Source organism: Abramis brama (assembly GCF_963993115.1).
Source record: "Abramis brama genome assembly, chromosome: 5".
Classification (NCBI taxonomy): Eukaryota; Metazoa; Chordata; class Actinopteri; order Cypriniformes; family Leuciscidae; genus Abramis; species Abramis brama.
This window is the reverse complement of record NC_139967.1, coordinates 32,941,132-33,077,747: the sequence shown is the minus strand read 5'-3', so window position 1 is coordinate 33,077,747 and position 136,616 is coordinate 32,941,132. Positions and strand designations below refer to the sequence as shown.

The following is a 136,616-nucleotide window of genomic DNA, read 5'->3' as shown; positions in this document are numbered from 1 at the left end:
TGTAATGATAAAACTCGAGGTCATTGGCCTTCTCACACCAAACTGCCATACTGCTGATAAAGATGGTCAGTTGATGTCAGAGTTGTTATTGTCAAATTTGTATAGACCCCTTTTTCAATATTTTTCTCAGAAATCGGGCCCACTCACTTACTGTCCTTCCTCTATAGCCTCAAATGCCTGCATCCCCCACAGGGAAAGCTTTTAAACAAAGCTTTATTTTACAAATGCGACAAAATGCCCTTGTAGGGCACTTTTAAGCTTGCTTAGTATTATCATGTTAACAAAATTCTTCAGTTTTCTTCTGTAGTTAACCGGTCAATAAATGCACTTCTCAGAAAGATGAATTCATTGTAGGGCCTACTGACAGATAAAGCCACATCACACTGCCTATAAGGGACTGTGATATAGTAAAATCATAAAGCTTTATGACTTCACCTTAATTGTGCCTACACTTGAACTGTTGTGAACTTGCTGATAAAGGACAAAGTTAATTGCAGTTCAATCGAATGAAATGACAGTTATGCAAAACCTGATTTGCTTACTTGAATGTACTTTTAGCAGGTTACTGTGACTTTTATCAAAGCTCTCTTGGGGGGTTAAATACTCAGGCCTAAAAGCATCTGTGCAAATAAGAGAAGTGAAAACAAACCATTAAGCACCAGGAGGTAAAGGAGAAACAGTGCTGTACTTGACTAAGCTTTATCAAAAGCATAGTTTTTCATTAATCTTTTATGAATGGACCATGTCAAAACAACTGTAATCAATGTACATTCATTCAGTTTCTTATTATCCATAATGACAATTCAAATTCATAAAATGTATTTTACAGAGTGAATCATGATTCAAAGGAATCATGCACTGTGAAAAAGTTGCTGCAAGTTGCATTTTTAAGTACAATCAACTTGGATATTTAAGTCATTTTTAACTTAAATCACACTAAACTGACTTTCATAACTTATTTTCACGAGTTAAAACAATGTAAAAACATATGTTGTCTAACTTATTGATCACGTAATATTTTACAGTGTGGAAATAGCCAGACTTGGTCACAATAATTAACTATTTTAAACTAAACTAAAGAAACAATAGTTTAACCCTTTGCTGCTCTATGGTCATTTTTGACCAAAAAAATATTATGTTTCTGTCTGAATACTCCTGTGCATGTTGTGTGTGTGTCAATGATGACGCAAACTGCATTCAGTTGCATCCTGTTGAATTCAGGGAAAGGAAACCCTTTTGAGAGGGTTATGCAAACATTTCCTAATTAACCATCTTAAACATGTCTTATTTATTTGTTTAGTGTTGTTTCGCTCTACATGTTCAAAAATGAACGCGCATAAAGAATAACAAATACATCACAAAAGCACAACATGCCTCACGAGCTGAATGGAAGTTTCCTTTTACATTCGAAAGAATGAAAAGTCTTTTGTTAGTCAGTATTCCTTGCATGTTGACTAGACAAAACCTTTATCTAAAACCTCTTTTATAAAAGATATCCTGCTGAGCAGTAGCAAGCAAAGCCTTTTCATATCTTAACTGTTTAACTGGAACGGATAAGTCACTAAATATGTGCAAATTTGCATTATGATGTTGTAAAAATTGAACAGTGACACAGTGCAACCACATTTCTTTACTTCATAAATCTGATTTGAAGAGAGGATAGTGAATTATACATCTGTCCACCTTTTTCCCTCTGCCATATATTGCACTATTTCTTTGATATTTGTTGCAATGTAGTAACTACACATCATTTTAAAACTGCTCTTTTGCTAAACCCACCTGCGGGAGAAGCTCAAAGCGTTTTCCCCACCGACCTGAAATGAGCAAATATGTGAATAATACAACTATTCAGAAAATACAAAGGTCTTTTATGTGAAGGTTTTAATATGTTATGGATTATGGCAAAACATCATTTTCTGCATATCCCCTTTGATGAAGATACAGAACTTGTGATTGTTGGTCTCTGGCACAACAGTGAAGCAGCGTTTCAGACGTCACGTTCTCTGGTTGCCCCTCCCTTCACAAATATGCATTTATTCAGTGCTGCAATTCTGCTTATGGAGAAAGGCAGGACAAGTTTGAACAACAGGGAGAGAACAGCAGTTTAATATGTGTAATTCTTCATAAACCGGATTTTAAAGCAGGATGCGTGTAGTCAACCATAGTTACACTATGTAACACAATACATCATCAATCCTTCCAAAAAATATTAAATATTAAGTCCAATCCTTTTTTTTTGTCTTAGTCTGATTCACCATAGTAAATGTATTACTGGGATGACAACTTTTGAGTTCAGCTTCGAGTGAGAATTGTGTGTGTATGTTGTGTGTGTGTGTGTGTGTCTGTGTGGGGGAGGGGGCGGGGGTGTATTGACACAAATCTCATGATTCAAATTTTTCTCAAGGAAACAAAATCTTTCTGAACTAGTGTTATAAACTATAGTTATTATTAAAGGTTCACTGTAATAAAAAAAACCTTGCTGTCTTAAATTTTTAATTAGGCCTATAGCCTACAATCAACTTGGCTGTGCAAGTCATTTCAACTTAAATTACATTAACTGACTTAAAAAATTAGTTGAATCTCAATGTAAAAACATATGTCATGACTTATTGTGTAACCCATTTTTACAGTGTTATTAATAACTGATTTGTACACAATTGTATATAAGGCAGTTTTTATTATAGCCTAGTAATAAAATTATAATAACTTTGGTATTAGAGTAAAAATATAATGAATAGGCCTATGTAATATAGTGCTTTTTTTCTTCTTCAAAATGCTCTTCTTTAGAACAATTTTTTCCCACTAATTATACAGTTTATAGAATGGCTTTTCTGAGGTAAATGTACATAACATTATGTGACATATTGTTTACAAGCTGTTTTATCCGCGGTTCTTTCAACATACCATCTGATTTATGTTTATTTTGTACTGTAAGTAAGAGGAAGAGATGATCGGTTCATGTGGAAATTGCAAAATACGTCACTCACCCGTGCGTGTCTCGTCATATCCAAAAATAGAGAAAAAGTTGCTCCAACTACTTTGACGTGTGTATGGTGTGGGAGAGGCATAGGTTCGATAGCGAGAAAGGTTGACATGGAGCAGCTACATCTAGTGATGGGAGAAATTGCTTTGCTAAACGATTCACTGTTTCGAAGCTTTTTGAAACGCCACACTGCTGGTCAGAACAGTGGAAATGCAACAAAAACTCAAGCCTAACATGAATAAAAACACCTTTTACTAACCTACTGCACAATGTTTTATTGAAAGTAAAACCATCAAATGCATTTAACTAATCATCTAAAAAGATTAAATATTAAGTATATGCGTAATATATTGCTAAACAGGCCAATAAGAGACTATTAACTACTATTATTCCTATTAATTATACTAATATCCAATTAAAACATGTACAAACTGATCAGAGATCAGGTAAAACCCAGACACTTGTTCAATGGTTCGCCACCGGGGGGCGACCTCAGTAAATTCGCATGATTCATGGAGATCATCGCCCACCAGCGGTAAACCTTTGAAATTTAGAAACGTTTCGAAACAGTAATGACGTAGCAAAGCCTCGTTTACTGAAATCCCATGACTTTGACAGTTTGATACACGCTCAGAACTACTGATTTGAAACAAAAGATTTGTAAAGGTTTCGAAGCTTCACGAAGCAGTGTTTTGAAATAGCCCATCACTAGCTAAATCTTGTGTTGTTTTTTTAAACGCCAAACAGAGGAGAGTCCGCTGGCAAAAAGAGAACGTGACAGAGCTGTAATAAAACAAGAATCAACATTGGCTTGGCGTTTTCAGAGCGAGAACTAGGGATTTGAAATGTAAAAGCAATGATGAGATGCTGTTTTTATCACTCAACAGATTAGTAAGGTATTTTATTGAACAGATAAATTGCAATGTGTAGATCTCTAACAGAGTTCATTAAAGCGTTATCTATTTTGAAGGGTCATATTCAATCAAGCAGAGCCGAAACACAACCAAAATAATGTTCATCTGCAAAATGCTAATCCTAAACACACACATGAACAAAACCAGACAACACAATCTCATGGCATTTCTTAATTACTTTACATTTCTTTGACGAATTGGTGGCTAGTTGAAATGTATTTGTATGATCTTCTTACACCCCAGTGAGGTCAAAAGTTAAGGGGTAGAGGATGACCTTCATGTTTCACAACGTACAAATTCAGTCAAAACAGCCACTTTGTAAAATAGTCATGCTTTCCATGCAGTGAAATCAGGTTGAAACATTCTTTAAAATATCTTCTTCAGACTAAAGAAAGCCATTCAGATTTGGAATGAAATGAAGGTGAGTAAATGATGACACAATTTAGTTTTAGTTTTTTTTTCAACTATCCCTTTAACCTGCACAGTAATCCCTGCGTAATGTGACTGATTTATTTTACAGTCTGGCTTGTTTGTGTTAAAAAAGGATGTACTTTGTATAATCCCATATGAAGGGTGGAAAATTGCATAAAACAAAAATGTGGAAAAGCTGTGGTTCAACCAGTTCCTTAACTCAAATCATTTGGTTTGTAAATAATAAGGAACCTAGCATCATGCAAACGTGTAATTCAATCTACCATAAAACACTATTATCCTTACCTGTGCCGTTCATATATTATCCTTCTCATTGTGTTATCAGTGTTTAAAAGTTCAATTGGTTTTCTACAAACAAATACACCACATAAAACACTATTTGAAGTCTCATCAGTCACTTGATGCATGAGTTTGCATTGGGAGTCAGTGTGGAAATGCAGCTCATGGTACAATGTGTTTGTTTCAACTCCCAAAAGCCTCTTGGCACCGATGGGCAGTTGCAGATCACGGTTAAGGAATGACTGTGGGAGTAATAGTGAGAAGAGCCAGACCTTTTCAGGAGATGTGATTGATGTTGCCTCACGCCATTAAGTACAATGGGAAGAAAAGAATGGTGAATTTATATTTGTGAGATTCTACAGCTCACAGAGGACACAAACGCCCCTTTTAAGAACACCGTTTAATTGCGGGTCATTTAAGCTTGTCACGCAAAAAATGAGAAATATGAGGGAAAACAAGAAAAACTAATTTCAGAGAGAAACAATTTCACTAAGTGATGATGTAAGATTAATTATTCCTTAATATATCAATAAAATGGGCTTTAAAATATATGCCTATGGGTTTTCTCCCCTAGTGTTGTGTTGTTCTTTGTTTAAGGTATAGTCAATCTCTCATGGCTGAGAGAGAAGTTACACAACTACAACAAACCATTGTTTAAACATAAGGAGTGACAGGATTTGGAAGAAGGAGTGAATATGTACTTTCCAAAGATCAGCACTGAAAAAAGTGCAAGTAGAAACAATTTTTCAGTCAAAATTGCTAGTAAATTATTTCCACAAAGAAAGTAGAACAAATAGCATTTTCTTTAAAATGCAATCCAATAATTGTTTGATTTAAAACTTTTTTTGCATTGAGTGTTTTTACATTTTTAAAAAGAAAAAAGAAAAGAATGCCACTGTAAAAAATTAAATGATCAATAAGTCATTATATGTTTTTACATTTGAATTTGAATTTATTTGAATTTGATCAGGGACAATGCACAAAAAAAACATTAGTCTAAAAAAGAAGAGATGCCATGTGCCAGGTTATAGCAAAAAATGCTAATTTCCACCCGCAGTCCCTGGACAGGTTGATGTTATACTTACAAAAGTACATAAAGCATATACAGAATAATACATGGAAGCTACTTCACTCACATCATAAAAACACTCTCCACTTCAGGAATCTATCACTCATTCACTCACAGTTTACATTGTTCATATCACAGTCATTCAGTGCGTACAGATACATTACTTCAACTCATCAAAATAAGTTTTAACTTTATTTTTTTTACAAGTTATATGAGATTCAACTCTTTTTTTCCAGTGTAATATAATTTAAGTTGAAATGACTTGCACAGACAAGTTGATTTTACATAAAAATTTAATGCAGATTTTTTTTTTTTTTTTTTTTTTACAGTGTACTGATTTTATGAAGAAAGTTTTTGAATCCTCCCAAGAGGAGAGGTGCATGTTTTGGGAAGCTGAATGTTCTTCCAGCAATTCCGTTACCTTGAATGTCTGGAAAATTTACAAGTACATTTTTTACTTTAAACAAAAAAGGTTTTGTTTGTTCCAAACTTTAATGTTTCCTTTCTTTGTCATTGTCGACTGCCAAGCTCCCCTGATGATTTGTGTTATCCTGTTACTCTGTCCTTCAAGTCTGTTTTGCTAGTATAATTAGATTGAGTGTTTTTAATTTCAGCCAAAGTGTAGTCAAATCTAAACTAATAATAATAAGAAATGTTTCTTGAGCACCAAATCAGCATATTAGATGATTTCTGAAGGATCATGTGACACTGAAGACTGGAGTAATGATGCTGAAAATAAAGCTTTACCCTAAATTATACAATATATAAAAACTGTTATTTTAAATTGTAATAATATTACAGTTTTTACTGTATTTTTGGTCAAATAAAGTGGGCCACCTCGGTGAGCATAAGGCTTTTTGCAAGTGAAATTCTTTACATATTCTATTGCCGTTTGGCATTTATTCTATATTTGCTGTCCATTTCACGGACAGACCATCAAAGGGAGCATTCCTTTTGTCTCAAAACTTACATAAGGCATTTGTCCTTTGTGGGAAACTGGACCTCCCCAGATTCTGGCACATCACATGCTCTGATAAATACTTCTCATAGGGTTTGGCTCTGAGGAAATTCCATTGCCCCTATGGGGCGGCCCACTTCCACCTGTCTCAGCAGCGGCACTGAACCCTGGGGAAAACACTCTGTAAACAATTACCAGCTCTCTTCTGTGTTTTCTGTTTGGATCATTTCTCCTGAGTCTGCTAATGAAGGAAACTTCCCACTCAGGAGAAAATTCTCACATACAGTCAAATTCCTTGCTCTTGCTGCTCCAGCATCTCTCTTTTAAAGGCATTTTACACAATTTGACTCATTTGACTTTGCAACGAAAAACTTTGCTGCATTTATTTGTTCAGTAAAAAACAGTAATAGTTTGGAAATATTACTGCAATTCAAAATATTTTCAAATGCAATTTATTCCTGTGACGGCAAAGCTAATTTTCAGCATCGTTACTCCAGTCTTCAGTGTCACACGATCCTTCAGAAATCATCTAATATGCTGATTTGATTTGTTTTGGCAGCAATGCCATAGAAGAACCATTTTTTGGTTCCTAAAAAGAACTTTTTGGGGAAAAGTAAAAAAATCAGTATCTTTTTCTTAGTGCGAATAATATGTATACCTTTTCCCATGTGCACTATAAAGAAACTTTTGTGCAATGGAAAGGATTCTTCACGGATTGTGGAGTACATCATTATTTTGCTGTTTATTTAACATGAGATCATTTAAGGAATTAGTTGACAGGTTGAAGGCGTGCATGATAAAACAGAAGCATAAACAGAAGCATAAACCATGAAGTCAAAGGGATCTAATGTTCAACTCCTTGCTGGTTGTGTAGGAGTCACCGGGCTACACCCTCAAAACACACACAGATTCCTGGGAGCAGTCACGCCACCATGTTAATTCTGAACAGTCTGTGAACAGTCTGTGAAGTTTGTTCTACTGTAAATGTGTGCAGAACAAATTCACTTTGTTTACTTTTACAAATGTTTGAAAGAGCTCTCTGCAGGAAGCAGTACATGCATGGACAACCTTATTCATTTTGGTTGGGAAGGGAAAGGGAGTTTTATTGAACCTATTACTTCCTTATCAGTTACTGGAAGCTTGTTTTTCATATTGCTCATATTGTCATTTAAAGGTTAAAGGAAAGTTCAGTCAAAAATGAAAATTCCAAACCTGACTTACTTTGTTCTGGTGAATACAAGAGAAGATCCAAAAACAACAAAATCAAAAAGACACAAAATATATTCTTTTGTATTCCACAAAAGTCAATGTAATTTCTGAAATATTTCTACATTTAGCGGGATATGAGAAGCTCTACACTCTTAAAAATGATTCGAAATGGTCTTTTTTTGCAGCAGTGAACAGTTTTGGGTTCCCCAAAGAAACCTCTCTGTGACAGTTCTTACAAGACACTTTTCCACTATAAGGAACCTTTTATGCAATGGAAAGGTTCCTTGGATGTTCCTCATTAAACTATAGATGCCAATAAAGAGTGTGAAGTTTCACATGTGAGAAGATCCTGTGATACAGGCACAAAGAACACAGTAGGAATAACGACTAATGACAATTCTGCTTAAGGGCTCTGGGTTTGAGCCAGCTTTGAATCAGGTTATTCATTCGTAGTCATTTTTCTCCACTCCCTGATCTCAAACTCATTCCCATATTTCAAAGTATCAGCTGTCCCACTGCCAGCATTTAATCAGGATTTCTAATAGCAGTGCTGTACTTCTCCCTTGGATCCAATGTAAAAACAAAAAAACAAAACAAAGCTGATTAGATGAGAAAGTTTTAATCAGGATATTCTCTAAGGGCGTTCTCCACGGAAAGTTCAAATCACCTAATCAGAGGACATTATTTTGTTTGGAATAGCCCAACAGTATTTTTTCCCCAGCTTTTCCATAAACAACATTGAACTGAACGTCCTGAAGAACAGAACATCTTCTGCGCCTCCTGTCATTAACCGTCTCTTCAGATTCATTTGAACTCAGACCATTATCATGTGGCCAGTTTGAACAGTTACTGGGAATTATTATTAACTAGAACTTTGTCCGGCTTGACTGAAATGATGGATCGTTGGTTTAATGACATCTGGAAGGTTGGAACAACAAAACAGAAAGTTCTGTTCCACATCCTGTCAAGAGTAAATCATTCATGCAGGATACAAGTCAAGCAAATGTCAAAAGCAAAACAATTCACTGTCTTCTCTTCCTGTTCTTTGCACGGGGCTTTGTTTTCAGGGATATGTTATAAAAGACTGATACTATTAATGATAACTAATAAATAAGTACATTGCTATAAACTCCCCAATGCTCACATAGGATGAGCATTCAAAACTACATAAAAAACACAGTAAAAGCAAGAAATTCAGTGATAATTAATAGATTGAAAATATAGCGACGGACGGGGGTGTTTTTTAGGAACAGACTCAGCAATTAAAATGTGTATTCTTTTAATAAACGTTTGGTCAAATAGGGCTCCTATCAGCAATACATATTGCATCTGCTCTATTATTACAAAGCTCCCTCTTGTGGTTTAAACACGCCTCTCTTCATCAGTAGAGAAGAACTACAAGTACCAGAGCGCCAGTCTACTGTGCTTTCCATAGCAACCAAACCAACGCACCTCACTCGAGTGTCCACATTTTACATGGTGATAATTTAATAACGTTGTGTTTGTAAACTATGACACATTTGGTAGAAAACTAATCGTTTTAAATATAATATAGAAGCACCGAGACGAGCGAAATGTCTTTCAAAACTGGACAAGTGGAAAACATTAAGTTTCCCTGGTAAGTTGCACATATAAATAAATAAAAATACTAAAAATTAACTTTTTAAATGAAATACTAACTTCTAACATGACAAACTGGCAATGCATTAAGATATATTCCAGCAAGTGTTCTTCTTTTTTTCCCTTTCTAGACAATTCAAAACTTTTTTTTCCTGAATATTCTACGGGTGTCACAGTAGCAGCTAACGTTAGATAGTGACAATCTGTATTGCGTATAGTTCACCCAAAAAGAAAATTACTGTGAGAAGTTTACAGAGTTTTAGTGTCAGTACTAGCCTACATTCAACTACTATTTATAATGTTGAATATAATGTATAATAATGCAATGGGGGAATATTTGTGGGTCCTGATAATGCCAAATGTTTTATGTTACCAGTAAAAAGTGGGCTACATTTTAAATATATAGTCAGTGACAGAGTGTAAGCATATTTGTTTAAAATAATTCTGTATTTTCAGCTTCAGAATCATGAATATTTTTATTCTGGTGTCACCATTGTCCTGTGCATTGGGTTACCAGCACCAAGTCCAAGCCTATTCATTTACACCCCCCAATGTAATACCAAATTTACCATTTTAATCAACTGTAAAAAAAATTGCTAACCTTTTACTATATGGAGTATCGCAATAATATCGTATCGTGAGTTCAGTATTGAATCGTGAGATGAGGGTATCGTTACACAAGAATATTCACTTTATAACTTAAAGTAAAGCTCTATGTAAGCTCATTGAGGAACAGCTCTTTATTTCCAACCTGCTAGGGTCAGTCCTTTCTTGCCATTTTTCCATCAAGTTGTAATTAGTACCTTAGCTTGATGAGAAAGTATTCCGTACCCTTTTATAAATACATCCTCAAATTTCAGCATAATATTTTTTTACAGAGCTCATCTGGTACTGCATAACGGGAATGACCACAACTCTTGTCTTTGTCTTCAGGTTTAAGGAACGGCTAAAGACTAAATATCTCAGGGATCTTAGGCAAAAGCAACAGTTATCAGGGGCGTTAGATAGTCGCAAATGGCGTTTTTTGTCCCCGGGCCTGGATGATTTTAGAGATGGTTACCCAACAGTCAATAAAGAGCTCTTCACCCAGTGTAAGAGTGGACCCTCCCCTGCGGTCTTTGGGATGCCGAACCACCACGCTTGTTCAACGAAGTTCCAGCAGAAGAGACTGAGTAAAACTCAAGCGTGTTACTCAAAGCAGAATCCCCAGAGTCAAGCTCAGTGTGAGTTCATTGATGCTGTCGAGCACAAACTCAAACAACACCCACTGGCCCTGTATCCACATCTGGAGAGCGGTCTGACACCAGAGGTAATACCACTTTTAAAATGTTGTCGACATGACTGGACAACATGTAAATAGGCTACACTTCAAATCATGTTAAAGTTGCTGTTAGCTATTTTTTAATGCAACAAACATTTACCCTCATACACACAAACCACTGTATCAATGAGGTTTCTAGTAAGCTTCTTCTGTTTTGTTAGCAAAAAATTTGTTACGGTCTCCCATTCACCAGGATAGTTAATAACCCAACGATGATGACGACTTAGGCTACAATTTAGAGAAATATGGAAATGCGAAAAGGGTCCACTGGAAGCTGTGGGAGTGTTAGGGAAACCTGTTTGAAAACAGTTTTGTGATTCCATTTGGTGCTGCTTGTGGCGCTGAAATATCTAACAGCAGCTTTAAATATGAAAGATGATGAAGTAAAAAAATAATACATTGAGGAATATTAATTGCAATGTATAATATACAATGCCTCCAAACACCAACTTTTTCAACAGTTATTTGATCAGGTGTTGTCAGTCCTGGATCCTGATATGTGCGTGAAGGAAGAATTGTCCATAACATCTCCAACAAAGAAAATGGAACATCTGGAAGAAAACAGAGCACAATGTGAATTCTCCACTCCGGAGACAATAAAATCATCCATCAACATCAAGTGATTTTAATTTCCTCTTTTGTGCACGTTTCTGGTTTTGGTTCTGATCCCATTCCATTAGAATGGAACCAGTCACAATGTTATGTTAAAAACAGTATTCCCATTTTAATTTTAATTCTTTCCCGGTGGGAGACATTACAGAAGTATGTTACATATATCATAATACCACACCCTTCTTAAATTTCCCAAGGCCTCAAAGGGAGAAATGTACAGACGCCAGACCAAGAAATCCCTATAAATGGCAGAGACTCAAAGGAACTCTGGGTGTCAAAGACGATCAGATGGCGAGTGTTAAACTCTTGCACTCCGTATCACAAGATGACAAGCAGATGATTACCAAGCTCTTCTGTGAATGGATTACTTCACTGGTAAGTAATATTTCATGTACACATTACGCAATAGATATTAAGCCTAAATGTTATTCCTTCTTTGAATGTTTTCTCAGGGTGGAGAGACCAGTGATCTGACAGTCTCAACCATCTTGGACCTGTTTAAGAGCGACTATGAGAAGAAACCCTCCTTGACCTTACCTATTAACAAGACCTATCCTAATGAAACTATAGCGAAACTCCAGAGCTCTGTAGAGGAACATCATAAAGGCCAGAGTGTTAAGGAGTTGACTCAGGTTGGAGACATTGTTTTTGTTCTTAAGACACAATTTTTCTGATTGGATTAACAAGTCTCGTCTATGTCTGTACAACAGGCCTATAAACCCAACAGACCCCAGGCTGCCAATGATCCTCAAGCCCTGGCAGAGATCACAGGGAGTCTGGACTTTGAGGAACAGCTGAGTGAGCAGGTGACTTTTATAGCATCTACTAGGTATAAAAAGAGCAAATAATGTGACAGCTGATGATGAGGCCAACCAGCCTGATCTCTATTTAGTTGCTGGAGCTCCATTCATATTTTCCTGTCATCTAGGATAAGGAGCTGAAGCAGATTCACGGCATTCAGGCATTCAGAGAGTTCATTATCAAAAAGGGAGTGAGAATGCCAAGGGTAATACAACTGAAGTTTAAATTCAAATAATATTTCATATACTTTGACAAATTAATTATTTAATAATCAAGTATTTTATTCATGTCCTTGTGTAGTTTCTCAGTGCTATATTCTCTGAGGATGAACAGAAGAACAGGATCAGAGGCTCCACATCATCATCTACAGGGAGAGCTGTGCATTAAACTCTTTAAATATTCCCTTATGTTGTTTTATTGAACATAACTTCACACATTCATGCATTAGCTGCTAAATGCAGTTCTCCCAACTACAATTTTTTTTTAGATTAAAGGAACATTTTACCCCCAAGCCAGATTTCTGTATACTGTAAATTCATGATCAAAAAAAAAAAAACTAGGGCGTATTTGGCATGGCTCTCTCTTCCTCTAGTTTTCTTTATTCATTCATAAAACCTTCACTGAAAAACAAATACTGTGTTCTCAGCTTCCCGGTGGGACTCCCGGTGGGGCTTTCTAAGAAATTTCTGCTCTTATGCATTCTGCCATGCTAAACAGCTGCTAAGGTAGAATTGGTGAGTCATTTTTTGAAGGCTGGTCTAGCAAAGGGTCATTTGTTATTAGGTGTGTTCGACCTCATGCACAGACCAAAGCAGTGAATGACGGTTAGAAACGGCAAAGACCGAGAAAGCAGTCATCTGGCTCAGTTGGCTTAGTTTCTCAAGAGTGGCTGTGTGAGCTCTGATGACAACACAGCTATTTCACAATAGGCTAGATTCACTGATAACAACAATGACGTGCGCTTTGTGTTTATTCCGACACCTTCAGTTCCACTAATGCTAACAAATCTTGTTTTTATAACAGTAAAAATGTAATCTTAATGTTATTTTGTGTCATGTTAATTAAAGTGATTTAAATATTACAGACCTCACTTTGTTTTTTTTAAATAATATAGGCTTATCTTGAATTTTTTTATTTAGTTATTTTTTTTTTTTTACATACAGGTGCTGTATTAAAGGGTTAGTTCACCCAAAAATGGCGTGTCTCATGTCGTTCCAAACGATAAGACTTTCGTTCATCTTCGAACACAAATTAAGATCTTTTTGATGAAATCTGAGACTTTTCTGACCCTCCATTGACAGCTACGCAACTGACACTTTAAAAAGTTCATAAAGTGATCGTAAAACTAATCCATATGAATTGAGTGGTTTAGTCCAAGTTTTCTGAAAAGACACAATCACTTTATATGATGAACAGATTGAATTTAGGCTTTTATTCACATATAAACATTCATCAACTCACACATCAGTTGTGGTAAATGGAAGCTCAAGCATGTTCGCTTGACGTGCGAGAACCAATGAGGTTCATTCTCGTTACACAGAACGTTTGAGCTTCTGCAAGAACCAATCATGTTCATTCTCGCAGTCAAGCAGGTTCGGTTGAGCTACTGTTTATGTCCGCTAATCAATGTTTATATGTGAATAGAAGCCTAAATTCAATCTGTCTATCATATAAAGCGATCGAGTCGCTTCAGAAAACTTGGACTAAACCACTCAATTCATGTGGATTAGTTTTACGATCACTTTATGAACTTTTTGAAGCGTCAGTGTCAATTGCGTTGCTGTCAATGGAGGGACAGAAAGCTCTCAGATTTCATCAAAAAGATCTTCATTTGTGTTCCAAAGATGAATGAAAGTCTTATGGGTTTGGAATGATATTAGGGTGAGTAATTAATGACAGAATTCTAATTTTTGGGAGAACTATCCCTTTAAGCAGCACATAACCTACCAAATGAAAAGTGTTTCCGTTTGCTAGATTTAAAATTCAAACATCTGTTTATCTAACAAATATTACATCTAATCCACTTTATTTGTGATAAAGATAAAAAGTGTCATTCTGACCATCACCCTTCAGTTGAAGATCCTTCAGTAAGTTCTACGGTCTGTTCAGATCTTTTTCCGCGATCCCTGTCCTTTGAGCTCATCTTGATTGTTGGCAGCTGATAAAAGACCAATAAACTTCCAGTTTAATAACCAAATAATCACTTACTGTGATTTACAACATACAGTAAAATAATTAAATCATTGGCACTGTTAAATAAATCCTGCGTCAGGTAACACTCATCTGTTTAGTTTTCATAAAACGGCTCTAATTGTGTTTGACGTGTAGCTTACATATCTGATTAGCGTTGGAAGGGGGCCAATAGTTTCTGTCAGCGGGAAGATCAGAAGTGAGGAGAAGGTGCACAGGAGACCTGCATCCTGCCGCACGAGCAGAGCGGGAATAGCACATCTGGCCCGCTCTAGAGCGTACTGCATTATCTGTCAAACAAGAGACATTTGATTATATCTATGTATTTTTCTAAATGAGCAAAGATGATTAATCAGTTTTTCCATCATTGATCAAAGTAGTGGCACAAAGACTCACTGTCAGCTGATAAAGGGCTGTTGCAGTCCTGCTTATAAGGTTCAACACTTCTGAGCTCACTGCAAAGCACACATGCAACACAAGCAGCACATGCATTAAATGTGTCTCAGAGAGAGTGGAGAACAAGCATAAATCACTGCAGAGAAGCACTTAAATGTTACAAAACATCTTAGTGCCATCTTAAAAGGCACTTTACTGGGCATCAAGCATCTGTGCATGTGTGTTTAGAAGGCATGAAACTTCTTGTAGTTAACGTGTGTGTGTACTTTCCTCATACCCGTAACTGGTTATTCTCCCAAATGGCCCTGTGGTACATCCAGCATCTTTAGTTTTTGTTGGTCTGCAATGAAAATGATAAATAAGACTTGAGTGATTCACAAAACTCTACTTGTATGCAATTTCCTCAACTCCATTCCCTGATGCCGTGGTCTTCCCTTAGGTGTTTTCCCTCTATAATGGCCTTTTATGAATGAAACTCACTGTCTAGATGTGTGGTCTTCTTCGGGTATCCTCCTGAAGCTCATAATAGTGTGTGGTCCTTGCTCTTCAACAATCCCGCCACGCAGAGCTCTTACAGCTCTCTTCAGCTCAACAATGGGGTCACACACTCTCACCTGGAAAGAATCCAAAGGCAAATCTGTTCCAGCACATCCTGTCAGTTCAGATATTTGAGTGTGCGTGTAGTTAGCAAGGCTTTTTCATACCTCCATTAGGCCATTAATGCTCTGCTGAGCGAGGGGAAGATGGGTACGACTGCTGACTGGAGATCTGGGGACGTTACGCCAGTTCTGGCTTTGCAATTCCTGACCAAAAACATACACATGGAAATAGCATAACAGCAAAAGAATAGTAACGTTTGACCAGAAGATGAAATCAAATAATTACTACTACAGTAAATTTGTCTATGTTTTACCTTTAAATCTAAAGCATGATGCAGTTTCAGCCTCATAAGCTCCTGTTCCTGCTTCTGAATAAAGTCTTGACATTCAGCCAAACTGTTAGACATCTGTAGAATATACATTATGTTTCAATTGTTTACAACGTCAGTCATCTGCTCTATTATCTGACAGTCATACTGTTGTATTTGGAATAAGCCTGTTTAACAAGAAGACTGTCAGACACCTTGAATAAAGCTGCTTCCAGTCTCTCTGCTTTGCCTTTGAGTTCTCGCTCTTGTGAGCACAGAGTCTCCACTTCTGACTCCACTCTTCTCCTGCTCTCCCTCTCTGACACTAGCTCTTGAGTCTGTCTCTTAACCAGCAATGCCTGACGATGCTTCTCCTATGACACACAAACACTCATTAATATGTACATATGCACAAAAGGAAAACATACATGAACACAAAAAAGTTGCTCTTTGGACTATGCAAAAATACTTTGTAAAAGAGATTATCTAGGTTAATATTTGTTCTTGCATTCAAGAAAAGTGCTGCAATAGTCATCTACTAAACCCCAAAAGGATTTTTGCAAGGTTTATGGCTGGAAAACATATCAATCTTACATTGTAGTTATACTTATTTCACAATATTGTGCAATCTGTGATTCTAAGTAGCGTAACTAGAAACTAACTCCCAATGAGGAGTGAAACAATTTCCTAAATGCAACAAAGAACATTCTAATATTTCCAACTTAGTTTCAGCCGTATAATCCTGCAATTCAACATACAACTGAAGTCATAATTTTACAAACAACTTGCAGAATCTGAAAGTGTTAATAGTAAAAAAGAGGAAATAAAACAAGTTACATCCCGTTCAAAAAGCTTACATCCCCAGCTCTTAATTCATCATGATTCCTTGAGCACCCATTGAGTGTTTGCAGCTTTTGTAATATTCGTGTATGAGTTCCTCAATTGTCCTCAGTGTGAAAAGATGGATTTCAAAATCATAGTCACAGCTGGAAATGGTTCAAAGATGCAGAAGATGTTGGAAAACCAGGACCTTGAGGATGTGCGCGTTTACAGTTTAACTCAGGATAAATAAGGGACTCATGAACAACTATCACAAGACAAAAAAACAGCTGAGAATCATCCAGGTATCTGGGTTATTTGTGTCAATTCAGTGTCTTAGGGACTATATGTAAACATCTGTTATGTGATACAGCTTATGTAGGTCAGTACTACATACAAAAATGAAAATAAATTGTATGATCCTCTTAGCATTATTTTTACTTAAGTATTAACATTTTGCTGGCTCTGCAAAGTGTATGTAAACTTATGACTACACCTGTAGAACAAATAAATTAAAAAAAAAAGCGATTTGCCTGGAAACTGTCTCTGAGATTCCATTTAATTTCAAACAAGCATACCAGAGCAAGTTACACCGACATTCAGCCCATATTTCCCACTGTCTTTCTGATAATCCTCTCCTATAAATATTTCATGCATATTAGTGGTGGGAAAGGGGTATCACTGACAGTGCTTTGTGAAAACAGAAAAGTGCTCAACAGTCAATAAAAATGATTTCCCCTGGTTTCAAGCTTAAGGAGAATGTTTCAGTTTCATTTTTGGAACAAGATAAATAATAAAGTACCATTTTTAGAATGCAGACACCATGTGGTTGAAAGCCCCAATTCATTTACAGTGTTTTGACACATCTGAGGCCACACCTTCCCTCCAAGGGAAATGTATAATTATTTGGAAAATACATAAATATACACTTTTTTTTTGGTCTGAAAATGATCATATCATGAATTATGATAACATTATTACCTATATACTTACTTGGATCATAGGTCTTAAACCCTGCTCCTGGAGGCCCACTGTCCCGTAAAGTTTCTCACCAACCCTAATAAAACACACACCTGAATCAGCTAAAGCTCTTGAAAATCACAAGCTGAAGCAGGGCAGTGGGACTTCAGGAGCAGGGCTGAAAACCTCTGACTTACATATACTTGGTTACCAACAGTTTGGGCCTGGACACCTTCTATTTTAACATTACATATACACACTAATTAGTAACAGGGAGTTACTGTGAGAAGTTCTTGTTAGTGATGCATTTCACCATCTTGAGCTTCTCGACGGTCTCTTCCAGCAGCTGAATTCGGCTTTGCAGAAAATCAATCTGCTCTCTTTTAGCAGTGATCCGTTTCTGCATCCCGAGAGCAACCCTGAGACCTGAAATACATATAAAACACATTCCAATCAGTTCAACCACAGTAAATACCAAGAATGAAACTCTGAAAAATAATTCACCGTCCTGTCTGAAAGAGGAATATTATGCACGATGCATTATTGAGGTATCGCCCTATTTGAGAATTGTTTCTCAGGTTATGTCAGATGTATCACGTTCACAAGAGAATAACTTGGACTATATTGTTAATGTATTGTCTGCATTTCAAAAGACACTTTGTCCAGTGAACCAATGAACAGAAACTTACGTCATATGAGACCATTTTCCCATTCTGTCTCTCTCACAATTGAATGGGACAAAATGAAACAATGGAGGGTTACAGAGGTCAGACCTAAGAAATCATAGCTACATTATGTAACAGCCCCCACAACCACTGCACACAGCGAGAACAAAAATGTTCTTTAACAATGTCTCAATACACGGACACCAAACAGCTGAAAACATTGTAAAAATGTTAAAATGCATACTTTGTGTGGATTAAGTGATGGAAAAGTACATAGTGGAATAACAGTAGGAGTGCACGGAGTAGATCTATAATCTCAGTATGCCGTCTTCCTGCCATTATCCAAAATGCAAAACAACGAAACCATGGCCACACACTGGCTCTCTGAAAAGAATGTAAATGAATCCAGTAATGCAGGGTTTGGTCTTCCGCCTTTTATTTTATATACACTTGACCTCGGCCTGGTTTTTCCTGAGGTAACACTGTGAAAACATCCTCACTTTAAATATCAGCAGTGCTATGAATTGGTACGGATGCCTATATTTGTATTTGAGTGTATTAGGATTTCTTTGATCTCTGAAAAACTCAGGGGCCAGTCCTGTGAGGTTACTGAGGGCGAATTGTGGATCATTGTTCATTTTAAATGTCTTTTTTTGTCTTCTTCCTACCTGTAGCCTTAAAAATTATTTATTAAAACAAACAAACAAAAAGTATTTTGTGTGTGTATGTACCATGACCATCAGCTCCCTCCAAGGTTCTCAACCAACTGTTGGCCTGGGTCAGTTCTGCCCGCACGGTCTTCAGCTGAGTCCTGAGGTTAAGGCTCTGTTGCTCCAGCTCACTGGTCTTCCTGCCAAATAGCTCTATAAAAGCTTCCTGACCCTCTGATTAATAGGAAACAATGTAAAAAATATCAAGGTGACACAACTGTGCTATCATAATGAAAACAAAAATCCCATTAAAAGAAAGAAATGCTTCAAATGAAATGGCCATAATCTTTTATTAACATTTCTAAGAAAATATTAATTACCATTCATAAGCTTGCGTGGCCAGTAAGATTCTTTTTAATGTTTATGAAAAGTCTCTTAAGCTCACCCGGCTACATTTATTTCACTATTAAATACAATAAAACAGTAATATTGTGAAATATTATTACAATTTAAAATGAATATTTTTTTATTTAATATTTTAAAATGTAATTTATCCCTTTGATGCCAAAGCTGAATTTTAAGCATCATTACTCAAGTCTTCAGTGCTTCAGAAATCATTTTAATATGCTGATTTGATGCTCAAGAAACATTTATTATTGTTGTTATAAATGTTTAAAACAGTTGTGCTGCCTAATATTTTGTGGAAAAATTGTTTTTCCAGGATATTTTTTTCTTTGATGAAAAGAAAGTTCCAAAGAACAGAATTATCCTTGCTGAATTAAATTAATTTTTTTCTTTTTGAAATCATACTTAACCAAACTTTTAAACAGTATTATATATATATAACAAAACTGTTTTACTGCACATTAATATCTGGAAAAACTGTTGACTGGCAAATTATGTATTTCAAACAGACAAAAACATAAACCAAGAAATGACATCATACAGGGGTCAATATCTCTTAAAATATCAGATAATTTGAGCTTTTTAAATAAGGCAAGGTTCAGGTTTTAAAACATACTCCCCAAAAACCTTTATGAATATTTTATGATATTTGTAAAAAAAAAAAAAAAATGAATCAGTGCCTGTACCTTTCAGCTGGGTAAGCTGCATACGCTGCACTTCCAGCTCGTCGGTCATCTGCTGTTTCTCGAAAGTAAGCTGATCAACACTGCAGGTCTTTTCTGAGAGCGCAGCCTGCTGACAGGCCTTCTCTCCCGCCATTGTGCTGAGTCTGAGCTCTGCCTGTCTCAATGCAGCCTGTTAAAACCAACCGCTATATGAATGTCAAGCAAGGGCTAATTATGAGTAGTAGTATAATAGCTAAGGCATCCTAATAGCTAAGGCATCCTAAATTGTGTATTAGTTGAATTCTACTACTAAAAAGATTCTACCCCAAATGTCCCCACCTTCAGTTGTTGGTTCTCTCCTCTGAGCTGCTCGATCTGGTTAGTTAAATATCGTTGCATGTCCACAGTGCAGCTGTGCTCCGAGATAAACTGCATGGCACTTTCCAGTCCTGCACTCATCATCCGGTCATCTGCCTCTGTCCTCATGACCTTCAGCAGACCCTGAACCTCTTCCAGCGGGACATGGACCTGCTGCGGATACCACTGCTTCAACAACACCGGCAGATGCCTTCTCTCCAACTGAATCACATAACACAACACAGAGACATAAGCACTGGAAAAGCCTCAAAACTGCCTGCATTCTCTGAAGAACATATGGTTCTCGACCGGTGGGTCGCAGCAGGCCTGTTTTGAAAGGCTTTCAGACATCAGGAAAAAGACTATTTAAGTTTTAAAAGGGAGGAGAAACACTTCCCACATCTTTTGTCGAAGGCTGTGTGTCCTATCAGACTCTATGGTATTTCTATGCAAATTCATGTTTATGTTAATTTCGCGGTAAAATTAACAAATTTGTTTTATTTTAAGGAGCTTTTTGTCAACTTTGGTACTGTGTTTGGTTGGCACAGTGCTGTAAACAATATGAGTATAGATGATGTCGCCTTGTGTCAGCAGTCATTGGTCAAGGTTGTAGCTTAAAAATTTAGACAAAGAAGATGTAGAGTAAATGGAACTGAGCCCTCTTTGCATCATTTTGAACTCAATGCATGTGGTACATCCTGTAACATAAGATGCAACTGCAGTTATTCCTGTTGGAGTCTGAGGCTGGTACAGGCTGTGCCGAACTGCAGTCGATCTGCCTCTCTCTTGGCTTGCTAAAGCAGCTTTCTAATCAATTCTGTCTCACTGTGCAGACCTGGCAGCTCGACCAGACTCATGCTGTTCTGTCTCTGCCAACAGCTCAAAAGTGTCATAAACACTGTTTGAAAATGCAATTCTTTAAAATGAGTTAGTTTAAATGATCTTAAATGTCCAGCAAGTTCTTTTTCTGTTGAAAACAGAAACTGAGAGAGAGAAAAAATAATAATGCCATTGTATTCTAAAATATGATTTTTTTGAATGTTTTTGAAAGAAGCCTCTTATGCTCACTAAGGCTGCATTTATTTTATGATAACTACAGTAATATTCAGAAATTTATAACAACTGTTTTGGATTTTTTGTTAAATATATTTTAAATTGTCATTTATTCCTGTGATGACAAAGCTGCATTTTCAGCATCATTACTCCAGTCTTCAGTGTCACATGATCCTTCAGAAATCTGGATTTTTTGTCCCCATAAATAGAAAGTTCAAAGAACAGAATTGATTTGAAATGGAAACCTTTTGTAATATTATAATTGTCTTTACTGTCACTTTTTATCAATTAAATGCATACTTGCTGATAAGTTTAATTCAAAAAAAAAAAAAATCCTTACTTACCCCACAGTGATGTACATTTCAACAGGCGCTTTCACTGGCTGCTTCAGAAATCACATACTTCCCTATATAAAGTTTGAAAAACAGTATGTGATAAAAGTATTACAGTATGTCCGAATACATAGTACTCATAAGAGAGTAGGCAAAAAGTACCCGAATTACCTACTTCTTCTAAAGTGTGCTTACGACGTACACTTTACTATCCCATGAGGCCATGAGGATTTGTGAACGGCAATGACATGATGCAACTGGTCGGTCACGTGATAAGGGTGATAAGGTGATACATCCAGATTATATTCATACTATATAGAACATACCTTTTTAGTGGTCGGAAGTAGTTACTTATTCAAAATAAGTACCAACTCAAGAGAGTATGCGATTTTGGAAGCAGCTAATGTTTCCCAACAAGTTTCCTGAACACTGCCCAGCTGCCATTGGTCAGGCAAACAGATAGCCCTGCCCCAAATCTCACGCCATTGGTTAAACCAGTGTTGTGGCATTTGGGCTAGCTCAAATAAACAGATTAATGATTTGATAGTGCCACAAATACACAGCATTTACAAACTTCAGGTCAGTATGTATCTGACAGTTGTTATTAAAAAACCTTAAAAAACTGCAAACAAAAAAACAAACATCTTGAGCTGCCTACACTACTGTTTATTACTAAAAGTTGGCCGAGTTGTGTGTATGTAATTGGGCTGAGAGGTCTCTCACGGCCTTCCCGGCCTGGGACAGGGATTGAGCCAACTGCTTCTCCACTGAACTGACCTGCAGCCAACTCGATTACGTCCCAACAAACCCTTCTCTCATTGTAGACTACAGCCAAATCCAGCATATGAAGGCTATCAAGCATAGTCAGGATGCATCTGTCAGACAGTGCTAATGTGAAGACATCCCACATCCCAGTGTTCTGCAGTTTTGGTGTAAACACCAAAAGGGCTTGGAACACCCGTCTCATTACCTTAGTTTCATACATCTGTTGTTTCTCTGACTCCAGCTCACTTTTCTTGCTCTGGTGTAAACAGGCTTGACTTGTAGCTTATTCTAACTTTTCTAGCACAGAACAACACCATTTTAATTAAAAAGTGACAGGAGGAAAAGCAGCTGGAAGGATGTGTGTATGAGGAGATTGAGAACTTGCTGTAATAACTCCACCAGAAGCTGCACACTGTAAACACCAAAGTTTCTCAGTCAATATCGCCACCCTCTGGTCAGGACTGGTAATGCGTTGCTCTCGTCTGTAACAGAATAACATGCATTGATGGATCACATACAGCATTACCTTAGATCAGGGTTCACTAATCTCGGTCCTGGAGGGCCGCTGTCCTGCAGAGTTTAGCTCCAACACACCTGTTTGAAAGTTTCTAGTATGTCTAGTGAGACCTTGATTAGCTGGTTCAGGTGTGTTTAATTGGGGTTGGAGCTAAACTCTGCAGGACAGCGGCCCTCCAGGACCGAGATTGGTGAACCCTGCCTTAGATGAACCTTACACTCAATTGAACATAGAGAGTCAAACGCACAGGGCCTTAAAGAATTAAAAATAATATGTTTAAACAATAACAATGTGAATGAATACGGAGTAAAAAATAAATACACATTCGACAAAGCCAATTCACACTTTTGGTTACGATTTTAGGTAACGTTAACATTCTAACTCAGTTACACACCTGAAGTAATGCTGCCATCGGAATGATCGTAAATATACCAGTTTCCTATGGGATTAATATCCTGCCATGATTCAAAACTGAAAATAAAGTTCTGAAAGGTTGAAACTAAGTGTTCGAAAACTCAAAATCTTACAAAAAAAAGTTTTGCAAGATCGAAAAATAAGATTTGCAAGCTTGCAAAATGTAAAAAAATAAAAATATCTCTGCAAACATTATGTTGTTTTTGAGATTTCCTTCTTCAGAACTGCAACATTTTTTTTTACGATGTTGCGCAAACAATTTTTCAGAGTTTCAAATTTGTCAGTGTTCTCCCACTGTATTAGTTTGTTTTCCAGGTTTGAAACCTTGTAAATGGTGACCTGAAAACTGGTGTGCGAATGTGTGAAAAAAAGTTTTGAAACTCTGAAAACAGAGTTTTGCAGGCTTGCAAAGTGGTAAAAATAATAAAATCTCTGCAAACATAATTTTGTTTTTGAGTTTTCCTTCTTCAGAAGTGCAACACTCTTTTTTACGGTGTTGTGCAATCATTTTTTCAGAGTTTCGAATGTGTCACTGTTCTCCCAGTGTATAGTTTGTTTTCCAGGTTTGAAACCTTGTAAATGGTGATCTGAAAACTGGTGTGCGAATAGGTGAAAAAAAGTTTTGAAACTCTGAAAACTGAGGATCGAAAGGGCGAAACTTATTACATTACATTACTTTTGCACTCCTATTGCAGACTATTTTTTCAGAGCTGAGTTTACAACACCCACTTTGCGGAGATACGCCCACACAGTTGCGAGCTTGCGACTCACGTGATTTGTGGCAGCGTTGTCACGCAGCTCTGCTCTGAAACTCTGAAACTCAGACTGAGCGAAAATGAAGCTTCGCAACTTCGCAACTTAAAAAAAAGCCTGGAGGGAGGGCCTGCTCTTGGCCAATGCTTTGCTGTCTGCTGACGTACAGTCCAATCACAAGTCGTATTTACTGGAAAGGTGGGATTGACCAACTGCTCCCCCAATGACGAAATTCTCTCGAAATTCTCATGCTCATTCCTCACACAGCGAGCGACTCACTTTCCTCAGCTGGCGAATCACTCTCCTCACACAGCGAGCGACTCACTCTCCTCACACAGCGAGCGACTCACTTTCCTCAGCTGGCGAATCACTCTCCTCACACAGCGAGCGACTCACTCTCCTCACACAGCGAGCGACTCACTTTCCTCAGCTGGCGAATCACTCTCCTCACACAGCGAGCGAATCACTCTCCTCACACAGCGAGCGACTCACTCTCCTCACACAGCGAGCGACTCACTTTCCTCAGCTGGCGACTCACTCTCCTCACACAGCGAGCGACTCACTCTCCTCACACAGCGAGCGACTCACTTTCCTCAGCTGGCGAATCACTCTCCTCACACAGCGAGCGAATCACTCTCCTCACACAGCGAGCGACTCACTTTCCTCAGCTGGCGACTCACTCTCCTCACACAGCGAGCGACTCACTTTCCTCAGCTGGCGAATCACTCTCCTCACACAGCGAGCGACTCACTCTCCTCACACAGCGAGCGACTCACTTTCCTCAGCTGGCGAATCACTCTCCTCACACAGCGAGCGAATCACTCTCCTCACACAGCGAGCGACTCACTCTCCTCACACAGCGAGCGACTCACTTTCCTCAGCTGGCGAATCACTCTCCTCACACAGCGAGCGACTCAGTCATGTACACTGGCCTAATATTATAATAAAATCTCAAGTAGCTGCTACTGTATTGGTGCAATAACTAACTTCAGTAAACTGTTAAATTTTTGTGTTGTAAAAGTCATTTATTCTGAAGCAATAATCTTAAATTGATTCTCATTGCATTTTTTAAAAACATTTATAAAGGCAATTTCCCCCTAACTGTCATCTTTCAAGTCAAATTCTATACATTTTAAGTCACTATATTGCTTTTACCAATCAAATTGACTAGTATCAACAAAAAAATAAATAATAATATGCAAAACAAGCATAAAACAAACAAACAAACAAACAAAAAAAAAACATTGTTTTGGTATCAAATATTCAACATGAATGCATGGGGCAAAAATTTAAAAATATTTTGTGTATATTATGTGTATTTTATGTTTGTTTAATGACTGCTGCTGGCCAATAGAAAAAAACAATAAAACTTATGAATAGCCTACAATTGTAGTTAAAAAACAAAAAATAATCATAAAACATAATGGGGCATTCATGTTGAATATTCTTTTGAATGGTGTTATCAAATAATGATCTGTTATAATCTGATAGAGAAAAACAACATGCAAGTAATTTATAGGCCTACAGTTAACTAATGTGATCTTTACAAAAAACATAATGGTGTATGTAACTTTGAATTGTGTTTTACCTATTTTGATACCAATGTGAATCAGCAAAAACGGAAATGTCACTTTTTCAGAATATTCTATTTTAAAGATAATTTATAAAATAAACTTTTTAAAAAGCCGTGCATCCTGTTTGCGTATCCTGTGCGCTTTCGTCATTGGCGGAGCAGTCGGTCAATCCCACCTTTCCAGTAAATACGACTTGTGATTGGACTGTACGTCAGCAGACAGCAAAGCATTGGCCAATAGCAGAAGGCCCTCCCTCCAGGCTTTTTTTTAAGTTGCGAAGTTGCGAAGCTTCATTTTCGCTCAGTCTGAGTTTCAGAGTTTCAGAGCAGAGCTGCGTGACAACGCTGCCACAAATCACGTGAGTCGCAAGCTCGCAACTGTGTGGGCGTATCTCCGCAAAGTGGGTGTTGTAAACTCAGCTCTGAAAAAATAGTCTGCAATAGGAGTGCAAAAGTAATGTAATGTAGAAAGTTTCGCCCTTTCGAACCTCAGTTTTCAGAGTTTCAAAACTTTTTTTCACCTATTCGCACACCAGTTTTCAGATCACCATTTACAAGGTTTCAAATCTGGAAAACAAACTATACACTGGGAGAACAGTGACACATTCGAAACTCTGAAAAAATGATTGCACAACACCGTAAAAAAGAGTGTTACACTTCTGAAGAAGGAAAACTCAAAAACAAAATTATGTTTGCAGAGATTTTATTATTTTTACCACTTTGCAAGCCTGCAAAACTCTGTTTTCAGAGTTTCAAAACTTTTTTTCACACATTTGCACACCAGTTTTCAGGTCACCATTTACAAGGTTTCAAACCTGGAAAACAAACTAATACAGTGGGAGAACACTGACAAATTTGAAACTCTGAAAAATTGTTTGCGCAACATCGTAAAAAAAAATGTTGCAGTTCTGAAGAAGGAAATCTCAAAAACAACATAATGTTTGCAGAGATATTTTTATTTTTTTACATTTTGCAAGCTTGCAAATCTTATTTTTCGATCTTGCAAAACTTTTTTTTGTAAGATTTTGAGTTTTCGAACACTTAGTTTCAACCTTTCAGAACTTTATTTTCAGTTTTGAATCATGGCAGGATATTAATCCCATAGTTTCCTAGTTAAAAAATTGGACATGAACGCCCTCTCAAGTCGCAATTTGAATGCGATAAGCTCGTAATCACGACTTCAGAAGTGGGAACTGGGAAGTAAGACATTTCCGATAGCACGTGAAAGCGGCATAAGTGTAACGTTACAGTCCATCTAACGTTATATCACCATTATCACTAGCACTATCATCATTCACTGCAGCACTTTTTTGAAGCATTTCAATATGTCCATCCGTCTAAGTCTGCAGTAGTCTAACAATTTCTGTAGTTTTGTTGTGTTTTATCACAACCATGTACCTTTTAATTAAAACAAGTTTTATGACCACATGTTTGTTATAAAGTAAAATAAACGCAGCTAAATATAAAAACAAAAAACCCCGTGGCGTTGTATTCTGCGCTTATTATTTTAGCTGACCGTCAGTCAGTCAGTTATATACATAAAAAGAAAGCAGTAACGTTACATACCACTCACATAACGTTATACGACCATATTAACCTGGTCAAACTCACTCAGTATGGAAGAAGTTTGTTCTGGAGAAATGACACGCCGAAACGCTTCCGGTGGTGGACAGGTGCTTTAGTCATGTTTATCAGCTTTATTTTTGATAGCTAGAAAACATCCTGCATAACTGCGATATTCTCTTTCTCTACAAATAAATTGGGAGTAAAAAAAGCTTTTTACTTTGTTTGCACGTGCACCGAGATTTAACGAAAGCTACCTAACTTGCTAGCTAGTTTTCAAACAGGCACAATGAAGCCATCGTCGTCACCATAGCAACTACAGAGCTCGTAACAAGTTAACCAATTAGCTCGTAAAACGTCACTCCGTATGGGCTTTCCATTCACACACAGGCATGACTGCAACATGTCGCTGATCATACACGAAACACCCCAGTGTTCAGCATCAGAAAACTGAACACTATGGAAACATGTCAGAATAAGAAACCTGTTAATGGACTGTATAAAAAGTAGTAGAATATCAATAGCCTAATAAACATCACATGTAGGATAATTAAAAAAATGCAAATGTTGTTAACATATTTCTTTTTAAATATAAAAAGAAATCCACTTAGGTAAATAGCCTAATATTATCTTTAAGGCAAATATTATGTATAATGTTATGTCAAAAATATATAGGCTACCAAATATGACATAGTTTAATATCTCAAATGTATTGGTTTTAATAGTTGATTTTAAATGTGCAATAGAAATGTGATTTTGGATAGTGATATAAATAAATAATTTTTATTTCTCTGTAAAAAAAAAAAAAAAAAAAAAAAGGATTCTAAATGTAATTTCTTTATTTTCCCATGAATATGTGTTTGACACAATTGTTATCTACAACCAAAGATTTCTCATTTTGCAGTTTGTTTTATAGGTTATATATTGTATTTGCATTGCTAATTATGTCGTTTTTTTTCCAAATAAAAAATGTGCCAGTGTGTTGGTGTTCAATTGTTTATTTCGTAATAAAGATTTGGATTTCACTCTCAATAAATTAAAAAGAGAGCAAAAAATGTGGTACATTTTCCATTACAGACAATATGATGCTTCATGTTCACCACAAAAGATGACATTATAATTTCACCCTCTTGATACGGTCTTTCTTCTCACTCGCCGAACAGTGTGTGTGTGTGTGTGTGTGTGTTTCCATCCTGGTGGTGGGGACTGAATGCACACAGACTCATGGGGACTCGTGTCACCGTGGGGACCTAAATTGAGGCCCCCATGAGGAAAGTTTATAAATGATACTAAATGGAGTTTTTGTGAAAATGTAAAAATGCAGAAAGTTTTCTGTGATGGGTAGGTTTAGTGTAAGGGGATAGAATATACAGTTTGTACAGTATAAAAAGTCCCCACAAAGATAGTGAACCAGACGTGTGTGTGTGTGTGTCGTCTCTTCCCACGAACCCTCCCCCGCCTATCCGCTCGCACTGCCCAAAAAATGTGAAACCAAATCCGAGCAGCAGGTCACAGAGCCTAGTTATTTTAAAACCAATACTCAGCTACCTCGACAGGACCATGGAAGTAACGCGGAACGGGCAGTTTAAAGAAACAATCGTCGCCTTGAGAGATACAGAGTAAAATGAGTGAGCGCCACTACGCTGGTTTAATGTGTATTGTTGTTTGGCTGCTCGTGCGTCTCCAATGTCTCTGCCCGTAGTTCTGCCTGGATCTTGTTGTCGTTTATCAGGGGCTGCTCTGGCCCATCAGTTCGCTAACGCCTCTTACAGAAGTCGCAGCCGCTGTGTGTCCGCTCTTCCGGCCCGTATGTCTGGATCGCAGACGCGGATCACCCCGGCGCTGCTGCCCGCTCGCCCTCTGCTGTCCCTCGGCTTGCTGCAGCTGGTTCTCGGCTGCTCCATGGTGGCGCTCTCTTTCGGGGCTCTGTCCCTTAGCAACTCGCCCCCTATTAGAAACTCCTGTCCGTTTTGGGCCGGCTCTTCTGTGAGTATTAGATTACTGGCCATAATCAGAGGTGCTAATGTTTTTATTTTACACCACATAAGCATGCTACAGTACAGATATTAAAATGTTTGCCTGGTAATATGTCACTGTGTTTGTCTACAGCTTTTAATTGATTCATACATTACAAACGAACAGGTATAAGGAAGTTTTATTGCGGTCTAATGTGTTTCCAATGTAGTCTGATACAGAAACGTGGTGCTACACTTTTAGTTCAGCCTATTTGCTATATGACCACATCAGACACTGTAGTTTACCAATAATTCACTATGATTAAAGATCTGTTAATGTTGTAAATTAGTTATTAGTTAGACTTAATGAGTTGGCCACTAATGTGCAGTTGTTGCCTCAAGGAAATATCTCTACCTGATCTGTCCATTTCTTTTATTGGTGTAAACCCTATGTTGTTAGGCTGATTCAGTTACACAAATAAAAATTTAAATCCAATCAAATTAAATAAATTAGTAATATATTATATTAAATAATAAATAATAATTTAACTGGAATTTCTTCTTAAGTTTTCAAATCTTTAGAAACTAGTGCCAAGTTTTTCCCTCAAAAGTGCAAATTACAATATTATTTACCATATTTAAGTATGGTTTACATTTGTGGTCATTGGCAGGAGCTCAGTGAACTCGTCAGTGAAGTCATGGTTGAGTGTGAATCTCTTTTACTGCTTAACACTCTATAGTGAGATACTGTTTTTAAGTAAAGCTGCCATATTATGCATACCACACACTTAAAAAAACAATAACAAAAAAAACCCACCTAATTTTGGCATGTAAACAACAGTTAAATAACAAGATCTAATGTTTGCTTATTTATACGTTTGAATTTGAAATTCATTATTGATGAAGAAAATCAAGAAACGTTAACTCTAAAAACTCCAACGATGTAAATAAAGATATTATAACAATGCTGAAATCACTGTCAAGTTGATTATCTTATTAAATAATATATTTATTCATATTGATTAATTAATTAATTAATAAATACATTTTTTATAAGTTACCTGACAAAACATTTTACACTTAACAATGGGGTAAAATACTTTTTTAATATGTATGAAAAGAAATGAGCTAAACACAGGATCCGCTCAGCTGAAATGGCAGTCCCACATCATTCAGTGTAATCGACAGGAAGTGGCAGGGTTAGAGGAAACGCAAGAGAGCCGAGAACGGACAATAGTATTTGAGTGAGGCTGCCGGCTAACACCACACTGATTGAGATGAGTCATTGAAAGTGCTGAAGGCCCTTTTGAGAGTGTACATCATGTGATAATGGGTTCATTATCAGTTAACCTGTCTGTGAGTGTTTGCCTCTTCACTGAAAGTGCTGTTTGTTTTCTGCAGGTCATCCTCTCTGGGATTATAGGACTAACCACATGGAAACGGCCAATGCTACTATTGGTATGTGTGTTTTGCCAATCTAAGACTGATGGTATTTAAGGCGGCAGTTTTTGTGTTCCCTTTTGAATAAGCAGATCCCATTTTAACTTGAAAGTGGTTATGTTTACTACACAGAATGAATCCTGTATTGATCAGAACATATGTTTTCATGGTTAATCTTCTGTATGCCCATGTCCTTATGTTAAAGGCAGTTGTTAGGCCCTTAAATGACTCCTTAAAGAGGATCTGTACACTCCAGACATTCAGTTAAGACATTCAGTTAATTAAGTCTCAAGCCGACCATCAGCTTCTTCTTGTTGCCATTCGTACACACTACTATTCAAAAGTTTAGGGTCAGTAAGATTCTTGCATGCATTAAATGCTGTTCTTTTGAACGTTCTATTCATATAATAAGAAATGTTTGGTGGAGCAGCAGATCAGCATATTAGAATGATTTCTGAAGGATCATGTAAAGACTGGAGTAATGATGGTGAAAAGCATATTTGCCATCACAGGAATAAATTATATTTTAAAATACAATATATTAAAATAGTAAAAAGTTATTTTAAATTATAATAATATTTCACAAATGTTTCGATCAATTAAATGCAGCCATGGTGAGCATGAGACTTCTTTCAAAAACATTTAAAAAAAATCTCACTGACCCCAAACTTGTGAACACTACACTGTAAAAAATGATCGTATTTTAACGGTAAAAGACTGTAAAAATGCTATATTGAAATACTGTTAATTGGTTAACAGAAAGTTTCTGTACTATATACGGTAAATAACTGTGATAGATCTAATGGTACATTTGATGTAATTTTACTGTAAAATACCGTTAAATTTACAGTTTTTGAAAGTGAAAAAGAACAACTCATTGTATAATTTACAGTGAAAAACCGTAAATTGACATTCCCACAATTCCCTGTGTGACACTTCACATTTGATGTATTTTTGTTGAAATAACTATGTTTCTTCATAGTTTTCTTCACTTTTTTCTTATCAGTTATGTACATTAGGGTTTTATGTTACATTTAATGTTGTTAAATTAATGTTTATTACATTTTTAAAATTTCATGTGTGTTACCGTGATGGTGTTTAATGTTTGTGTGAATGACACTGTGCAGCTTCTATAGAATTAACTTTCTTGTGGAAGAGCTGCTTGTGATGAGCTTTGATTGATCATGTGACTCTCATCACTGCTGTGATTGGTGGTTATCAGTGTATTATGGTACAAAACAGATATTAATACTTCAATAGGACGGTAAATTCACATTATATCAGATAATAAAATACGGTTTATTACTGTAAATTTTAAGTTAAGTCTGTAAAACCAATAACGGGTTGCGACCGTATTTTTGACGGTAAAGTTCTGGCAACCACAGCTGCTGTTTTTTTACCGTAAAAATCACGGTTACATTTTTTACAGTGTAGTGCAAGTATCATTTACTAAATCCAGATTTGTGATATTATAATTGTCAAATAAAATGACTGACTGGTATTAATCTTTTTCTGTCTCTCACACAGGTAAATCTGTTTGTATTGCTGTCAGTGGTCTGTATCCTGCTAAACCTGGCTGGGTTCATCCTCTGCTGTCAGGGGGCTCAGCTGGTCTCCAGTACCATTAACTGCCAGCTGGTGAGGAATCTGTGCACTTGGAAATGTGCTGTGTTTGAGATAATAACATTACAATGTCAAATGACTCATGTATTGATGATTGTATTCAAGAACCTAGATGCAAAATATAAATGGAATCACAAATTGAAGTGGGGTAACACTTAAGATACATTATTAGGGCAACACAGAGCTACACAAACTATCCTACATAAACTAATAAATGACATTCGTTGGGTAACACTTTATTTTACAGTGGCATTGTTACATATGTTACATGTTTACTATAGTAATAACTATAAATTATGCATAATTACATGCAACTAACCCTGAACCAAACCCTAATCCTAATTCTAACCCTATAGTAAGTGCATGTAGTTACTTCACTCAGTACTTAAATGTCTAATTACACTGTAACAACGACACCTTAAAATAAAGTGTAACCGTTCGTTGTAGTGTTACAGCAAAGAGGAGTTAGTTGTACTAAGCCTGCAACATTTGTATTACAGACATGAAAGATAACTCAAATTGTGCAGAAAATTAGTATTCTGACTAGAATATCAGAGAGATTTGTGGTTAGGCTTTTTTTTTTTTTTACTTAGACCAATTACATATTTGTAAACAACTACATAGCAACCACCTAGGCAACCTCATTGCAAACACCCAGAACACATTATGGGAAAAAAGCACATCTGTACAGATCTGATTCAGACCATACATCTGTCATCTATACCATGCGTATAGGACTGAAGTTTGTCCAAGTCAAAGAGAGCCCTGAAATTGAGAGTCAAAGCAGGTTCCAGCTTTCCTTGGATTTGAATTAGGTTTTGGGCTGCTGTCATTTCCAGGATAGGAAGGCTGTTCTTTTATCATTTCCACTTGTCATGAAAATATCCCTTCCATATTCGTGAGCTCATATCTTTGAGCTGTTATCGCATGCAGATCAAAAGACTGTCAAATGTAGAAGACAAGTGCCTGGAAACTTCATCCTCAGTCTCCTGCTTTGAATCCAAGCAGTTCTTTAAGTATTACTATATTATGTCATCAGACACCAATGAGAAACAAACATAATAAATGTGTTTCTGTGTTTCAGAGTCAGCAGGGCGATCTCTGTTACTGTTGTGCAGAAACACCGAGCAATCAGTGCAAAGAGGACAAGCTGATTAAGATCTACGCAGGTCATGCATGTGGCACAATGAGAATCCTGCTCAAGGTGTGTGTTCATCTTTGTAAATTTTTTTTAAGTATTAAAATATTATTACACTACTGCATGGTTAATAGATAGATAGATAGATATATAGATAGACAGACAGACAGACAGACAGACAGACATACAGATGATTAGACGGATAGATAGATAGAGAGTATTACAGCCTCACCCCAAGGGTGGCTCAATAGTCTTCCAACACTATCACTGTCTCTGCGGTGGTCTTTTGACTGTAGAATCTTTAGTACTTCTATTCCTCAGCTGCTCAGCAAATATCTGACACGACTCTCAGGTTGATCTTTGTAGAAAAGTTTTATTCATGGCCGGGAGATCACTGGCCACAGCAACCAAGTGAGTCTCCTGAATAGAAAGATACATGTACATTTAAATCATACAGTTGAGTAAAATCAATGTCACTCAAGTCTTCTTCACTGTGATTTGTTCTGGTGATTGGTTTGTAATGATCTAAGCTAATCATATGACTGTTAGTTCTACTGTGTTAAGCACTTTTTGGCTAAGTATATATGGCCTTTGACCTGAACATCCTTAGTCAGCATTTCTCTGTACATTTAATGTTGAAAATACACATTACATAAAATATTTCTATCACAATAGACAGACAGATAGACAAATGACAGACATACTTATAGATAGATTGATATATTTACATTTTGTGCATTTGGCAGGCACTTTTATCCAAAGTGACTTACATTGCATTTCAAGGTACAGATTATTATTTTTTATTATTATTATCAGTTTTTGCTTTCCCTGGGTTTTGAATCAAACCCATGACCTTGGCATTGCAAGCACCAACGCTCTACTGTTTGAGCTGACGGACGGACTGACGGACGAACGGATGCAATATCACGCATGCAATATCTTTCTATTGCATGCGTGGCATACATTTAACAAGGTGCTGGAAACATTCCTCAGAGATTTTGGCCCATATTGACATGATAGCCTCACGTAGATGCTGCAGATTTGTTGGCTGCACATCCATGATGCGAATCTCCCATTCCAACACATCCTAAAGTTGCTCTATTGGATTGAGATCTGGTGACTGAGGAGTCAGTTTCAGTATAGTGAGCTCATTGTCTTGTTTAAGAAAGCTTTGAGCTTCGTGACATGGTGTGTTATCCTGCTGGAAGTAGCCATTAGAACAGTGATCTCAAACTCAATTCCTGAAGGGCCACAGCTCTGCACAATTTTGCTCCAACCCTAATCAAACACACCTGATCCAGCTAATCAAGGTCTTCAGGATTACTAGAAACTTCCTTGCAGGTGTGAGTTGGAGCTGGTTGGAGCTAAACTGTGCAGAGCTGTGGCCCTCCAGGAATTGAGTTTGAGATCACTGCATTAGAAGTTGAAAACGTCTCTGGTTACTTTCGTAACCTCGGTTCCCTGAAAGGCAAGGAACGAGACATTACGGATGTCGTATATGGGAACTCCTCTCATCCTTCACTTCCGCTGAAATCTTATAGGCTAACGCCAGCAGAGCTGGCCAATTGACGCAAAATATGCAAATACTGAACCTTGTTGCAGTATAAAGCAAGTGCAGCGTCAATTCCATTCAGAATCGAACAAAAAACGCTTAAATCAAGCGAACACGGCGGCGAGCGTAATGTCTCGTTCCTTGCCTTTCAGGGAACCGAGGTTACGAAAGTAACCGGAGACGTTCCCTATCAAGGCTACGGAACTTCGACATTACGGATGTCGTATATGGGAACTGTATAGAATCCCGCCGTGGCAGCATAACAAACCACTGACAACAGAACCCAATACCAAGACCGCCCCCCTAGCATGCGAGCATCTGATAGGCCGAGATTGACAAATGGCGAACCTCTAACCTCCGATAGGTCCAAAGGAACCAATCACAAGCTCACAACACACTGCCACGTGTGGGCGATCGCCCTAGTCGAATGGGCCTTGACGTTAAGGGGGCATTCCTGCCCCAGGCATTCATAAGCCAAAACAATAGCGTCCACAATCCAGTGAGCAAGCCTCTGTTTAGAGACCACCCGTCCCTTATTGCACCCACCAAAGCACACAAATAGCTGGTCCGATTGACGAAAAGCGGCCGAGCGAGAAATGTATTCCCGGAGCGCTCTGACTGGGCAAATAGCACTCTGAGCATCCGAACCCTGAGAGGTTGATGCCTCAGCGGACAGGGCAGGCAGAGAAACAATCTGCGCTCTGAACGGGGTATTGAGCGACTTAGGGACGTAACCCGGCCTCGGTCTGAGCGTCACATTACAGTTTCCCGGTCCAAAGCGAATACAATCTTCACTTACAGAGAAAGCCTGTAAATCCCCAACCCACTTCGCCGAAGCGAGAGCGAGAAGCAGCGCCGTTTTAACCGAAAGCTCCTTCATGGCGATCGAAGCCAAGGGTTCAAAAGGCGGTCGTGACAAAGCCTCCAAGACCAAAGCCAAATCCCACGGCGGCACCGAAGGCGGCCGTGCAGGGCATAATCTCCTAGCTCCCCTGAGGAACCGTGTCACCGACGCATGTCTACCGATAGACTGACCGTCAACAGGGGTGTGAAATGCGGCAATAGCGGCCACATATACCTTCAGAGTAGATGGTAGGCTCCCTTCATCCATCCTGTACTGAAGGAAGCGTAGAATATCCGACACAGAGCAGCTCGCTGGGTCTATATCGACATCCTGACACCATTTTGAGAAAACACCCCATACAGGCGCCTAGTGGACGGGGCTCGCGCTTCCGCGATGGTATTCAAAGCTCGCGAATGCAGCGCATCCAGCCCGCTTAGCGACCCTGCAGCGGCCACACATGTAAGCTCCACAGCCCGGGGCTGGGATGCCAGATCGATCCGTTCGCCTGAGACAGCAAGTCCTTCCTGAGCGGAATCTCCCAAGGCTGCCCTTCCAGTAACTCTATCAAATCCGCGAACCAAGGCTGATTTGGCCAGTACGGGGCTACCAGTCACCGCCGCCTTCTCCTCCCTGATTTTGCACAATACCATGGGCAAAATTTTCACCGGTGGAAAGGCATAGAGACAGACTTTCGGCCATCGCGCCGTTAGCGCGTCCATCTCCCGGGGGGAACGGGACAGCGAGAAGAACATCTGACAATGCGTGTTCTCGCTCGTTGCAAAGAGGTCGACCTCCGCTCTGCCGAAACGATTCCATATCAGCTGAACCGTCCCGGGGTGAAGCCTCCATTCCCCTTGAGGAATCCCGCTCCTCGAGAGCATATCCGCCCCGCGATTTAGAACACCGGGGATGTGTGCCGCTCTCACCGAGAGGAAAAACCGGTCTGCCCACAGCAGAAGGGATTCCGCCTGCTTGAATAGGGCTCTGGAATGTACACCGCCTTGACGATTTATGTACGAGACCACAGAAGTGTTGTCGGTCCGAATCAACACATGCCGCTGCTCCAGCCGAGACCGGAAAGCTTTGAGAGCTAGAGAGACCGCTTACAGCTCTAAGCGATTTATGTGCCACTCCATTTGCTTCTCTGACCACCGACCCGAGGCGGGCTTGCCCAAGCAGACCGCTCCCCATCCGGTGGACGAAGCGTCCGTCAGGACCTCCACGCGCCGTGCCACTATGCCGATAGGAACACCTGAGCTGAAAAGATCCGGGTTCTTCCACGGGGCCAGGGCGCGGGCGCATCCGTGAGTGACCATAATGCGCTTGTGGCCGGAATACCACGCACTCGGGGGGACGCGCGCTTTCAGCCAGTGCTGAAGCGGTCTCATATGCAGTAACCCCAGATGACACACTGAAGAAGCCGCTGCCATCCGTCCCAGTAGCCTCTGAAACTCTTTCAGTGGGACGAGCCTGCCAGGCCTGAAGCGACCGAGAGAAGAGCTCAGAGCCTCCGCTCGCTCGGGGGTGAGGCGCGCTCTCATTCTCACCGAATCCAAACATACTCCCAGGAATGTGGTAGTCTGACTCGGTGTGAGCACACTTTTCTGAACGTTCACCCTCAAACCGAGCATCTCCAAGTGTCGAAGGAGGGCTTCCACATGGCTGACCAGTGTCTCTCTCGACTGCGCGAGAACCAGTCAGTCGTCCAGATAGTTCAAGACGCGCATCCCGCTCGGCCTGAGGGGTGAAAGTGCCGCGTCTACACATTTTGAAAATGTTCGGGGAGCCAGGGCTAGTCCAAACGGAAGCACCGTGTATTAGTACACCGAATTTTCGAACGCAAACCTCAGGAATCTCCTGTGATGCTTTACTATCTGGATATGAAAGTAAGCGTCCTTCAAATCTACTGAAGCGAACCAATCCCCGGGGCGAATTTGCGCCAGGATCTGTTTCAGAGTAGTCATCCTGAATGCGTGCTTGTGAAGCGCTCTGTTGACGGGTCTCAGATCCAGTATGGGGCGGAGACCCCCTCCCTTCTTCGGCACAACGAAGTAGCGGCTGTAGAACCCGCTCTCCCGCTCGCTCGGGGGAACCGGTTCTATCGCTTTCTTCTCGAGCAAACTGCACACTTCCTGCCTCAGCACATGAGCGTTTTGGGGCAGAGTTAATGACTGGATTACGCCGCGGAAGCGGGGTGGTCTGCATTTGAACTGAAGTGTGTACCCGTGCCGAACTATATTTAACACCCATGGTGAAATGCCCGGAATAGCTGCCGGAAAACGATGGGCCGATCTAAACCTGCGGTCATCGCCGCTGCGGTCATCGCCGCTATATAAGGGCTGGGAACATTTATGTTTAATGAGTTGCTCTGCGCTGCTCGAGGGCACTGCTCGAGGGCAGGGCGGGTAACACAGTGTGTGGTGCAAGAGGGGAAAAGAGCTCTGTTTGTGAAGTGGTAGTTTGTTTTATTGCACAAGAAACAACATTTACAACATTCACAACATAACTGCACGTGTCGCTCGCAGAACGTTGAGGGACTAAGTGCTCTTGAGCGCGTCGCTTGGGCGCGGGGCCAACCTGGCGCTCTCTTCTCCTCTTGCCCGAGCGGTCAGGAGGATTGCTTGGGCCTCGCAGGGGACGCGGCGGGTTTTCTGCGCGGGCTCCTCCGAGCCGTCCTCTTGCTACCCGCTCCCTGCCACTGGCCGCTTCGGCCTCTGCGGGCATCCGGTCCCGGGCGGGGCGCTGACTGCTGTCTGGCCGCAGCCTGAGGTTGACGGCCCGAGGCGGAAGACGAACGAGAGCGAGGCGGCGGCGGCGGCGGGGGCGCCCTCCGCGGAATAACATGGCTCATTGCCTTCGCCTTTTTCTGGGTCTCAGAAAAACGCTCGGTGACCTTCTCGACGGCGTCTCCGAACAGGCCTGCAGGGGAGATAGGTGCGTTCAACAGCGTTTTCCTGTCAGCCTCCTGCACGTTCGACAGGGTGAGCCACAGGTGTCTGTGGAGGACCACCAAGAACCCCATCGAACGGCCAATCGCCTGGGCCGAACGCTTCGTGGCCAGGAGCGCGAGGTCCGTGGCCGAACGAAGATCCCGAATGGCGTCAGCGTCGATAGAGGCGGCGCCATCCATGGAGTTCAGCTGCTTAGCCTGCAGCACTTGTAGCACAGCCATGGCGTGTAGCGCAGATACCGCCTCCCCCGCCGCACCGTAGGCTTTGTTAGCTTGGTGGGCCGTGAATCTGCAAGCTCGGGACGGCAGGCTGCGGTCCGAGCCAAGAGCGGGAGCCGACGGGCAGAGATGCGCGGAGACGGTCTCCTCGACGGGGGGGATGCGGAGGTAGCCGTGGTCCCCCGCCTCGTCCAAGGGGGCAAACATGGCCTGGGTGGAAGTGAGGGTGCGCGCCGATTGCGGGGCCGCCCACGACTTTACCACGTGGAACATCAGGAAAAAATGGGGTTCCTCTTCTCGAAGCGGCCTGACGGCGGCTCGATTGGAGGAACCACGTGTCGAGTTTGCTCTTTGACGGCTCATCGGGAGCCTTCCACGAGAGGTCCAATTCCTCGACGGCCTTAGAGAGGATGCGAAAGAGCTCGTCCTGCAGGTCCGCCGGGGTCTCTTGCTCCGCGGCCGCCAGCGGTGCGGCCTGCTCCGCACCCCAGTCGTTCTCGGAGGCAGACAGAGACATGGAGTCATCTTCCTCACTCGCCCCGAAGGACCTGAAGTCAGCGACCTCGCGGGGGGGTGAAAGGTGGGGTCGGGGAAGCTCACCGGAGATCGAACCTCATCTCCACGGTTGGGGGGGGGCTACCAGCGGCTCGGAGGCGGCGGTAGGCCCAATCCCCGCTGCTGCGCGAGCTTCGTCCCGCCTGGCCTTGAGAGCTCGCAGGGACATGTCCGCGCAGTGGTCGCAGGACCCTTCATCTCTGAGGGCTGACTCAGCGTGGGCCAGCCCCATGCACGTAACACAAAACAGGTGCATATCCGGGGGCACCCCTGCACAGGTTGCAAACAGTCGCCATCGGATGCAGGAGACAGTGTAGTATCTCTGGCGCACCTTCGACGACGGCGAATAATCCAAGAGTTTGTTAGAGTAGTATCAGCTTTCTAGCACACGATTTGAGCGTGAAGAGAGAGATTCTGAATGGAATTGACGCTGCACTTGCTTTATACTGCAACAAGGTTCAGTATTTGCATATTTTGCGTCAATTGGCCAGCTCTGCTGGCGTTAGCCTATATGATTTCAGCGGAAGTGAAGGATGAGAGGAGTTCCCATATACGACATCCGTAATGTCGAAGTTCCGTAGCCTTGATAGGGAACTCCAGTAGATCAGCAGTTTGTGAAATACTCAGACCAGCCCGTCTGGCACCAACAACCCTGGCACGCTCAAAGTCTCTTAAATCACCTTTCTTCCCCATTCTGATGCTCAGTTTGAACTTCTGCAGATCATCTTTACCTAAATGCATTGAGTTGCTGCCATGTGATTGGCTGATTAGATTAGATACGTGTTAACATGAAGTTGAACAGGTGTACCTAAAAAGTGTCTGGTGTGTGTATGTAGAAAACAAATATAAGAGACGTCAAACAGGCATATAGGAAATAATTAACTTTGGAAATGGGAAATAAGCAGTTTGGTATAATTAGGTCAGGTTAGGAAAAATATTTGACTTCAGAATGCCACGACAGATCAATGAAAATGAAGTATTCCAGAGAGCCATGTACAGTAGATTCGGATGTCATTGAGTTTTCTCTCTTCCAGAAAGTGCTCTTTGCATTGTGTGCGCTGAATGCTTTGGCCACAGCTGTGTGTCTGGTTGCTGCTGCACTCAGATATCTCCAGATCTTCTCAACCAGACGGCCCTGCATGGTGAGATAAATCATATTACAGAAAATATGAAGAAGAAAAAACTATATACAAATATATATATTCCAATAATTTAATTATTGGTCAGTGTGTGGCATAGATTATTACTGTTTAGACATGTTGTGTCAGATATTTCTAAGCCCTGGTCATGTGATTATGATGGTCTTTGGCAGGAAGAGGCCAGGCCTGTCCCAGAGGAAGTGGATGAGCAGACTCATCTTCCTGACCCAGACGAATTTGTAGCCCCTGCACCTCCTCCTTCATACTTCTCCACCTTCTACTCTTACACCCCTCGTCTGGCTCGGAGGTAAAATATGATTTAATTGAATTATTATTACTGAATCAACCCGACTGTATTGGGTTTATTTTTTAATGACACATAAATTAATCTATACTTTTTATTTGATGAATTATACTACTTTTATTTAATATGAAACAAAATAAAACGATAACATTTGGAATAATCATAATTAAATATAAAACACATAATATATAATTATATATAAGTAATATGAATAATGTACAACATACACTATCGTTCAAAAGTTTGGTAAGATTTATAATGTCCTTGAAAGAAGTCTCGTATCCTCAATAAATCAAACTTAGGTGACAAATACACTACTATTCAAAAGTTTGTTAAAAAAACAATTTTGCATTTTGATCAAAAATACAGTTAAAACTGTAATTTTGTGAATTTGTGAATAAAAAGTTAATTTATTCCTGTGATATCAAAGCAAATCAATATTTTCATCATCATTACTCCAGTGTTCAATGTCACATGATCCTTCAGAAATCGTTCTAATATGCTCACGAAACATTTTTATTATTATCAATGTTGAAAACAGTTGTGCTGCTTATAATATTTTGTGGAAAGCACTTTTTCAGGATTCTTTGATGAATAGAAAGTTCAAAAGAACAGCATTTATTTAAAATACAGTTTTGTAACATTATTATAAATATTTTTACTGTCTCTTTTGATCAATTTAACGTGTCCTTGCGGAATATTAATTCCATTCAATAAACTTTTCATTTTAAATGGTAATGTGGGTATATGTAAACTAATCAGGTGAAATATCTATTAAGGTAACATCTGCATAATTTCACTTTTTACAGTATACAGTATTATAAAATCTTTCAAGCATTCCATGATCCTGCTGAAGTATTAGTGTCACACACACACACACACACATACACACACACTCGCACAGACGTGCACTTTGATCTTGAATTCTTAACCAATCAGATTTGTGAGTGGGTGGCTCAGTGTTTGGCAGGCAACCAAAATATTTTGGCAACCTAAAACAGGATTCAAGTTTGTGTGTGGGAAAGCATGATATACTCCTGTTTCATTGGATGTCCTGATCAAACACTAATGGGTATATATCTTCAGTGTTTACTGTCGTTATATTTTCTCATGGCTTGTTTACAGTGTAAATGTGTGTGTTTTGACAGGATGTTTGGTGATGGTATGATTCCCCTTCCTCATATATACGGTGCCAGAATAAAAGGAGTGGAGGTGTTCTGTCCTCTAGACCCTCCTCCACCATATGAAGCTGTTGCACCGCAGCCAGCAGCTCAGGTACTGATTCATATAGTGATCATATGCCATCTGCTATCGCATAATCATCTCTGTGATGAAAGTCAAAAGGTAGTTAGCATTTACAGCATTTATTCATGATAGCATTTCACCTTACTGACCTCATTTCAGCAAACATGGTACCGTGTCCTGGTCCGGCAGGCTTACATTGGCAACAGCTCAATCAAATACAGTCCTTGTCCGCTCACTGACCTTCTGTATTTATATCAGGCCCAGAATACTGAGGTGCAAATGACCGATCTGACCGAGGTCCTCACAGAGAATGCAGAGACGGAGACGCCCAGTGATGGTATGAACTAGTTGTATTTTTGCATATAGACCTGTTGAGAGGAGCAGTATAGATAAACATTGACATTACTGACTAGTTCACCTAAAAATGAAAATTAGCCTATGATTTACTCACCCTCAAGTCATCCTAGGTCTATATGACATTCTACTTTCAGACGAATACAATGCGGTGTTATATTAAAAAATGTCCTGGCTCTTTCAAGCTTTATAGAGCCAGTGAATGGCTGTTTCTGTTTTGATGTTCATAAAAGTGCATCCATCCATCATAAAAGTGCTCCACACTGCTCTGGGGGGTTAATAAAGGCCTTCTGAAGTGATGCTTTTGTGTAAGAAAAATATTCATATTTAACATGTTACAAAGTAAAATTCTAGCTTCCGCCCAAACGAACATATGCAGTCTACTCACGCCTAAACCGCAACTTACGCAACTTGTGACGTCGGAAGTAGCGTAGTGCGTTAAGGCATAGTGTAAATATCAGCAGTGCGTCACATTACTCACGCTTAGACTTAAGTCGAATCCGTTTGGCCGGAAGCTAGTTATTTTACTTTAGAAAGTTTTAAATATGAATATTTTTCTTACACAAACACATCGCTTCACTTCAGAAGGCCTTTATTAACCCCCCAGAGCAGTGTGGAGCACTTTTATGATGGATGGATGCACTTTTATGGACATCAAAACAGAAACAGCCATTCACTGCCTCTATAAAGCTTGGAAGAGCCAGGACATTTTTTTTATATATATCTCTGATTGTGTTTGTCTGAAAGAAAAATGTCATACACAACTAGGATGGCTTGAGGGTGAGTAAATCATGGGCTAATTTTCATTTTTGGGTAAACTATCCCTTTAAGGACCACACCAAGGACGATAACTATAACAATAATGTTAAAGACATAGTTCTAAAAATCGTTCTAAATGTAAAAGAATAGCAGAGTCCACACCACAACTATAACGATAATGGGACAGAGAAACAATAAGTGAAAGCACTTTCAGAATGAATTTTTCCAGCTGATGAATGATAAAAACATTGACAGCCAATCAGAATACATCCTGAGCATTTAAAGCGCAGACAACAAAACTGAGGCACTAATATAGTTATCGTTAACTTATAGTTATAATTAGAGTTATCGTTCATGGTGTGAACGGGCCTTTACAGTTGTCTCTGAACATTAAACCATGGCAGGTGAAAGTATTTTAAAATAGGACAAAAGACAGTTCACCTTTTAAAACATTGCAAGTTAGGTGTAATGGTGTTATAATCAACAAATAGAAAATTCCCTTTTGAAAATCTGGAGCTGCTACGTGAAGGTGTTATTGATACCGCTTCTATGAATCCAGTGCCTCTGGTACTCTATATTTAATCAAGATGCTCACAGAGTATCACTGTACCAGTCCATAATTATGTCATATGTGTATTAAAGGAAATGTATTTTAGTGGCGTCAGTTGTATGTCCAGTGTTCCTTGGTGACGGATTTATTTTTCTCTTTATAGCTGTCTGTATCCTTCAACACATTCAAAGATAGCACGACATGTTTTTAATGATCCTTCACGGGTTACTATTCAGACGGGGGCCACTTTTCAAAATGTTCTAATTTCACACAGAAATTTTTATTACCAATTATATTGTCAGCATAACAATTTGAAACAGAATTGAATTGAAAAATTAAGATGAATTTGGTTTAATGACAGCAGAACTTGAACTGCATGACCTTCACATGTTTGTCATTTCCAGATTTAAAAGGGAATTTTTAAAAATAAATCATTTTTGTATTCAGCAAGGATGCATTCAATTGACCAAAAGTGATTTTTATTTCAAATAAATGCTGTTCTTTTGAACTTTCATGTGACTTTCATGTGAAATTCAGCTTTGCATCACAGGAATAAATTACATTTCATAATTTTTACTGTATTTTTAATCAAATAAATGCAGACTTCTTTCAAAAAGATTAAGATAGATTAGTATATTTTAGATATTGTTATTTGTTATGAAGTAACATGATGTTACATCTCTTGATTTAGACAGCACAACTCTTAAAATGGTCTCTGGTAGACTTTATAGACTAGGTTTGTTTTGGCCAGATTCCTCTTTTTATGGATTTAACCAAGCCGTTGCTGACACAGAACAGACATATATAGACTAGAAAAACAAAACAAGAAAGACTTCAGAACAAATGATGTTTACTTTTTTTTATGTAGTTTGTTTGCATGTTTTATTCAGACCGGAGCTGTCAGACGGCCATATTGAGCCCCACACCCCCGATACAGTCCTCACAGCCTCACAGTACAGTCTCCAACAGCAGAAAACCCCACAGACCTCGCCTCCGCAGGTCCAACAGCGACCCCGTCCTGCTAGACCTGACCGCCAAAGGTAAGGGAAGGAATCCTCAAAATGGCCTGATGGTCAATTGCGACAGTCTAGTCAGATATATATATATACAGACATTTGAAGTGGATCAAATGAATACATGAATTTTAACAATACCCGTTCTTGTCTTAGGACAACTTTGATGAACTTTTTTGATCCACTTCAAATGTTGACTACTGTATATATAATATATTTTACCTATATTATATTTTCCATAAAAGGTCGAAGAGCAGACACTGACACAATTCTTTATAATTAGTTTATGAACACTGGCTTCTCTCCAATTACAGATGGAGGTTTCTTTTTACTCGGTGTGTGTATCCAAAGCAGAGTACTGGTCTGATAATAAATCTAGAGGAACTATACCTGTCAGTGGTTACTTTAAGCCCTTCTTTAAATATAGGACTCTCAGTGTTACTGATGAGGGGGAGAAGAGGGCGATTAAATACACGGCCATAAATCGACTTCTTCATTTCTTCAAGTTTCTTCTTCAAGAAATCTCTCACACACATCTATCTGATGTAGGATTTATGAAGTGTTTATGCTTTTCCAGTTCCTGTACAACTGAAAACTGAAACTGGTCTTGGCCATTTCTGTTTATCTTGGTCAAATAGAGCAGTTCAGTTTCTTGTCCTAAATCCTATACGAGAATTATGATTTTTGAGCCATGGGCTCCCTCAGTGATTTTGAATGTGTTTTTGAAATAGCAGTTTTAATTTATGAGTACAGAATAGTCTGTGGCTAGTTAAAATTACTTGAAGAGACTTTGATGCTTTGTCTTACTACTGAAATTACACACATTCTCAGCTTAAATGTGAATGGTCAGGATTCCCTGCGCTTTCAGGCAAAATAAAAGCTTGATTGTTTAATGTTTGAAAATGATGATTATGTTTCTTAAGGTGAGACACTACAGACAAAAACAGTGTTTTTTCATGCATCTGTCAATTTTGAGATTTTGGGCGGAGCGGTTTGTTCATAATATAATTTTCCTGATTTTATACAAAATTTTATTCCTAATTTTTTTTTGAAAATGTATCTTTTTTGGGCTGATAAATATAGATATCCCTCTGTAAAAACCTTTGACTCTAATATCCAAAAAATAAATAAAAATGAAACAAGTATTTTGAACCTGACTTCATCCAATGTTCAGATTTTTGTTATAGACGTTTATGCAAATTAGTGCATATTTAATTAGATAACGCCTCATTTGCATATTTAAACATAACATTTCAGAAAACTTGTAATACAATTTTTTTTGTTGCAAATATTAATCTAATCAATCAGCTCGTGAAGTGTGGTGATATCTATTAGTTATTTTTTTACCCTATTCACCTGGGGTGTATTGCCTTAAATACTCAAATTTATTATTTTACAGGGAAATATTACAATAGCAATATTTCTCGTTTAATATTTGTATTGAATAATAATAATTAACTAAATTAAATAATTAGTTACATGAATGTAAATATGAATCTAATAGTAACATAATAAGAATAATATATTGATGATAATAATAATAATTTTTATTGTATAAATATATAATCAAAAGATTTGCCAAATTGTACAGCCCTACAAACAAGTATAGCATTTTTGTGCAGTTGCAATTAGATTTCCCCCCTCAAATTGTGTAGCTCTGCTTGAAAGCATCGTGTGCTTTAAAAAAGTGAAATGAGTTTTCATCTCCAATGAGTTTACATAATTTTACAAATATTTGTCAAAAACATGCAAGGGTAATAAATATGTCATTGTGCTATTGGTTTCTCTCTCTCTCATAGTAATGAGTTGTGAAGCCGCTACACAGACAGAATTAGGCCCGGCGTCAGCGACAGGAACAGAGCATGGGACGGTTACGCTACGACGGGGCCGCGGCAAACGGAAGCCTCGTCCCAACTCCATGGTGGACTACCAGAACTATAGAGACACAAAACTGCTGGTGGCACGTTTTCTGGAACAGTCCTCATGCAGCTTGACCCCAGAGGTACAGGAGCTGGTCAACAGCATCAAAACCGTCCTGCGCTCTGATGAGGAACACATGGAGGAGGCCGTTCGCTGTGCCAGCTTCATCGACCAGGCAAGACACACAAAAAAAACACATAGAATTGCGTATTGCTTATAGCACGTGCTCTGACACATTTAGCTTTGGTGCTCAAGTGGGTGATTTGAGTTTGAATCCAGCTCTTGACATTTTACAGGGATAGTTTCATAGATTGTCATCATTTACTCACCCTCAAGTTTAAGTTTATTTCTTCCGCTGAACACAAAAAGAAGATTTTTTGAAGAATATGGGTAACCAAATAGTTGATGAGCCCCATTGACTTCCATAGTAGGAAAAAAAAATACCATGGAAGTCAATGGGGCCCATCAACAGAATTTTCATTTTTGGGTGAACTATCCCTTTAACCCTGTAAAGCCTGACATATGAAATAGTTGGAACAGTTTATTGAACCTTTAGACAAAATCCAAATGTATATGTATTTTTGTTGTTGTTATTTAATATCATATTTGATACATCAGGCTGTTAGGCTCATATAATACCGGTGAATATGGAGCTCATACTTGAGTAAGGAAAAACACCTCTAATTCATCGAGGCCCAAACTGAGCAAAAATATGCAATTTGGTGCAGTTGCTGATATTTCTATAGCCAAAATTCTGATTGTTTATAATGTAAATCAATGAGATCCTTAAAACAGTACAGCATTAGCAGACTACTTACATAATGCATATAAATACAATTTTTACTCTATCTCCCAATAATATGTCTTGTAAAATGATATAGTTTTAAACTATTTATTTTTAACTATGGGGGCAAAACATATAATGAAATGCAATACAACAACGATTGAGAAATATACAAATAAACATTCCTCAAAGGCCTGATGTATCATTTGATACTCACGTTGATTTTTCTAAATAATTGTGTGTGGATAATCTAGTTGCTTCAGTCCAGTAAGTGTTTATCTTGAAATATTGCTAACAATATAAAAGTATTTACGTTTAATTTATAAAAAACAGTAAAGATTTCACAGCAAAGCGGCACAATCTGATGGGGGGTGTTTTTACAGTTATATTAAAAGGCCTTTTATTTGCTAAAAAAGTACAAACTATCAATCTGACGACAGAAGGCACGAAGTAGATTTTGTTTTTCCAGCAATGTTTTGATCATTAGAAATTAGCATATCTTATATAATACAGTAGGCTTTGTAAGATGAATATCCCATTCAGCCATTTTTGTTCCTATGATTTCCTGTCCTCTCAGAGATCATTTTCATTAATGTTTCCAGGCCATCACAGTTTCAGAGGTTGCACCAGCTCGATCGGCGCAGACGGAGATCCCCTCCAACACGCTTCCGCTGCGCAAACGTCCGGGCGTCCTTCACCTGCGCAGCTGTGGCGATCTCAGCTCCTTCACCTGCGCACAGCTGCACACAGGCACCCGTTCTCGGACTAATTCCAGGATGAGTTCTCGGGCAGGATCCCGCCGCCTGGAACAGGAACGCCCACACAGCCTTATAGGAGTCTTCCGAGAAACTGTCCTCTGAGCGACGTCTCAAACGGACTGGATACGCGAGGAAACAGACTCTGTCCCGGTCGGGTGAAGGTATAGTGAACACCACAACGTGACGGAAGCTAAGCTTTGTATAGAGTACAGATGATTTCACTTCAATTTCTGTTTTTGTTGTCAGTGTGTATACTGAATATTATTCATTTTTAACTTTACAGTTGGAATTCCAGCTGTTGCTTGTTTTTATTTTTTCCACATGATTATAATAAAACACTGGGGGGAAAAAAACAATGTTTATTTACCAAATGTCCATGTTCCTTATTTAAAAATGAATTAAAAATGGACTATGTGAAAAATACAATAATCATTATATTAAGAGAAACATTCAAATAGCATGGCTATATTTAGCTTATGTGATGTGGAGAATTACTCAATGCTGATTAAATCAGCATATTGTGAGGTAGAGAATGAATTTGAAACTTTTTTTTAAATTTATTTCTATCTGACCATTCTGAACAATATTATTTCGGTCATACTTTAGTTTAGGGTTCAGCTCTCACTATTAACTATGACTTTTGCCTCGGTAAACTCCTAATTACTGCGTTTTAATAGTACCGCAAATAAGGTAGTTGTTAAGTTTTGGTATTGGGTAGGATTAAGGGATGTAGAATATGATCATGCAGAATAAGGCATTAATATGTGCTTTATAAGTACTAATAAACAGCCAATATCCTGGTAACATGCATGCTAATAAGCAACTATAGTTAACAGTGAGAATTGGACCATAAACTAAAATATAATGAGATGTTCTCAAAGATGTATTGTGCATTATTACTGAATATGAGGCTCATCTGAATTGTATGGGTGCTATCCAAATTCCTCCTGAATTAAACATGGTTTTAAAATCATCTGCCTTTTGTCTGGGTTTTTTATTCAATTGACATTGCAAGAGTGTAGAATAAACTTTAGTTACACTTTATTTTAAGGTGACAGTTACATAATTGCTCAAATAAGTACTGAGTATTAATTAACTACATGTACTTACTCTTATGGTTAGGATTTGGTTTAGGCTTGGTTACTTGTAATTATGCATAATTTACTGTAATTACTATAGTTTGAACATGTAGTAACATGTAACTACGTCACCTTACAATAAAGTGTTACCTAAACTTCTCTAATGCTGCCGTTCATAAGTTTCGGGTCAGTAAGATTTTTGGTTACGCTTTATTTTAAGGTGTCAGTATTACAGTGTAATTATACTGAGTAATAATAATTAACTACATGTACTTACTAGGGTTAGGATGTGTGTTAGTTGCATGTAATTATGCAATAATTTATTTATTACTACAGTAACTACATGTAACGTGTAACAAGACACTAAAATAAAGTGCTACCATAAAAAAATAAAAACAATAATTAATAGTTTCACTCAGTAAGGATGCATTAAATAGATCAAAAGTGACAGAAAAGAAATGTGTAATGTTATAAAAGTTTTATATTTCAAATAAATGATGTACTATTCATCAAAGAATCCTAAAAACTTTCACAAAAATGTTAAGCAGCACAACTGTTTTCAACATTGATAATAATAAGAAATGTTTCTTGAGCAGCAAATCATCATATCAGAATGATTTCTGAAGGATCATGTGACACTGAAGCCTGGAGTAATGATGCTGAAAATTCAGCTTTGCCTTCACAGGAATAAATTACATTTTCAAATATATTAAAAGAGAAAACAGTTCTGCTAAATTGTACTAATATTTCACAATATTACTGTATTTTTTTTTATCAAATAAACGCAGCCTTGGTGAGCATAAGAACAGGAAACAGGAAAAATAAACTTACCGACCCCAAACTTTTGAACAGTAGTGTGTATTTGAGCACATTACACAGCACATTGTCTCTTATTTGGGGTAAACGCACAACAGCTACCGTTTCGGATGACGACCAGGACCAGTAACTGAAAATCATGCCGACTGTGTGTGAGATGAAAGAGACATTCTAGTAATATACGCTCTCAGTAGTTGGTTTAATAGTGTAAATACTGTTACAAACATTCCTGCTATGGTAAAGGAATGTGTCTAAATAGTTCAATCACAGAGAAGCTAGCAAATAAATAAACATTGCTTTTGCTTTACAGAAAGTGTGTTTTTACTTTTAGACAATGACAAACATAGAATTGTAATTACATTCAGAGCAAGTGCATTATAAATACTAATCAAACCCACAGTTTCTCTTCTACTTCAGTACGAACCACACACTCTGCTGAGGCCTTGCATTCTACAGTCTTGAGGTGGGAATCCGTCCAGTACTCTGCAAATCCAGGGTTACATATTATGTACACTGATATTTCATACCTGGTGTCATTAACGACACATTAAGCCACTTGTTTTGCTTCTCCATTATTAAATAATTAAATCCATCCCTCATTAAAGCTTGTACATTATTCTGAGGCGGACACAGAATGTCTTGTACTGTATAGTGCAGAAGTCTGGGACACTAGGTTGATGCGTTAATATTACAGCTCAAAAAACATAACCGTCTAAACTGTCACCGTTTCATTTCAGTGTAAAACTGGACAACATCTTTTTACAATAAATATGGGAGGATGCTATGGTGGTAGCAGACCAATTACATTATCATGGCAAAAGTTAGTGTTATTCAGCCTGCGGATTTCAATCATGACGTGATGATGCCCCTTAAAAATAAAATATTAAATAATAATAGCACACTGGTGTCAAAGACTTTTGCAGTTTACTTTCATTATTGTACACATGGTATATATTCATTGTATATACTGTATATATAATGCTATATGTAAATAAATATAATATTATATATATATGAAAGTGTCTAGCTGGTTTTATTTGATGATGATGATGATGATGATGATGATGAAGTCATTTGTAATCACACATCACACTCACTACAAGAATAAATAGCAATGCATACAAAAAGATCATGCTTCACACACAAAACAATAAAACATGAGGCCCTTCCTCTGTGTTAATGACTTTTGATTCAATTAGTAAAATAATACAGTGCTAATGAGGTCATATTGTGGGGTGAAATTCACATTTTAAGCAACAAGTATAATTTCTTATCAGCACCACAATTACAGGGAGCTTGGTAACATCTGAAAGAGCCAGAATGCCATCAAATACAGTCGTCGCAGAGCAATAAGATTCCTCGCGATATTTCTAGTATCAATACAGATTCAACTGCAGAAATGTCATCAGATCGTGATATAGTCTACATTGCTGTAACAATCATTTGATGGTAAAAGATACCTTTGCAAATGTGTGAGTGTGTTCTCAAAAGAATTCCAGGCAAGTACACTTAATGGTAAATATGGGGAGAGTGGTTACAAAGCTTCTTGTAAGACATTTTCTGCTTGTTTTTTCTTCAGATGCAAAATCACATATAGTGATATTTGCCAGTCTCTTATAAGTAATAATGGAGATGTGCCAAAGCATGCCGAGGTTCTTGCACAGATGGTACTATAATGTTTGTCTGAGAGGGCAAATCTCTGGAAACACAGTCAGTTTTCAATCGGTTCGTGTTGAGATGCTCTATACTAAAACAGTATACTGGATACTTAGTCATACACACTTGCAAATCCAACTCAAATGTACCAGATTGAAGCTTTCTGAGAGTGAATACAGTTCTGTTAAGACACATTCTGTTCTTGAGTGAAAAAAAAACAAAAAAAAAACACTAAGTGAAAAAGTAGCACACATGAATTAAACATTTAGTTGATAAAAAAAGACCATAATGAAAAAAATCCATCTTGAAAATGTCAACACAAACTTTTTTTTCCAAGTATAAATGTTTAAAAGAAAATGCTACTAATATGGGCATATTTAAATTGCAATATTATTTCATTTACAGATGCTTAAGACAAAAAGGAAGGTTTTCTGTGCATAAAAATAAGGAATGGATTAATTTACAACAACAAAAAATATTGCACATCAATAAAAAAACAAAACAGAAAAAAACTATTTTTAGTACACTTTCCCCTGACTGTAATATATGTGTATGTTTATTTAAAGAGGTTGTTCAAAACGTGTCCCATTCAAACCACTATTATCAAATCTCCAAAATGCACCTCCATATATTTCCAAAACACTTTCCTTTCTTTTCTTTTTTTCCAAAATATGGCATCATCATTCTGTAAGGCATTTCATCCACAATTTCTATGTGCTCTACTATATATATACACTCCTAAGTATACTAGACATTCCCATGAAGCAAAAAGCTCATCGTCATTTTGATAGGAACTGTGTTTAAAAAACCCTTTCACGGGACTCAATGGTTTGGTCCATTTCTAAGCAAACAGGATGCAGATTTGAATTTAAGCAAGTAAAATGGTAAGTTAAAGAAATGTAAGTGTATTTCGTGTTTCTGTATCAATTACCTATAAATAGGATCAAAGATGCAACATATGAGCTATTTTTTAGAAACATTAAATAATATTAACAATGTTTGAAATGTATATGTAATACATTATATCAGGTAAATTAACTTTCATTTTATGGACCATAATTGAAAAACACTTCATTTCCCAGAATGCTCTAGTTTACTAACAATATTATCTAGTCAAAAGATGTCAAAAATGTTGTCAATTAAACCATTTTAAACAAAATTTCAATTTTGGTGGCTCTATTAATTGTAAATTTAATCAGTTATTTTAATTATTAAATATAAAGACATAATTAAGCCAAGTTATGTCTTTGAAATTGCAATTCAGTATATGTATTTTCCTGTCGTTCCAATTCAAATTCAAATTCAACATCCTGTAAGTTGTGACCAAGTCAATTCAAACTCCATTTCATGAATTAAAGTTGCAGTTTGCTATTTTCACCTTATTCCTCAGACTAACAGCTGCCCTTAAAAATTAAAGTTGAATCTAAAACGCTTGATGACTGCCAAGCTCGAATAAATAACAGCAAAAAAGAATGGTAAGGCAAACTCCTTTTTGTCCACCTAATGCTCACCTCACACAGGAGTCGGTATCTGGTTTCAATAGGACACCATTTCCTGTGATGGGGCTCTTTAAATATTTCTCACACTCTCTCTCTGCTTCGGTCCAGTGCACACAGAGAGGAACACCACAGCACAGCAATCTCACGCACAGCAACAGAAAAGAACAGATGAAGAGCTCAGGGGAGGCAGTGAAGTCATGGAGAGCCATGTTGAGCAGAGCTTCAGTGGATTCAATCACACAGTCACCAGTCCACAGGTCTGACACTTTCACATCAAGATTAAGGTTATATCTGGTGACAACGGGGAAGGAGGCTTGAGAAAGCGTTGTAGCTTTAGATGTAAACTGGTTGCTCCTGGGCTGTTAACAAGCGGTACATGGCAGCCGGCATAGTCTTCATGTGAATCTGTTCAGAGTGGGGCGAAACGTGAGAGTCAGGTTCAAGTGACCGCAAAAACCATTTAGACATTCAAGCCAAATGTAAAAATATAGAAGTGTGAACTAGTGGTGGGCAATATGACCAAAAACGTATTAAACAATATGAGAAAATGTATTTCACAATAATAACAATAATATATAGTATATATATATATATATATATATATATATATATATATATATATATATATATATATATATATACAGTGAGGAAAATAAGTATTTGAACACCCTGCTATTTTGCAAGTTCTCCCACTTAGAAATCATGGAGGGGTCTGAAATTGTCATCGTAGGTGCATGTCCACTGTGAGAGACATAATCTAAAAAAGAAAATCCAGAAATCACAATGTATGATTTTTTAACCATTTATTTGTATGATACAGCTGCAAATAAGTATTTGAACACCTGAGAAAATCAATGTTAATATTTGGTACAGTAACCTTTGTTTGCAATTACAGAGGTCAAACGTTTCCTGTAGTTTTTCACCAGGTTTGCACACACTGCAGGAGGGATTTTGGCCCACTCCTCCACACAGATCTTCTCTAGATCAGTCAGGTTTCTGGGCTGTCGCTGAGAAACACGGAGTTTGAGCTCCCTCCAAAGATTCTCTATTGGGTTTAGGTCTGGAGACTGGCTAGGCCACGCCAGAACCTTGATATGCTTCTTACAGAGCCACTCCTTGGTTATCCTGGCTGTGTGCTTCGGGTCATTGTCATGTTGGAAGACCCAGCCTCGACCCATCTTCAATGCTCTAACTGAGGGAAGGAGGTTGTTCCCCAAAATCTCGCAATACATGGCCCCGGTCATTCTCTCCTTAATACAGTGCAGTCGCCCTGTCCCATGTGCAGAAAAACACCCCCAAAGCATGATGCTACCACCCCCATGCTTCACAGTAGGGATGGTGTTCTTGGGATGGTACTCATCATTCTTCTTCCTCCAAACACGTTTAGTGGAATTATGACCAAAAAGTTCTATTTTGGTCTCATCTGACCACATGACTTTCTCCCATGACTCCTCTGGATCATCCAAATGGTCATTGGCAAACTTAAGACGGGCCTTGACATGTGCTGGTTTAAGCAGGGGAATCTTCCGTGCCATGCATGATTTCAAACCATGACGTCTTAGTGTATTACCAACAGTAACTTTGGAAACGGTGGTCCCAGCTCTTTTCAGGTCATTGACCAGCTCCTCCCGTGTAGTTCTGGGCTGATTTCTCACCTTTCTTAGGATCATTGAGACCCCACGAAGTGAGATCTTGCATGGAGCCCCAGTCCGAGGGAGATTGACAGTCATGTTTAGCTTCTTCCATTTTCTAATGATTGCTCCAACAATGGACCTTTTTTCACCAAGCTGCTTGGCAATTTCCCCGTAGCCCTTTCCAGCCTTGTGGAGGTGTACAATTTTGTCTCTAGTGTCTTTGGACAGCTCTTTGGTCTTGGCCATGTTAGTAGTTGGATTCTTACTGATTGTATGGGGTGGACAGGTGTCTTTATGCAGCTAACGACCTCAAACAGGTGCATCTAATTTAGGATCATAAATGGAGTGGAGGTGGACATTTTAAAGGCAAACTAACAGGTCTTTGAGGGTCAGAATTCTAGCTGATAGACAGGTGTTCAAATACTTATTTGCAGCTGTATCATACAAATAAATAGTTAAAAAATCATATATTGGGATTTCTGGATTTTTTTTTTTGATTATGTCTCTCACAGTGGACACGCACCTACGATGACAATTTCAGACCCCTCCATGATTTCCAAGTGGGAGAACTTGCAAAATAGCAGGGTGTTCAAATACTTATTTTCCTCACTGTATATATGTATATATATATATATATATATATATATATATATATATATATATATATATATTTTTTTTTTATTATTTTTTTTTTTTTTTTATTATTATTATTTTTTTTTTAATTTATTTATAACATCAAACATTAGTGGATCATGGTTACTCTGATGGGACACCTGTGTGAACTTGAGTGAATTGACTTCATACAAAAATCACACTGGCACTGGTTGATTAACAGTCATTGCAAAAATAACTTCTGAGAAAAGTGTCCAAAACCCTTTTTGGGCCAATGCTGATAGGCTGTGATCTACATGAAACAGAGCTAAACCGGGTGCCAAGTTTCCGTAGTTTCATGATCATAATTTAAATAAATAGGGTCATTACCTCATTGGAGAATTAGTGATGTGAAAAATATTATGTTGTTAGGAAGGTGTGGTCGTGCTCCCCAAACTTACCTCACCAACTGCATTAGACAGAATGTGTACAATCTTCTCATGAGGGGTGGCCACAACACTCTGGCTATTGATTTCAATGATCCGGTGGCCGACACGGACCCCACCACGCTCTGCTATCCCTCCTCTCATGAGACTGCAAATCTGGAAGATGCAAAATACATTAAAGTTGTACTTCAGATCAAATTGTAGTAGCATTGAGATACTATCATATATATGTATATATATATTTTTTTTTTTGGTAATCTTTTGAATACATTTAGATTTTTGTATTTTCCATTTTTCATTTTAATTTTAGTTCAAGTTTTAGTAAGCGGGTTTTTGTCATTTTTATTAGTTATTGTGTTTATAATTTATTTTATTATTATTATTATTATTATGTTTATTTATTTGATTTTTAATTGTTTTAGCTAATCAAATTCAACTAAATGAAAATGAGAAATGTTACTTTGGCAACTAGCTGAAATGAAGTTTATTTTATTTTAGTTAACATTTATTTTATTTAAAGTAACAAAATGTTTTTTTTATGGTTTTAGTTAACTATAATAACCCTGATTCAGACTCTTTAAAAGTCAAGTCACTATTGAAAAAACATTTGGTAATTTAGTTTAGGGTCCAATTCTCACTATTAACTAGTTTCTTATTAGCATGCATATTACTAGGATATTGGCTGTTTATTAGTACTTATATAAAGCACTTATTAATGCCGTATTCTGCATGATCATATTCTTCATCCCTAAATCCTACCCAATACCTAAACTTAACAACTACTTACTAACAATTAATAAGCAGTTATTAGGAGTTTATTGAGGCAAAAGTCATAGTTAATACTTAGTTAATAATGAGAGCTGGACCCTAAACTAAAGTGTTATCAAAAATTACCGTAGCACTGATTACAAACTACTACAACATTAAAGTATTAATAACAATAAAGGTCAATAAAAATATTTGCATCTATAGGCTGATAAATGGCTGATGTTCATTTTTTTTTCTTTTTTTCTAAATAAAAAAAAAATTAAAACACTAATACTTTATACATCATAACACTATAATATACAGTATGAAAAATGAATATTCATTTCAGATTTGCTACATATACATATGTATATTACATATAATGCACATACAGATATACAAAATCAGTTTATACCAATAGACACAATTTTTTTTTTTTTATAAATCTAAGATACCTACAATGCCATTCTGCACACTAAATCCCAGCTGATATCTCAGGTCTGGTCTTCTGATGAGGACAGTGGTCACAGGTGGGCATCTCACAATGTTAAGCTTTATTCTGGATTGGTTCTTCAATCCCTAGAAGAACAATATGTTTGACACAATACATTGAATGTAGAAGAATTGGCTAAAAAATTTAAATCAGTGAATCAGAATTAGAATTAAATATTTGAAATTTACAATATTTTTGCACTTGAAGTGTACTTAAAGTCCACTTGTACCTTGATAATACTCTGGCAGGTGGAGAGGGGTAATCCCACCAGGCTAGTGCCATTGATTGACATAATCTGGTCCCCAATGTTCAGCCTGCCGGACTTCTCTGACGGGCCGCCGTGCATCATGTTTGCTATAATAACTGTGGGAAGGATGGAGCCCCAGCCCGACTCTACAATCACCAGCCCAAGAATCTCTCCCTTCTGCTTCTCTATGTAAACCTGTAGTGCACAGACACATACCCACCACTCTTATCACTGCTAAAACATGATTTAGTCAACATGACTGATAATTCTGACATTATCCAGGCAAATTCTCAAAATTTCACAGTAATCTTCTGTTTCCACAAGGCATGTGCTGTCTGTCCACTTACATCTTTGCAGTTCTCAGACTTGGAAAAGTGAATGAGGTCATCGTTGTACATGTCCTGCGTGTTAAGGAGGTCGCTATACTCTTTCTGGCTCAGATCCTCTGGGTTGATGCCATTGGCACGCAGGAACTCTTGGTATGCCACACTGAAAGCCTGGCCGATGGATTGAGCTATGAGCTGAGCCTGAGCACAAATAGAAATCAGGTAAAATGAACAACTAATATTATATTAAATAACTAAAATATTACATTGCATAAATACAATTTGATTTATCTAACCATTTTTAAAGGACAGCAGTTTAAAAAAAGATGACAGTTGAACACATGGGTCAAGAGACGACAAGGGCGGCATCCCTCAGGATAGTCGCATACACGCCTTTTGCCCTCATGTCACTGTTGTACACTGTGCAGAGACATACGCTGTGACATATACAGGCTCTTTAAATTCAAATAGCCTCTGCAGACGAACAGAGAAAAGGTCACTTCCAGTCTACTCGATTCAACCCACGCAGCAAGATGCCCAGGAACACCATCTGGATTAATGCTATTAGAGGTCACTACCACAATGGCCAGTGACTGCAATACTGAACATGCTGGGGGGAAAATGTGAGGAGACTGAGAAAAATTGGGCAAATATGGATGATTAAATGTGGAAAAAGTGCAAAGGGTGAATATGGAAGGGAGTTGCTGTTGTGTGTTGTGGTAACTGTGGTAAAACCACTGTAATAAACAGCCTGGAGTGGCTTATTGCTTTCATCAACCACAACAACAGCAGTATTATAAAAATGAAGTGTGTAAATCCATTTTATAATATATCATTTTATAATGCTAAAGCAATAAATTGAAACTGTCGCCCTGACAGCCTCCTTTAGCCTCCGAGGTGGCGACGACGGTTGATAAGGTCACACTGACACATAGCTGGGATGAAGAACTCACATCTTCAGATTCAAACACGTGACAGATCATCTTGTATTGCCGCTTCTCATCCTGGGCAGGGTCAGAGGCTTCCATGTTCTCCTGAGAGTCAGAGCGAGCCATTCTCCTTCTGGCCATCAACACCACGATGTTCCCAATATCAGCGATGTAAGAGATGGTCCTTAAAGGGTGGTCCATCATGGTCTCCTGTGAATCAGGAGAAGATTGTAATGGTAAGATTAAGCTTAATCTATTTCTACACACACACACCAAATGTAAGTGTCAGGTTTCAAACCAAAATGTAGTCAGGTTTCAGCTAGTATACATTTTTTAGTACACTACAATTCAAAAGTTTGGTGTTAGGTAAAAAAATATTTTATGTTTTTGACTCTTATGCTCACGAACCTGCATTTATGTGACCAAAATACAGTAAAACAGTAATTGACATGCTCAGACACAAGGAAGAATTGAGGATCTTGCAGCATTCATTTTATTTTAACAAAAAAACACAGAATACAAAATTGCAAACTGAATGTACGATCAGGAAAATGAAACAGCTTTATAAGCACTGAAAGACAACGACCGACAAGGAATAGAAACAAACTAGCAACAGAAATAAAAAGGAACAGGAACTAAGACAAAGGAAAATGAAACTGAAACTCAGGCTGAACGTTACATTAATCCGGATTAAGGAGCCGGGAGGATGACAGATCGAGGTGGCGACGATGGGAACCAGTGAAGCCGCAGGAATGACAAGCCACGCTGGAGCCGAGGGAGCGAGGAGCCACAGTGGAGCAGATGAATTGATGGGCCGAGGCAGATTCTTAAGCCCAAAAGACCAAGGTGAAGCTGGGAATCTGAGGATCAAGTAAGAGCTGGGAGCCGGGAAGCCCAAGGTGAAGCCCAAGGTGAAGCCCAAGGTGAAGCCCAAGGTGAAGCCAGGGAACTGGGTGGAACCAGCAGAGAAAGAGAGAAATCAGCAATGAAGAATGAGCCAGGAAGCTGGACGGAGCCAGTGATGAAGAAGGAGCCAGGAGGTCGGCAGAGCCAGAGTAGATGAAGGAGCTGGGAAGCAGGGCACGACCAGCAGAGGAAGTGGATCGAGGAAACTGGGTGGAACAGGCAGGGGCAGGGAGCTGGATGAAACCAATGGAGCAGGGAGGCATACTAGGGTGGGCAGTAGGGTGAGAAATGGTTCTGGTGACCACAAGTCCATCAAAACTCCCACAGGGATGTACATGGCATCTGGCTTTAGCTCCTGACCAGCCTTGGCGACTAGCTCGGGCTCCGGGAAGACACTGGAGGATCCTCTCCACCAATGGAGGGTTCATGGTTGGCGTGGGCTCTGGCTTTGGGTTTGTGGAGGGTGCAAGCTCTGGATTTGGGTCTGTAGCGGGATTTAACTCAGGCTCTAGGTGTCAATGTTCTCCTCGACCTCCCCCACAGTTAGGGGGGAACCAACCAGCAACAATGCAAACTCTATGTATTGCTGCAGCGAGCAGCTGGAGTTCCCCATTGGAAGAGACTGTAGGAGATGGTCGTCTAGCCCACTCCAAAAAACACATCTTGAGTGTGTTCTTGACCCAGGGTCAGTCATTCGGTCATGCTCAGACATAAGGAAGAGTTGAGGCCGGATCTCAAAGCAGCATTAACTTTACTTAATAATATAACAAAGAATACAAATCGCAAAGTGAATGTAGGAGCAGGAAATCTCATCAGCTTTTCAAGCACGTAAAGACAATAACCAACAGGTAACAGAATGAAATAAGGGATATATATATATATACACACAGGGATAACAAGCTAAATCAACACGATGCAGATGATGATCATGGGTAACCATAGAAACAAACTAGCAATTGGAATAAAGGAAACCGGAACTAAGACAAAGTATTAATTAAAATAAAAATAACGCCAAACTTTTAAATGGTAGTGTGTATTTTTATTTTTTTGAAAGATCAAGAAAAATTCAGTTTCTCATGATGAGACAAATAAGTATTCTGTACTTATACTAACTCATTGTGATGTCTGCTCTAGTGTTTTGTTCACTTTTGAAGTCATGTAGGTGATGAAGTACCTGTGAGTCTGCATTGAGCACTTTGATTCTCTGAGTGGAGATGAAGAGATCTACCTCCGTCATGGGCTGAGCTTCACCTTCTGGAGCCTGAAGATGGAGACAATCACACAATATCAGTCACTGAGAGAGACATTAACAGAGAAAGAGAGAGAGAGAGCTGACAAGGCCCAGAGATGCCATGAAGGAGCGTCCAAACATCTTCCAACATTTGCCATCTTTAAGGCCAGATATTCAAATTATTTTAAACTCTCTCCTTCATTGTGTAACTCTGATAACCTGTGCTTTTTTTTTAAGCCAGCTAGTATTGCAAGTTGGCATGGGGTTAGTTTGGTTAGTTTTGTTTTTCATTTCAAGAAATTCAGTAAGTTAAGAGAAAGAGAGGGATACAGAGTTTTCAACCAAGTGCTGGACAGCTGAATAAAAAAGACCAAGAGAAGTGCAAAACATGCTGTGCCAGATATACACCTTCAAAAACAGTCACAAACACAGCACAGTACCTCAGAAAGAAAAATATCAGGTACGAAGAAGAAGAAAGTAAAGATCACTTGCATTTTCTGTATCCAGCAAACTAGACATTCCTGGACTTAACTTATAAGTCCACAGTACTTATCTGAATTGCTTCGTCCAATCACACAGTCAAGATCACTCAGATCGGGGGACTCTAACTCACTATCTGTCCCTCGAACCAGACTAAAAAATAGGGGTGATCGTGCTTTTGCAGCCTTTGGACCAAAGCTATGGAATAGCTTACCGGCTCACATCAGATCTGCCCAAACTTTGTCAATTTTTAAATCTACTTTGAAAACGCACTTCTTTTCAATAGCTTTTAATATATCTTGATGTGTGTGTCTTCTGTTTTCTGTGTCTTATGTTTATATTGTATTTGTATCGTATATATTTTGGCCTTGTTAAGCACTTTGGTCAACGGCAGTTGTTTTTAAATGTGCTATACAAATAAAATTGTATTGTATTGTAGTGTATTATTCCATGGCTTCCTCATGTAAGATCTGGTGATAAAACTGGGGTAATGTTTGGTGTGGAATGAACAATGGCTAACAGACTGTGCGGACGGACACAGGTACATGACTCATTGCTGGATTCAGAAAAAAATGGCAGAGTGACAGAAATTATGAAAACACTGAAGTGCTGAAACCAGGCAAAAGAAGAAGACGAAGAACAAAAATAAAAACAAAACACCAAACCGATGACCAATTACTGCACCTTCTTCCTGTTTTTGGCTAATTTCTGGGCCGTCTGCTTAGCATGGAACAAACAGAGACAGGAACAGTGTTAGATAAAGCAGAGCTCAGCAAGACCAATCACATTTGAGGCATCTCTCTGCTCAATAAGCTGCATCTGAAAAGTGACTGCATTTTTATCAGCTGTAGAACGGATTCAGATGACACCAAGCCAAGATTATTAGACACCACCCTGCAACAATATGTTGCCTTTGGTTTCTTTTCATGGCAATTTGCACCATCATCCACCAGGTGGCCCATTTGTTCTTTTAATAAAATGTCTACTATTGGTGTTATATTACAGAACATCCTGTTCATAAAACATCAACTATACAAAGCAGGGATGAACTCTGCTGAAAATTAGATTAAGAGCAAGTTCAAACTTGCCAGCAGGCTGTGATAATAGATTGAACTGGCCATCTAAGGAAGATCTACATCATGGCAGCTGAGGCAGGGTGTATTGATTCAGATGTCTCTCCAAATGCATGCAATTTACACTTGTTTTATGTACCGCACTGAATCTGTCAATCTACCAAAACCCCCATATTAACGATCCTCAAGGATGTCACTCATTTTGAGCTCATGGTTGTGCATGGGAGAAGGTACGGTGTCTCACACATGCAGGTGAGGTGTGACCCAATAAAACAAAGAACTCATAACCCATGATCACTTTTCAATCGTCTTTCACAACGATCTCATTCCAAGAATAAAATATGGTGGTAAAGGCCCGTTCACACCAAGAATGATAACTATCACACCAGTGGCCGATATTATTGTGTTTATTCTAAGCGTGTGCTTGTCTGTCACTTAAAATGCTCCAATAGGATGGATTCTGATTGGCTATCAATGTTTTTATCGTTTATCAGCTGGACTAAATCGTTCTGAAAGTGATTCCACAATATTGTTTCTCTGTGCCGTTCTCGTTATAGCTGTGGTGTGAACTCTGCTATTCTTTAATATTGAGAAAGATTTTTAGAACTATATCTTTATCGTTTTCTTTATAGGTATTGTATCGTCCCTGGTATCCTTAACTGTATAATCCATAAGCATTTACATATTTACATATTGTATTTTGAGGGTCAAGCGCATAAATCCGAAGATTTGACATCTATTTGGCCCACATTAAACTTTTTCAATTCTAAGGAGGAGCTCCGTTTCAAGAGAAGGGGAAACTTCCTTTTTTTAAGGTGAAATGTGACTCTTGGTCTTTTAAGCAAAACTGTTAAATCAGATAATCTACAAAAGGACAGCATATTGACTTATTCTGTTAATACTAAATTAGTGTCAAGGTTCCCTGTCAATATTTGACCAAAACTCATTTGAGGAACCCTTCAACCTAAACCAGATCAGGTAATAGGGATGCATGATATCCATCAGTTATGGGATGATTGATTGATTGATTGATTGATTGATTTCAAACAATTTAGATATAAATATGATATTGGATATTTAATTGTGCTGCTCATTTTGAAAAAATAAAAAAAATTAAAAAATAATTACCATCATCAAACACAATTTAATAACAATGTTTTTTTGTTTTTTTTTGTTTTTAAATCTCAAAATGAATATCCATTTTCATACGCTACATTATAATATTGGGGTGCCTAATTTTACTTGTAGCATTTAATATGATTGATTTAATTTTAAGTGTCTCCAGCATTGGATGTTGGTGTGCTGGTGTTATCATTATGCTGCTTAATATATTCCCTAGTAATATCTAGAACTACTTTCCCAGCTAACAGGGAATGTTCTCAGAACTTTCTGGCAAGGTTCTTTAATAAAGTTATGAACAAACATTATTCCACTAATGTTAATAGAATGTTTATTCAAAGTTATCTGGCCTTTACTAATATTCTCAAAACGTTAGCACAAAACATTATTTTATACATCGTTCATGGAATGTTTTTTTCTCTGAAACATTTCAGTTGGATGTTCATTTAACATTTTTTAAAAGTTACTACTTGTTTCAGAATGTTTATAGAACATTTGAAAGGAACATTCCCAAAATGTTTGCAACAGATAAATATCTATATATAGATAAAATGGAATGTTCTCTTAATGTTTGTATAACCCAAGAAAAAAACATGAGCGTTTTGATAGTTCAGAGAACATTAAAAAAATAACATCTTCATAACTTAACACGAATGTTAGAAAAATGTTATTTAGAACATATTTTTGTTTGTAGGCTTGGCCAATTTGGTGAAAAGGTAAATGCTGGTCCATCAGCAAGACCAGCACCATTCCAAGGCTAACCAGACATGAATTTCATGCTGATTTAAGCTGACATAAGCTGATAAAACAGAAGAATCTGATGTCCACACAGTTACCTTTCAATGACTTCATAATTATAATCATTAGCAATCATCCATTCTGATATCGTTGCCTGCAATACCACACAGCAATCTGTAATTTAACATTTTAACACAAAATGTACATACAAAGGGACATGCTGAAAGAACACTAAATGGCACAGGTGTTGGGCTCACTGCATTTTTTAAGGTGGAGGTAAAAAATGCTGAGTAATGCAGCTGACAGGGCGAATGGCTGATTTATGCTGCAGGAGGATGAACAGGACGGAGGTGGTAAATGTCTCTGATCCTTAGGAACAAGAATCATGGGATAGGTCCCTGCATTTGACTATGGAATCATTACCGCAAGAGGACCACACACACACACTCTTAGTTGTATGATCATCTCTCTTCTTCTGCAGTGAACTGACATTTCAATTCGAACAACAAAATGTGACTTTCTGTCTGCAAAACGCAACTTCATCATGTTGTATCCGAGGAATAAAATGCTTGCGCAATAAATACACTATCTGTATACGACAAGTAAGAGCACAGCTCTGCATTCTTTATGAATTTCCATTCTTTTGTCCTAAAACTGTCACTTTTGCTTTCTTGGAACATTTATGCTGATCCTGAAGCAAGTATTGCTTAGGAAATTTCTTGAGACAGATTCATAGAAGCTCGGGTTTACATCTTTACAGCGGGGTAAAGACAGAACCCTTTCACCTCACCTTAATGCGACTCACAGCCTCCTGAGCCTGCATCATGCGCACATTTTTGGAGGGTGTCTTGTCTGAGAGCAGCTGGGTGGATCCCAGGTAGTTAGCAGCAAAGATAATACCATCAATGAGGTCCTCTGGGTCACATGGGCCTGGTACTAACAGAGAGGAGAGGAACATTTCAGATCATCTTCAAAGCATGCTTATGTGGCAGCTGAGGACCTGAAAACTGTAACAATTAGGAAATTACAGACAATCTTACCTTCCACATATGTCGGGAATGAAGCAAGGCTTCTCCTTGACTGCACATACAACAACAAAGACACAAATGGCTCAATACAACATTCTTTAAGCTGTTATTTTATTGCACAATATAATATAATATTCAGTAATATAATATAGTGAAAAATATAGTATTTTGTATTATATAATTGTAAGCAATACAGATGGATGGATAATGCACAGTAATATATTATGTTATATTATACATATCTATATATTATACAGTGAATTTCTCTGAGATCATAGATGCCACTTTTTGGGATAATATTTGAAGGTTTGGTGATTTTTAGAAATGTTTTTTTTTGGGGTAACACTTTACAATAAGGTTTATTTGTTAACATTAGTTAACTACATTAGTTAACATGAACTAATAATGAACAACACTTCTACAGCAGTTAGTTAATGTTATTTTCAACATTTACTAATACATTATCAAAATCAAAAGTTGTATTTATTAACATTAGTCAATGCACTGAGAACCAACAAGAACAAACATGAATAGTTGTATTTTTATTAACTAATGTTAACCAAGATTGATAAATACTGTAACAAATGTATTGCTCATTGTTAATGTTAGTTAATACAGTACATTAATCTTAACAAATGAGAACTTATTGTAAAGTGTTACCGTTTTTTGTTTAAAAATGACATTTCTAGACAATGTATTCTTGCCTATATACAGTATATATTTAAATAAATTAACTGAATTAATAATACAAAATAGCAAAGCAAGAATACATTATATATAGGCAAAGCAGAACTTGAATCTGCTCCAATTAATCTATTATAACGGTCTCTTGAATAATTTATAATAACTTCTAAATCACACACAGTCAGGGCCCTAATGCTGTGGCCAGTAATATGCGTCTAATTAAGTTTCTAGAGCACCTTCTCAACATTATTACCAAGAATAATAAAAAAGAAATCTTCAATTTTCAGCACAGTTTCAGAGGTCTATTCATAGCCTCCTACCTCTTTACTGGCTGGAGATGGAGACTCAAAGCTGTCGCTCCCCTCGTGTGGCGGCAGGGGACGGCTGGAAGACTCCGCCCCCTGTGGGGACGTGGAGCCTGAGCCTGGAGACTGGACAAAACAGACACATTCATTAATATTGCATGCTTTACAGTCTATCATTCTGGACAACTGACTAATACAAAAACTACATCTACTCATGTATTGACACCTTCTGTGACATTTAGAGTGCGTTATGTTAATACAAGTCTTCACAGTTTTTGAATAAATTAATGAATAAAAGAAATTGGTATAATTTAAATAGCAGGGCAATGAGGTAGATTCAAACCAAAGAGAGTGATACAATAAAAAGACTAATGTGACAACTGAAAACTGCCAGTTCATGCTGTCTCAAAACTACACCTCATTCCTCTGAAGAGGTCATATCTGAGTCCAAAATGTGAAATACTAGAGAACAAATGACTCATACCCTGAATAACCAGAGCACATAAAAATGAAATATTTAAGAGATATTTCCTGTTCATCCTTTGTCATAACATATAAATACTGCAGTCAAGTCCCACAATGTATCTCCATTACAATAATATAATCAGATGTGTAGAATGGAAATGAACACTGTAAAAAAAATGTTGCTGCCTTAAATGTAAGCACAATCAACTTGGATGTTTAAGTCATTTCAACTTAAATTACATTCAATGGTTGAATCTTGTATAACAAAAAAAGTTGAAAATTGATTAACTTATTTTGATGAGTTAAAGCAACGTAAAAACATTATGTTGATACTAAAACATTTGAAGATAAATCCAAACCACATTTACGTAAAGCTCCTCACCTCATCACCATGGTGACGATCTACCTGATACGTCCAGAAATTTTCCATATCAATAAGCGCTTACAAGAGCTGCAGTGAAAAATGTTCTTCCTCAAGATACACTCAAATCAAGTGCAACAGCAGATGCTGCTCTTTGGACCGGAGTACAAGAGAGAAGAACATAAGAGCCTCTTCCTCTCTCATCAAACTCATGTTGATAACTCCACTTACAACAGAGGAGAACACGGCTCCAGTTACAGCCCGACCTGGGAAAACTGTTCCTGGAACAGCTTCGCTCAAGAGTGACATGGATCAGAGTAGACCACAACACTATGCCACATCAGTGCTATTCTGCCAGAAAAACTAATTTCTGCTAAATTCCCTGACATGTTTACTGGTGGAATAAGCAGCACTAATGAAGTTAGCAGATACTAGAAGTCCCTGTTAGTTATTGACTCATTTTTGACTTTTCACACACCGAAATATAAATGACCTATACGCTGAGTTTGAATAAAAATAAAAATAATGCAAATAAATAATACATTTTAAAGCATGTTAAGCATTAATGGAGGGCAGGGGAAGACGGCAGTTTTTCTTCTCTGGTGTTATATGAGCCTTGCTGAATTATTTACAGGCCGTCTCTTTCTGTGTCTCTTTGACTGCACTAAATAAATCATATTGTGAAGGGGAAAAATAACAGGCTTCTGATGAAATGTCAAATTCTGAGAACGGCACAGAATAGGAGTGGGCAGGACACCAGCAAGTGTTCAGCGCAACTTTAATGGGATTTAATTGTGGGAAATGTGGAAGATGCGTGACTGAATGATATTCACTGAACGACCGTTGTTTACAGTTGAGATAATGCAAAATTAATATGAAATGTTTAGGATGGTTCACTATTTCTAGGGAATGAATCAAATGTAAGAATTTTCAAAATAGATTTTTGGATCATCTCAAATCATAGTGGAGAAAATGATCATCAGTTTTGACACAAACGTGGAGTTCATGCAGCACAAGTGCTGCTGTCAATAAAGCAAAAAAAAAAATACAAACCAAACATTAAGAAAATGTGACTGACTTAAAATTTTACTCAGATTGTTAGCTAATAATATATTTCGGAATAAAAATATTGAATTGCAAAATAAAAGCTTTCACTGGTCTCAGACTGTATAGAAACGCCAGTGGCCCTGTCCCAAAGAGAACCCTAAGCCCTCGCGATCTTCCTCTGAGTCCAACTTTCCTGATGTAATGGCGTTCTACTGTCAGGTAGAAGTCTGCTGTGGAGACCCTTCTGAAACCTAAAATGAAGAGTGAGACAACTTACGGTCTTGTGGACTTAACAGAAACGAGCACGTGGAGGCCATTGTGAGACCACAAGACCCAGAGCATATGAAGTGTGGCATTTGGAACAGGGCCAATGCTGTTATTGTTGATATAACAACAACTAGATGTTAAACTATTAAAGGGCTTATGACATGGGAAATCAAATTTGCCTTGATCTTTTGACATAAGCGCTCTTTGTACCATTAAAACATCCCGCAAGTTTCACAGCTTAAAACATCCTCATTATAAACAAAGCATTTATTTAGTCAAGCTCCAAAAACGGTCCGTTTCGATATTGCGAGATCTGTGACGTCATTTGCTTATGCCTGCCTCCAGAGCAAGACATCGACGAATAGTTTTACATCATCGCACCATCGCCCACTGGAGTTAAATCACAAAAGACTAACATTTGCCTACACCGGATGTGAGTGTCGCATCAAAAGCCAGACCAAAAAAGTTGAGAAATAAAACGTAATCATATCACTCCAATATTAGCTTCTCTTCACTGGCTTCCTGTCTTTTTCAGAATTCAATTAAAAAAAATTGCTGATTATTTTTAAAGCTCTTAACAGGCAAGCCCCATCTTACATTTCTCATCTTATTTATTTGAATTCAGCTCCTAAGTCCCTTAGGACTGCCAAAAAGCTCTCCTACACGTCCCACGAAAGGTGACAGAGCCTTTGCAGTTGCTGCTCCACGGTCATGGAATCAGTTGCCACCTGCCATTAAGAGCACTCCTTCTATTTCTGTTTTTAAATCTAGACTTTAGACACATCTTTGCTCTTTAGCCTTTCCTGATTATTAATTTATGGATTAGTAACTGTTATCTTTGTTAACTTAATACTCTATTTTATTTTAATGTATTTTATGATTGTTTGTACAGCACTTTGGTCAGTGTAAGCTGAATTTAAATGTGCTCTATAAATAAAATTGACTTACTTACTAATAAGTAAATAATTCATGTAAATTACGTTTTTTCTCCATACAGTATGTATTTGTTTTAGGTGCAAAAAACTATATTAACATTATAAGTGTACCTCAAGGAACATATTAAAATAATAATAAATGAAATGACCCCTTTAAAACACATTTTTGGCAATTGAAAAAAAGCTAAATAAATAAAAGAAAAGAAAATATAAATCGAAGATGAAAAAGTAAAAAAAAATTTAGCCTTGGCAACTAACTGAAATAATGTTTAAGTCAAAGTACTACAACTACTAAAAATGAACTAAATCTAAACATAAATAAAGAATAAAAATGACAAAAGCACATAACAAAATGAGTAAAACTTACACTAAAATTAAAATGAAAACTGAAAATGTACAAATAAAAGCCAATTAAAAATATTAATAAATACTAAAATAGTATATAAATAATATTAAAATAACATGGGAAGCCACAGAAACCTCCTCAGTGATCTGAATAAAAGATGTTGTGGGATATGAGTGCAAACATATGCTACAGATAAAACCTGAAAATTTATAATCATCACAATCATTTACAAAATCAACCATAATTGCAGTGGGTGGTGGCTGGTGTCTTCTTTAAACTCCCACTGGGAGATTTCAATTAAGTGCAATTCTTTATATGTTCCCTCTCATCAGAGAGCCAAAAGCCCTCGATCCCATAGAACTGCTTCCAAATGAGGCCTTGTGCTCATGAATACTGCTCAGACAAACAATGGTGATTAATTAACACTGTCGAAATAGCTAACAGATGAGCTGGGCTTTGTGCTGTTTGTTTAGTGAGACTGTGTGTACTTATGTGTACTGTATTTCTGTAATGTGTTGGTAATAGACAATGTGATTGATTCAGCTGTGATTGAGTAAAATTACGCAGCACAGAATCTATTAATTATGTAAATGTAAAACAAAAGAAAAGATATCAAAAATCTCAAGCACACATCATGAGATGATATTATTAAGTTGATACTAACCGCGGGCGCACTTGAATGACATCTACTCATTATGTTAATAAAAAGGGTAATACTTATCTCAGATAAGGAGAGAAAAAAAAGAGGAGCGAGAGAGAAGAAAAGTAAAGACATGGTAATTTTGTTGCCTTTCTTATACCGAGAACTCATCTTTCTCTCTATGCTTTTGTTCAGACAACGTCTGTTGTGGCTGAGGAACAGGACAACTTCATTTGCACACGCTGGTCATGTGTAGCACTCGCAGAATACAGATGAGCTCTCCAGGCCACGGATAAGGAGAGCCGTTCTATGAGTGCGAGCAGTCTTCATTTTCTAGCGACATGCAATTTGTCCGGCGCCGTGGCAGGCACCACTCATGAGAGAGACTAGTGTGTGCCACCGTCCTCTCCACAAATGAAGTCACGACCAGAGGAATGATGTGGTTCACCCTGTGAGGCTGTTGCAGCCAAGGAGAACAACAACGCAATTGTACAATCCTTCCTTGAATGAGTGTTTTTTTTTGTCATTTGCTGCACCTGCTACAAATATTTAACATGAATTAGAGTAGTGTTAAGGCAAATAGACCTGTACATCTTATCACTCTAATCAAGTTAAAGCAGATGTGTGTCATTTTCTCTGAGTTGGACCTATAACTGGCCTCTGTGTTGAGCGCTTGCACTGAAAGAAAAGTGCAGGTGACGTATATTTAATCCTTCAAATATCTGACGAACTGTGTCATGTGTACTTGGACCGGCAGATGAAGAATGTAGCATGATGTAAATGTGCTTTGGGGTTAGTACACCCAAAATTTTTAATTCTGTCATCATTTACTCAACCTCATTGTTTAAAACCTGTATACGATTTTGGTTAATCCATTTTTGTCCTTTTGTCCCTCCATTGAGAGTAACCAAAACTTAGAAGATCTAAAAAAGGTCATAAAGGCATCACAAACTGAATACATATGAATCGAGTGGTTTAATCGAAGGCAAAGACAGATAATTAGGCTTTTATTTACATCTAAACAATGAACATCATCACATATGGCACACCACGACACACCACGGAAGCTCAAACGTGCGAGAACCAATGAGGTTTGCTCTAGCACATGACTCATGCACAAGCTTTTGTATTACCATTACCACATGTGATGGGCTCTATGTATGTGTGTTTATATGTGAATAAAAGCCTAAAGTAATTCTGTTCATCATATAAAGCAATTGTATGCTTTGCACAAGACTTGGATTAAACCGCTCAGTTCATATTGATTCATTTTACAATGCCTTTACAACATTTTTAGATCTTCTAAATTTTGGCTACCTGGACTTTCAATGGAGCAACAGAAAGTCCTGAGTTTGGAATGACATGAGGATGAGTAAATGATGACGGAATTTACATTTTTTGTGAGAACTAACACTTTCAGAGTGACTTTGTAAGCAAGAATATACCATATAGATAAAACTGTGAAAACAATGATGCTATAAACTGCATAAACTGCAGTGCAACAACAGAGTAGCAAAGATCTTGCATAGTGCGGCTCATACTCACATCAGCCCCCAGAGACGGCTGCAGGTCAGATTCTGCTGTAGGACTCAGGTCCTGCCTCATTACCCAGATGGGTTCTTTGGGCTCGTCTGGCGTGTAGGGCGAGCGGACCGTCCTTGTCTTCACCTCCTCTATTGCCTCTTTGATGTCCTTAATAGCCAGTGAGATTGCATCTCTCTTTTCACGACTGCTCCTCACGACTGGAGCTATCTCTTCTGAGGGACTTCTGGGGGGCTGCTCTCCCCCCTCTCCTTCAGTTATTGGCTCCGGGGGTTTGATTTCATCCATTTGACCATGGGACTCTGACTTGGTCCAGTCTTCTTCATCACCGTCCTTGTCCAGGCCCATGGCGACACGCTCCAGGCTTTGCGAGCTCAGACTCTCCTTCACCTCTGCCACAATCTGGTCAATGTCCTCATCCTGCTCGCAGCTGTCGACTCGGGGATACGGGGCAAACTCTGCTTCCTTTTCAGGGCTGTCAGACTCTCCGTCAGATCGCTCGTCGTAGTGGTGGAGCCTGGACCCAACCGCCTCCTGTTGCTCGTACAATTCACGCTCGAAGAGTCTGAACTCTGCCCTACGCTGTTGAGGAGTCTGTCCCTCAGCTTTGGTCGAGGGGCCGTCTGTGATCTCCTCGTAAACATGCTCCTGAAGGGTGTATTCAGTATAAGGCTCAGAGTATGGCTCTGGATCTTCTGTTGCTCCACCTTCACGGGCCTCTCCTTCTCCGGTGGGACTGCGGTACATGGGTTGAGTGTAAACATAATTGGAGTAGTTGGGGTTTAGCGTCTCTGCATCATGGGGCCTCTCGGCATTAGGCAGGGGCTCTCGAGGTAGGGGCGGTGGCTGAGGTGGGTATTGGGGTTGGAGGTAAGCTGGACCACCGTGCTGTTGCTCTGACTCTGCACTCTCGGTGTACTCCTCAGCTTCAGGGCGCAGTGGGATGCCATATGTGCTTTCGTCTTCGGGCTCCGCTTCAAGAACCATGACTGCATCCCCCTCTGCCCGGTCCGTGTGGTTGTGGAAGCCACTCTCGGTGCTGGCGGATCGGGCCAAAGCGCTGCCACCATCTCCCTCGTCTTCCTCAGCTTCCTCTGGCTCTCTGGCTGGCGTCATGGCTTGCGTAGGGGAGATGAGATGCTGTTGATGTTCCAGCCTGTGCTGTTCGGTTCTCTCGGCATCTCTCTGCTGCCTCTCCCGCTGTCGCTGTCTCTGTTGCTGTGCCCGAAGTCGGGCCTCGTTGTCTCCCTGTCTGCGGTAGCGTGTCACTGCAGGTCGTGGTATGGGCTGCTGAACAGGTTGCTGCTCGGTATCACCATCTTCCGCTGGCCTCCTCGTGGCACGTGTGCGGTTCGTCCCTCCGTTTGATCCCTCGTACCTGCGGTAGCGCGGGGCCCCCTGCTGTTGGGACTGGTAGTGGTTATTCTCCGTACCATGGTTGCTGTGGTGGTTGCGGGAGCGACCGGAGCGGGAGCTGCCATCTCCGTTGTCGTGGCGTCTACGGTGGGATGAGGGGGGCTGTTGGCCCTCGGGGCCTCTACGCTCCAGGTCTGCCTCAGCCGCCTCTCTCAACTCCTGGCTGTGTGGCGCCTCCTGGTGGCTCATGATCGGAAGAGGGGAAGGTCTACACACAGAGCATTACTTCTCCCAGCAGGGCTCCACTCAAGCACGGCCTGCAGAAAAATGTACAAAAAACAGATATAAACCTTAAAACAGCAACAACTCAGTAAGAAAGATCATTGAAGAAATGCACACAGTAGTTTTCCCTTAGGTACATATAAATAAATGAATAGAACTGTTGTATTATTATTATTATTAATATATATTATAAAAAATATAAAATAATGACTAAATAAAATTGTTAAACAAATTAAAGCACTTGTTAAGGTACTTATTAAAAAAATTAAAAGTGTAATTTTGGCTCAATAATCTGTCTGTATGAAGGTGTACAGAAGGCTCCAGTCATATCAGATGCCAAATACAAAATGCCACTAAAGCATCAGTATGCCTGGGGTACATGCCTGGGCTTTATTACATTCTATAAATTTTTCCAATAAGAATTAAGACTAATTCACCTACAATTTCTGAACAATTACTAGGGGAAAAAATCCATCATTAGCCTTTGTTGTAGCTGATGTTTTATTCATAGTGACATTTGTTATACAGCCACATATTGAGATCAGCTGCTTCTGTATTTGATGTACAAAGATTATGATGGTTATATATTATTCACACATGCTTCAATCAGTAAAGGCCTAAATTTAGTCAAAATCTATGAAACTGTAGCAATTATGTATAGCAGTAGAAGGATCTCTGTCTGCGTTTACTGAGAGCTACCACGCAACAGCTAGAAATGCAAAGAGCAGTAGAAACCCCCCAAGCCTCCACTTTCGTTCCTCTTATAACTCTCGTCAACATCAGCTGAGTCGGGATGTACAACAAAACAAGCTGAATAACATAACACAATCATTTTAATGAGAGAACTTGCATTCAAACCCCTGTCAAGCTATCTGACCAGTCATGTTTACACTTTTTTCAATGTCGGAATGAGCTCCTGAGGGCAATCTTGTGCATTTGGTACAATTGAAAGACAGCACTATTAGACTCGACTACATGTGACCTACTTCTGCAGTTGATGCCAGGAAAGTGGGTGATACACTACCATGAACAAAAGAAGAGGTTCTCAAAATAGGGATGAACAACTGAAAAATATGTGTTTTAATGTACATCAGAGATGCATCTCTCGCCTGTATGTGCGGTGCAAGAAATTATTAAGAAATCTCACCATTTTGAATTTAAAACATGCTATCATTTCTCGTGATTCATGAAATTCATAACTGAATGTGACGAGACAAGAAACTTTTGCGTTTTTGACATATTACATATGCGAATAAGGGGGAATGTGTGCATATTTTAAAATGTTATTTGCAAATAGTCTAAAATGATTACTTAATAACTGCAAACAACATATTTTAACATTCTTATTTCTTTATTCCCTTAACCCCCTTTTAATCCTTTAATTATTTAGTTATTTTAAAAATAACACCAACCATCGTTAGGTGTGCCCTCCCCCCAAGCACAAGAGTGAAACTCCACCTATGTTTTTGTCCAAATGTCTTCATTAAATACCAAACTTTTGACATTTTTGGAGCATCATGATGGGTGACATTTTGCAGCAGATTTCCATCTGGAAAGAGACAAGGCTGAAAAGCAGCTGTGATCAATCAACACAAACAATTAGCCACACTTTCATTTGTTTCCTGACAGCTTACTGGAATGAACAACAGTGTCTTTAAACCTTAGACCGATGGGGAGAAGAGTGAGTGATAGAAATATGCGGCAGCATACGGCCTACTTAAACATGAGTCACCGCTGCAAACATGACATCTGTTTCCATGCATGGCGGTGTACGGCATGTTGTTAGAGATATCATGTCAGAAAGAAGTCACGGTGCTCGTGTTCCTGTAAGGTGTGATCAAAAGTGATGGTGCGCATACCGAACCCATCAGAAAGCAGCAGTAATTGGTGTAGACTCGAGAAGGTGACGGAATACCAGAGGAAATAAAATGACAGTGAGCCTACTCCTGACTTCAGTTCAAAACATGTACAAAATCCTGAGGGCAAACCACACTGATGATCATGATGAGTCAGAGGACCAAAAAAACAAAAAACAAACATTTTTACATGCAAACACACAAGTAAGATTTGGTAAGATTTTCATTTGATATATTAATGATTAAAATTGATCTGAAAACAAGTCCTATTATCGTACACAATTTTGCTTCTCCTGTAAATAAATCGTTTTAAATATATATTTTTTTTTACTGGAAAATAATGTGTGAGAAAAATATATATTTAAATTATTTAAATTAATTAAAACATTTATAATATCTTAAAGTTTTTTTTTTTTTTACAGCAATTTGCTTCTTTACATTGTTTTAATGATATATGGATTGACTTAAAAAAAACTGAATTAATTTTAAGTATATTTTCTGAAGTGATTTGCAGTGATTTGCTTCTAAAGTAAATGTACCAAGTTTCAAAGATGTTAAGATTTTTTTTTAAACTGGAAAACCGGACATAGAACACAACAGAAAATAACAATCTGCCAATGGTTTAAGAAAAATTGAAGTAAATCAGCAATTTTTTTCAGGAAATGACAATTTGCCAATGAGGTTAGAAAAATACATGTATAATTTATTAATTTAGTTTAAAATATATTTTCTGAAATTTACATACACAATTTTACTTGTCAAATAAATGCATGTTGTTTTAAGGAAGTTGACATTTTTTGTTAAATGAAAATAAGACTGATAAATACTGTTTCATACGATTATTTTTGGCAGTATGCAGAGGAAGCGGCAGCTCCAGTTGCTGAGGTGAATCCCCCTCCCCAGCCCGATTAGGATGGTATGTTCAAAGACTTCCAACTCCTACCCTCTCTAAGCAACTGAGTCACCCAGAATCCTTCATGGAGACATCCCAATATGAGAGATTCTTGGCATGGGTGAGTCAGGCAAATCAATCAACATTGGACTGACAGACCTAACAATGTGATCCCAGAGGGATGATTGTTTACCATTATTGATTTTGCACACACAACATCTCAGAGTCACAGATTAACTCCTTCCTTTCCAGTAGCCCACAGCAGATGGGCTCCATTGAACTGCTAGTTGACAAAATATGTTTAGAGCATCAATAGAACTTCAGCCTGAGTCTAAATGCTCACATTTTGCATCCTTTTTTCCTTCCAGTGCGATTGAATTTTATTAGAGGTTGCACTGGTGCTACAACCAATTTGACTAACTGATAAGCTCTGCCATATCTGTTTCATATGAGAAACATTAAATGTGCCAAAAGCGGAATGAAACCGCGCTACTTGTTTGACCGCGCTGCATGGACCATTTATCAGCTTGATAAAGCTGCGATGACATTCTCAAAAGCACTGATGCGGAAAACAGGAGAAAGACTATGCCAAAATAGCACATTAATAGTTTTTAAGATACAGTAGCCTATACTGTATGCATGTACATGAATTGATACTTTGAACGTTATCTGTAATGTTTATGGTCTTTTTCAGGCAGGATAAGCGATATATGGAAACTGTGTCTATGTCTACATCACACTTCAGACACAGGTAACTGAACTAACACAAAATTATTATTATTATTATTAAGCATGAACATATATCTGGGATTATTCATTTAACCAATGTTAAAGTGGTTATCTTTACAGCTTCGAAATACATACCGTTAACGAAAACACTGTTGAATCAGTTGCAGTTACAGTACGAATAAAAATAGTATTATATGACACAACATTATTACATAACCACAGTGAATAACTGTACATGACGAATTAATTTGTACGTTTGTTAAGTTTTAAGTTGTATGTTTAAGCCTTACAAAGCTTAAATCTGTATTCAGATTTCAGAGGAATCTTTTTGACATTTGTAATATAAATGCTGAGGTGTCTCTTCCGTCAGCTGATCTGATATTCGCTACTGTAATGAAGATAAACGTAACTTTTAAATAAGTAGGGGAAATTTCTGACTTCAAATAAATAACCATTTAGGAGATTTGCATTGTAAGAATGTACAGGGAGTCTTTTGAAAACGCTGACTCGTTAGGTAATGTTTTCTGATTAAAATCAGAAGATTTCCTATTAATTCAACAGAATGTGAGGGAATACCAGGGAATACCAATATGGCGGTAGGGTGGCTTCACTTTTTAAGTCATGACTCCTGAACAATCCAGTCATTTATATACAGTTGTCAACATTTGAAGTGGATCAGAACCTTTCATCAAAGTTATACATGAATTTTGAACAATACCCGTTTTTGTCTTAGGACAACTTTGATTAACTTTTTTGATCAACTTCAAATGTTGACTACCGTAGATCAATGTCTGGAGCCCTGATCTGTCAGCAGGGACTAACTGGATCATGATAACTAGCTTTACATTTGCGAAGTCTTACAACAATTAATGTTTTAATTTCAAAACCATTTCATTAGGTTTTTAAGAGTGTGATGTGTCACAACAATTTTCAGTTATCAAACACTGCGATTAAGTCTTAATATGCTAATGCTAATGAATCAGTAAATAAAAAATAATAGCTATTTGGTCATCAATAGCTCCAATGAATGAAAATGCTGTGAAAAACAGCTGCAGACTCTACAACTACTGTCTCTACTCATTCATTCCTGTTGAGGAAAGAGCAAAATGCCCACATATCTCCATCAAAGAGCAAACATACAGAGCTTTACAGAGCTAAGACGTGTTCTTGCCAAAACTTCAAGATATTATGCAAATTAGTATTTGAAAATAACCCTGAGATGGTAATATCAGCCGTACGAGCAGCGTGGGCTGAAACCAGCATGACTGTGAAAGCTCACCTGAGCTACAAAGAGACAAGGAGAAGACTGCCTAAAAATGTGCTGAAGGTCACTGATGAAAGTAGAGGAGCTGGCTAAAGCTGGGCCAGCTGACAAAAAGGACTGCTGATACGGAAGAACACCATGCCATTTTCAACCATCACTTTCTCTCTCTCTCTCTCTTTCTCACACACACACACATAGGGCTCTCACACATCGAGTCTTCAGTATGTGTAAGGAGCAGGTTTAATCAGGGGTTGTTCACAGCTCTCTCTCCCACACAGTTCCCAGTGGAGGTCTCACTCAGTGGCTTACCCACAAGGACAAATCAGCATGGAGTCTACTGCTGCTCTCAGAAAACACGATGAGATGAACCATGTGTTAAGATTTCAGAAAAATCGCATTCTTAATTAGTGTCGTTGTTTTGTGTAGCAGTCTAAACATCCTTATAAGAAGAGAAGTTGAGTAGAAGAGAAAAGAGAAGATATTCACCATGGAATCAAAATGGACAATTTAAGCTTTTTATGAAATTTTGCAGTGTTAATTATAAGTTATTATCTATGCACAATCTGCACATCATTATTATTATTTTAATTCATGTGCCCTTGTAATCTTTAATCAAAATAATTTCCCCCTCGCAAAAGCAACTCTTCTCTTCTCTGATGACATGTTCACTGGTGCAAGGCTGAGACAATAAACCCTCCAGCAACCTGTCACTCACATGAGATTGCAGCAATTAGCAAACAACAACGATCCAATCAATTTCCGACAAAAACAAGTTACACCCTAATTTTTTCTTGTTAAAGAAAATAATTCACTCAAATATTTCACAATAGGGAAGAAAAGACTCATCGCAATTTCCTTTTTATGAAGACTTTAAAGCCTATTTTCAGAGAATGCACTGTGGTCTGTTTTTGTCTTTTTGCATTGGCAATTTTTTTCTACTCGTTTTGAAAGGATAGTAAAAAAAAAAAAAAAAAGAAAAAAAAAAAAGTTGTTCTAAATAGGGTTGTCACAGTTCTAAAAGTGCAGTAGTCCGTACCAATACCAGTCAAATTTCATGGTTAAAATATCGGTACCATAGCAAATATTATTGTGAATATTTTGTATTAATATTTTTTATTTAACTATTTGAAAATGAAATGCATTAAATAAATGAAATTAGTTCATTTTTAATGCTCTTAATGATTATAAGTAAATAATACATTACATCATTAGTATGTAACCTTCAAATATTGTTCAGTTAAATAAACATTATTGAAAAATTATCAGGTATTTTAGTTTCAATGTGTATTGGTTTGGTTAGTTTGTTTCCATGGTTACTGATTGTGTTAAAGCACCTGTCTCTAGTTCTGTTGATTAGCTATCCTGTGTATATAAGGCCCTCAGTTTGTTCAGTTATTTGTCTTGTGTTTTACTGCCATGTGTATCTCCTGTGATCATATTCGTAGTGGATTACCGTCTTTGTTTTTGTTTAAACATAAAGTGCTGTAATTAGATCCCCTTCTCCTCATTTTGCCTGACCTGCTGTGACAGAACACAAGACCAATGGAAATGATCAATGTCTAGCAGCTGCCTTCATTAATCTTACCCAGGAAGGACTTAATCTGTGGGAATATTTCATCCACTTTTGTGAGTTGGCAAAAAGTTTAATGAAGACCATCTATTCGGTCAGCACGCAAGGCTGCCAGTGGGTGGGCTTGCCAGAGATGGGGAATCTCAGAGGGTACGTCCTCACCTGTTTTGAGTCTGTGATGGGTTCCACAGACCCAAAGCCAATGCCAGCCAAGGACCCATAGCCAATGCTCGCCCCAGAGCCAATGCCCACTACGGAGCCCAAGCCTGTAGCCATATCCATCCCAGTGGGGTTATTAGAGAAGCTAGATGATGAAAAGTGGCTTGTAGACTGGGATTCGGCAGATACTGTTCTCACCCTTGTCCCCACCCACAATCCTCTTCCTCCTCTGGTGGTCCAGTCTGGCTAGATGGATGTCCTGGTCCCACCTGAAGTCCTCCCTCCTCCACTGGTCCCATCCAACCTTCAGTTTCCTTCATTGCCGCTGGTTCCACTTAGGACCAATGCTGTGTTTGAAATAGCCCCCTATACCCTCATTCACTATTCCCTACATTACTCCACTAATATAGTGACATATATACGAATATATAAACGAGTGAGTGAATTCGCTGAGTGCGCTGGAAGGGCTGCCGCTTTTGCATAGTTTGTGCTTGCCGTTTAATAATCATCTGAAACGTAGCAAACTGGCAGCTCCAGTAGTAATGAAAATATTTATCTTGAACTCTGCCTTGGAAACTAGCATGTATAAACAGTAATTTAACAATTTAATAATCAATTAAAAGGGAATTTATACCAGTATGAATGATTCAGCTGTGGGCGCCATCTTCTGGTCAGATGCGGGAATTCATTCAACGCGTGACTCTCACAGTGCATTACGAGTATTCTCTAGCCGTTCAGCGTACATCAGATGTACACTCGTTATTGCGGTGCATTGTGGGATTGAATGAGTGCACTCAATGACGTCCACTATGGTTTAGGACACCACTACAAATGGCTGTCCCGTCAAATAGTGCCCTATTTAAGGGTATAGGGGGCGATTTCGGACGCAGCCCAAGCCTCCTTTGTTGCTGATGCTCCCACCCAACCACCCACTCCCTCCACCTCTGCCAATCTCATCCAGTTCCTAGCCTCCGCTGGCTCCCTTCAGATACTCCTTCAGTGGCTCTGTTCGACTGCTCGGGTCAGCATTGGGCTTCTCAGCCTCAAGCTCCGCCTTGGTGTGGTGATCCCCTGGCTCCACCTCAGCCTGTCAACCAGTCGGCTTCGCCTTGGCTCCTCCCTCCTGGTCCTTGGGGAACATTTAGTTCTTGGAAGACCGCCCTGGTGGCTAGTTCCTATAACCGAGTTCATAACTACCTGGTGTGAAAGCCCCTTATCCATCCATCAATACATCCATATAAAAATGTTATTATGATGCACAATTGAACTTTTTTTAACTTTACTTTTTTTGTTTTAAGGATATTTAGCTATTAGTAAAACTAGACGAAGATACTGATGAAGTACAGAAGAAAACATGGTTTAAGTGGCTTGTGTAACAATACTGCAGAATGTGTTTTTACTCCAAATGATATCTCTGTGTAATAAATGAGGAGGTGGAAACTGATGAGTTAATCTTTTAAGAAAGATTTATGGTTGCAGACCTATCTAAGGGTGGTTAGACAAACTCAGCAGACACGCTCACTCATACACTCCCACAGTGGAGTGGATCCTCTCCTGTATGTAAAGCTGGCAGGGAGTGAGGGTCAGGCAGCCTGTGAATAAAGACACGCTGCTGTTTGGCTGCAAACAAACACTACAATTCATTAGTGCCTGCAGCGGAAAGGGCAGGGAATGAACCATTACCTCAAGATCACTGACATGACTCACCAGCTTATAGACAAATCCTACTATCAAACCTGGTCAAAACTGGATAAAAAACAGTTTTAAGATAAGTTTTTTTTTAAAGAAAGGTAGAGTATGTTAATATGGCACTATTTGGAAGATAATACAAGCAAGGATTAAAAAAAAAAATTTTTATAACTATATATTATAGTTCTAAAAGTACAGTAAATAATTATAAAGTTACTTTAATGTAAATTTTATTTTTATATAAATACAAACCACTGACTGACGCCATTTGTATTCTTTCAATCAACTGCCAAAATATGTGTACATAATTGTGGTATATAATAGGCAGCAATAGATACACCTATGCAATGGAGGCATCATAAATTGGATTTGGAGGTTCTAGGCAGCATTTTATGCATTTCAGACACAGTCATGAAGCATGTGAATCTAAGACTTTACAATGAGTCACAGCTGCAGCAGTCTCCTCTATAGACACAAAGACTGTGACTCAAACAGCAGCTCAATGACAACCGTCAAAACAGTCTCTGTGTGGCTCCTCAAAGCTGGAAGTGAATTAGCAGTGTAATTCAAACGAACAAAAAACGAGTGTGACTCTGAATCAGCTTGATGTATTATCATACACACAATGAGCTCATGTCAACACCAACACAAAATGAACCAGTGCAATTATTTCCGTCAGTTGTTTCTGATCGAGAAGTCTCTTCCAAATGCCTGATTGCACGCACACGCAAACAGTAAAAAACTAAAATGCACACACAGAGCGCATAGCCAGTTTGAGCGAATCATTCTTCTAACAAGATTATGCACTGCCAGATTTAACTGCCAGGACAGTGACAGACGTAGTAAAGGGGCGGTGGTTCGATCGAGAGAGAGAGAGAGAGAGAGAGAGAGAGAGAGAGAGAGAGAGAGAGAGAGAGAGAGAGAGAGAGAGAGAGAGAGAGAGAGAGAGAGAGAGAGAGAGAGAGAGAGAGAGAGAGAGAGAGAGAGAGAGAGAGAGAGAGAGAGAGAGAGAGAGAGAGAGAGAGAGAGAGAGAGAGAGAGAGAGAGAGAGACGCACAATAGCCTTCTAAGTGCTCCTGTCAATGACGGACTGTGTTTGGGTGGGACATTCCATTAAGGGTCAAACAAGACCATTAGAACCAGTCAAACTCCACCCACTGATTTACTGATTCAGGCTTATTAAAGCACACTCCACTGGACACATTGACAGATGGTGTCACACTATGACAGAAAGCAGACTCAGCTGAATCGACAATGCTGTGAACAGAATCCACTGTAATATGGCTGCGACAGCTACAAGAGGCCATACAAAACAACGTCACTTGATTATCCGTGATATATTTTATAAATCACAATTACAGTATACTGTAAAAAACTCAAAGTAGTGAATAAAATAAAGATTATTGAAGAACGTTCAAGAAAAAACTATTTCAGTCTTTCTACAGTACCTCAAAATTGGATGTATAATTGAATATGTTTCTTGGTAAATATTTATGAAATTTACAAGCAATTTCTGAGTAAATCCTAAACCTTTTGTTCAGTGTAGTCAACTGTAGGCCTACTTCATTCCACCCGGATTTACCAGGAAATCTAGCAAGGAAACGATGGTTTCAGACTGACTTCTAAGGCAGCATAACGTCACATCTGATGATCTAGGACAAATTCAAGCTTTAGAGACATCCATGTCAATATTTAATTACTAGAATGTTTATTTCTTGGTATAAAGTTGGAAAAAAAAACAAAAAAACAACAGCATTTATAAATTAATCTGCTCTGACAGATGCCATTTTTTATTCTCCTAACTACAGCTGAACTGCATACTGTTGTGTATTATTACACCCTGGTTTCCCTCAAGGAAGGTTTATGAAAATGACACGGTTCTCCTTCATTTCAAACGGTGTCTTGGGAAGCTTTGAGAAAAGACATAAATGAAGACACATTAGCATACCTCTCTATTATGGCCAATCGATGGTATGGATCTACGGTCTACCCTCCCCCTACCCACTCACATCTGCCTTCGGCAAATCAAGTCCGACCTGTGACTCACTGTAACTGGATCAGCCAATAAAAACCCTCGTAGCAACTGAAATAATTATATTTGTCAGAATAATGAGGAACGATGTTACACTCACTCAGTAGGTCAAGGACATTCAGTCCAGCCGTGACGATTCCTGCAGAACTGCTGCAGAATTTAACCTGGATACTAACAACAGTATTTAAAATAATAAAATGAAATAAAATAACCCTCACCATTCCTTATCATTGAATTTACTGGCTTAATCAGTGACTAGAAGAAGTGATTTATAAGAGGTGTGAAGAAAAGTCTCTGTATGCCAAGAACATGCCTTGCTAATTAGTTTAACTTTTGGTGAGCTACATGGTAAAGACTTGTTAATCCAGCCTTCAATATAAAATGTGTCTCTGTAGCAAAATATAGCCTTCAGGACATATGGGCGTGAAATCAGTACTGTTATTCTCTTTCAACAGGAACTATTGCAAGACTGGAAGTGATTCTGTATTCATCTTCCTCTGACTGGACTGCTGTCCTCATGTGTTGGTGCCATTCTGTTCATTATCTACACATCACTTCCACTACACCCTTCTTCAGGACACATTGTATTTCAAACAGAACATGACTCCTAAGATATCAAGGGCAGATCGATCTGATGTAAAAGGTGAACAAACTCTTAGATGATGTAATAGTATCATATCAACTGACATGCAAGAGGAAGATTACAGTATCTGTGAGAAAGAACGCCACTAATGAAAACGTCACACTTACCAGTGTAGTTTTGCATGTGCAGCTGAATTTCACAATACTAATCCAACATAGTGGTGACCGAAAATAGTTCACTTTTCAATGCTTCTTCATAGTCTCTCCTTGTCCACTTAATGCAGTGGAATCTCAGATGACTCCAGTTATCTAATTTAATGTCAAACTTCAGACTCCACCAAACAGGCCTTGTAGAAGTGAATGTTATTCACATATTTACCATCTTAAGATTAGATACCAAAAAAAACAAACAAAAACAAATCTGACATTATTTATCACCAAATTTTGCAGTGAAACACACACACGCACGCGCACACACGCACACGCACACGCACACACACGCACGCACACACACACACAAAGATATTTAGAAAAATGTGCCGGTCGCTCTTTTCCAAACGATTCCAATGAATGGGAACTGAAGCTTTCAAGTTTAAAAAATGATGCAAAAATATCATAAAAAAATAGTCCACATTACTCTTTGCACTATATTCAAAAAGACGTCTGAAACCACCATATCTCATAAGCTTATATATTATAATATATGTTTAGAATTAAAATGATTTCACTGAAGCAGCAAAAGTCATATAGGTTTGGAACATGAAGGTGAGTAAATGATGACAGAATTGTAATTTTTGGGTGAACATTTCCACCTTTTATTCAATAAATAAGCTATAAAATACTTTAAGTATTTGAAAATCCAGCCTGTGAAGAACTCCATCAAAGTTAAATCAAGAGCAAGCCCCTTAAAATGTTCATTGAGAATTCAGGAAACATTTGACATTGAGGAAAAAAACCTAATAAACAAACAAACAAACAAACCATGAATCAATGACACAAAAGCCTGAAGTAAAGAGCTATTGGATTGCCCCATGAGAGCTGATGTAAGGGTTTTATATAGTGACAACAACAACAACCCCATTATGACAATGGCGTGGTCCATGCCTACTGCTTCTTCCTCTTTTCATTATTTATAATACGCAAAGCACAGCTGTTGCAATGACAACAAATATTACCCAACCTTTTGCGCTTGAAGCAGAATGAATATCACAAGGATTGCCGGAAGATAAGAGACAAATCCAGCTGCAATCTGAAAGAGCAGATTAATTTAAGGCTGCAAGAAATATTTCAATGAAAAAGTTTAAATGCATGTCTGTGCTGAAATCATTCACAGCCTGGCTCTTTAACAGCTGCATGTATTACGGTTTAAACCATGTATACAAAATGAATATGCCTGTGTTGGAATTTAAGAAAGTATTCCCATAAACGGTGTATAAAGACATTCAACAATACATTTTAGTCAATCACTTTTGAGAATATTTTGCGTGAGATACGAGAATGTCCAAAGGGTGTGATAGAAAGAGCAACGCAGAGATCTTGAGGGAGAAAAAAAGAGAGGTTGAGATATTGGAGCTTTGTCAAATATATGACAAAATGAGACACTTACCTCCCAGGCTCATCGATCTTCTATGGGTGAAGCAGGGCCAGTACAAGAGTAAAGAGGGACGTCAAGGTTGACGAGATAGGGGCCTTGCAGTCGATCCTAATAATCAGGGTCGGAGTTCAGGATCAGGACGCTGGGGATGGGGAAAAACGGCTCAGCTCCAGATCGGTGCAGAGTCAGACAGTGGCAAACATTTCACTGCAAATACAGAAACAGAGTAAAATTGTTAAATACAGATATTTATGTTTTTTTTTCTTCTTCGCTTTAGTCATAAATGTAACACATTTTCAGCATAAACCTCACAAAATTTCACTGTAGTTAAAATATGAACTTAATTAAAGATATATTCTCTGAAAAAAAGCCTCACCTTAAACAATTTAGCTTCTCAAATATATGTATATTAAATATTTGTTTACATATATTTTTACTAGACAAAATAAAATACAGATGCAGTTTAATTTTCATAAGAACTTTTATGCCCAGTTTCACAGACAAGGCTTAAGCCTAGTCCCAGACTAAAATTTATGTTTGAGCCGTTTTAACTGAAAGCAACTTGCACAGACATATCTTAAAGGGGTGGTATAATGCCCTTTTCACAAGATGTAATGAGTGTGTATGTGAAGTTTTAGCTCAAAATACCCCACAGATATTTTTATATAGCATGTTAAAATTGTCACCTTTTGAGGGTGAGGAAAAATGCACCGTTTTTGTGTCTGTCCCTTTAAATGCAAATGAGCTGCTGCTCAAGGCACAGAGGGCGGAGCTTCAACAGCTTGCTCTCACACAGACATGCATTGAAAATTTTAAAAAACGTTTAGCCTTTTATGTTCAAACCGGATTCAGACAAAGATGGAGAGACTCAAGAAGAAGTGACAACATGTAGAATGCAACAGGATATTTCTGAATGGTTAGTTGATGAATTTATGTAGATTATGTGTAGTTATCTTCTAGTCATTGATTAGCATATTCTATCATGATAATCTATAAATCATGTTCAGGGGGCGGGGTTTATGTCAATTCTAGGGTTGGTGATGTCACTAACCCTGGAGGAATGTCGTGTAGTCTCTACCAGCCGTTTGTTGTAGTCCTTAAAAAGCAATTTCTTTAAAAGCAAATATCTCCGTTTGCTTTGAACTTTGAGCGTTGTAATTTAGCAGATGTTGTTTATGCTCAAACAGCAAAATTACACACTAATTAAAGTTAGAAAAGGGAAATCATAATCAACCACCCCTTTAAAATATTTCAGTGCTACTGTTTTGTCTCAGGATGCACACCATTAATGTTTTTTTCTAAGGCACATCAAATATATATCTATAAAAAACTACTTAAAAGGTCCTAATTTAACTAATGCCTACTCCTGGCTTAAAGGGTTAGTTCACCCAAAAAAGAAAATGCTGTCAGTAATTACTCACCCTCATGTTGTTCCAACCCCGTAAGGCTTTTGTTCATCTTCGGAACACAAATTAAGATATTTTTGATGAAATCTGAGAGCTGGCTCACTCCTTCATAGGCTTCTATTGCATCTGCCGGCCCAGAAAAGTTAGTAAAAACATCGTTAAAATAATCCTGGTGACTACAGTGGCTCAACCTCAAGTTTATCAAGTGACGAAAATACTTTTAGTGCACAAAACCCCCAAAAATACTTTATTTAACTATTCATTTTCTTCTGTGTGGGCCTCTGAGTGAGCGCCACGACGCATGCGTGAGAACTGAGAAGATGACGCAGATGGGTCTCGATGTAGTGTTTAAAGTGTGCATGCGAGAATCGTGAGAAACCAACGAGAAAACGTAAAGTGCCTTACCAATGCTGCAAAATGAATGGCTTACCTTTCACACTTTCCCATCAAATGATCGTGAGCGTCATCATCTCAGTTCTCACGCATGTGTCGTGGCGCTCTTGTGAACTCACATCAGAGGCCCACACGGAAGAAAATGAATAGTTGAATAAAGTTGTTATTTTTGGGGGTTTTTGCGCACTAAAAGTATTCTCGTCACTTGATAAACTTAAGGTTGAGCCACTGTAGTCACTATTTTAACAATGTTTTTATTAACTTTTCTGGACTGGCAGATGCAATTACCTAGCAGCCTATGAAGGAGTGAGCCAGCTCTCAGATTTCATCAAAAATATCTTAATTTGTGTTCCGAAGATGAACGAAAGTCTTACGGGGTTGGAACAACATGAGTAATTACTGACAGAATTTTCATTTTTGGGTGAACTAACCCTTTAATCTAAGCCCTGTCTGTGAAACCAGGCCTCAAACAATTTTGCATCAGTCAGGATGAGAGAAAAAAGATGGTGTGTGATGCTTGCTGTCAGGATACTAGGGTGTTCTGGGTGGTTGCCAGGGAGTGGCTATATGGTTGGTGTCGAGTAATTTTTAATGTGCTGCTAGCATGTTTTGAGTGATTGCTAGGCAGTTATTTATTAACCCTTGTCAAAAGAGCCCAACCACAAGACCCTATATTTGGCTTGGGTCAGTCTATTGGATTTTATCATCTGCCTGGTGAAAGTCTGATCTTTCAGATTAGCAACACAATTCGAGCAATTATTCATGCCTGTTGCACAAACGGTGCAGGATTGTTGGGTTAGGAGTTTTAAAAACCTAAGCATTAGCAATTGATGCTTGCTTTAGCTCAACACTCAAAGCCCTAATATAGCAAAGCAAATTTGTACTGCAACTCCTCCTTAATTAATGATGCATAAGGTGGTCACAAAGTAAAACTGAAAAACATTTTAAATTCAGTATCAGCTGCGAATCTCGGTCATGAAAACTGCAAAGCTGAACGGTCGGGACGGATCTACATTTAAACCCACAGCCACACCAAACTGTCAAGGCAATTAAGAATACAGGAGGAATCCTTCAGACAGCTGTTTGACACAGTGTAAGATTCACTGACCCTAAATCTTGCTTTAGCTTATGGTACTTTAAGAATGGTCACCACATGATCGAAAAGATAAATAAGGGTATTAAAACTAGTTTTAATATGTGTATACATTTCATTTCAGATTTAAAAAAAGAAATTGCAGTAGTAACATAAGAAAGCAGTCACTTTGAAAGGTTGACCAATTTTTGTTTTACGATATTCATATTTTTTTCCAATCAAGTCTATCAATACATATACTCAATTAATGCCAATATATAATATAATATAATATAATATAATATAATATAATATAATATAATATAATATAATATAATATAATATAATATAATATAAAATGATTTATATGATATATAATATATGATATGATATAATATAACATAATATAATATATCATTAAAATATTAACATATTATAAAATGCTAATCCTATTATTATTTTCACTGTGGGGTCATGTAGGGGGTAAAACGGCATGGCTCGTGATTGTTTGAGCCTCGCAAGGAAGTCACTGAGGCCTTGAGGAGGCCACTTCACCCCAGGCTGCTTTAAGGGGTTTTGTCCCTGTAACAAGAGCACTGGAAGGCGCTTTGGATTAAAGCATCTCATAAATGACAACATGCTGGTTAAGTGAACACAATAAAACATGGCATATATTCTGACTAGAGTCAACTGACTATAAAGACAATGACTTTCAAAATTAAACCCACCCTGGGATATGTTCACTGGCGTAAAAATATGCATCCGGGCATATGCATCCTTCTCATGTTTCATACACACTCGCATATATATAGCCTTTCTGCTGCTGAATATTACACACATTCATCCAGCATATAGTCCTCCTTCTAGGCTACTGCCAGTATCTAGGCCACAAACTCCATCATATCTGTCCTGAGCTGACAGTGGCAGTTAAATTTGTGTTATATGAAAGCCTCTCCCAGGCCTTTTTCATTCACCAGTTAACAGCACTTCTTCTACCCCGGGGTGTGCGATTGCGTGCGTGCACGTATGTGTGTGCATGAATGATGGACGCGTTTATGCTCCCTTTCACTATCTGTTCATGTCCAGCACTGTGATTTTGGGAATTGTGCCCCATCACTTCACTCAGCCACCAGGCAGTCTCGTTTCCAGCCAGAACGAAAAAAAATAAATCCTAGAGATAATGACACATTCAGGATGGAAATTGTTTTCTTCTCATTTTATCTACTGAACAAGACAGAAGTAATTTAATGTATGACTAAAGGAGACTCCATCCCACATATATGCTCATGATAAAAAGCTACTGTCTTCATGTATAAATGCAACTATTTGTAATGAGCTGTGATTTAGAAGAGCTGATATTTTCGCTAGGAGCACTATCACCTCTCCGACTTGTGAACAGACTGTATTTCCATATTCTAATTGACTAGAAAGCATTTAATCTACAGGAGCATCATCAAGAAGGTTTTAGGTCAGCCACTTTGTAAAGAGAGACACTCTACATTCTCTACAATCAATTCAGTCTACTAATAAAGCATTACTGTATATAGGCTATATATAAATTCTTAGTTGAGTGATGTGCATGTTTATTTGCAGCCATAGTATGCTCTATGAATTTGTTTTGCATAACAATGTATTTAACTATATAGCAAAAGGTCTAAAAATATACCTTGTTCTGGACAAAACCACCCACTTAGACATGTAAAGTGACCAATCACAGTCAATTTTGATACCACAAGTGATACCACAATAATAGACAAGCTTAAAAAATATTTAAACAGAACAGAACAGAAAACACAAAGTAGTGAAAAGGGTGTATACAATCTGGGTCAGAATTTCTGCCCATCTATAAGTAATAAGCACGGACTATTTAACATACAAAATTCAGAACATTCTGCTCATGGATGTTTAGTTTACTTGTTTCTTTGTTTCCAGGCGGACTGATTAAAAAAAAAAAGAAGCCATGCATGCCCTTATTTCAGGAAGTGGGAAAAGTCAGCCAATCAGATTAGAGCAGATCAAGAAAGCACTTTCCAGTTCTTAGTGAAAATGCATCAGATGGTCAGTGAATGCACTGTGGGCGATCCGTGGGCACGTCGTCTCGGACTGAAAACATCTATGAATAGGTCTTGCAGTAGGCAGAGTGAGAAAGTCAGACCGTCAGACATCTTTTCTCTTGCTTGTTCAACCGAACCAAATGGAGAGGAGGAGCAAACACTATCTTTAACCCATATTCAACAATATCTAGAAAGGCCTTTGCCATTTCTCTTTTTTTTCTATCCCTACTCTTCCCAACAACACAAGCTGACAGAAATTGACACCTATATAATCTAAGGCTGCATACAGTCGGCATTATCTTGTTGGCTTTCTGAGGTTTAAAGCGACAGAGTAGCATTGCTGAACTCCAGATCAACCTGATTATGCCACTTTTGTGAGATTACATGCGATTAGCCACTAACATTACCATCAGATGATGTTAAAGAAATGTATAACATCTTTTATGTTCCACAGATGAAAGAAAGTCATACAGGTTTGAGGATGAGTAAATGATGACAAAGAATTTTCACTTTTGGCTGAACCATCTTTTAAGCATTCACAAAATACACCGAAAACACTCTTGCATATAAAAGATTGGTTTGAAAGATTTAACAATGATACTACAGAGTTTCAGAGCATTTCTCCTGCAAAACAGAGTGAGGGACATTTTTGGCATGATTTAAAAATTGTTGGAATAAAAATGGATAAAACAAGGGCAGGGACCCATGTGTCTCAGCTGAGCATGTGTTTGAAGAGAGAGAGAGAGAGAGAGAGAGAGAGAGAGAGAGAGAGAGAGAGAGAGAGAGAGAGAGAGACGTGGGTGGTCACATCGGTCTGTAATTACTCCCTCTGGAGCTCCAGGTGAAGAGAGATGACCTTTCCACAAGCTAAAAGCACAGCGCGCACAAATCACCTGACAACACGTGCAGGAGTCTGGGCTATCACGTGAACACACAACAATGAACAACAGATGACATCAAAATACTCAGCCTGTAGCACAATACATGCATGTTTCAGAAGAATTTACTGACAATTCAATGCTAAAATTAAATCAACGTCTCATGTCTTGTTTACACAAAGGTCAATTACATGATGCTGCTTTTGTTGTCCTATTAATGTATTAAAAAATGCATTAAACATTCAATTCATATATATGTTACCGGCAAAGTGTCCCGGTATTGTATAGAATGCCTAGGCAATGTATAGAATTCCTGATGTTTTTTGCAAAAAATACATTACCTAATTCTATACATTACCTAGGCATTCTATAGAATGCCGGATTACACACTTTGCCGGTAACATATACAATACATCATCTGTGATGAGCATGCTTTTAATTTATGTATTAAAATTCATGTTTTTTATTTTTATTTAAGTATATACTATGGGGCAGTTGAATGCTTGAATCGGATTGGTTGACGAACGTTCTAAGGTGTGCAATTATTTTCAGGGAAACGCACGGCTAAAGTAGTTCCAGGCATGTTTTGACCGCATTACAGTTCCATATCACTTCGCCTAATGATTTCAGTATTTTAAAAGTCCTTACAGACTACAAAAGCAAAAGAACCAAAACCCACGACACTGACCAAGCAAATAAATATAGTAAACAATTGGATAAAAACGACAAATTATGTCCATGTTTTTTGCTACAAAATTACATTTTATTACGTATGCAGAGCACCCCAGATAGCACAGGTATGCCTGTAAGGTGTCTGCTAAAGATCTGTTAATTTGGAAAGCATCTGCTGTGTAAAAACATCTGATAAATGTCGTAGAAAAGGCAGTTTTACATACATTCTAAATCTAAAACATCTTAAAGACATCTTCTAAATGTCTATATGACATCCAACAGGAAACGTCCTAGAGACGTATTGCAGAGGAGTAAACACTTAAAAAAAAAAAATCTTGCAGATGTAAAAACAGACATCAAATAGACATCTCCGAGATGTACTTGTGCTATCAGGGACATACTCTCTTTCTCCCGCTCTCTCTCGCACTCAAACGCACACACACACAGTACGCACGCACACTCGCATAGAAAAGTCTTGTCAGCGCTGCTCTGACGATTGTATGAGTAAAATAGTTTAACAACTTAAAAGCTACATAATTTTTTGACTAGCGAGGTAGATAAAGTTACAGCCGCAATTAGTAGAGATACTGCTCCCGAACCGCTTCGCGTCATGGCCGCATTATTACCAACTCGGGTGTGCATTATTTTTATATTCAACGGCCCGTCGTCAATTATTCCTTACTTAAAATAACATGAATACAAAGAGTACATTTGCCACATGTGTTTTAAACTATAGTCTTTTAAAAGATTTTTCCTTTTCATGGATTTTCCTGGAATGAAGCTATACACAACATGTTTGTTTGTTTTGTTTGAAGCAGTAGGGGTTATCGTCTCAGGGCTCCCGGCATTAATCTAGCTTACATTACGCTAGGCTAATCTCTGCCAGAGGCTGGTTTAACCACCGCACATCCCCAAAAATCTACTGAGCATGGTCTCTGAATCCCAGGCAGAGCAGCTCTCATGTGGAGGGAACTTCAAGTGCTCATGAATTAACACAGCAGGCTTTATACACAAACTGATACACACACCATAGCCGTAGCTCCACGCTCGACGCTGAGACAATGAATCGTGGATCGTGAGAACTTGGAGAGGCCGTGCAGCATCACAACAAAGAAAAGCCCCATCTTTTGTGTAATTCGTACAATCCAACACTGTTAATCTCAAGGCTTTGTAGGTCTTGGACAAAACATATACAACAATGTGCCTGTCAGCCGGCCTAAACTGAGATCAGTTTGCCAAACATCAGAGTAATTCTCTCATGAGATGTGAATGACAACCAGAAAATGTGCCAAATGTACAATCAAAGTGAACAGCAACTAGATCATTCACACAGCGCTTGCCACTGACTGCTCACTCCACATCAGCCATGAGCTGACAAAGAGACAGAGAAAGTGAAGCAGAGAAAGAGATTTTTTTTCCTTCTGGAATAATCCAGGACACCTGCCCTCCCACAGGGTTTATAGCTTTATATGTAATCTGCAGTGTGAATGCTGCACTGCTAATAATGCAGTGATATGACTGTCAGACAGCTTGATCATCGCTGCGATCTATCATTCGCATCCTTTCTTAGCAAAGTATGACACACTGATTAAAGCAGAAGACTTCAAATAAATTCAGAAGCTAATTAAACAGTTGAGTCAAAACACTGCAATAGAAAAACAAATTAGCAGTGCACATGAGAACAATATTGGTGTTATTATAAGCACTACAAGAGTAGGATTGAATATTTAGAATGCATGGAAGTTTAAGTAATTTCAACTTAAATTACATTAAACTGACTTAAAAAAAAAGAGTTGAATCTTGTATAACTTAGAAAAAAAGTTGCTTAACTTATTTTGATGAGTTAAAGCAATGTAAAACCATATGTTTTGCACTGTTTTTTTACAGTGCAAGAGTGGAGCAAGTTTTCACAAAGTCTGTTTCAGTAAATTACTTAAATGCTTGTTTTCTCACAGTGATTTTCCATGTTGGCTTCAAAGATGTAAATGAAAACAAAAAGGAACATATATCATCATATTTTCAGAATAGCTTTAAGGTGAACAAAAATGAATACAATGAAACCACAATAAGATGCATTCCAATAATATATCAAACTGGGGTGTAATGATACCCTTATGTCACGATTCGATACACATTACGATACCGAACTCACGATACACGATATTATTGCGATACTCCAAAACATATGGTGAAAGGTTAACAAAAAATGTACGGTTGATTAATGTAAATAGGTATACAGACCCTTTCCAAAATATTAGAATATCATGGAAAAGTGTATTTATTTCCATAATTCTATTCAGAACGTTAAACTTCCATAGATTATAGATTCAGGGCCCACAACTTAAATGATTTCAAGTATTTAGTTGTTTATTTGTACATAATTTGGGCTTCCAGCTCATAAAACCCACGAAAACAGGATTTCAAAAAATTAGAATATTACATGAAATCACACAGTAATTACACAGTGATGCCATGGTCATTGAACCAGGTTTTGGTTCTTTTGGCAGTGTGGGCAGGTGCAAATCCTGCTGGAAAATGAAGGAAGCATGAAGTGCTCTGAAAATGTCCTGGTAGACGGCTGCGTTGACCCTGGATTTAATAAAGCACAGTGGACCAAAGTCCTCTTTTCTGATGAGAGCAAATTTTGCATCTCATTTGGAATCCAAGGTCCCAGAGTCTGGAGGAAGAATGAAGAGACACACAGTCCAAGATGCTTGAAGTCCAGTGTGAAGTTTCCACAGTCTGTGTTGGTTTGGGGAGCCTATGTCATCGGCTGGTGTTGGTCCACTGTGCTGTCCACTCAACGCAGCCGTCTACCTGGACATTTCCAGAGCACTTCATGCTTCCTTCAGCAGACAAGCTTTATGGAGATGCTGACTTCATTTTCCAGCAGGATTTGCACCTGCCCACACTGCCAAAAGAATGTATGTGTGTGTAATTACTGTGTGATATTTCCATCATATTCAAATTTTTTGGAAAGGGTCTGTAAATGAATAGGCTTGGACTTGGTGCTGGTAACCCAATGCACAGGACAATGGTGACACCAGAATAAAAATATTCATGATTCTGAAGCTGAAAATACAGAATTATTTTAGACGAATATGCTTACACTCCGTCACTGACTATATATTTGAAAAAAATATAGGCCACTTTTTACTGGTAACATAATACATTTGACATTATCAGGACCCACAAATATTCCCCCATGTCATTAATATACATTATATTCAACATTAGTAGTTTAATGTAATACTGACACTAAAATCTTTATTTTTTCCTCACACAGAAATTTTCATTTTGGGTGAACTATACACAGCACAGATTGTCACTATCCACGACATACATTATTGCGTTTTTGTATTGCAAATATATTGTGACACAAATATTGTTGCACCCCTAATATAAACTATATAATGAGATGAACTAGATGAATAACCAACGATTATACATCTCACATGTGTTGTGGAAAATGTTTTCTTCTTCTTTAAATCAGCAAGTTCCCCTTATGACAACCTATTCAATAGAGTTAGACAACATGTCTTATTCGGGATCCCAAAATAAATGTGTTAAATGAAACAATCAATTTCAAAAATCTCTCCACCCTCGACCTGAGAAATCTTCTACTAGCCCCAATAGAACAAAATAATCCAACAAAATCAACATCACAACACCAGCTTTGCTGAGTTTATAGAGTAGATTGTGATATTAATGATTATTAATTGAGTCATTTAGAAAAGCCTATTATGCATGGTCAGTTAAAGTCTCTGTTGTCAGTTGTCCCTGCATTAATATTCTGTCAGATTTGCTTTCTCCAGCAACGCAGCTCAGAGGATTATGTCTATTAAAATGTATTCATACTAGAAACATGACCCAGTCCTTCCTTCCTGCAGATTCCTAAAAATTAATTACAACTTCTTAAAATTTTGCCAAGCCAAAAAAAACAAGTCTAGATTGTTAAACCAACCCGTAATTAAGCAGTTATGCAATTCTTTCTATTAATTTTTGCTGCAGTGCCATACAGAACATTCATTATAATTCTATGCAAGTAAATTTCAATCTAATTATGGCCAAACCTCTTTTACAACAGCCTCCATAAGTTAATGACTCCCTGATAAACAACAAAGGGACCAAACAAACCAATGCCAGATGGTGCAAAACAAGCGTAAATAATGTTTTGGCTTGATAAAAGAAACCTTTTATCTTTTGCAATTAAAGGAATCACAAGATGGCAAAACTGAAAACTTCCATCCAGGCCATTACCATTCGACAGTCCATAACAGACTAAGGACTGAATCTTCCTTACTCTAAAAGGGATAGTTCACCCAAAAATTTACTCAACCCTGTATGACTTTCGTATCTTCCTTGGAAAATAAAAATATATATATTTTGAAAAATGTCTAAAAAGTGTTTCTCCTGTCCTGGATTATGGGGTGGGGTCTAAATCTTTCAAGCTTTAAATAGGGAACAAATAGCATGAAATTAATCAACTTGACAGCTATATTAGTTTTCTGATGCGACAATCACCATGAACAGATTGAAATTTAAGTTTTTAATTACTTGCTAATTGAGTAATTGGTCAACACACACACATTCACAGAATAAAGTTTTTTTTTTAAGAACCGATTCCAATATAGAGTATTGTATCCAAATGCAGAATAGATTTTTATTTAATGTTTTACCTCTGTTTTTTTAATTAAATTCATCTTCCTATCACTACAATAAAAATGTTTTCTATTTTTATAACAACAGCAGGAGCAGAAGCAACATTAACAATAAATTGAGTGTTTTCCAATGACGAGGGAGTCTATCAAATTAGCATAAATGCAATCATTGCTTTTAAACTAGTTTTGAAAGGTTTAGGTATTTATATTAGCTAAAGACTAATCTTTTTGATTAAGGAAAAAATCTCAAATATCGCTAAAACCAATTATCATTTGATCTCTATAGTATAGACTACATAAAATATGGCACAAACCTTAAACGTCAACTCACGTCAAACCTCATTGGTTCTCGCAAACACATTTTTGGTTTAACATTTAACATTTCTTCAGTTGCAAAGGTTGCATCTTGCTTCACGACAGCCTGCCCAATGCTCTGCCCTTCCCATGCATTTTATAGTCTCAGCTAACCTACTTTTACACTGACATTTAAATCACATCAAAGCATTTAATTAGTTGTAACGTTGCTGCTGTGCTCCTATAAATCAGTAAATCACTTTCAAAGCTGTCATGTAAATGAATAGCCGCCATTAAGTTCCATTCAGTGGCGGTATGAATATGACTATAGATAATATTAATAAAAGGTGTGTGAAAACATCCGCTGTGTTGACACAAGGACATGACCTCCGGTAATATAAGTGTGAATGCTTACAGGGTTTGAATGAACAAAACTATGATAAACGGCTTTGATCAAAAAAATCTTTGGAAATGAATGGATAAAATATTCGATCCGCCTTATGATCTTCATCATAACCACAGTCATCATTCCGTCCTCATTCAGACCGCACTTTTTTTAAACTATTTGAACACTACCTTTGGAACAGAGTTCCTCTGTGTTGGCCCTGAGAATACTGATGCAAAATCTTTTAAATAAAAACTGAAAGCTGTTTAATCATTTTCTCTGAACGTAGTGACAGACTTTTGCTGACTTGAAAGACCACACAAGACAAATAATACATGAGGAAAACTGGCCCAAGGCCGCATCGGACTCAGAGTATTTGCAAAGTGCAGCTGCTTCACTTTCAAGATTTCATATGAGGCCACCAAACAAAACTCAACACGCGGCTTAAAAATTAATACAATCCCAAACCCTGCGCCGGATACTCCCAGGAGAGTCTCAGGCAGCTCATTAAATATTCTGTTTAAAAACAGGTAAGAGAATTTCCTTTATTTAACCTCACTGCACAAAATGTGCTAATTGTTAATAAATAAATATGTGAATGACTTATTATGTATATATATATATATATATATATATATATATATATATATATATATATATTATATATTATATATTATATATATATATATATATATATATATATATATATATATATATATATATATATAAAATGTATATATATATATGTATATATATATATATATATATATATATATATATATATATATATATATATATATATATATATGTATATATATATAGAGATATATATATATATTTGTGTATAAAAATCCAAGAATGTCAATGGAAATAAAAAAAATATACCTTGTAATCCCATAAGCTTCAAGTCTGTATAAAACTTAACAGTACAAACGGTTTAAATTAAATATCCCATTTTGGAGTATGGCTTTTTGTCCATACTGTAGTTTTTGGTAAAAAAACAACAAAAAACACATACTTTTAGCAAATGCAAACATTTACAATTTACAGTGTCTCTTCTATATAGTGGTTCAGTGACGTCAGAACCCGGAAGTCTAATTAGCCGCTGGTTCCTTCGAGATTTTACTATGGGTTTTTTATTTATTTTTATGTGTAAAATAAAGCCTGTGGTAAACATAACTTGGGGTGAGTGTGTGCGGTGTGTACATTAATTGTAGAGCAAAACGTCAAAGTATAGTCAAGTTATGTTTACCACAGACTTTTTACTCATAAATTGAAAAATAAAACCCATTGGAAAATCTCGGAACCAGCGACGAATTAGACTTCCGGGTTCTGACGTCATCCCTGCACCACTCTATTTGACCAAATATTTAAATCATCTCATACTCACTGGCAAAATAGTACAGAAACGGCTTTGTTGAAAGTTTTAAATGATATCTTGCTTGCGATTGATTCTGGTAGCTCAGTGGTTTTAGTTTTGTTAGATATTAGTGCAGCGTTTGATACCATTGATCACAATGTTCTAGTCTCCCGCCTAGAAAAGACAGTGGGAATTCGGGGTATGGCACTCAATTGGTTCAAATCATTCCTTTCTAACAAGGTCGTTTTCAGTTAATTTTGGTCAACAACATTCAAAAGTGGCCCCATTGTCTAGTGGGGTTCCACAAGGATCCATTCTTGGTCCAATTTTGTTTTCATTATATATGTTACCTCTAGGTTCCATTTTTCACAAGCATGGAGTATCCTTTCATTGTTACGCAGATGACACTCAGGTGTATCTACCGCTGTGGAAACAGGACAAAAATTATTTTGAGTCACTACTGAGATGTTTACAAGAAGTTAAATCTTGGATGTCCGAAAATTTTCTGCATCTGAAAGAACGTAAAACTGAAATAATCTGGTTCGGGGCCCCTGACACTAAAAGTTAGCTCCTTTTTGTAAATCTGTAGTGAAAAACCTTGGCGTCCAATTTGATAGTTCTTTGAAGTTTGACAAACAGATTAATTCTGTGGTGAAATCTTGTTTTTTCCATTTAAGATCAATAGCAAAGGTTAAACCGTTTTTGTCCTCCAGTGATTTTGAAAGGATTATTCATGCTTTTATTTCTGTACGACTAGATTATTGTAACTCGCTATATGTAGGTGTCAGCCAAGCACTTCTGAATCGTCTTCAATTGGTTATAAATGCGTCTGCTAGACTTTTAACAGGGACTCGCAAAAAGCAGCATGAAACACCGATTTTAGCCTCACTTAAATGGTTGCCTGTGGAGTTCAGAATTGATTATAAATTATTGATATTTGTGTACAAAGCCTTGCATAATTTGGCCCCATCATACCTTGCGCATCTTCTTCATATACACAAACCTTCTAGGTCTCTCAGATCAGCAAATCAGATGATCCTAGACATTCCAAGGACTAGATTAAAATTGAGTGGTGATCGGGCATTTGCTGTGGCAGCTCCAAACCGCTGGAATAACCTGCCTCTACATCTCAGACTGGCTCCTTCCTTAGGTTATTTTAAACGAAATCTGAAACTGCATCTGCTAGAATTAGCGTTTGGTTCAGTAGGTTAACTAGTAAGAGGCTCTTTTCAGATGTTTGTTAGTCATTGTTTTGTCTGAAAAAGAAACATTTTTTTATGTAATTTTATTGCGTGACTGTACAGCACATTGGTCAACATCACGTTGTTTTAATTGTGCTTTATAAATAAAGTAAATGAATGAAAAAATGAATGAATGAAAATGCCATCCAACAAAGACCTCTCTATAATGTGAATATCCTATTCAAAAATAACACCTTGCAACGGCAATTAGCAAATATGCTTAATATCCTAAATAAACCATAAACATATTTTTCTATATGTCCTGCCCCAACTTCCTTTTTCAATAGGAAATACATTTTTTGTGAAGTACATATGTGACCCTGGATCACAAAAGTTATAAGTCGCACGGGTATATTTGTGGCAATAGCCAACAATACATTGTATGGGTCAAAATTATCGATTTTTCTTTTATGCCAAAAATCATCAGGATATTAAATAAAGATCATGTTCCATGAAGACGTTTTGTAAATTTTCCAACATTTATTTTTGTGAGTGAATGCAGCACAATCGCGAACATAAATGGACAATTTTAAAGGCGATTTTCTCAATGCTTCGATTTTTTTGCACCCTCAGATTCCAGATTTTCATATCCTACCAAACCATACATCAATGGAAAGCTTATTTATTCAGCTTTCGGATGATGTATAAATCTCAGTTTAAAAAAAAATACCCATGTGACTGGTTTTGTGGTCCAGGGTCACATATAACATACAGGAAAACCCCCTAAGGGAGCCGACTAGAAAGAGCGTGATGTCCATACAGAGAGAGCATTAAGTGTAAACCCATAATACTGCAGGTCAAAGAGCCCTTCTGGGAGGGACATTTCCCATTTCAGCTTCTCCACTCATTTGCCTAGAAAGACCTACAACCGGGACCGGAGGCTTCACTCCGCTCACAAACAAGAGCTTATTTTAAACATGGGCAGCAACAGCCAGAAAAATACTAGAAAAAAAACACAAAAAAAACACTGGGTGCCTATAGGGAAATTCAGTTTAGGATCACCTTTGATCTCTTCTCTCAGTGTGCGGTGACAAGTATCCATGTTTGCTATAGCAAATAACCTCTAAAATGTCTGTCTTCTAAAAACAGTCACCGTGATCTTGCTGCTAGACATCTTACTGCACGATAGCACTGCAGATAAGCACTGATGACAGAAAAACATGACATCTCAACCAAGTACATTCCTTCTTAGTCTGGTCAAAACTGTCTCTAATACTGATAGTTTGAAGTTGAGACATTAACCACACCCTTCCTTCGATTATGGCTAAATAAAAACATGCATGCTGCGCTTCTCCCATTTTGACGGTGCTGCTGAATCAATGTGTGCAAAGCTAGGCCGACAACTGACACAAAACAGCTGCATGTTATTCCTCTAGATCCAAAGAAGTACATAAAAAAGCATCTTTAATAATAATATATCTGGAGAAATACATATTTTTGTGCATCCTATTCTTTTAATTATTCTTCAAGTGCTAAAGCACAGTCTGTGCTTGCACTGTCTTTAGCTGAGATGAACGATCATTGCACATCCATTTAACCATTTTCTAGATCAATTAATTGATTCAAGTTTGGCCGTGTCGTTAAGTGAAACTCTAATTCTGCATACAGAACGGTTTGCTGTGAATGTGTTTAAAATCTAAATCTATACACATAATCAGTACCTAGGCTACCTAATAATCTATAACCATGAAATTGTAATGTGCAAATCTGTAAATAATCTATATTGCAAATAACCTCTACATGAAGTATTTGCTTTGAATCAGATTTACAAGTGTAACAGATCAGTCCTTGACACACTGAGGGACTATTCACATTACTGTATGCTCGTTCTTCTAGATCTGAGAACTGAGCCAGGTTTCTCCCAAGCTGTTTTTTCTCCAATACTGTCACACCTAATGGACTTTTGGTTCTTTGTCACTGTCGTCTTTGGCTTGCTCAGTTGAGGCTTAAAAGACAATTAATATTCAGAGAATGTTATTGATCTGACACTATCAGATGAGAAAGCAAAAACTAAACTGAATTGAGCTGGAAAATGACAATGATGTATTCTGTACGGCTGCTTTTTAAGTGTTTTCATAACTGATGAACTTTGCAACATTGCCACTGTTATTGAACTGAAGTGATTGAACACTGAATCTGAATAGTGACAGTACTGCTCTCTGTAGAGATGCTTTGTTGTTTCTAAATGAAACGTGCTTGATAATAGATGATTTTTTGCAAACATTGACACTGAAATGGAATTGAAACAACACTGAAATAAATTGAGCCGAATATTGACACTATTGTCTTCGGTTGCTCTACAACTGAAATTTATGTTGTTTCATAACTGATTCGTTTTGCAACATTAACACTGTTATTTTACGATCTGTTTATGACCGTGACTCTGCTTTCAAAATCTGTATTGTATAAAGCACTATATAAATAAATGATCAGTACATGAGCTATTTTTAGAGCAGGAACAATTCTGTAGACACCCGGTAGCTGTGACAGGAATTCAAAATATTTGTAATAAGTAAGATACAACAGGGCTAAAGGCTCACCGGGGTAAAAGGTGCCTTTGATTTTATTTTCCTCTAAACCACAGATGGCACAAAAACTTTCCAAAACATCCGCTTTTCAAGATGCACGTGGAAATTTGGCTGATCCTTGACATGATCAGCAGTGCAAAGTGTATTGTGCAAATTTGATCTAATATTTGATGTTTTTTACCATGTTGTAGATTTAAGAAGCAAATGAGATTTGCTAAAATTATTATTATTATTGAATATATTTTGAACGATTTTCAGTTTTGCTCAAGGAAATTGCAACGGTTTTTCAATAACGGAAGAATATGCAAAAATATGGTATTTGGGGTAAAAGGCGCATGTCGGGGCCAAAGGCACAATAATTAACATGATAATAAACAGCCGGCTGACTTTTCCATTTGTCGACCTGACATGGTTAGATTCAGATGGTAAATATCACATATAAAGTTGGGTGTCCACCTTAGAGATAATCACCATATTTATAAGGGAACCATCATATTTAATAATATATTAATCAAATCATATAATAAAATATAATTTATTGTTACTACTGTAAATCTATATTAAATTATTATGGGATCTCATTCAATGCTTTCAGAATCTTTACTTTTTTTTAAAAAATATATATTTTTGTTTCTGTATTTTTTAAAATGAACATTTTTATGACAGTATATTTACTGAACAAAAATGAATTCATTTATTTATCAAAATAAGCAAAAAATAGTACAAACTTTGCTAAATTACAATTATTAACTTAGACATTATTCAAAACATTATTTTACCTAAAGTATTTCGTATTTGTATAAATAATGTGTATTTTGTATTTGGAGAGCCTTTTACCACGTGTGGGGGGTAAAACGCCCACCTTGTCACCTCATACATCTATAAGATTTTTAAACAAAACAAACCACTTTTTATGATTTATTTTCACACAAAATCTGTTGCTCCATCAATGTTCAATAAAAACATATAGGCCTATTTGTTTTTCAGCAATCATACAACATGGGATAAGTGAAAAGCACATTTTTCATAAGGTTTATATTTACATAAGGTTCTTGGATGAAATTTGGAGTATCGTGGTACTTGTCCAAAAATATGGCAGTACCACAGTACTTTGATATAACGTGATATTTATGATACTTAAAGGTACTTGAAAAAAAAACATGATAGCAACACACCATGTACAAAGAAACACTCATATTAGTACTTTTTGTGCAAGTGTAAATACCCCAGGAGAGCAGTGCTCAGCCAATTTTAATGTCCAGAATATAATCACACAGATAATCCATGTTATATCACACAACAATAGCCATTTTTTTCACCTAACCAAGATGGTTTACAGCTGAGAAAAACACAGATGTCAGATCCTATGGTGTTATTGCTGTTATTTGCTCAGTCATGGCTTGATGCGTGAGAGGGCTTTAGGAGTCTTCCGAGAACACTCCCATATCCACAGCTCCTCAAAAACGAAGCGTTTACACACATTCCCCTTTGTCACTGAGCAACACTTATTGACTTTATGCACAATTCGCTATTATATGTTTGCAAAGGGCGGGTCGTTACAGTTACCTACTCCATGCTCACTGACGTCCTTAAAAGCAGCGTACTAAAAAAAAAAAAAAAAAAGAAAAGAAAAAAAAAGCAGCGTACTGCGACATAAACCACGACAGTTTTTTTTTCATTAAAGGCATTAAAAGTAAACTAATCTGTCACAACTCATAAGACTCAAGCATTTTAAAAGTTTGATTAAAAAAATACTCCCTACCAATCAAAACATCAATGCAATGCGTAAACTACGCGTTTTCGCATCCCTACCTGCATAGACAGCAGCAGCATCAGCATCACTCGGAGAGAGTAAAGGTGTGTTATTGCGGATGGATGGAGATGGTTAGTAGCCTATTGGATGGATGTGGCACATAACGTTAACTTGAATATGTGCAGCGACGACTAACGGGGTGTTTTCTTTATCAAGCCTGTGCAAGCCCTGTCCTTGTCATTTCGCCTTCTTCTCAGTCAGTTTTCACGCGAGTGTTTGGCTCTCCCACCTGCACAGCATCCGACGCCGCGCAGTGAGTCTGCATCTAGGGCATGTATTTGGCAGGAAAGCAGGTTGGAAATGCCTACAGCGCAAGCGTATTCCGAGGACGCCATTCAACAGCAGAGCACTATTTTGCAAAAACGCTGAACCTCTGTGGACCACAGAGATAGAAGGGAGTGCGTTTACAATCACAGCGATACACACACACAGAGAGAGAGAGATACTATAGTGAGTCATCAGTTGTGGCACTTTAACGTCTGTAACGGAGATTACGTTAAATCTGTGTCCGGCAGTGAGGCTGATTCATTTTCACACTCCTCCTACACAAACACTCTCAATTAGTGGTGTGCCGTTCGTAAACGGGGGGTTTAAATCTATTAAAGACACCATGAAATCAAAACGCACAATTCCTATTTTTTAATGGAATTTCCAGTATTGTAATTCATGTGCCATCGAAATCACAATAACGTCCACTGTCTCTTGTAACTATATCTCTTATGTTTTATAGTTATATAAAACATATATCTATATCTCTTATATATCTATATCTCTTGTCTCTTCTCTGATGACGTGTTTACTGGCGCGAGGACGGGACAATAAGTTTTCCGAGTGTGCCGCACAAGTCCTGAAAAGTGAAGCCAAAGCATTTCGATCGCCCCTTGGTGGCTGGCTCCAGTAAACCCCGCCCTCTCCGAGCACCAGAATCACTACTGCGCAGACTCGGGCTCCGAATGACGTAATCGGCAATGACTGTTACCTTTTTTTTTTTTTGTCTATCATGTGTATTTTATTCTGTGGCGGAAACAAGCTTCCATAAATTTCCGATGGATCTTACATTTTTTCTTGTTTGAGAGGTCGTTTCACTCTAATATGTAAGTCACAATAAAGAGAGAAAAAAAATGACAACTCAAAACTTCAGTTTCACGCCAACTTTAAGTGAATTCACTGATTAATAGGCTGAATTCGGAATAGCATACTAATTCTGCACTATTTGTTACATTCTTTTGAAGCACGTGACTGCGCTACTAAATGAACTCGCACTGAATGAGTTTGAGTACAAACGAGTCACTTTCATGAAAGAGCTTCCGCTGGCTGGCTAAACGAGAGTTGACATCCCAACAATCACTGAATATTCCCCAAACGATAGCACATGGTTCCCATTTGGTTATTTATGGGAACCAAAAATAGGTTGGTTCTATTTTGTAGCAAAAGTTTCAGATTCCATTTTAGTCTTGAAATGAATCGAAATGTTTAAACGAATGAGTGAATGATTAGTGATTCACTAATAGCACGCTCACTTGTTGCCACCTAGTGGTGTAATGATAACTTCTTCAATACAGGATTCGAGTCACCGGGATGAATCAAAACGAACAGCACTCTGTCATAAGCGCATCGATGACCACAAGCACATTATTTATTTGCACAGGTTATTTGCACGGCAATACCGATTTCGTATTGAAAAACTATACAGAACTTCACAGTTTATGCCCTCGCATTTCTTTTCGGATTGTAGATTTGGTAACTGGGTGTAATGCAGTGCTTTCCCTCAATGAAACATCCTCCCTAGTGTAAACAAACACTGTTCAACCTGTCATCAGCAGGGAAAGCGACATCACAACAGCCACTGAACCTCATTGAAGTACAATGATTTTTTTAATTGCATGGTTCCTGTTTTACTTAATAAAACACACAAAGCTTCCGCGACAAACAATGATTAATTTATAGCGCGAAAAATGATTCTCTCTCACCTGTGCGTTGACTGTGGTTTCCAGCGATCTCACGGTCCCGTTATGCGTCTCTGGATCCACCATCTTCATCGCCTGCCTGCCTGCCTTTCACTCAGTCTGTGGGCAAGCCCGACTCCTCCCATCAGAGACCTGCTAATCAAACACTGCCTAATTTATCAATGAACGAGCTGCAAAACATCAGGGCAAGAGGTACGTGTGCATGTAATGCTGCAGTCTTTAGAGCTCATAGTTAGAAAACTTAAAGAACCAAATCGGTATGAAAGCCCCTTCAATGGGATGAAATGAAACGAGTACACTGGTTACAAAATGCCTGTCCAGCCCTCCCACTCAAGACAGCTATAACAGAGAATAAAAACAGGAAGCAACATTAATATAGTATTTAATATTTAGCCAAATACAGTTTTTTTTTTTTTTTTTTACTTCTCATTGGTGTCAATTGAAATACAATATACCGTTCAAAAGTTTGAGGTCAGTAGCCAATGATTTATTTTATTTTTCGTAAAAGTGAAAAAAAGAAAAAAGTATTTGGTATAAACATTGCAGAGTTTTTTCTTTTCATCAAAAGCAGCACAACTGTTATTAACATTGATATTAATAAGAAATGTTTCCAACAAATCAGCATATTTTAATGATTTCTGAAGGATCGTGTGACACGTTTACCATCACAGGAATAAATTACATTCAATACATTCAAATAGAAAACAGTTCTTTTAAATGGTAATACTATTGCACAGTATTATCCTACTGTTTTTACTTTATTCTGATTAATTAAATGCCTTGGCAAGCATAAGTCTTCTTTCAAAAACATTTTTTTTTTAAAAACATACCGACCCCAAACTTTTTGTATGTCCTAGAAGGTATTTGTTTAGACCCCATGACAGGTTCCCCATTTATTTCCAAAATCCCCCGTGTAGTCGACTAAACACATGAAATGATTTAAAAAAATAACTTAACAAAATGGTCATGAATTCAAAATAATAGGAAATAAAAATGTTTGATGGACCTTTTCAGAGTAGCTTTATTTAATGTGGTAGGCAACTGACAAAACAACTCAACACGTTCAATACATTTTTTAATACAAATAAATATAAAATACATAATGGATGAGATGCAAGAAATGTTGGTTATCGTGGCTGTAAAAACCTACAGTACCTTATCAGACAACACACAAAGAAAATACAAAACCTTAGGCTACATTTTTTCTTTCTAAAGCTAATTGAACTCTGTGATGCTTCTGCATAGATGTACCAGTAATTTAAGATCTTGGTTTATGCAAATGATATTGTACAACAATGGAAATTGATATAACACAACTGGAAATGCTATGTGCGTCCTCAATGTAATCCACATTAATGTACACATCTTTAAAACCTCTAAGGTTACTTAGGACCATTTCTGAAACTGCCTAGGAACAGATACATGTCAGGTGGGAAGTCCTGAACAGAAAAAGACATAAATATTATTATCAACAATATAATTGGTAAGACTGTCCATTAAGGGTTTAAGATAGTAGGCAATACATTCGAAAATCACTAATAGCCTTATTATAAATAGCGAAATCTTAATTGCTGCGGGAGCCAAAAATCAATGTGATGTTTTCCCTCTCTGCAAGTATGGGCAATGAAAGTAAAAGTTATAATCATAAAATGTAAATCAAATACAACAATGTGATCCCAGTACAACAGTACACACATAATGTGCATGCAAAAAGATAACCACAGATCAGCATGACTCAATGACTATGGTTCAGGTAATGGCATTACCAAATAATTGTATCTATAAAGTATGCAAACCTATAGCAAAGTGACAAATATCTTACAGAGCAAATATGATGGCATTTGTTGATTTAAAATGCAGGACTGTACTTCCATACATGACTCTATTAGTTTGGCTTACACTTTATTTTAAGGTGTCTTTGTTACATTGTCATTATACATTTAAGTACTGAGTAATATTAATTAACTACATGTACTTACTATAAGGTTAGGATTATGGTTATTTGCATGTAATTATGCATCATTTTTAGTTATTACTACAGTAACTACATGTAACGTATGTAACAGTAACACTGTAAAATTAAGTGTTACCAGAGTTTGTTGAACAGCAGATGCAGGGAAGGGGGGGGGGGGGGGGGGAGAGTGATGCTAAAACCGTAATATCTAAAACAAGCACCGGTGCCACACCTGTACTTATAGAGTGATACACGATCAAACGCTGTCAGTTTAGTTATACAGAGGAACGGTGTGGAGGAAAAGCTGGTTTTATTCTTGAGGTGACAGACATCCGGCAATTTTGCTGCTGCAGCTCAAAAATCTCAAAAAAAAAAAAAAAAAAGAAAGTGTCAGGTCCAAGACATGCAGAGAAAATCACTCTGAAATGGTCCTGGGGAGTCTGTCTAGAAATTATATAACTCAAATACTTTCAGAATTCTAGCTCTTGTGCAACTGTGCAGGAAAAAAAAGAAGAGGAAGAAGAACAGTAATAGATTTTTATGAAGTGAAACTCTACAAGTCGTTTATAGATATGCTGAAAAACATGGTTTTGTAAAAGCTTTGCTAGAATGCTAAAAATGAATCGCCTAACAAGAATAGTTTTGTACATGATAGGAAAAGGCATTGTCCTGATTTAAAAGCGATATATTATAAAGTCTATTCAGATGTTCACAACCTACGATAAGCTGTGAACGAATTAAGTTGTCAATGCGAGACTGAGCCTGTGAAACTTCAAAGTTTATTACAAGTTTAATAATTACGGAGTAACAGTGAGTCAACCATAAGTGTCTAATAGCTTATTAGCTTTCATAATAAATCATTACGTAAGTGAAGCTCACAACATTTCACTTTTCATATTTGCATAAATATCCTTTATGTTCAAAATAGTGTTAAACAAAAAGCAGCATTTGTAAACCCAGGCCCTTCTCCCCAGTGCAGAGAATAAGCACCAATCTGCACCGAATGGGCTTGAACATGGCAGCTTGTTGTTTCTGCGGCCACGTTTGGGCCACGCTGAGAAAGACTATTCCTACTTCTGCAATTCCCTATCATCATGAAAACCCATGCATCTGCGAGACCAGCTGGATGAACTATAACCCAAAACTTGTGCTTAAATGCTGAGACTAGTCCAACGTGACAACGTCGCCTTTGTTATTCCAATGAGTGAACATGATGTGCTTCAGAAGCATTAATTAACATCCAAGAATCATCACGCTGAACTTGCGATAGATATGTCATATAATACAAACTCCCCTGAATGAGGACAGCAGCTATCAATTTCATGTGCATTAATCTGTTTTTATTGACTTGTGAAAATGTCTGTCTTTAGCCCTAATATTTTATATCAAATGGCTCCAAGAATCTTTAAATTCAATGATTGTGCTCACATTACTTATTGTAGCAAAACGTCAAGATATTGACTGAAATGTTCATGCTACGGTCCAAAAGTTCAGGGACGAGCAGTAGACGGGATTCAGAGCCAGTCTGCCCCCAATTAAACAAAAGAGGGAAACTGGGTCAGAATCACTTTGGGCTCTTAAGTGTTCTTTTCAAGTCTGCACCACAGTGTGCGTTTAAGACTCCCGACAGGAATCAGAAAACTGCAGACAGAATGATGAGAGCATACTGTAATTGATTTGTGGTGGAAGACTTTAAACAATGTAAGACCAACAAAACTATATAAAAAAAAAAAATGAAAAAAAAAAAAAACTACAATTGTAGCTTCTGATAGAGAAAAAAAAAAGAGGATTGTACACTGAAAACAGACCTGAGATATCCAGTACCTGAACTAAAGCAGCTGAAACAGACCATTACACTGTTGAGACGGGTCATGGGTTTTCATCATGAGTGGGAATTTGCTCCGGCAGGGCATCTCTGACAAACCGGCCGAGTCGTCCAGTCGTTTTTTTAGAGAACCGGTGTGGGCGGCTGGAGCCAGAAATACATTGACCTATCACAGATCTCCCACACTGTGGTGGGCGGAGTGTTTCTCACGCTACTGACCTATAACAGAGTCCAGCCACTTTCTGTAGGAAATGGCAAAGCTGCTTTGCTCGGGGCTCCTGCAGCCTGTGATGATTCTAGAGACAAACGAGTGCTCGGAGGGAAGTCCGGGGTGGGGGAGCAGGGGTCCCCGCTTTAGCCGCTTGGTGTCCTGCGTGTAGCTTCCGTGTTTGCTCCCATCCAGAACACAGTCAACGTCCATGGCCTGGGAGGCGCTGCCGTCGTCACAGGGTTCCTCGCTGAGGAGGACATCGGTGTGGGTGAGAGGTGGAGACTGCGATCCTGCCCCCTGGACGTGCTCCCTCCGCCACTGGTGCCATAGGTAAAAGACATGTCGCCTGTTGAAGAAGCCTGGTTTTGAGTTTGTTCAAAAACCACATACCCGTTTACTATACAACAAAATGCTCTTTACGTTATAGTTATGGTGGGTCACAGGTTTGTCACAGAAAAAATACAATGCACAATGTTAGAATAACAAAATAAATAGGCTTATCAACTTTTAAAAAGAACGACAAAACATTTCTTTTGACTTTAGTTCCTGATGTCAAATTGTGACATGCCCTCATCTTTAAAAACCACAAAAAAAACAATCCAAAGTAAAAGAAAATACATCCCAGACAACATTACATACAGTTTGTGCAACAGAGATGAACATTGTGGCAACTAATATCTCATTGATGTGTTAATGCGCTTAATGGCTGTTCTGATAACCACTACTTTTCCTTGGTGTGACTTTTGTACAATCTGAATTCCTGAACATTTAATTTTTCCTTATCCGATAACTGTTATTTAATAATATTTACAACTATCTTCACTTTTAAAAAAATCATAAAATAAATGTTAGAAATCCAAAACTTGTAATTTAGTGCATGGGATATATGGACAACTTTAATGATAGTGCTTTTTAGAGCTGTTCCCTAATTTCCAACTAATCAGTAGTAGACCAAAATTGTTATTAGTCGGTTAGTCGCAGAAAAAAAACTTGTGGCAAAGTCACAGTCCGTGAGGGACAAATCGTTATCGGTGGTTCCTTATGGTAATTACAGTATGTCGGTCAGGAAATCTATGGAGCTTAAAACATGACAATATGATTTGAATTTGAATTGTGTAAATTTGAATTATTTACAAGTGAAATCTAACAAAATTGAATTTTAGGTGGTAGTTTAAATAGTTCTGAATTTGCCCTTGAGCTTGCCCTTTATATTGTACAACAGACCAATTAAATTAGGCAGAATAACTTTTTATATGTTTGGTTGGCTGCGTTTCATTTTGATAATGAGCAGTCTGCGATATGAAGCAACGCCAGAACTGATAGCCTATATGTTGTGTGAGAGCGCGATGCGCGAGCGCCATCACTTGGATTTGTTCCACTGCTGATAATATGACATCATCCGAAACAGTAAAATGTATATTTTTATTTGTGCACATTCAAAATGACTACAAAATATAATGCCATTGAAAAATAAATAAAACAACATGATGCGCTGCTTTAGCGCGTCTCGGTCTCTTTAGATCTTTCTGGCGCTCACCAAAAATGAACCAAAATACAGAGAATAGCCTTCTTGGCGCGCCTACTTTTGAAAGTCAACATTTAGATTATTTAACGTTAAATGCATTATATATGCCTGAGTCACTTTGGAATAAATCACAGCGTGTTTCATGATAAAACGTGACTAAACCTATACAGTCCAGAAAATAGGCTATAGCCTAGGTTATAGCAAATTCAGACCAACTGCTGGTCTACACAGAGAAAAAGCCCTTTCTAAGCTCTTCTGTTGTACCGAGCCATTCGTTAGTCTAGTTTGATGAGAAAATTAAATGTAGCCTATAGTTGCAATACACGCGTTTTGTAAGCTCCGTGCAACTGCTGCAGCGGACTATTATTACTAGAATATTAGAAATCTAATACTCAAGCTGTTTTCTCATTTTTCTACTCTTAATATTAAATAAAAAAACGACTGAACGAAAGATACACGGATTCTCTTGAACCACCACCGCGTTTGCGGCAGAAAACTACTGCAGTGCAGCCAAAATGCTCTGTTTGACTTATCTGAGATCCTTTACTCTTCCCTGTGACCTACTTTCTGAATTTTTGAACTTGAATTTTTGAGTTTTTAGAAAACTGAATTTGAAGTTCCGAATTTCTTCACCTTGAAAACTTGAAACTGAATATTTGCAGTATACGAATTCAGAACAAAAAAAACTAGCTGTTTGAAAATACATGTCTATAAAATTCAGCCATAAAAACATTTCAATTTGTTAAATTTCAAATGTTCAATATTCGTTTAAAAAAAATTTTAAACTACCACCTAAAATTCAATTTTGTTAGATTTCACTTGTAAATAATTCAAATTTACACAATTCAAATTCAAATCATATTGTCATATTTTAAGCTCCATAGAAATCCAAACATTCCCCTTTCCATCCATCGATCTCAAATATGGCTTAGGCCTATCATTTGAAACATGTAAGTAACTTGGTTGCTCGTGCTCACTCTAACATTAACCTAAATAAATTTGCGCTATTATTAGGCGCATATCCAAGTGTTTGTGTGAAAATGTGGAAGCTAAAGTATAGCGCACTTACGCCGGACACTTAACAGCAGAAACAACTTAAAATACTCCGTCATTTTTGGTCATACAGATAAGAGTGAAACATGATTCAAAACTGTTTTATTTATTTAAACTCACAATAACAAGAAAACAGTGCCTATGTAAAATAAAAAAACAAACAGGATGCGCTTTCTGCCGTCTCGGTCTCTGTGAACTGGAGCACGTCAAAAAATAAACCAAAACTCAGTGTAAACTTGCCTCACAGACGTGAGAAATATATCCATAGAAAGCTTGAAATGTCAAGCGATTGCCAACCAATTCAAGTGGAAAATAAATATTTTCAGATTATGTAATTTGTATACAGGCGTACTGTCCGAAAATACAGAAAACATTATCAATAAATTATTAAAATGTTTAGACAGTCTGTTGTTTTTTTCATGACACATTCATAATCATTACTTGTGCCGGTGCGCTGTGGCAAGCTTTATGTGTGCGCTTGAGCGCTGATTAGGCTATGTATTATATATAGGCAATTAAAGGCTCATTATTATGATTTATATGGCTTATTAATATACACGTGCAATTAGTCGAATAATCGCTTAAATGAGCGAATACTAGTCGACTAGAAAAATCTTTTATTTTTTTATTCATTCCTGATGTTTCATAATGTTTAAGCATTAAGTGGTGTGAAATGTTGCACAAACAATAATCTCACCTCTTCAAACTAACAGCAGACCTGTAAATGAAATATATCTGTTGCTATGATGCACTTTAGGAGGAAAAACACAAGCTAAAGGTATATAAACACCATTCACTGAGCAGCTGCTCCTTGCATCAGACACGAGGGACGAGGCTGGGAAGGGGAAAAACTAAAATCGCTAGAAACAGAGATCTAGCAAACTGCTTGCCTCTCCCTCTGTGAGCTACAACTCTGCAGCAAAAGACCATCCATCATTTTATAACAGTAAGCCATAAACACATCAGGCCAGATCAGCTGAGGGCCAAGGACAGACTTCTGGCAAACAAAGTCACTGTATTCACAGTGAGACTTGTGGAAGCACAGTCTGATGTTGCCTGACTCCGTGACTACTATCGGCACAGCAAGACCTGGAGATCTGTTACTGGCTTCAAACACTTTGTCTGATCACTCTCACCTGTGGCACCACAGCGTCTCGTGGCCCGGATATGACTCGATGAGATCAGTGCAGAGCTCCATCTCCTGATGGAAGAGCTGAGGGATGACGTCATTCCGGTGGTTGTCATCAGACGCTCCCGCCGTGCTCTCTCCGTTCGGCTGCTGGGTGGGGTGGAGTTCCCTCTCTCCTGCCTGGCTCAGCTCTCTGGACAGAGCTTTGAGCAGGTGCTGACGGTAGTGGAAGCCGCTGTGATCTGACACGTGCATGGACACCCAGATTCGGGTGGAGGACAGCTCATCATGCAGAACCTGGAGTATAAAGTCACAGAGTATTATCTTTATTTAACGTAATCATGCTTCAGGTTGTTACAGCAAAATTTTACGTTATTGTTCAGTTGCCAAGTTGTCAAGTCACCTTCATTTATATAGCGCTTTTAACAATATAGATGGTTTCAAAGCAGCTTTACAATGATAATAGGAAATTAAAGATTGTTTTGGCTTTACAGCAGCTCTAGAGAAAAGTTATTGTCCAGCTAAAGTTAGTTTTGATTGATTCACTTCCGTTGCAAAGATCATTAGTTATAAACTTAAGGGGCCGCTTACAGGACACCATTTTAACTAAAAACAGAAAACTTTGAATGCGTTCTGGCCATTCATTTGCACGACACAACGGTGTTTGGTGGCTCGAGAACGCAAAATATGTGAAAACGATGATGCTGTGCACATGCATATTATGCGTTTAGTCTATAGGTATGCGCATTTGAATATATATGTGCGCAGGAACGTAGTCTTTCTTTAAGTTGTAAGATCTATGGATGTCAACATATCAATTTATTCAAAAACCTCAAAAATGTTATGCAAAAATACAGTATGCATATTAGTTACTACACATCGTTAAAATGTGCAAAAATTCTAAAAGGCAAAAGTGAGTAATTTTTGTAGCACTGCAAAAATTGAGGATGTACCGATATTACATTTCTGTCCAGCAACAAGACATTTTTTAAGTTACAACAAATAACTGATAAATGGCTGATATAAAATATATACAATTTTGTCTAAATAAATCAAAATTAAACACTAAAACTGAATCAATCATTTTAAATGCTACAAGGGAATTTATGCACAAGACATAATGAATATTCATTTTGAGATTGGCTAAAGGTTACATTTAAGTGATGTTAAACCTTTTATGCTAATAAAGATTAGCTTTAAGTGAGTGTTAGATGACAGAAAGGGTGATCTAAAAATAAAAATAAAGGACCCGAGCATGCACAATTAAATATCCAATATAAGCCGATAACAGAAAAAGTATTTTAAAGCCGCAGTCTGTAGTTTTTCCTCTTTGTTGCCATCTCTGTTCGAAATCTGCAATTGCAGTTATTCGCGGCATTATCAACTTTACGTGGATAAATTCAATGTTTTGAGGAGAATGTGCCGGTGTGGATACTGTCATTCGGAATCACAGATTCTACTTTTTGGAAGTATGACCAACATAAGAATTTTCACTGGAAAATGCCATCTGAACAAGTAACATCCACTTTTGTTCTGACCAACTAAGGGGAAAAAAAGCATTGCAGTACATTGCGCTGATTCAATCTAACGATCGCTAATCATTTCACGTCAAACCGTGCAAATTATACTTTGTTCTCAAATTGTTAATGTTAACAACATCAGCATTGCATGACTACATTTAATGTGTATTAGGGCTACCTGTAGTTCAGTTTCCATTTCTGTGCAGTCTAACTTCTAATTGTCATACCAACAAATTAATGTTCCATAGAACTGGTTCTCTTTGAAATACAAACACACGTATCTGTAATCAGATGCATATTTAAAACTGGAATATAATCCAGTGTTTCCTGTAGGATTTTTTCCAGCTGTGGTGGCAGGCCCATTTCCCCAGGGGGAAGGGGCGTCGCCCATGAGTGATATTCCCATGGGCCACGCCCCCTTGCCCCAGGTGTTTAAACCTCCCCAAAGTATTATAATATGAAAGGCTCCAATTTAGAGGGGCAAAGCAATTATGCGCATCCCGTGTGCAGAATGATGCACTTGAAGCAACGCAAAGTCACAGCGTGCAGCACTTCGCATTGAAAAGTTCAAAGCACAAAGCGAAGAGATATTTGATGCTTAGTGTATTATATCTATTGAGCCTTTTCTTTTAATGGTTTTAAATTTCAGTTACGGTGCGCATGAAGAACAATTCATAGTGCTCTGTACTCCAGTGGTGTAATCTAACAGACACCCGGGAGAAAGGAATATGATTTAGAAAGCGCAATAAACTCCAGCAAGATAAAGTCATTTTATGCAAACCATAGACCTTTATCTACAAATAAAGTATAATGTCAATGGGAACATTGATCTTGGAGAGTGTCATCGTGTTACTGTCGTAACCGAACGCGACGCGCTGTTTGAATGCTGAATGGAGAATGACTGAGGAGAGATGAGTTTCCATTAACTTTAACGACTTAAATATTCATTTTTACCTCACATTATGCTATCAAATGACTTAAGAAGTCTTGGAATATAGTGCAAGAAAACTTTATGGTGCTTTACAATTTATTTTTATTTTTTTACGCCTTTAGTGGGGCTTAACCATAACACAATAGTATGCACAATATCGGACCTCACTGAGAAGCTGCAGCCGTGGCGGGATGATTTTTGGTGTGGCGGACCACCACGGCAGATTGAATGTAGCGGAAACACTGTAATCTAATTTCAGTCACATATGTGTCATTACCATGGGAACGGTTGCAGTCTCTTTTTTTCTGTAGCCACTCCGAAGTCTCCGAAGTCTTTTGCATTTTACAACGGGTGAATCTCCAGTTGTCACTGGTGATTGTCGTTTGAACCTTTCTGGATCCGCCATCAAATTGATAAGTTTAATTATATCAAGTGCTGTGAGAAAAGGCTATAAATCTCCACCTCCAACATCCTCACATGCAACATAGCCTACTAGCCTTCTTTATGTGTACAGATGTGACGTAATGACGCCAAGACATGCTTGAATTTCCCACGGAAATCCACCAGTACCACTGGAATCAAAAACATTATTACTTAAGCTTACCGTTTTGAATCGAGCTAAGGCAAGCAGATTTGTAAATTTGTAAACACTGGCTGGTTATGTACTTGCTCAAATTTATTTTGGATAATTTTTAACCCAAAAAAGTTACGGACTGCAGCTTTAACATCACAGACTTTATTTCACCATGATTTCATTTAGATTGTAAACTCAGTAAAGAACATACTAGAGATCTAGGATGGAAATTCAGACTAAGGAAAATAGTACCAAACAAGACATGCAGAAATGTAAGATGACAGCCGCATAACCCAATTATCCTGAAATAGCCTATGAATGGCTCAGACTGGTTCAAGTCGGTTTAGTCCTGGATCATTAAATCTACAGGCTCATCCTTTTTATACGAGGGCCTTTTGCTGGGATTGAGCCCCATAACATTTGCCTAATTTCGTATCCAATTAAGAATAAGCACACATCAAAGGTCTGGCACTTAGTGACCCCCTAAGAGCCAATAAGCTGTCCTGACTAACATCACTCAGCTCTTTCTGGAAAAAATAAACAAAGCTAAAAAGACAGAAAACTGATTCTGTAATCAGGTCTCTTCCCAAGTTAATTCAAGTGGAGAAGAAAGGCATCAAGATCATCAAAGGCTCAGGTAGATTTATCAACCTCATAAATAACCATGTCATGTTGCCTTCCTTGTAACACAACTGATTATGTGCCAGTGTGATCCATCATTCCTTAAAGCAATCCAAAACTAACCTAATCTTTGAGACGTACGCAAACAAAGCAAGATCTAACAGACACGTTTTCAGTCATTATGATGAATTACACGGACGTGGACGCAGTGGACTGAGATGGCCTACCTTCAGATTGCCTTTTGCCATGTTTTGCAATACCCAGATGCGATGGGACCAGGCATTGTAGTTGCTGGGGTAACGGCCGGCTGCATCTGCACAGACCTTCATCTCCTCCTGCAAGGCTCTCTGCAGTCGCTCACACCGTCTCCTGCTCACAGCATCTCCTCTGGGTTCAGCCTGATCCTTCAGTTCTTGTCCAGAGCACTCGTTCTGTAGCTGCTGCAACACCCAGCGCCTGTGTCCACAACACAAAACAAATTCAGCAAACTGATCATAAACATATGTCTGGATGCACAAGAAATTTAACACACTTATGGTTTTATTTATGAGAGAGCAAAAATCTGCAAATTATAAAACATTTTTTTTTTTTAATTGGCCCAGATTGTCAGCGCCGATAGCCTCGTGGGCAGCGCACCAACATATAGCGTTGTTGCGCTTCGGGCAACTAGAGTTCAAATCCTGGCTCGTGGACCTTTCCCGATCCCGTCCCCCCTCTATATCCCACCTTGCTTCCTGTCCACTCTATACTATCCTATCACAATAAAAGCAAAAATCACCACAAAAAAAATATTATTAGCCCATATTATCTCAGCACCCTGAATATCTGATGACACAATATCATCTGCAGACAATAACCTGATCCAATTTGAATTCAAGTACTTATTTGCAAAATATCTTACAGCTCCAATGTGTCCTGCAGGTACAAATAATTTCTTAGTCTTGTCAGTTGCACAAGCTACGGGTGTTTAATAGTGTTCCAAGGACTTAAGTAAAGTGGTTTGCCCTTGCCCTTGCAGTAGTGACGAAATTCTGCTTCAGACAGTGCCATTGTTGACATGTTGCAAGAGGTCTGCAACTGCAGCCGGTTTTCATTTCATGGTTGCCTGGACACTGCTTTCGTTTCAGCCAGTTTGAGAGCATTGTCTCTTCCGTACAAATACAGCTACATGAAAGCAGGGCACATTTTCCGGTACAGCGCATCAAACTATTCCATTATTAATTTCTTAATGCCTAATTTATTATTCGTTTTTTTTATACATCACTATTTGAAAAAATTCAGACTCATCTAATCTAATGGTGAAGAAAAGTACTCTGGAAAAATAGGACACTTGAAGGGTGCAGAACGCAGCACTTCTATAATGTGTCATTTAATATTTTAAAAGACCTCATTTAACTGTATACACTAAAAGCAGAACATCTTGGGAGAGTCACACAATAAACCCTCAGTGCACTAAAGCAGGTGCCTTCACTTAATTTCATTTTTATATTATATTTATTCATAGTTACAAAAAAAGTATATTGATTTGTTTATTTAAGACATAAATGCCCAAACATTTTATTATGAAAAAACAAAAATCAAACTTGATTGAGGGCTGTGGGCTGAATGTAAATGTTCCACTATATCCAATTATATTTAAAAAAAATTGTTTGATCAAAATACACTTATATTCTCTACAAAACAATGCAAAATGAAGACAAAATATAAATAAAATAGAAATGAAGATATGCTTTCCCTTTTTTTCAGCCATCTTGTGACATGACATTGTGGGCCCCGATTTAAAGGGAACCTATTAAGCCCCTTTTTACAAGATGTAATATCAGTCTCAGGTGTCTCCAGAATGTGTCTGTGAAGTTTCAGCTCAAAATATCCCACAGATAATTTATTATACCATGTTGTAAATGCATTTTTTAGTGGTAGGAAAATCATGTTGTTTTTGTGCCTCAGATACTCTGCTAAAAACTAAAACATCTATTTGGTTTTGATTATCATCTCTATCGCAGTCACACTCACGTGACATTGCAGTTCTTCATCATGAAAGTTTATTATCTGTATGCATTTTAAAGCCAATACAGTCTAAACTTCTGATATATGGTTTTCTAAACGCACACATCCGAAGCACACGTACAGAAAGCTGGATGTCAGATGGCGTGTCCCTTGAGTATTAAACTAAGTTCTCTTTCACGTCTTATTGCGCTTAAACTGTCAAATATACTCAAGGTTATGTCAAACAAAGTTCACAGAAACAGTCGGTTATGTGTGTGAATGTAAACAGCAAGTAAAGAAATCACATGTGTATATTAGATCTGAGTATTAAAATGAAAGCAGTACCTTCTGCTATATATGATGTTAAAATGAATAAAAAAAAGAAAAACAGAAAATCACTCACTGCTCTTGACTGAATTAACTTTAGTAGCTTTAATAAGAACACTTGGCGAGGAGATAAACATGGCGGACTGAGTACAGCTCACTCAGGCCGAGGTCTATGCTTATATGTGACATCACAAAAGCTAGAATCTGCAATTGGCTTGATCTGAGACACTGCTTATATTTATGGGGATTAAAAACAGAGGAGTGAGTGGATTTTTACCATTATAGGGCGGTTGTCCACACACACTGCCGACACACATTTATGTTCAAACACCATGTGAAAGTGAATTTTGCATAATAGGTCCCCTTTAAGATAAATTAAATTCATGCCTACATTTTTTTAAATCCTCTAACCTGTGTATCCATGTCTCTGGGCTTTTAGGATGCTTAGATAGTGCTAGTTTGCCCAGGTAAAGGTCCTTTTCTGGGTTTAACACGCCACACTGCAGGAGCTCTTTCCTACAAAACATACAATTTCATCAATGCCCAGATGAATTCACAAAGATATGCAAAATCAAAACAACCAAATAAAACAGTACAGCACCACCTCCTGGACGGTACGTTTCTTCCATGCAACATTAGCTTAAAGACATTCAGTCAAGATTTTTATGTAAAAATCCAAGTAAAGAATACTAAAGCTGCTTTCTTAAACCAGGCATGGATTAAATATCCATAGAGTGTTTCCTGTACAAAACTAAATGTTAGCAAAAGCAGCGAATTTGTGGAAATAATTGCTCCCCATCTCTGAAATTATGAAAAAGTCACATTTAGAGTTCAATGTAGCAGCAGCCTTTTGATGTCTTTTAATGTCCCAAATTAGACACAACTTTCTAAAGATAGCAACAATGGCACATTCAGCGCAATAAAATAACACTGAATCCTGACATCAAAGTGAAGAAAGAGAGAGAATTTCTAAAATAAATTAATACCATAGATGTACATCATTAAGAAAAAATATGAAGGTTTTCAGGTAACAATCATGAAATACAATGAAAATGTACCTGACATTCCACGCAGTGGTAAAATCTGGGTTTAATAGAAGCAATGTGCAGGTTATATCTACCAGTGCTTGAAGAGAAGGAGAGAGAAATCATTTTTTTTTCAGTCTGAACTGTTGTAGGAACAGCCATCTTTTAATAAAGTCTTATGCTGCCTTCACGTGCTGTTGGAATTATAGGTAATACTAGTTTGCTAGTTAAAAAACAGGACATGAACGGCGCCCTCTCAAGTCAAATTTGAATGTGATGAGCTCGAAATCACAACTTCAGAAGTGGGAAGTAGGAAATTTCCGACAGCACGAGAAGGCAGCATAAGGTCACGGCAATGTGAGCCGGCTGAACAATCTAACCCAATAAACCTTCGTCCTACCTTCCCGGTCGAGCCACTGCTTCCTCTGCCTGTAGAGCAGGAGTTTATTATGCACATAGGGCAGCAGAAACTTGACACACCAGCTCTCCACTCCCAGCTTATTCTCCACCAGGACGATGGGGCTTCTGTTGTATCGGGCTTCAGGGCACGGAATGAGGCCGATTTCATCACTGTGAACACATTTTAAAAGATAAAAAGCAGAACAAGTCACAAGGCTATTTTAAGAAACTCTGCTGAATACTAAGGAGCTGAAGGCAAATGGCAATGCACAAAACATCTCAGCTGACACCGAGTCATTACAGATGTATCTCTCTGGCAGAGATACAAGAGTGTCATAAGAGAAGAGTGAGATGAAATCACTGGGACAGGGCACTGACCTTCAAATATGGAACACACAGACCAAACACACAGGAAAATAACAATTGCAACATTTAAAAAGACAGACAATCAAGATTTGTTTCATATGTGGACAAAAGTGATATGTTTGGATACATAAGAGAGCCACAATGTTGAAACCATTGAATCTATCACTCCAAATACCAGAAAATGTAGACATGGACAATTAAACAGACATGGACAATTATTGAGAAAGATGATAATAAATGTAACATTAAATGTTTTGAAGCTTGTCACGCCCTTTAGTAACTGACAAGCGAGTAAGTTAACAGCAATAACATGACAAGCATGCACACTTTTTACTTCGCGTTTCACTCAGAGAAACTTTCAGCGTTTGCACGGAGCAGTTAAACAGATATCCCAGACAACATATCACACGAGCTGGTCTAAAAGCGAGGGTCGGTGAGCTCTACCTGCTGCTGGCCTGCGCCGGGCGCCAGCGGGTTAGAGCTGGTTAGTAGCCCGTTAGCCAGCCACTGCCTGCGCAAGTTACACGGGCTACTGCACTATGTTCTCCCTGCGGCTGAGCGCGAGGGGCTGAACCACTGGAAGGATTAAACTAGACGACCGCGTGGTAAACAACGATGAGAGATCACATACGTACATGTTCGGGTTTCTTTTAAAGGCGTTATTGATATCTTTCACAACTCTCTGGACCAAGACATCCACCTCCTCTTCCGACTCAGCCATTTTCAGAGCCCGAGTGACGTCAACGCGGGTGACTCAACCTCATCCGGGACATTTCCCAGTCATCCAGTAAAACATGTGCTGGAAGGATATTGATTGCTCTTGTAATTTCTGTAAAGGTGAAAAGGAAACTAACTATTTCTTTAATTTTTCCATTGCATAATGCATACATACAACCATATATTGGATTGATGTGGAGCATTTAATTAACAAATTGAACACTGATTTGCAGCTTGCAGAGTGGATTTGACATAATAATAGGCTACACTTCAATGATCATACCCAGGTGAAAAAGACGTACTGTTAAATGTATTAAAAATGCATTAAAGTATATTTGTATTGTACTAAAAACATACTCAAGTACATTTTTTTATATATTTAATAGTACGTCTTTTTCACCTGGGTAAGGCGTAGGCTACTTCATACATTTTGTAATATTAATGGGGAAGTTTCACACTCACTCATACAATGAAATGGTCTGACTCCAAACCTAATTTTTCTCGCTTTAAAAATAATTTAAGCTTTATTGTTCTGTTTTGTGTAATTGTCCTAGTAAAAGGGCAATTAGTTTAACATTAAACATTGTATGAATCGATGTTGTATAAAGTAGCACCCTTTTCCTTTTGTCTGTTGTAATTTTGTTCTTGTCCTCTGGCACTGTTTTTATTTTACTCAGTTACTTTGCATTTTTACTTTGAATGAATATGTCTCATTGTATTGTTCTGGTTTATGGTATGGGGTGGGGGTGGGGGTAAACATTATTTAAATTTATTAAAGGACTCACATATAGAAACAGTTTTAATTGCTTTGTTAGTATGTGTATGAAAAATTGTCTAGATAAGCTACTGTATATATTTTTATTTCTTTTTCAAGAACAAAAAGTTGTGTTTTACTCTACTTACATTTAAGTAGGCTTAATGAAATTAAGCAAAAATTTAAATTGTACCACCAGTCTATTCCAGTAAACAATACAGTTTGGCAAGGTGACAATATTTATTTGATAATAAAGAACAAATAGTTTTATTAGAAATTTAAACTCTGCCAATAGCAGTATCAAATAAATCAAAAGCAGAAAGTGATGGCAAACTGTTTTGGGTATTAGCTCTGAATAATGCCAAGACCCCTGTGGGAATTGCATCCATGACAATAGAAAAGTCCCTTGGTGTCATGGAAGCATTGGCAAATTGACAAGACAGGCTGTGACTCACGGATATAACCAATCAAAGCCGCCATTTAAGTTGGTGGCAGGATATTTCTCTTTTCCATCAAAATCAAATATCAAATTAAATCATGATAGCATATATCAGGTCATCACAGCTTACTCTATTTTACTGCTATGAACAAGCCAAACGATACACTGATTTGGTAAACAAACTTATAGCCTCTTTTATAAATAGGCCTATAGAAAACACATATGTTAAGCCTATATATTTTCTTCAATGACATGAACTAATCATTACACTATATGCTTAAAAGTTTATGTATTAGTCCTAGTTTACATACAAACTTTTAAGACTGCTTCACACCTCATCCCCAACAAACTTCAACATTGTAACACTGATGTTGTTGGATTTAGAATCAGTACATTACACTCTAATTTACCCATCACCATCACTGTGCATTTTACCTATCCTGCAACTTTTATTATTATCATTATCAACACTCCTGTCACTGAGGTGTGCATATGGGTGTCGTTATTGTAGGGACCAGACTGATGTTACAGTGAATACCAGTAGAGGGAGACATGTGGTTTTTGGTCTGGGTCTGGTGTGTTGAGATGGTAATCTGGAACAAAACTGAATTACTCTTCATCATGACAGTTTGTGGATGAGTTCCAGTACTTGATATGAGATGATTAAAAAACTTAAACTGACTGGTGTTACCCCATAAGATATATTTAGCAGTTTCTAAACAGACAAACAACTTAAATTGTAAAGCTAAGCTAACTAGTTTAGTTTATTTATTGAAGTTTGTATTTGGTGTTGGCTTATCATTCTCACTAAAAGAAACTGTGAGAAAGTGAAGTTTTCCTGAGAAACAGGATGAAGTGTTTATCATCATAGCAGTCACAACTAAATACTCACAGAAGGGTTTTTTTATGAACATGTTCCACTCGTTACACAATATAGGTAACAAAAGTTCACTGTGACTCCAGGAGATGCAGCTAAGCTGACAGTTCTTTTGGCCTTGCTTTTGATTAATAGTATTAGCAGGAGTTGTTGCATAATAAATTATGGGTAACACTTTAGAATACTGTATCTTACTTACTGCATAACTAATAAGGAATTATTGAAGAACTAATAGGTAATTCTTCATTAACTACTTCTTCACTACTGTTAACTACTAAGGAAGATGTGTTAACTAATCAGTATGTAATAGAATTTTATGATTGTGTTAAGTATCAGTTAGTTAATCAATAACTAATGAATTATGTCATATATCCTGAAGAACTACTATTAATTATCTACTAATTAAGGTTCAAGAAAAATAACTTTGAAGTAACTACTAATGAACAGTCATATACAGTAGTTACCGGTACTACAATAATCCAGGTTTTTTTCAGTGGAGTGGTGGATGAAGTACACAAATCAAGAACTTGAGTAAAAGTATGGATACCCCAATAAAATATGACTTCAGTAAAATTATAATTAGGCCTATTCATTTTCAAATTAACCTTAAAAGTACAAATGTAATTAATTCTTAAAGTACTTAAAAAGTAAAAAGCACTGATCAATGTTTTTTTTTGTTTTTTTAGACAGTTTTAGTCATTCAGCACTAATAAGAAAGATAGCCTAAGCAAATAAGCAAACTTTTTATTTAATTAGCAAGACTACATTTTACAGTGATTTGGTGATCAAGACTAGAGTGCGGGCATTTGCATCCTCTTCTGGAGAGTTCTCAGCGCCGCCGATATGGTGCATTTCTTCGGCGAAATGCAGGTTTGTGTATGTTTCATTTAATCTATAAAATCATTACTGTGCTGTAAATCATTTTATTTTATGCAAGCAACATACAAGGACGCGATGTCAGTTAGCCTACCTAGCTAACGCGTTGGTCTTTTTTGCGTGATGGAAACGCCTGATCCCTTGCATAAAACAAATAATTTTATTTCTAAAGATACTAAATCTATTTACATCAGATGTTAAAATATGTTCTCAGAGTTGTGCACTGTTTGTTTATGGGCAGGTTATGGAGTCACAGCATCTTTCGGCGGCAGTCTGAAGTTAGCAGTTTCCCCGCCAAACACGAGCCCAGCTCCCGCAAGAGATCCAGCACTACTACCGTGGAAACGGGAGAACAGAGACCGGGTGATTACACTTGGAATAGTTTTTATCTGAGTTCCAAGAGTTTTCAGATAGGCCTACGCAAAATGAACACACAGATCGATTAACCGTGACAAAAACAAAATAAAATAAGCTGTATTAAGAAATGTCCTTATCTGAAATAAAGGAAGATATCATGTACCCTAAACGAGTCATTGTCATGTATTTTACAAAGGTTAAGATGATTACGTTAATAGTGGGGGTTTTTTAACAGTAAGTTTGATTTGAGTGGGAAGTATGTGGTAATTATTTACTAATGGGTTCCCTATATTTTCACTTTAGAATACTGTTTCAGGTTCTAAGTAATTCCTGAAGAATTATCTAATAATTATTTATTAATTACTAATAGGTTCCCTATATTTTCACATTTAGAATCCTGTTTCAAGTTATAAGTAGGCTAATTCCTGGATAATTATTTGGTAATTATTTATTAATTACTAATGGGTTCCCTATATTTTCACTTTAGAATACTGTTTCAGGTTCTAAGTAATTCCTGAAGAATTATCTAATAATTATTTATTAATTACTAATAGGTTCCCTATATTTTCACATTTAGAATCCTGTTTCAAGTTATAAGTAGGCTAATTCCTGGATAATTATTTGGTAATTATTTATTAATTACTAATGGGTTCCCTATATTTTCACTTTAGAATACTGTTTCAGGTTATAAGTAATTCCTGAAGAATTATCTAATAATTATTTATTAATTACTAATAAGTTCCCTATATTTTCACATTTAGAATCCTGTTTCAGGTTATAAGTAGGCTAATTCCTGGATAATTCTTTGGTAATTCTTTATTAATTACTAATGGGTTCCCTATATTTCAACGCATTCTCATCCTAGGGCGTCATATACTGACGCTTTTGAAATTTCTTCAATATCCGACGCAAAGGGCACCCTTTAGCGTCAATATGAGACGCCGGTAATGGGTAGGTTTAGGTCTGGGGTAGGTTTAGGGTTAGACCGCTAGGAGGCGCCTCCTAGACTCATATTTATCTGCGTCTCATATTGACGCCTAAGGGTGCCCTGTGCGTCGGATATTGAAGAAATTTCAAAAGCGTCAGTATATGACGCCTTGGGATGAGAACGGGCTGTATATTTTCACTTTAGAATACTGTTTCAGGTTCTAAGTAATTCCTGAAGAATTATCTAACAATTATTTATTAATTACTAATAAGTTCCCTACATGTTCAGTTTCCCTCAGTCGTTGCCTCAAATACATGAATTTACTCAATGGCATTCTATGCTGAGCAATACAGACACACACAGTACTGTATATACAATATAAAAACTAATCTGAGGTTAGTTAAGGCAAGGCACTTGAGTGGGGTTCCTTTCTGAAGTTTATTTCTTACAGAAACACACTCACAAAACCACATAGGCCAAAACCTCTTTAACATTTATAAGCATTTCTTAAAATTGTATTTTCTTCAATTAATAACATTAGTAAATAAGGAAGGTCACAACTCAATGTACTGTAGTTTTGTATGACTGTTCATTAGTTACTTCTTAGTTATTTTTCTTGAACCTTAATTAGTAGATAATTAATAGTAGTTCTTCAGGATATATGACATAATTCATTAGTTATTGATTAACTAACTGATACTTAACACAATCATAAAATTCTATTACATACTGATTAGTTAACACATCTTCCTTAGTAGTTAACAGTAGTGAAGAAGTAGTTAATGAAAAATTACCTATTAGTTCTTCAATAATTCCTTATTAGTTATGCAGTAAGTAAGATACAGTATTCTAAAGTGTTACCAAATTATGAAATGTAATCTTGCATTTTAAGAATTGAGTATGATTATAGTATTAATAATTCATTCTGGATTTAAGATCCAGCATCTCAACACAGCAGTTATGAATCATCACAACAGAATGACAATTTCATCTTTAAAGATTTGCTTTTAATTTAGCTGATTTGGATTATCTGTACGTGATAAATGAGTGTTGCATTGGGAGACTCATTTCGGGGAATGGATAAGAATTGGATTATTGTCCCCCAAATAATTGTACCAATTAGTAATAAGTACATTATTTATCTCACCTATGGAAAATCCCAAAATTAATTGTAAATATTTTCCAAAATGAGTAGTGATATGAGCTTCTATCTTATCATTTGCTCTCTGTGACCAGATCCTTTCCCTGGTTTGTTATCTTTACCGATGATGCAACTGAGTCTCACTGATTACAGGACCATTGAACTGATGTTATGTCTTTATTTATCTCAAGGCTGTGTGTTTCCTTTCCACACATCTACTTAACTTGCTCTTTCATTCCCTTAATAGGACAGTGCCCTATAAATGTGGAGCTTACCTTTGAGCCCCAAGGGACAGAGTACACTTCAAAACAGTTTCTCCCAAAGCTTCTTCTCATTTTGAACGGGAAATAGAGATAAAGATAACTGGAGAGGAAATTTCCTGTGTTCATTTGTAGGCTATTCACAGAAAAACACGCAACAGTGAATTTGCAAAGCTGTCAGCATAATGTATTTAACTAAATGCAAATGTGTTGGGATTTACTGGTAAGTGATCATATAATGACTGAAGATTGGGTCATGTGTTCTGCTATATGATACAGTAAATCGATACCAATCAGGCCCACGATTGACAGGAAGCCTGATTTCAGAAGGCACTGACCTGACAAATCAGCTGCAATGGGGTAGAAACACTTGGTGATATTTAGGGGGATTCAGTTCAGTATAGTGACCTAAAAACCTCTTTTGCACATGACATGCAGTTTCCTCTTTGAGAGTTTTTAAATGGAATCTTTTCTGCACGATGTTTAATTAAACCCATTTAATAAATGAATGCTTCTGCATGATCTCAAAAACCAACGCTGCATGGTCTTTACATTACACTATTTTCATTTGAGGAGGATCTTGTTCTCTTTCCAGACATATGCAAGGTTTTTACTGCACATTTCCTGTGGCTTAAGGCTTCGATAACTAAAAAGTGGCACAGACCTTTTGTTGCTATGGCAGATTTGTTGTGATACAACTCAATGAGAAGCATGACATCATTTTCCACTACCAGAGAAAGGCACAATATTACAGTGTGGAGACAACCACAGTATCCTGAGTGACCCACATAAAGTTAGCATGTCTGCCTTTTGGAGGTAACTGTTTCAAGGTGCACAACTTTACACATTTTCCTGTATAAATCAATGCCTCCATTTACAAGTCATATCGCCTTTATTAATCACTGGAGGAGTTGGTTTCACTGTTCTAATACAGTATACACTTAAATACACTGACTTACCTGATGTTCTATGTTTTGATTGTAAAAGTGCAGTCAAATTTTACTATTGTTTGGTGAATTATTGAAAAATCCAGTCATTTCAATATTTCGCGTGCGGGTGGAAGTTTTCCCTTACTGATTTCGTAATGGGTGGACCTATACAGAAACTGTAAAAAAATAATATGATCAATAAGTTATGACAACATATGCTTTTACATTGCTTTAACTCATCGAAATAAGTTAAGCTTTTTAAAAACTTTTTTTAAAAGATTCAACTCATTTTTTTTTTTTCAGTTTAATGTAATTTAAGTTGAAATGACTTAAACATTACAGTGAATTGGTTTAAAAAATGACTTCAGTTTGAGCTGTGCTTCATACATTGCTACTTTATTGTCAATAGAAAATGAACATAACAAACTAATGTGTGTAACTTTTACTGCTTTTTAATGCAATAAGATTGACCCTGTAAGTTCAATCTTAATATTGTGTATGATGAAATCAATGGGTTGAGTTATTACATTTTAGACAGTCTTTAGTTTAGTTTTGCTTAAAGGTTAAATGAGGTAAGTGCAGAAAACTGAGGGAAAATTGTGTTCATTTCCAGTGCTGCTCACTGTCTGTCTCCATCTCCCACTGAACTGGCATGTCATACCTTCTGCAGTGCAAGTGAATGTCTGCATGTATGAATTTGTTAAAGAAAAAAAGAGGACATGTGTGATGTTCCAAATGTTTGAAAGCACCTAGGATGTTATCAATAAAATATTAATGTGAATATGATTAGATAAGGAAGACCTACAACTGAATTCACCAGTGAGAGCTATACCAGTGCAGATCTTCTTATTTTCTTGATATGACTAAACAAACCATGGCACTGTTGCCAAACCACCTTTTGTGGTTTGCACAAATGAAAGACATAGGCATGTAATCAGACTCTGACTCTCTGTGGAATCTGTCAGTTTGGATTAGTTGTTCTTTTGAGAAAAAAGCCTACATTGACTTCAACAAACTACAATGACAGCTTGAAGACCACTTGGTGCACGAGTAAGAGTTATGTATTCCTTAAAGCAAATTTTGACTCATGGATCACAGGTTTTGAAAGGTTAAACTGTCTTACCTTAAGACATGCAAAGGGATATGTTGATGGTAATAATTCAATCTAGGCCAATTAAATCATTAACAATGTATTACATGGATCTCTGGTTCTTTTGATTGGTCATTCATGGAATTCAGCCTACAAACGCTGTAGCCTATAGCAGGCTGCTCATCTGGGTTATTGAAACTGTGGATTTTTTTGTTTTTTTGTCAGTTCAACTTAGAAAATGTACTTCATGTGGTAATAACTGGTTCCCTTTCGAGGAACTTGCGCTGCGTCCCAGCTGACGCTTTGGGGAACGCCTTCAGCTTGACTGCGTCTGAAGCACGTGTGCAACTTCAATCTCGTGACGTGTGCCGGCGACGGTGTAAGGTGGAAGCTATAAAGGGAAGATGGCAACACAATAGCATCAGCTTTCTGTCTTCAGCGGATACACCGCTCTACAGAAATTTGAAAGTCTAACATTTGATCTGCATGTCTTTTCCAGCTTTGTGAACTGTCCACCTGAACCGTGTACGACACTGGTCCCCGTCGATAATCTCTGACCAGTACCGAATCACCCACATTGAAGTCTCTGTGTTTTGCATGGAGGGCACAGTAAGAACACTGAACTTTTTGTGCCTGCTCCACAGTCAGTTTCACACTTGGTTTCAGTAGATCCAGCCGTGTCCTCAATCTGCGATGCAAGAATAACATAGCAGGTGTTTCTTTTGTTGTGCTATGTGATGTATTCCTGTACTGTAACAAGAAAGAGTCTAATCTTTGCTGTAATGGTACTGGTTCTTTGGATGCTTTCAGTGAATGTTTAAAAGTCTGAACGAAACGCTTAGCCAGCCCGTTGGTGGCTGGGTGAAATGGTGCAGAACGCACATGTTTAACACCATTTGTTTTCAGAAAACATCCAAACTCCTCTGAAGTAAATTGTGGGCCATTGTCGCTAACTAAGGTTTCAGGTATCCCGTAACGACTGAATAGACCACGCAGAACTTGAATTGTCTTGGAGGAAGTTGTCGAATCCATCACATGAACCTCTGGCCATTTTGAGTGTGCGTCCACAACTACCAGAAACATTTGCCCTTCAAATGGGCCAGCAAAATCGATGTGAATTCGCCGCCAAGGAGCTTCTGGCCATGCCCAGGGATGTAGAGGTTAGAGATTTCTGATTTTGTTGACAGGACATGCAAGTCTTTGATTTTTCTTCAATTTGCGAGTCAATATTTGGCCACCAGATGTGGCTACGAGCTAGAGCCTTCATTTTTACTACACCTGGGTGCCCTGTGTGTAAATCCTCCAAAACTCGTTGTCTCAGATTCGATGGAACGATAACTCGCTGTCCCCACATCAGACAGTCCTGCATCAGTGAGAGTTCCTCCTTCCTTGTGAGGTATGGTTTTAGTACATTTTCTGAGTCTTTGGTAGATGGAAATGATCCAGAGAATACCATCTCCTTCACACGACAGAGGATCGGATCTGCTCTGGTTCCTTTACTGATGTCGCTGCTACACACTGGAAGTGCATCCATTTTTTTTTTATGAGGTAAGCGTCCACTGCATCTTTCCTGTCTCTGTGCTGTACGGGCAGTGGCAATCACGATAACGCATCAGCATTCGGTCAGTAGCACTTCTATATTGAATTGTGTAGTTATGTGCAGCTAGCAGAAGAGCCCACCTCTGAAGTCTGGCAGCAGCCATGGATGGAGTTGCTTTGTTAGGATGGAGTATGGTGGTAAGTGGACGATGGTCTGTTAATAATGTGAAGTGGCGTCCATATAGATAAGTATGAAACTTTTTTACCCCAAAGATGATTCCTAGCGCTTCACGTTCCAGTTGCGCATAGTTTTGCTCAGGTTTACTCAGAGTTCGGGACGCAAAGGCTATGGGTCTTTCCTGCCCATCTGGCATCATGTGTGACAGTACAGCTCCCACCCCATATGGTGAAGCATCACAGGCCAAGCGAACTGGAAGTCTTGGATTATAATGTGTGAGTACACTGGGTGTTAACAGCTGCGTTTTAGCATCTTGAAACGCTTTCTCACACTCTGGCGACCACTTCCATTTTACCTCCTTGTGTAGCATTGCATTCAGGGGGTGAAGAACTGTGGCCATATTTGGCACAAATCTTGCATAATAATTAACCAGTCCCAAAAAAGATCGGAGTTCGTTAACATTATCAGGAGCTGGTGCTTCGACGATGGCACGCAGTTTGTCTGGGGACTTGTGAAGCCCTGATGCATCGATCACATGTCCCAAATGCTCCAATGAAGTTTTGAAAAACTCACTCTTCTCTCTTTTCACACGAAGTCCACATTTCTCCAGTCGACTCAACACAGCCTCCAAGTTAGCTAAATGATAAGCATCATCTTTTCCTGTGACCAGGATATCATCCAAAAAACAATGTACACACGGTAGCCCTTGTAACACTTGTTCCATGACTCGTTGAAATATCGATGGAGCTGAAGTGATGCCGAAGGGTAATCTGTTGTATACAAACATCCCCTTGTGGGTCGTGATGATCGAAGATATTTACGTGAATCTTCATGCACAGGAATCTGCAGGTAGGCATGTGAACGGTCTAGTTTGCTAAATCTTTGTCCTAATGGTAATGGATAATGTTCTGCACACAGAGCTGGATTCAATGTTATTTTGAAATCACCACAGATCCTAACATTGCCACCTTTTTTTATTACAGGTACAATCGGGGTTGCCCATTCACTGAATCGCACAGGTGAAATGATTCCTTGCTTCAGTAAGCGATCAATTTCTTCTTCCACCTTGGGTCTGATGGCATACGGTACCACTCAAGCTTGGAAAAATCGTGGTTGGGTTCCCGGTTTTCAGACTTAAGGTAGCTGTATACTCATTGAATGTCCCTAGATCTTCTCTGAATACTTTGGCATACCTTTTTAGAAGACTGTCAAATGTCCCTTCATTAACTTGATGCACTGCTCTTACAGTTTTGATCTCATGCCAATCTAGAAGAATTCTGCAAAGCCATTCTCGTCCGAACAGAGGAGCTGCGTTTCCTGTAACAACATACAAAGGTAAGCGTACGCTTTGTCTGTTTAGCTTGACACGCACTTTGATGATGCCTTCTGCTGGGATGACTTCGCCTGTATACGTCTTGAGAACAACGTTCGTCTGGCGTAATCGAACATGGCTCAGTTTATCTCTGTACAGTTCACTTGAGATAATAGAGACCGCCGCCCCAGTATCCACTTTGAAAGATTTTGTATTTTCAGTCATCAGATTCATCTACATTGTGACTTAGATTTAATCAACTGAAAACAGTGTCTGTAAAGGTGTGAACCAAATGGCCCACAATCATAAGGCCCATACAGACAAATGATCTCCTGTGGGAGGTCCTAACAGTTTTCCTTTGTTTGTAGCCCCTTTGTCTTCATGTATAAAGTTCTGTCTCAGACACAGAACTTTGGGTTAAGATTGTTGAAGGGCGACATGCTAACATCGCTGCTGAAGGACTGCTACACTACAAACCTTCAATAAATTCTTCTCCCCACAAGAACTCAATCTCAATTGGCAATCCCTCAATTTTTGGTTGTACTTTTATTACAGATGACACTAAATCAGTTTCACTTTTCATTTTGTTCACCTGTGGAGCATTGTGCAGTGTTGCTGTCACTTTGTGTAGTGTCAGTTCCGTATCCGTGTCTGAATTTGTCTCTTCCTCACTCTTTTCCATATTAGCATCCACTCTGTGAATTGGTCTTTTCTTTGTTTGTCCCTTCCAGTTTCCACTTTTCCCTTTTACTGTCGTTCTAAGTGTTTTCTCCTCTGTCTTCTTACTTTTACACATTCGTGAAATGTGGCCTTTCTTTCCACAATTGTGACACAGTTGATCTATGTAAAAACACTCATTTTGGAAATGGTTGGACTTTCCACATCTATAACATTTCTCCTTGGCCGATTCTGACGCCAGAGACATGGCATTTACTTTCAATGAGTTGCTCAAATGCTGTGATTCTCTAGATACAGCCTCCACTGACATCGCTATATCCACAGCCTTTTTATACGTGAGCTCCGATTCAGTCAATAGTTTCGCTACTCAGGCCACACACGAATCGGTCTCGCAGTGCGTCATTTAGATTGTCGCCAAACTCACAGTGAATTCTTTAACACCGCCACATATTGTGCGACACTTTCCCCCTCTGCTTGATTCCGTTTATGAAATTTGAACCTCTGTGCAATCACAATGGGCCGGGGGGTAAAATGTGCTTGGAGGGTGTTTACAATCTCATCATATTCCATAGTCCCGGGCTTAACTGGTGCAATGAGACTACGTAAAGTCCATAAGTCGATGCCCCCATTACACTGAGAAAAACTGGCACTTTTTTTCCTTCGCTAATGCCATTAGCCTCCACAAAGTGTTCAAAACATTCTACATACGTAGGCCATTGCTCTCTTGCCTCGTCGAATGCCTCGACATGTCCGATGATCGTAGCCATCCTTTCCGTTCGACTGAAGGCTCGATATTGGCAGTGGGAACTTTATTCTCGTCGCCAATTTATGTTATGTCTGCATCAATATGCTATAATAACATATTATTCTGTTGTGTTTCAGAATATACACGAGGGAAACATGACTGCACTGTTTTGACTCGTTTATTCGGCACACCGCAACAACAACAACCAACAGCACCGGAGTGCCTGCCGCTGTCCTGGTGCCATTTTGAAGTGTGTGCGCGCCTCTCTCCAGTTCGCATTGCACACGCTGGGGGGAGGTAAGCGTTTTTCAGAGCTCTTCAATTTATGAGAAAATTAAGTTTGCAAAGTTTGTAAATCGAACTATTAGGAGAAGGAACAAATTATATAATACATGAGGAATTATCAAAACATTTAAATGATACAGGACTGGTAAAAAATATTATTTTTTTATTTATTTTTTCTCAACCAAGTGTTTTCAACCAAGTAGTGCTCCATACTCCAATCCAGTAGGTGGCGGACAAGGCACCCTTTAGTTGGTTTGGCGACCGCCATTTAAACAACAGAAGAAGAAGAAGAAGAAAGTGTGTAAATTGATTTAATATCATCTTGTAAACAGTACAGAAACTGTATAGTGTGTTCTGTTGTATGTTATATGCGTGAGTGGATTAAGAATTTGAAGATATGTCGTGTGGGCCATATGATATGTATTAGCAGGGTTTTGAGCCATTAATCAACTCACTATCATACAGGCGAATGTTGTCATGAAATGCCCACAAGCGATTTATCAATTGTTTTTATGTTGATTCACAGGTATTTCACTTTAATTGTCTTTTACATTCTTGTATTGTGTTAATGTTATTATGTTTCAATGTTATGTGTATTTTTCTCAATTGCTACACATGCAGTTCGCATTGCACACGCTGGGGAGAAGTGAATGTTGTCATGAAATGCCCACAAGCGATTTATCAACTTTATTGATGTTGATCCACAGATGGTGAGAAGTCCATGCTGGGCAAAAACATCCCCATTTTGGTGAACCGCAGAAACAGTGTCCTGGTCCCTCTTGTACACAACGCAGAGAGAGAGAAACATAACAGCGGTTAGCTTCAGACCGGTTACACTTGGATGTGGAGCATGCACGGTCAGATCTTGATCAGCTCTCGCCTGGCCAAGTTTGAAGAGAGCGAATGCAAATGCAAATGGAACTAGTGGAATTCGGGGTTTAATATGGCTTCGGCCCTTTCTCAGCCCTCATCCGCTGGTTCTTTTACTCAATCTCGGGATATGGAAGCTCGCTCTGTGGCTTCTTCCGCCCCGAGTGAGAGCTTAATGTTGGGATTGTCTAGTTCTGAGGAGTTAGACGTCCTAAGGTTGCATCCCATTTTAGATCTTTATCACTTAAACTGGTCTTTGAGAAGATACAGGTTCTAGATGTTGACAATCCCTTTAATCGTGTCATAAATCAGGTCCAAGGACTGGTTTGTCACGATCAATCTGGAAGATGCATACTTCCACATTTCCATCCTTTAACAATACAGGAAGTTCCTGAGGTTCACTTTTGGGGGCGAACAGGGGTGCAGGAAGTATCCTGGGGGTTTCACAGGATTGTAAATGCCATGCAAACATTTGTCCATTTATACATTTTTAGCATTTAGTAATTTATCTGTTCATCAAGTTATTGGGATTGAGACTAAACAGCAAGAAAA

At 38.0% G+C, this 136,616-nt stretch overlaps 5 protein-coding genes across 7 annotated transcripts; 2 read left to right on the top strand and 3 right to left on the bottom strand.

Moving 5' to 3' along the window:
* The first annotated feature begins 9,333 nt into the window (after positions 1-9,333).
* On the top strand, positions 9,334-12,593 carry fam47e (family with sequence similarity 47 member E). The gene is made up of 8 exons (XM_084115099.1): positions 9,334-9,462; positions 10,398-10,773; positions 11,247-11,404; positions 11,595-11,772; positions 11,850-12,029; positions 12,108-12,203; positions 12,326-12,403; positions 12,499-12,593. The coding sequence occupies exons 1-8, from the start codon at positions 9,419-9,421 to the stop codon at positions 12,583-12,585; spliced, it is 1,197 nt and encodes a 398-aa protein (XP_083971225.1). The 5' UTR covers positions 9,334-9,418; the 3' UTR covers positions 12,586-12,593.
* On the bottom strand, positions 10,770-22,007 carry LOC311083514 (coiled-coil domain-containing protein 158-like). The gene is made up of 14 exons (XM_084115098.1): positions 21,924-22,007; positions 20,195-20,434; positions 19,877-20,045; positions 18,867-19,019; positions 17,784-17,896; positions 15,907-16,065; positions 15,698-15,790; positions 15,489-15,587; positions 15,265-15,398; positions 15,062-15,124; positions 14,785-14,843; positions 14,532-14,678; positions 14,259-14,356; positions 10,770-11,336 (listed from the first exon to the last, which is right to left on the bottom strand). The coding sequence occupies exons 2-13, from the start codon at positions 20,339-20,341 to the stop codon at positions 14,304-14,306; spliced, it is 1,389 nt and encodes a 462-aa protein (XP_083971224.1). The 5' UTR covers positions 20,342-20,434; positions 21,924-22,007; the 3' UTR covers positions 10,770-11,336; positions 14,259-14,303.
* Positions 22,008-28,653: 6,646 nt separating this feature from the next.
* On the top strand, positions 28,654-49,259 carry fam189a2 (family with sequence similarity 189 member A2). The gene is made up of 11 exons (XM_084113574.1): positions 28,654-29,168; positions 30,539-30,595; positions 32,105-32,215; positions 33,285-33,404; positions 40,493-40,600; positions 40,771-40,904; positions 42,050-42,176; positions 42,405-42,483; positions 44,700-44,849; positions 46,622-46,917; positions 48,129-49,259. The coding sequence occupies exons 1-11, from the start codon at positions 28,869-28,871 to the stop codon at positions 48,384-48,386; spliced, it is 1,740 nt and encodes a 579-aa protein (XP_083969700.1). The 5' UTR covers positions 28,654-28,868; the 3' UTR covers positions 48,387-49,259.
* A 1,964-nt stretch (positions 49,260-51,223) lies between these two features.
* On the bottom strand, positions 51,224-86,071 carry apba1a (amyloid beta (A4) precursor protein-binding, family A, member 1a). 2 transcript variants are annotated; one of them, XM_084115400.1, is made up of 13 exons: positions 85,932-86,071; positions 71,918-73,587; positions 66,327-66,437; positions 65,335-65,374; positions 65,085-65,230; positions 62,049-62,081; positions 60,828-60,914; positions 58,772-58,957; positions 57,840-58,019; positions 57,475-57,687; positions 57,212-57,331; positions 56,021-56,161; positions 51,224-53,739 (listed from the first exon to the last, which is right to left on the bottom strand). In XM_084115400.1, exons 2-13 carry the CDS (start codon positions 73,517-73,519, stop codon positions 53,668-53,670), a joined length of 2,931 nt encoding a protein of 976 aa, XP_083971526.1. In that variant the 5' UTR covers positions 73,520-73,587; positions 85,932-86,071; the 3' UTR covers positions 51,224-53,667. The 2 variants fall into 2 exon arrangements, with proteins under 2 accessions (XP_083971526.1, XP_083971527.1); XM_084115401.1 differs by lacking the exon at positions 62,049-62,081.
* On the bottom strand, positions 85,988-122,818 carry ptar1 (protein prenyltransferase alpha subunit repeat containing 1). 2 transcript variants are annotated; one of them, XR_014606338.1, is made up of 8 exons: positions 122,725-122,818; positions 121,725-121,894; positions 121,358-121,424; positions 120,711-120,815; positions 118,214-118,442; positions 114,348-114,637; positions 106,647-106,775; positions 85,988-86,126 (listed from the first exon to the last, which is right to left on the bottom strand). XR_014606338.1 is itself a non-coding variant. In XM_084115402.1 (7 exons), the coding sequence occupies exons 1-7, from the start codon at positions 122,808-122,810 to the stop codon at positions 110,634-110,636; spliced, it is 1,293 nt and encodes a 430-aa protein (XP_083971528.1). In that variant the 5' UTR covers positions 122,811-122,818; the 3' UTR covers positions 109,359-110,633. The 2 variants fall into 2 exon arrangements, 1 of the variants encoding a protein (XP_083971528.1); XM_084115402.1 differs by lacking the exons at positions 85,988-86,126; positions 106,647-106,775 and adding an exon at positions 109,359-110,979.
* Between the last annotated feature and the right edge of the window lie 13,798 nt (positions 122,819-136,616).

Excerpts from the sequence above, each read along its gene's own strand:
- fam47e (XM_084115099.1), top strand. The coding sequence starts at position 9,419 with ATGTCTTTCAAAACTGGACAAGTGGAAAACATTAAGTTTCCCTG. Across the intron at positions 10,774-11,246 it reads AGAGCGGTCTGACACCAGAG|TTATTTGATCAGGTGTTGTC; the intron begins GTAATACCACTT and ends CTTTTTCAACAG. Across the intron at positions 12,404-12,498 it reads AGGGAGTGAGAATGCCAAGG|TTTCTCAGTGCTATATTCTC; the intron begins GTAATACAACTG and ends GTCCTTGTGTAG.
- LOC311083514 (XM_084115098.1), bottom strand. The coding sequence starts at position 20,341 with ATGAGGACAGAGGCAGATGACCGGATGATGAGTGCAGGACTGGAAAGT. Across the intron at positions 19,020-19,876 it reads GCAGCTTACCCAGCTGAAAG|AGGGTCAGGAAGCTTTTATA; the intron begins GTACAGGCACTG and ends CCTATTAATCAG. Across the intron at positions 15,588-15,697 it reads ATCATGCTTTAGATTTAAAG|GAATTGCAAAGCCAGAACTG; the intron begins GTAAAACATAGA and ends GTTTTTGGTCAG.
- fam189a2 (XM_084113574.1), top strand. The coding sequence starts at position 28,869 with ATGTCTCTGCCCGTAGTTCTGCCTGGATCTTGTTGTCGTTTATCAGGG. Across the intron at positions 30,596-32,104 it reads AACGGCCAATGCTACTATTG|GTAAATCTGTTTGTATTGCT; the intron begins GTATGTGTGTTT and ends TCTCTCACACAG. Across the intron at positions 32,216-33,284 it reads GTACCATTAACTGCCAGCTG|AGTCAGCAGGGCGATCTCTG; the intron begins GTGAGGAATCTG and ends TCTGTGTTTCAG.
- apba1a (XM_084115400.1), bottom strand. The coding sequence starts at position 73,519 with ATGAGCCACCAGGAGGCGCCACACAGCCAGGAGTTGAGAGAGGCGGCT. Across the intron at positions 65,375-66,326 it reads CATCTCCAGCCAGTAAAGAG|TCAAGGAGAAGCCTTGCTTC; the intron begins GTAGGAGGCTAT and ends TTGTATGTGCAG. Across the intron at positions 58,958-60,827 it reads TGCTCAATGCAGACTCACAG|GAGACCATGATGGACCACCC; the intron begins GTACTTCATCAC and ends CCTGATTCACAG.
- ptar1 (XM_084115402.1), bottom strand. The coding sequence starts at position 122,810 with ATGGCTGAGTCGGAAGAGGAGGTGGATGTCTTGGTCCAGAGAGTTGTG. Across the intron at positions 120,816-121,357 it reads ACCACTGCGTGGAATGTCAG|GAAAGAGCTCCTGCAGTGTG; the intron begins GTACATTTTCAT and ends TATGTTTTGTAG. Across the intron at positions 110,980-114,347 it reads GAGACGCTGTGGTGCCACAG|GCGACATGTCTTTTACCTAT; the intron begins GTGAGAGTGATC and ends CTTCTTCAACAG.